Here is a 144179-nt window from a genome sequence, read left to right as displayed (position 1 = left end):
GATTCAACAGCTTTGGGAACATTATTGGTTTAGTAAACATGTATAAACTGATTCGTGTACTAGGGTGCTTTCACACCTGTAGTTTGGTTCATTCATGAATAATTATGAACATCATTAATTGAGACAGTGGACCTCATGAATCACAAATAATGACAAACAGAAACAGGACAAATAGGTATTTTATATGGTGTTATTACAGGGGGATAATTACTGTTTGTGTGCTACAGTTCTCTAACTTTTTAATGAGGAAGTGCTGAAATAGACACAAGTTAAACAAATCCCAGCACTTGTATTGAGGCACATACATGTAACCATAGTTACAAAATGTTCAAGGCTGTCCATTGCCTATATAGATAGGGAGTTCACTTTCTTAAGAATTCACAATCAGCAGATGGATTTAATAGTAACTTTTGAATTCACGCTAAAATCACATACAGTATATACTCTCCGTCCAGTTGTTGCAGTGCAACTGAGTTTTATTGACAGATTTAACCAGTGTTTGGAAAGTTACTTGAAAACTGATTACACATTATTAATTGTACAAATAGTTCCATTAATTTATTTATTACTCAGCAGCAAAAATAACATGTTACATTAGTCATCATTTTACTGTCATTACTCAGCTATCAGCTCCGTCAAACTTGCCTTTAGACAACTCAAAATCCTCCAAACCCAGACATTGCATCCTTTGTGTTTAACACATGTAGAAATAGAAAATGAGACGTTTGTGGTTTAACAAGCAGGCAGGATACAGTTTAGAAGGATTCACTGACCATCAACAGCTTCCGTTCGCATAGCCTCAGCGACTGCACACAGCACTTCAGAAGTCCCAACCTCAGCTGCACAACACCCTCTAATTATGATCAAAACTAGATTTAGGTGACTCCTGAACGACTCTAAAATTGTCTTATGTGAATAAGACGCAGAGACCATACTATCAACCCTCCATTAATATGGTCAGACAGCAAGCAAGCCGACCTCAAATATAAAAGTAACGGAGTATTACTGGGATAACTTTAATGTGATTATTGAATTTACTGAATTTCAAATTGTAATTTCTTACACTGCTCATTACTGAAAAAAGTAATTAAATTACTGTAATGTGTTACTGACCAACACTGGATTTAACCTGCCCAAACAAAGAACAGAATAAGAAATCAGAATATATCACCATATGTCCTTTTCTACATAAGATAAGAACAGAGGCCATTTTGAGGAGGAACTTAAAACATTAGTCAATGCTTGTCAGCAAGCTGTAGGAAGTGCTACTATAGAGTGCTACAAAAAGAAGCTGTGCAATTACTGCATGATTTAGTGACTGACAAGTTGACCAGTTATATCTCTGCCTTTGCAAGCTTTGCCAAATTAATGCGCATTCAAAGGTCCATCTGAGAGATAATTCTTCACATGATACTTCTTTCACATGTTTAATATAACATGATAATTTACCACAAGACAAAAAACCTGTAATATTCATTGCCATGTTTTCTTGTTATTACTCTGTTGATTTAAACTCAGTTACGCTTTAAAAATTTTAATCAGTAAATCACATTTTCTTACTGACAACTGATAATTACTGTGTCATGTTTGTACAGACACATTCAGAATAACCTTAGAGACATTTAGAATAATAGAATAAAAACTACACCCATTAGCAAAGAAAGCTATGATTGCTCATTTAATCTTTTTGAATGGAGATGTTTGAAAGCTAGTCAAAGGCAACATTGTCCTCACCAGACGCTCCAAAAGATGGTGCACTGTAGATTTAAAGCAAAATAATACAGTACCTCAGAGTCACTGAGAGACATTTTAGAACATTATTTTGTCTATGAGTCACTTGCCACTTGCTTCTCATTCAATCTTGACGGCCTGATCTCTGCAACTGTGTAATTATTTCAACAGCGCCGCAGAAAATGTCAAGGACATGAGTGTGTCAAGGTAGGCCAGGACGTAACTGTTGTCTTAACCCTACTTACTACAGGGACTTAAATCAGACAGAAGTGCAGTTGAGATGGTCCTGTCTGAAGCACATCACATCTGTTCCATATAAACATGTATATTGTGACTTGGCTGACTCCTTTGTCATGAAGGAAGCTGAAGAAATGCTGCTGCATTGAGTGTATAGTAGTATAGAAGATTTGCAGTGCAGTCGTGTAACATATTTTCTGAAACACTGGTAAATAATAGAAGAACCTCAACAAGAGTGTATGCCAGCATTTAGTAAAAAAGTTAAAAAATAAATAGTTCTTGCAAATCACAAAACTGCACACCAACTCATTTCATGGCATTCACACTACATAGGGTTGATGAAAGTTGAGAGACTGAAACATTGTAATTAAATGTTTGCTGGTAGAGACAAACCCACAGAGAATTATCAACCAACTCTGCAGTTCCCATCAACATACAGAGTGTTACAGCGTTTTTTCAGCCCCTTGTTTTGTTTTTGCAACTTTAATGCTTTGATTCAGTCTCCCATCAGTGTTGTGTCAAGACGCAGCAGGCAGCTGTTTTCAGCTTTATTTATTTATGCCTATCAAGCCAGTGGGGCCAGCTAATGTAGGTTGGCCTGAGCAGACAAAATGTAGATATAGGCCTGGGTCAAGCCACTGAGTATCTGCTCTTTTCTTGAGGGTAGGATTCAAAGGCAGTTTAAAGGTACGTTAGGTCAATGTTAGAGAACAGTGTCACCTGTCTGAGGGCTTAGTAGATTTATGATTACAAAGCTTAATTCCCAATGCAGGCCCTAATAATAGGCCAACACACAATTTAAGACTGAGACATTTCATTAAACATACTGATAACTACATAAAATGAGTGTGCAGGATTATTTGCTTCTTTTTTGACTTTATATCTTTTAATGACTAAAACTTTGCTGAAAGATCAGGAAAAATGCGAGTCCCACCTTAATACATGAGGTGACAAATTGGTACAACCAAAACCAATTCATAACTTTGCACAACTTCACTACCTATTACAAAGAGATTTGATCCCACTGGATCTGCAGAACTGATATACAAAGTGGGAGAGCAGGAAGTCCTGTCAGCTGATCCCAGGTCTCCCCATAGTGAACTAGCAGTGAACTTTCAGCTAATTGGCCAGCCACTGTCCACTTAATTGATGGAGTCTAGGGATTAGCACTTGAGATGACCTCTCTAGTAGCACTTAGCTGAATACTTGTCACATGTCTACTGAAACAAATCTTACTGACCGCAAATTGAAGTATTGCAGGAAGTCAGTAAGAGGCCATCAAAAACAATTACAGTTATCTTCACTATGACCATATATTGGTTTGTCCATTTTTCAGCTTCACCTTGGACAGGAGCTACATTACATTGCACAGTCAGATGAAACATGAAATATGTAAAAAAAAAAAATGTGCCTACTGTAAAGAGGACTTTATAAAGTATCAAAAAACTCCCAAGTGGTTGATTTTGGCCAAGGCAAAATTGTGACTGCACAATTAATAACTAATTGGGCCAGCAAAGCTAAGTGTTCTCTAAAAGCTGATCCCCCTTCCAGTCATGGTGTAAGTTTCGTCAGTGTGACGGAAACCTTCCCTTGGTGAGGTTCTTATTGATTAAGAGTGGCCATCACCCTTCTGGACTCCATCTTAAACCAGGGCCCTGCAGATTTATGTGCTTTTCACAGAGGTTTATCTTTGCCTTAATGCCTCTTTGTTCAGCACTGTATTGGTGTTTCTGTCACGTTGTTAAAATCTATGGTGCAATATCACTCGCTTGGAATGGGCTCATCGAAGTGTCAGGCCTTGTAGATCTATGGCCCAATATGGCAGAGAGGAAAAAGGAAAAAAGAGGGAGCAGTAAACTCATAAACCTACACCTTTATTCTGATTGATGGTGTTAAGTGTCCCTTTACAAAATAAGCTAAAGAGACAACAAACAGCAGACACTGTGTTAAATATATTCCCAACATGACCGTTAAATTATCCTACAATTTGATGTCTGTGATGAGTGTTTCCATTTTGCACTGGCCTGGACAATTTTCTCTGACATCTCAGCTCATCCACAGCTCATGATTGCATGTGAAAACATTCAGAGGAGCGATTGATATGTGGATAGTGTCTGCAGTGTTTTTATCTTCTCGATGTAAATCCTCTCAGCTGCTGGTTTCAGAGACACACCAGCTGTTCTAACCTGCAAACCGTTTTAGACAAGCTTCTGAGTCAGCTACTCTCTGTGATTGAAATACGTTCCCTGTGATTATGGCAATCATCGAACCACTCTTTCTATTCAGTAATGCTTCCTCCAGCTGGCTCATTTGGTCCAGTTCCATGTTGCTTTGGAATTGTAACAAGGTGCCGTTACTGAAAGGCTCTGCCTCCAAATGACAAGTTTCATTATGTGAAATGTCATGTTATCGCTGATGACTGTGAGATCTGACATAAAACACCAATTATCCAATACTAGAATAGCTATGCCTTTATGTTTGATCTTTAAAAATGTATTGAATACATCAAAAATCTTCTTTTTCATCATCACTTTAAGCCCCTTCTTCACTTGCAAAGCCCTGATATTTGAATATTTTGAATATGATCAAAAAAAAACGAGTGAAAAAAAACATTAACTGAATGGCTATCTAACAACCACCAAGAGTGAATACCAGTGTTGGGCAGTACTGGTGAAAAATCACTTCAACAATTTGAGGGTCTGCTTATCCGCCCTTTAACTGGATGTTTGATGGATGGTTGATATTATTCAGTTGACTGATCTGGTACATGTTAGTTTGACATAGGAGATGGAGATGTGGGGAAACCAACCCGTCCTCACAAGAAAAACGACAGTATAGGTCTAAAATTCAGTTGGCAAAAACGGCCTATAGTTACATAAATGCCATTTAGTGGTCGTAATAATTACGACCCGGAGAAGTGACGCAGTTCAGATGACATCAATATAAGGTGACATCCTTATTAGGGGAAGGCAGGTAGGAAGGATCTCTAGATAGTTTAGCTGATCATTTTAACCCAAACCATGATCTTTCCTTAAACCTAACCAAGTGGTTTTTGTGCCTAAACCTAACCGGACCTTAACAACAGCATTGTCACACCAAAAAACATTATTATTTTTTAACGGTATTTTGTAACGGTTTTGGAAAGTGACATATTAATGTTATGCTTCTGTAAGCTCCTATGAGTCACTCTGAAAACGCCTCCATGCTATAGAGGGCACAGAAAACACTCATATATGTCATTTTGAGAGTCATTGGAAATAGACCTGTTCTGCCATTTTGGTATGAGGGCATGTTGGAGGAGACGGCTGTCTTCTACCAGTCGGAGAGATATGTGACTGATAACTGAATGATGCAGTTATCCTGTAGGATACCTTGTGTGATGTTTGAAAAAGTATATAAACTAGTTTTCAACCCATTATTTCTGTTTGGCACCTGATCAAGGCCTAAGCAGAAACATTAGGCTTTGTTTCAGAATAATGTTTTTTGAATAGGGAGAGCAAGACTATGTGCTGTCCTCATCTTTCAAGCTATTAAGACTTCCAAGGCTGCCAGCAGCAGTATAAATCTGATGGGGTTGAGGTGCTTCTATATTTGAATGCTGGTTAAATGAAAATGTTGTGTCTACTTAGCTGGCTTGCTATGAGTCACCATTAGGACTGCATTTAGGGGACATCAGGGTTTTTGGGAGGGTGTTTGAACCCTACAGCTCCATTGAGAGAGCTGAGTCTGAGTCATCTATACAGATGATGTGATGTGTGGGTGTGGAGGTTCTGGGGTTTTTTAAAGGCACCTTTGAAAAGGCTCTACTGAGTAAGAAAGGTAAAGTTAAAAGTGATGTAAGTAATAACTTTTGCTGTTGAGTAATGAGTAATGTAATAACTGTTAATATATATTATAAATGTAATTGATTACATGTTTCAAATAACTAGCCCAACAGTGGTAAATGCACATACCATACAACTGGCCCAAATGCTTGAATGTGCCTACACAAATGAAACCAGCTGTGAATGAGTCTTCTTAATCTGCCAGTGTTAACCTTGCATCACCAGATCCTTTTTTCCTTCCTGGCACCCACAACAGCTCAAATTGCCCAGAGGAGCGCTTATTTTCAGGCATCAGAGCACAGGCCAGACAATGTCTGTCCTTTTCAAAGGGTATCAGGGATTGGCAGGGCCATGATCTCCTCTACTTGTAGGTCTTTTGTGATTCCCTGGAGGGGCTGAGGCCAGGCGAGCTCCCTGGCGCCATTCTGCTCTTTCACCCAGTCAGCCTTCATTAGCTTCCACCGTAACATTCCCTTTGCTGAAGATCCAGAATTCTTGATGGACTGATTCAGTGCACAAACACAATATGTTACACAAAATCCTGAGTAGTTGGCAAAATTTTGTGTAGCATACGTAGAACAGTAAACTGATATATCTAAATTAGTAGTTTACTACTCTACTATTCTATATCTAATCTGAATATCTACTGTTAATTCATGAATACCACTCAGTTACTTGTAAGGTGAATACAATGCTTTACTTGTGGGGACAAACATGTACAATACGTGCAAGATAAGGAAGTAATGGTTGGTCAGATTGTCTGCCATTTAGCACCTTATTCAGAATTAAGCAGGAATAATTAGTATTAGTAGTCATCATTATTTACAGATATCTAAGAGGTACTGTATTAATTATACCAAATTCCTAGTTATATCCTAACCCTAAACAAAAATGAGATCTGGATTCAGCTAAGAAAATGTATATTATCAAACTAACTTACACATACCACCTGCATTTAAACTGATGAAAAGAGTTATTGCATCTCAGAAAGAAATATGTCATGTTAAAGGTACAGTGTCTCATTCATATCATTTATGGTCCCCTAACTCAGCGTAAAACTGACTGTGACAGCTGTTTAGAGTAGGCTAACTAAATGAATTATGTGTTGGAGGGGTGCTTGTACCTTGAGGCCATCATTTTCAAATGTCATACTGAAGCTGAATTAGCAGAAACTACACTGTGGGGAAAGGGGCTGTGTACAGTAGATGATTGATTGTCGGTATATATTTGGATATGTGTCTTACAGTACATGGTATGTACTGTAAGTGTATGGTTGTTGCATCTAAAGTAAGGACAACAAAAACTGATGATTATTCTATACATGTAGTGTATTAGCACTGTTTGAATGTTTTAAAATATGCAATACGAAGGTTTAACAGGTTGACGTTTTTCAATACACCTTCCTTTAACATAGTACTATGTTAACGTCTCTGAACTTGTTGCCACTTAATAGTTCCTTAAAGGTGTGGAGTTTTTGACGCTAGTAGTACTGTGGAGCAATGCTTTTATGAGTAGTTTCCCTTTTTCTTTGTTCTGGTGAATGCGCACAAGTACTTATTCGTAGTACATTAATGTGCAGTACACATTCCTGCCAACGTTTTCACACAATTTGACTGACCTATGTTGTAATGAGGTGCCAAGAAACGTGACTATGTTCCAGCAAAAGGCAGGGAAGAGGAACACTGCTAGCAAAAATTTACATTTGCAAATATTTTTTGTGGACAAAAATGCATTTAATGAGTTTCGTCGACCACAAAATACATTAAGTGCATTTTAGTAAGAAACACTGAATACAGAAACTTTGAAAGAAAACACCACAGGGCGTCTTTAGATAAAGAGAATAAAATTACTAAAAGTGCAGACAAGCTATTTTTGACAGTAGCACTGTCTGATGGTTAAACCTTACCTGACTGATCTTTTCAGCGCAACTTTCTTTAATAAAGCACTAATTAAGTGTTCTAAAATTAGATCCTTAAATACAAAGATCTAGGTCTTTGAAAATGAACATTTTAACAGAGTTGACCGTCATTTCTGGAGGTTAACTCTGGAAAAATTGTAGCAGACCTACCACAGACTTTTTTCTTACCTTCTATTTTTTGACTGTTATGCACCACAACACCAAGGCAAATTCCTTTTACTTTGCAATAAACCTGTCTCTGATTCTGACATGTGATATGCTATACAGAGCATACTGTCTTCATACTTAATATTTGATTTGATCAGGCCCTTCTAACAATATAGAAAGACCTACAGACATTTTACAATTCACTTTTACTTCTAACCCACAAGGAAATACACCATGAAGTATATTTTTAAATGTACCTCTAATTGTTGATTAGAATAAGAAACTAAGCATTAAAATAATTAATATGTTTCAAATATATGTTTAATGACGATAAAGGTAACGCTGAACAATCTCACTACGGATTATAATTAATCTATAAGGCATTGTATGCCTGAAGTGAGACACTTGGATCAATACCAGTCAATGCAGTGAATCAATCATTTGCGCTAGTTCAGCACAAATGCAGGTGATCAGTCATACTGATAGGAGAGGACCTCTGAACCTCAAATTCAACCTGTGCCGGCCAAGTCAGGCAGTGAAACTGAGCTCTCTGTGCACTGTGATGTTATCAAGCAGACGTCAGCTGTGGAGCACACACTCGTAACAACATTTTAAATTACCAAAAGTCATCCATGTATGGAACAGCCCACAAAGACAATCAGGTCATGTTTTTTTTTTGAATATCTGATGACGCCTCTCTTAGTGTGTGTCATGAATATCCATCTATCCATTAATGGTAAGTTATTAAAGTCTATGAACGGCTGCCTTTCAACACTTTGTACTATAAGACTGTAATTAAAGGTTAACTCAACCATCCACATGTCATCCTCTGCAGTGGAAGTGGTCTAAAGCCAATATATGATGACTGACATTGGATGAAAGTGAAAAATGATGATGATCACATTGTCGAGATTGTCGACATTGTGGTGACACAGGAACATGAAGGATAAATGTAAAGCTCTGAAAAAAAGTAAAGCTCTAAGGGCAAAACAATGGCTAGTAGAGCATTTGTTTATCAGCCTCAGATGTGAAAAATACTCCTTTTCCGCACAACTTGAATTTTGCGCTCGCATACATACATTTTCACATTGTTTCACTATCACTAGTGTAGGAAAGGAGTAGCAGAAAGAATGAGGCTTAGGGGAGAACAGGGTAACATGAGCCACTTTTCACATTTGATGATTTTACTGCAAAATAAAAGCGTATTTGTTTCAAATAATAGTTACTATATATACCTCAGGTTGTTGTGTGCCCATGGAAATTAAAACAAGTTATTATTATTATAATTATTATTATGGTTTTAGAACAATGACCCATCAAAAAAAATTAGTCCTAGGGCACAACTTGCCCGAAGGTAGGGGTAAATTGGGCGCTCTACGGATAAATAGTGCCACCGTTAAATACTGATATAAAAATGACAGAAAATCAAATAATTTTGAGATAATTGTGAACTTTATTAATGCCATCATTTAACAAAGGCAAAAACTCATACTCTTAAGTAAAACCATATGTTTGTGTCCTGTTGTTCAACACGTTACTAAACATTTTCAGTAAAAATTAAACTGTGATCTTTGTGTGTTAGCTACAGAGAGAATGTGTGTGTAAATGTGTTTGTACGGCATGTTTGTGTGCAGCTTAAACTTAACATTAGTCAACAATTAGGTATTTATTCATCAACATTATAACACTTGTAACAATGATTAAACATGAACATGAACAGTGTCTCTAGAATATCATAAATAATACTTAAATACACCGGTTACTTTGTACATATGGAGCCTATTTAAACTTTTGGGGGTAAATTGAGCCATTGACTCAACTTGTCCCAACTTCACTGACACGTTTTACCCCACAACCTCCATTTTGACAAAACTGTTTCACACAGTGGCTCAGATCCATAATTATGCTAAGTTTATGACCTTGTTTTGTAGCTTACACTGACTTAAATTAACATGTAATAATGTCCAAAACGTATCTGTTTTAATTAAGATACAAGACTGATAACTTTAGTAACATGAATTCACTTGGCACTCTCTCCATGTGCTTGAGTTCAAGATGGATTGAGTAATGGGAACTATACTTCCTTAATTTGTGGTCACATGATTACTTTTCTTTATGGTTACCTAGATACAAGGGTGGCTCATTTACCCACTGGCTCGACTTACCCCGTTCTCCCCTACACTTGTCAAACCCTTGAGACGGAAGTTTGTTATTATCTGTCGATTCCAAGAGAGCTGAAGGGTATCATACTGATTTCTGGGAACAAATGTTTGTTGTTGCTCTTTGCCTCCAAGCTTGAGATGTAGTCCTGAATAAAATGTACTATACGGTATGTGAAAATTTCTCTGTACTAAAATGGTACTGCTTACTATAGCCTCAGTGGCCTAGTGATTTAATAATTTGCAGAAAATCACACATACTGCTCCCTATAATGACATAAACTTTCTTTCACTGAACAGCCAAGAACTATTCCTTTGTAATCTTGCAATTGAGCATTTGCTAACCTCCTCCCATGAACAGCAATTTTCCAATCAAAGCTTGGCAACTGTAACTCGTCACAGCAGGTCTGTCAAGCTTTGGATTCCCCCACATGTTGAAGCGTTGTGTGTGTGTGTGGGGCTGTACTAAGAGTAATAATCCTTATATAGCCTAAACAGTTTGGATGGTGTTGTCTTTTTTTTACCTTTTAAAAACCAAAAATACACAAGCAAAAGCATCCTCAATGGACTGTCAGTTAATATAAGCAGCAAATGTTAGCATGCCCAGCTAACTACAGCACCAGTCAAACCTTCCCATTCACTTGAATGAGAAAGTGTGTCCACACTTGACTTTTAAACCTTTTTCTCTTGCAACATAGACAAGAGTGTAGGAAATAAAGCAATGGTTCAAAACAAAAAATCTGCTCCTCATTTATGGTGAAGTTATCAATTAGGTTGTTTTTCCATTTCAATTTATCAGACATTAGCCGAGGACTGTTTATTTATTTACATGCCGTCTACGTGGATGAACTGGTGAGGCTGCTAACTTTTTGCCTGGGATATTTACGTTCACCTGCAACTAAAAAAAGGCCTGTGTAACAACTGTGGCATTTATATTGTCTCATTTTTTGTAAGCATTCATTTGAATTCAAATGCTAGATTATACATAGCCTAAAGCTGCAGAAGCTAAAAAGGATGTCTAGCCTTGTGTTCCCAGGATATCTCTTCACTGCAGAATACTATTGATCCAGTTGGTATAAAGAATCTGTTGGTGTGGGCATAAGTATTGGCTTCACCTTAATTCACTTGTAGGGGAGGTATTTTCATGGTTTGAATGAAAGAACATCTGTCAGCCAGGACACACAAACACACAAACACACACACACGCAAACATTAACACACAGCCAGACACACAGACTCAACCCCCTCGCAGAGAGGCACAGGTTGTCTCCACCAAGAGAAAAAAAACGCACCCAATACTAATCAAATGAATCAGTTTAAGTGCATTTCTGCCCTCCTATTTATCAGTTGGCTCTGTCTAAACAGCAGCTGATAATGCTGTGCGGTGCACATTGAGGCAGAGGCTAGAACTGACACATGTGGGCACCCATTTCACGCCTGCCCAGTTCAGGGGCTAATGAGTGCAGTTAGCATCTCACAAGTGGGCTAGCACAGTAATCGAACATCATTAATTCCAGTGCGATTCATTTTGTAACCAAATCACTGATCAAAGTCCATTTGAGCTTGTTCTAATAGCTCTGATGGAAAAAATAGATGCCTCGATGATGGGCTTCTGCATCTCAGTAAACAAATTATGTGGACTCCGTATGTGTCTGCATCCTCGATTAAATGCAATGATTATACTGTATGTGAGGTTTAATTTTATTTTTAATTTGTGAATGAAATGATTATTCTTAGTCTCTGATTGGCTTAAAAACTATAGCTGCTTGTAATGGTTTGATTTCTTCCAAAGGACACACTGGAATGCCAACGTATTATAGAGCCTGCTTTTCTACAGGTTGCCCCTTATTGTTTAACCTACTGCACATCATTTAGCAAACAAACAAACAACTTTTTTTTCCTATTAAACCAGGAGTCATCTCTTTTCAAAGGCTTGATTGAATATCAACAATCGGTGTCAAAGTGCATTATGGAAATTATATGGAACTCACGCGAATCACAAGTACATTGTCCACCCACCGTAAGTCATTGTAATCAAAGCTGCTTAAAGTTTTTAAGGTGTATTGTGTAATTGTCAATTGTCAATTGTGTAAACAAACATATCTATGTTTATGTCAGCAGGGAAGCTTTAAAGTTGATTTATTTCACAGCCGGTTTTAATCAGTAAATTATTGCGTGGTTTAGTTGTACTTATTGTGCTTTATTGTTGATTGCATGTTTTGCAGTGTTTACTGTGTATTTATGCTGTTACCATTGTTTGTATGTTTTAGAGTGCATTTTAATGCCACTGTCATTTACCCACATGGGCTTCTCTCCTGGTATTTACATTTAGTGTTTCCCACCAAAACGCATTGTGTATATACACTTACCAAAAAAAAACCCTACAGATTTTTTTTATTTAATATTTTGTAGCTGGCACTGTTTAAAGCCAGCAGTGTCTTCCTCTTCACTGTCTTTTCCTGGCACACTGCTATGTTTCTCGGGCCATGTGTCAATCAGTGGAAAAGCAGAATGTGTATTTCATCATCCACTTGCTTGCGCCTACACATGTGTCTTCCAAACCCATGGGGACAGCACTAGGTCGCAAACTATCATGATTCTTTGACTGTTTTTGGATCTGAATTTGATCCATCAGGTCCAACAAAACTTTTTCGTCTTTCTCAATACATCCATGGTCTCTTCACACCCACGCTAGTAGAGCAAGCAACACAAAGAAAACAGGGACCTCCATCCATCAAAATATAAAATAAGAACAACAATAAACTTTATTATAAAAGTGTTACAAAGTGCTTTACAGAGGAAAAACAAAAAATAATACAATTCAGAATTACAATTAAATGTAATCCAGCAAAAATATAATAAAATAAGATACAAATAGTAAAAAAAATAAACACATAAAACATTGTGAAACTGGAAACTAAACTAAAAGTAATAAAAAGGTAAGTTTTAAGAAGTAATTTAAAAATTGTCCCTAATTCTGCATTACTCAATAGCACCACTAGTGGTCAACATCTCCACAGTGTACCTTTAAATTGTACAATTTAACTGTAGCATACCAAGGTTAATGAGTGTAATCCTTAAATGCTGAAAAAGAGTTCCAGCATGTAGCAGTTACCTCTCCTCCTGATAAAAAATGTAAGTATAGCACCTACATTAAGCAATTTTTAAATGCCATAAACTGTGACAAAGTATCATCTCCAGCTTTGAGGGACAGATGGACGGGCAGACACAACTACATCCATAAAACTGATTTTAAGTGCAGTGAAGACAACAAAAAGAAGAAAGGCATCACAGTACTTAATAGCCAATATGGCATAATAATCTTCAAAACATGCATTTACCAATTCTTTCAGAAGCAGGAGATGAATTCAGCAGGAGTGCAGCAAGAATGTAGCCTTAACATTCTTTGGGTTTTGTACAAAGGCTGCATGTGTTTGTCCTAGCCCCTGCCTCATGCATTTTCCAGGTTCATTGATGTGTATGTCCTGTTGCCTGCCTAAGATGACAGAGATGGCACAGTGCCTGAAGACCCTGCGCTGCATTCCAATGGCCATTAATTGAGTACCTGCCCGTCATCTCGTCCCTGATTGATGACATAATTAGAGACGGGCCTGTTTGATGGAGATGCCTGGCAAACTCCTCTGTCTGTTGGCCTTTGTGTGGATGTGAGGCCCAGGTCCCAGGAGCTTTAGTCTGTCGCTAACCTTGCTTCAGCAAGAGGAGGAGTAGGCCTTCATGACTGTGTGTCTCTGTGTGTGTGTGTGAGTGTGTGTGTGTGTGTACATGTGTGGATAGTGCTCCCTGGTCCTGCTCTCCTTAACAATGAGCACAGCTTCAAGCTTGGGGAAGCTGATTAAATTAAAGTGCCTCACAGGCAATCATGCCAAGGTCAAAGAGATGCTGTGCAAACTGCTTTTGGCACCAACTTTCCTCGGTGTGTGGAGACGCTTATCAGCAGATGTGTGTGGTTTAGGCTCAGGAGTGGCTGAGCACTCGTGGAACATGGAAAATTGAATTGTCACTGTTGATTTTGTTACTTGCATATCAGGGAGAGAATGAACTTTCCACAATAGCACAATATGAGGTCTTGGTCTGCGCCTTGTACGACAAAGATCCCAAGTAGCCTGAGAGAATGGGATCGCTGCCTGCTTATCTCTGTCAGTAAAGATAGGTTTTTTTTTATCATCATCTCAGCTTTATATATCATACTGTCCCTTAGGAATGCAGATTCTTCCATGCAGAGCACGAGGGGTCACTGAATGGTTTAATGAACATGATGTGAGTCATATGCTGTGGCCTTCAGAGTCACCACATCTCAACTCAACTCAGAACACAGTATGGTTACTTGCTTATAGACTTGTTATATTTACTTCAATAAAGAAAATAAGGGGAATGGTGTTCATCTCATCCAGAGATGTGGAGAATCTATTCAAAGATGTGTTTCTGGAGGCTTGTGTTGGTCTATCATGCTTTGATACTTTAAGTTTTAAAACATTCAGATGTAAATAGATTTTTTGACAGAAATAAAAGACTGTTGGATGTCAAAAGTAAAAGCATATCTCTATAAACTGAAGAAGCAAGTTGAATGTCTGAGTCTACTGACACTGTGTTTAATGTGTTTTATTTTTGTCCAATTTTTGGGTTTTAATTTGTGCTTAGATGTGTTTCTATTTTATATGTCTTTATGCTTGTATATGTATACATACGCCTGTCTTTGTGAAGCACTTTGGTGAAAAACCTGTTTGCTTTTAAAGTGCTATATAAATAAAATAAACTTGAAACTTGAAACTAAACTTGAATGTAATCTTAGTCAAAATATAATATGTGATTTTAGGTTAAATATGCCTATCTGAAACAATTTCTGGCAAAACTTCCTTGAGTAAATTTTCAGCACAACTAATACACATCAAGGTTAATTAAAAGTCATAGCAAGTAGAAGAACACAAGAAAATTCCCAAGACCTTCTGAGTACAGAAAGGTCAATTATGAAAAAAAGGAAATAATACAGCACAGCAGGAATTTTGTCCAGAGGAGGCCATCCTCACAAATTGAGAGGGGCACTAGTAAGAGGACCACCAAAGGATGTGTGTCAGCTTTGATGGTGCTACTGGATGTGGTTCCATAATGAGATGGGAAACGTTGTGTATTCAATGGGACAAACACTGCTGTATAATGTATACAACAGAAATTTGTGGTCTACTGAGACCAGAATTAGATTTTGGCCATCATATTAAAGGCTGGTATGGCTGGTATAAGCAGATAAAAGCACATCTGCAAAAACACACCATTCCCACCATGACGTCTGGTGTTGGCAGCGTCATGTGGTGGGATGCTTCTTTGTAGCAGACCCTGGAAGGCTTGTAGAATTAGAGGGTCAAATGAATTCAGCAAAATACAGAAAAATGGTGTTCTGTAAGTATGCATATCTCAACATATGAGAAGTTAAACATAAAGCCAAAGCTGCACGGGAATGGCTTCAAAACAACACTGTTAATGATCTGGAATACCGAGTCCAAACCTCAATCCAATTCAGAATTTGTGGCAGGACTTGAAAAACACTGTTCATGTTCATGCACCTCATGCAACCTGACAGAGCTTGAGGAGTTTGGCAAAGCAGAATGGGGTAAAATCTGCAGCTTCCAGACATGCAAGCTGAGACAGACCTTACACACACACACACACTCGAGTCTGCAACTGCCGAAGTTGGTGAATTATGCAATCAGGTCTTTTGTGTTTAGATCAATTTGTAGAGATTTCTTTTCCCTTTGAGCCTTTTTAATTACACACGCTGTGAGTCAATATTGTCAAACAATAAAACAGAAAAAAAGCCCAATTTTTTTAATCAGCTCTGTATATACAGTACAAGAGTGCCTATAAAAAGTAAGGCATTTTAATAACTGTGGAATTCCTTCCACATCAGTAATAACACTTTACTGACTTGATGTACAGTCTAGACCTACCCTATGTGAAAAGTGCCCTTTTGTTGTGATTTGGCGCTATATAAATAAAATTGAATTGAATTGAAATGCATGTTGCGTTGAAGGTAACATATACTCCTTTTCAACAAGTTAATGTAGGTCTCTGAGGTCCCCAAAACATTTCTTTGAAGTTTTTTTGTTGAAAATATCACTGAGATTATACATTCTAGCATGCCTCTACACTCCTCTGTTTCAGTCCTGTTCTTGATGGGCTGTTTCTGTGTCTATGCAAATGAACTGCTGGTCCGCACGACCCACTACGGAACTGGTTGTGGCTTTCCGGCCATGATACAATGCAAGATTACATGACCACAACAGGACAGACCAAGGGCTGTTGACAATATTCATATTTACCACATTCCAACCTAGTACTGTCGTTATTTAGTTGGTTTCAAATGAGGTTTAGTTTCTCTTGACTGTTCCTCAGTATTACATTAGTCCAACATTGCTAGCCATATTAGCTGCCCAACATGCTAACGTCAAGTTCAACAGGCTAACCTGCTAAATAAACAGTAAAACAGCATAAAACATGGCAAAACTTACAGCTTTCAAGTTTGAGGTCAGGTCACGGACAGCTGGTATCGATCCACACATACAACAGTCTTTGTGGGGACATTTCCATCTAAAATATAGTAATTCCAACGGGTCTTCATTTCCTCAGATAATGGGGGGGAATAAAGATTGTTGTGTTGGTTCTTGCAGCCAACAACAGAACTTTGATTCAGTTCAAAATTTGATTCAGTAGGTTTTCGGGGACCGTCGCCTGTTAAAGGGCTGGGGGAGGTCTATGTTCAACAGATCCCTTTATGACATCATAAAGAGAGTGAAATTTAAACACTGTTTTTGCACACACAGTCACTGAATGATGAAGCAGGAGAAAAAGAGAGATTGTCTTTTCTAATAGTTTGGGGGTCTCTAGATGCAACAGGAATACATATTTATGTTGAAAAGACATGAAAAAGTGCATTTGCATAATATGTGACCTTTAATACTAAGCCATTCCTCAGCTGCTCTGTACTTTCACAGAATAATTGAAGTGCTAAAGCACTGGAATACAGCTTGTTTACTTCACAGACAAACATCATCATCACTGAGTGTTAGACTAAACAGATGAGTGAGAAACAGAGATGAACGAAAGAATAAAATGTGGCAGAGGAGGATGGAGCTGAATGAGTGATAGCCAATCAGCAGCTGCTTATATTCCTCAGTGGTTTTCAGGGATGTCTGTGGCTAATGACTCACCATTGGAGTGTCTCCATGTCCCATGGAGAGATTCAGATCTGCAGGCCAAGCTTGAGCGCTATCAGATGGTTGTGTCTGAACACCAGTGGCGTCTGCAACATATGCCTAATTGGCAGTTTGATCCTCTGCTCTGCTGTCTATGTTCCAAGTCATTAACATGTAATGTGCACTCCGGACCCGGGGCTCATAAGAACCATTCCTACTCGCCATAACATTTAAACAGCTTTGAGCCACGCTTTGCCCCAGCTGTGAGACAAAAGGCTTCTGCTTTTTGTCTCGGGTGGACTCCTCTACGGTCTCGCTGTGTGAACTGTCACCACCTCTCCACAGCGGCCCTCTCCTCGACGCTTTCTCGTGGGATCTCGCTCCCGTTCAGGCCGCGGCTGGTTTTTGTCTCTGTTACTTACAGAAAGAGATGAAAGAGGAGGAGAGAGGGAGAGGGAAAGCAGGATAGTGAGAGTTGTTAACAGCTTGTTCAACATGTCTGTTTAATTCAATGCCATGCTCACCCTTCTGCTGATCTCAAACGCAACGTTCATCTTCTCTAATGCTAATGCACTCGGCTTTTATGGTCCAGATATAGAGAAGTCAATTTATAATGTCTCACATTTCCGCGTTCTGGATGGATGTGTGAGACTCTAATGAGCTCCCAATTTAGACGGAAATGTTTGCTTGGGACGGCAAGAATTTGTTCCCTAAGCATAAGTAGAGCAGGTTCAGCAGGAAGACATGAAAACGAGAGTTCAAGAGTAGGACACAGGCACTTGAATTTTCAACAAGTCAAGAACTAGATTTTCATGTTGTCAGCAGGTCGAAGAGTAGTTGAAACAGCAATAGTACATTTCCTGTTTATTTCTTGCAGCCAAGGACGGAACTCAGATCATGAATTTCCCTGTGATGAAAACGATTACTGAGCTACTGTACCACACACAGACACACACACACACACACACACGCACACATAATATCCCCGCTTGTGTGGATTCTATTAGCCATGTGAAGAGTTTAGAGCTCATTAGGAACTATTGCAAACTCCAGGAGGAAGAAAACAACAATTACATGACGGTAAATAAACACAGCTAATATTCTTTAATTATCATACAGAAACTACTTGGCTAAAACATAATATGTCATGGTGCAGTATCAACTAACATGATTATGAACATGAAAGTTGGACTTGACATTAACCAGATACAACCCAGCTTTTCTAAAATTTCATATTTTTCCTTTTCTTTCCCCTGCCCATTTTTCAACATATAGTATTGATTAAAACACTGTCAAAGCTTCATTTTTTTTGCTTTATTTATTCAGGGAAGTTGCACTGAGAGGAAGTCTCTCTTTTGCAGGAACTCTCTGATCACATTCACACAGATTCACACATTCACACCTGGAAGCTCCCCAGTGCAACCACAGTCTGATCTGCCGGCTACTGAGCAGCTCCACTGGAGCAGTTAGGGTTAAAGGCCTTGCTCAAGGGTACCTCAGTGGGGGTAATTAAGGAGGGGCTGCTCTTTCACATTTCCCCACCCAGATTTGTCCTGCCGGTCTGGGGATCAAACCGATGACCTTCCAGTCACAATCTTGCATCTCTAACCTTTAGGCCACCACTGCTCCACCACTGCCTTTATGCTGTAAATGTCCATGGTTCACTACCAGCTGGAAATGTCGTAGCTCTATATACAAATGTTATTTTCTCCCTTTTTCAACCAACCCTCATAGGGTTGGTTATGTAGCATTTAGAGATCTGAAAACACTGCTGCTGCAGCTCCACAGCGCATCCTATGATATGTATCAAGTGCCACAGCACATCAATATAGTAGTAGTTAGGCTACTTGGATGTAAATCCAGTTCTATGAGTGCACTGTGGGACAGCAAAATGCCATGAGTGAGTCTCCCATTGCACTTGAAAAAATAATAATCTGAGCAGTGAGATTGCTTTGAAAGCAGCAGCTCAACCAACAATTAATTAATTTTTGCCTTGTAGATAAAGGCACAAATGAAATAGTTAAAACTCAAGTGAAAAGCAAGCAACAAACTAGTAAATAATGTCTGTAGTTGGGCCAACATTGTATTGAAGTGCAAAACAGCTTTTTCTCTGGAAAAAAATGCATTTTTTCAGGGGTGGCAAGGCTAGAAATAGGACAGTGGCGTGAAGTGTTATGGGGTGGTGTCGTCAACGTGTGCCAGCGCACACATTGCTGCCACTGGTGTGGGTGCTGTGCATAGAAAATAATAGGGTTGGCTGTTTTGACGTGTGGTGTTCAGCTGAGGTGTGTTTTGGCCTTTAGGAAGATCCATAATGATGTTAAGTTTGTAGGCCTATTCCAAGCAAGCAAGGATAACTAGCTTCTACACAAGTTTAAGCTAAACTGAAGCAAACCACAAGGCAAGAGTGTTCAATATCTACACATTATTGAGGATTACATTCAGTGATAATGAAAGGTAATTATTAAGTGTTTGGTATTAATCTATAAATTAAAGCTAGTTAGCTTCCACGCAGAAAGTGCAAGGTAGTTAGGCTAAGTTTTGGTTGGCACTGATTCCCACTTGATGTTATCCTTCTAACTTTGCACTAGTTGTCTGTCTTTCATGGGTCCAGTTGCGAATTTCTTCTTTTTGGGAGTTGCAGTTTTGAACAAATAAGTACACAAGTCAGAACAAATAAAGAATATATTTAATTTTTAGCAAAATTAATTTTATGAATGAATGAAAATGAAATACCAAATACCCACACTGTCCCCAGTTTGATTCTAGATACTGTTGCATGCCCCCCGCTCTCACTGTTTCATGCCTGCCTCTATACTGTCAACTGTCCAGAAAAGGCAAAAATAGCTAAAAAATCTTAAAAAAAAACTTGGACACATCCGAAGTTCTTTTCCAGTGTTACATCAGCTGCAGATGTTTGCCAGGCAACAAACTAATATTACTTTCCATCACAAATTGGGAAATACTGCATGTTTTCCTCATAAAAGCCTTGTTCTGAGCCTGCAGTACCGAGACTTTTTTTTTTTCAAGGAGGGTATTTATTACTCTAGCCTAAAGAATGTGGCTGTGAACATGAACTGCGAGTTCAGGACTCCGGGAGACTTTATTACTCAGGACAGTCCTCACTTTGTTCTTATATTACAGTTGCAGGAGTTCTCATATCATTATGAATGCCAGGCAGAGGAGAGTCTGAAACAATGGAACGATGTTGGAACTTGAGCCAACAGTATATCTGAACCAACATCACCTGACTGCAGACTTGATTGTCTATTATCAAAGACCCTCATAACTCATGTTAAGAAAACTTGACTCTCAGTGAGGAAGTCACTGACAGTGTCATAAATAGATCCCACAAGGCCTTTGTGGAATGAATTTATTTAAAATGCCTTGCCAAAAATAATTATTCAACATTTTTTTCTCATCTTAGTCATCCTCTTGCTATTCAGTATTTCTCCTCTCACTGCTCTGTCATTTCTTAGTCTTTAATTTGAAAGAAAAGCACAGAAACAACCAAACACTTTGACGTTTACACAGGAAATTGTCTGTTTTTCCCTCTTCTAAAAATGGTGCTTGGGGTTGATCGCAAATCTGATTATCTCCATGAGTAATCCACCATCTCTTACATCTTGTATCTCTGCAGAGTTCTAATGACGTTAATAAATTTCCCCTTGACTAAGGCCTTGTACACATTGAACTTAACATGAAACAAAAAAAGGAAAACCATTTTCAGAGTTTCCTCCTGGTCACCTCCAGAAAGCCGTGAGCCTTTTGCCTTCACTATTCATCACCATCTTCATTCATTACGGGCCTTACCAGACGGTGAGTCTTGCTCAAGGTCACAGCTGCTCGGTCCCACCTGGAATTTTGACTCCCTGTGACCCACTGGCCCAACATATGGAAGCGCGACCATGCTCCATGAGGTCCAGGGGAGAAAGTTAAACTTTAATCTGGCCAGCTACTGGGGAATTTGCTATAAGTTTCCCTGACAGGTGGTGTTTTAATTATTGAAAATGCTCAGTTCATATTTGGTTTAGCCATGAATGGCTTTTTCAATCAAGCAACATCTTGCAGCCAGAGCTATGAATTTATTGCAAATGTGAAGCAATTTTGAGCATTTCTGCCTTTTCTCCCCATTGTGCCGTTATGTACTGTGCATGCATAAACATCTCTTCTATTAAGCATCCAGCGTGCCTCTCTACAACATTAATATTGCATATTTTTGAAAATTCAAGAGACTGTTAGTAGAAACGCAAATTCCTTTCAATCAAGCAAACCAGACATACAGGAAGTGTTCTTTAGACTCGTACCAATTATATCCTCCACACTGATGTGTTTGGAGAAATCACCTGTCTCTTGATAACAACCTCGCACTATATGCTAGATCGAGAAATCACCAATTAGCATACAAATAAGCACAAGTTTCACTCTGTGTAGATTTGTGTATAAACTAAAGAGGAAATCTATACCACAGAAAAACTGAGTTGGAGACAGCAGAGACGTACACATTGTTAGTTTGAAAAACAAGCAGAGCTGCTTGGAGGACTTGATCATTTATTCCATGACTGAGCTGAGTCTACTCAGCCACAGTTCCACTCAGTTGTGAATGCAGATAATTAAGGCCTACTGAGGAAGCTCTTTAAAAACAGATAAGGAGAATTTAGGCAGTATCATGCTAAAAAAAACTGTGCATTGGAATAGTTTGATTACTGCACGTTTTAATGATCCACTCTGTGATCTGTGATGTATCTCATAGCATCAAGCATGACTTGCACAAGGTACATTTATAATAAAGGAACTCATAATGTTAAAGCTGACCACATGGATGTGTATTTAGAGCAGTGGCTTCAAAATGAAACCCTTGGAAAGCAGATTGTTTTTATTGTATCATGTCCAAGCTAACATTCTGCATTTGAGTGATGGCATGTAACTACTGTAAGAACATTTAGCCGCATACTGTATTTTTTTCTTATTACCATTTCATTTTACTTTATACTTCGATTTCCACTACATTTCAAGAGAGTTTAAGACTTAATCTTAAGAGTTAACATACAAAACATATGAATTTATGGATTAACTACTCAACAGCATATAAATTAGTTGAAATTAGCTCCACCTTAACCAACTACAACAGTAAAATGCCTCTTACAGTACACCTCAATGCATCAGTATTAACAATCCTATATAATAATGCACGTCAGAGGCTCTTCTTGTGCATGAAGAGTGCAGTACATTTAATCAGTAATAGTGGTGGATATATCTCGGTATCACTGCCTTTGCTTACAGTGAGTAAAAGAGCTGAATACCCTGCAACATTCACTATTATCTCACCTCCCCGCAGTCTGTTACTCAGTCTGTCTTACACTGCAGGGAGTGGAGAGTGCGACGGTAACACAAGGACAGCAGCATCATTCAAACGATGATAAATGTACAGTATGTACCTCCCCAGTCTCCTTAAAGTACTAGCACAATGTAGTTTATCAATCAAGCAACAGACTGGCAGAACAGGCATTTAGAATACAGGACGTGCACACAAAACCTGTTCAATATAATCCATGATCTGTGTGAGAAATACCACCTTTGTGAAGTCAGAGAGGTGTTGATTCACTTTTATGTTGTAGTAGATTAAGTTAGTGTTGGTATATTGGATTGTATTACATTAAAAGGAGTATCAATTTTTGTAACCCTAGCCCTAAATGTTAGGTATACGATAAAATATAACAAATCCAATACAACAACGACAAAAACTACAGCCTTGAAAACTTGAAAATGACTCTTAATAGTTGAATCAGTACCTCTCGGACACAGTATCAATACAAACTGGCATTGTAAGCTAAGCTTTGTTGCAGGGCTCTTCTGGTGGGTTGCATCACACTGTATACAGCAGTGGGGGGGTTGCTTTTATTGTGTCAACACCTGTAAATGCCCCGTAGGCCTGAAAGCATTTCAGGCAGTTAGACAGCAGTTTTCAGTGTAAAATAGTGAAAGATTCGGTGCAGCTGGTGGGTCATTTTTCATAAAAAGTTGTAGAAGAAAGAGAAACAATGACAGTGTACATTTTTTTTTGAAGAAAGTGTTGTGGTTTTCCTGTTTTGAAACCAAGTCCTTGCAAACACTTAGGGACTTGTCAGGCAGGATGCAAAGTACTCATTTTGGTACAGAAAACATCTTGCTTATTGTGGTAGCACTGAGCTTGTTTACACAGGCAAGAATTCTGTTCGCATTTTACCCTCAAATCAACTCAGTAATCCAAAACTGGGAGGACAAATTGAATTTGCATCTCAAACAGTCCTCTGATAGATGATTGCTTAAAGAATCCCTTGTGTTCAATTTTTAAATGTTGTCAGAGGAATTTCTATAGAGTCTGCTGTGTTTTGGTCTCTTTCAACTCATGACATCAAATTTTAATGACTAGCATCAGATGGAGTAAGCACCTTCAGGAAACAGCAGTGCTAAAGAGAAAACAGAACTTGCAGGAATGCACCATCCAAGACTTTCTCTTTCCCAATCACAAAGAAATAAACATAAATCGTACTACCTGTTTTGACCAATTCCCCATTCATTTAGTTTTTCAGGTAATTTCAAAGTAGAGCAAGGTGATCCTAAATTTATTTTGTTGGTTTATACTTAATGTTCATGCCATTCACTGTTGGCAGCAAACGGGCAGAAATCCACTGACCCATCCTGACACACATTAGCCTGACAGACTGTGAAAGAGGCAAAGGCCTCATCTGCATTCAGTCTTTAATTAAAGGCTTCTGAGGGCACTGAAAGATAGGGATAACAACAGATCAAGGCTTTAAACCAGCCAATTCAATGTTAATTCTACCACATGTTGATGTTTGTAATACCTGAAATAAGATTGCTTTAAATTACATCCTTTAATGACTTTTCCTCCATATTGAGGCCGATTAGAAGATGCTTAAATGTGGATCATAAAGTGAAGCTGTTGGAGAGCTTGTACTAAGCAGAAAAGTGAATAATCTGTTTGTAGGGAAAGATTAAAAAAAAAAAAAAACAGCTACTCAGAGCTAACACCTGTTCAGTGAACAATTCAAAGGCAAAAATCCACACTTCATTAGTTCTGCCATATGGAATTTGACCAACAAAACCACTTTTTGTAAATGAAAAAGAACATTCATAAATATTAGATACTGTTTTTCTGTGTTACAATGACAATTGACAATTAACTTAGTGGCCTGCAATTGTAGTAGCTCCTCCTAAGTTCAACCTCCGCCTTGTTATAACGAAAGTTACTCCTAAAAGGAGATTTACACTAAGTTATTTCACCACACAAAGTAGTTATTATGTGGAGGTAGTTGTTACTAAATATTCACACCAACTACTGCAAGGTGTAACTGCTGTATAGCTAACTGACAAAAATAATGTTAGCTTTCTAATATGACACGTTTATAGTGAAGAGTAAAAGAGGTACTGTGGTAATATGGAATACTGTCAACACATCTGACCTGATACTTGATAAAATGCTGTTTAATTATAAACTGTGAAGATTGTAAATTACATTTCACAAAAATCAATGTCCAAATGTCAGATGGGTTAGCTTATTTGAATATGTCACGCTCATTTTAAATTATACCAAGTGAAACACATATAAACAGTACCAGTCAAAAGTTTGGACACACTTTCTCATTCAAATGAATGGGACGTTGTGTCCAAACCTTTGACTGGTACTGTATCTCCATGTATGAATGTATAAATAAAACAAAATAACCACACTTGCAGGACTGGCATGTGAGTTTTATATATTGTTTGCCCCCCTTAACTGTAATTTTTGGTAGCATCTTGTAATGCTACAGTGACCTTCTTAGCTGACTGATTTTGACTGAACAGATGTTTCATGGCCACAAATTTACAAAATACTTGAGTCTGTCCAAGCTAAGACATTTCTTATGTTTTACTGGTGCAACCAGATTCAGTAATCCACTAGTCTGAAACTAGCTAATAATTACTAAGAACTTAGGAAGGATAAACCACAAACTTAGTGACGGATTTACAAATAGCTGATGCAACCCAATCCTGATGAATGCACTGGGGCGAGATCACACACTCTGAATCTTTCATGATTCAGAGTGTGTGAATCGTTACACAACACACAAGGAGGGGAGAAAAGCAAAGCAGATGATTTTAGTGCCAAAGCCTCGGTTCTTTTCAACCACTTGGCCTCTGCAAAAAGACTGCAAAAACAAATCACATTTTGACATTTTGGGATTTTGGGAAAAATACCAATTTCCTGCTCACAGCACCAGAGTGGCACACCCTCTTGTGTTTCAGCTGAATGCATGTGGTTAATTGTCATAGTGAATTAAGATTGGGCTAATGTGAGTTTTAGCGGGCTGGAGGTTGCAAAGGCAATGTTGGGATGTGGTCAAAGGGAGGGAAAAAACATTGGACTTTGGTAGAACACAGGGATTTGGAGAAAGAGACCATTCTGGGATTTAGTTGTGCCATACAAGTAGAATGAGAGAGTATCCTGGATTTTCCCCAGCTGAACACTAAGCTGTGGTGGCTACGCTAAGATGTCTCAAGCTTCCAGTATAGAAATAAGAAGATAACTTGGCATGGTGTGGTACAGCACAAATCTTTGACCCAGAATTGCTAGTGTCTGACCCAAAATAGATTTAACTAGGCACATGTTTCTGTACAAACTCTTCCCTCAGATAGCTTGACAGGGCATGCCAGCACACAAAACTAATATGTAAAAGACAAAGAATGTTTTGTAGGATCACTCATCAGAGCACAGCAGAGTATAAACTTTCATTTGTAGGAGGGGGGAATGGTTTTCTAAAATGAAAAAGAGTGATTGCTCAAATCCCATGGCTCTTTTATTTTCAAAAAGCTTCACTTAAGTATTTACAGTTTGTGCAAAAACATTTAAAGGTTTCAAGGACTTTACATTGTAAGTTCAACCTCAAGGCACATACATGGAACAACATCAACATTTCATCATGAGAACAGAAATTTAACTTTGGTTCCTAAGAAACATCTTGGTGTGGATGGCTAAACGTAACACTGTGGTGTCTTGATGAGAAGCCAGGATGGCAAAGTATCCCAAAATAGCCATTTTACATGCACTGTAAATTTCCAGCCTACTTTCCCTAAACCTTCTGTAAGCTCAACCACCGCTGGGTGATTGCTTGAGAAAATATTTTTAAAAGTCCAAAAACTGGTAAGTTCATGAAGAAAATGAAAGGCTATGAAGCTAAATACAGTACATGCAAAAATCCTTGAATGTATGTTACTGGCTAATAGATATTTGCAGTGAAGGATTTGCCTACAAGAGGAAAAGAATGGGGTAAAAAAAAAAAAAAAGAAAAAGAAAAGATGACTTTCAATGTATTCAGTTTGTGTTTTGTCTGCATTGACCTCTCAGTGATTAAACATAATTATTTCAATGCGAATCAATGAGCTTTAAGGAAAATTACTTCTCGGCACCCTGAAACGGTAATAAACCGACGCTAGCAGTCTGTCTAAGTCTGTGATACGTTTTGTGTAATACCATCGGTCACGGTCTTCTTTCATCAAGCAAGTAGAAAATTAAGAGTAATTTACGCTGCATAACAACCACCAAAGCTCCTTCCCAGTCTGGTTGAATCAAGCAAGGTCTGGCACTATGGATGAACAGTCTCTTGTTAGCTACTGTATGTCATGCTTAGTGTTGCTTCTCCTGTTAATACTGTTATTGTTGCTGCCGTGGCTGCAGAGATGTGCTTTCTGTTCAGCATTCTTGTTGCCGTCTCTTTATGTCTCATATTTTTTTCTTCTCTCTTTCTTCCTCCCACTTAACTCCCTCTCTCTCTCTCTCTCTCTCACTAATCATTCAGTCCTGCATAAAAGGTAAGGCAAATATCTGTCTCCGTTACACATTCACAGACAGGGGAGATACTATATGTTGCAATAGTTTGACCTGACTTCTTTGATCAGCGTGTGATTTAAAATAGGGCTTTCATCTATAACAAAAAAAAAGAATCCAAACAATATCAGATGTAAATGTTCAAGTGTTTCTACGTGGGATTATGGTCAGCTGGTGCAGCATGTAGCAAACCACACATGATGAACTGTTGGTTAGGTGCTCAATCAGTTAAGCTTCATGATTGTTAAGCAGGGCAGATCAAAGCGCAGGTCAGGGCAACCTGGTGCGTCTCGATGGACGGTGTGTATTCGGGTGTGCTGATATGTGGATATTAGTAGAAAAAGATTGAAATAAAAAGTGGAGATGCTTTGATAACCACAGAAGATTTCAGTATTTATAAACCCAACGTGAAAAAAAAAATCCATCTAAACAAGTCACATAATGAAGTACCGAGTCTTAAAATCTTATTTTGCTTAAAAGATGTGTATTTCATCCGCCAAGGGAGGGAGATCACTTCAGTCATTACATTTTGTTGCAATACAAATTAATTCATTTTTTTAATTTAGTTTGAGTTTTTTCACTTGAAGGAACAGTTTGACGTTTTGGGACAGCTTAATCGCTTTCTTGATGAGAGTTAGATGAGAAGACTGATGCTACTCTTGTGTATGTACAATAAAAATTCAGCTACAGCCAGCACAGTTAGTCCAGCTCAGCACAGGGGCAAACAGCTAGCCTCGCTCTGTCCAAGGGTAACAAAATCCGCTTAGGCTAAGCTAAACTAACCATCTGCTGGCGGTAGCTTCATACTTAGCAAAGAAACATGAGAGTGGTTTTTGATCTTCTCATCTAACTCTTGGCAAAAGAGTGAATCACCTGATTCCCCAAAATGCTAAAGTATTCCTTTAAATATTTTCTTGATAACATTTTGTCTTTTCAAGATATTGCCACTTTTTTCTAAAATAATGTTAAACAAATGAAACTCCAACAAACTGGTCTTGTTCGGCTGGAAAAAAAACATTTAAATTATCTTATTAGCAACAAGATTTTAAGACATGACACTAAATGACATGTTAGGACAGATGATTTCATACATTCATTGTGTTTGTCAATGTTTAAAATGTTGTCTTGGTTGGAAGTCTGCGCATCGTGCACATTAAATTAAAGTAGTCTGAGCTATTGCTGGAATTACAGTAAGTGCAGCTTCTTTGACGTACTCCGACTGCAGAGGTAAACCCTCTCAGAGATAATCTCGACACTCTGGAATAACTGGAGTACAAGCCCTTAAAAATGTTTTTTTTTTCTACATGTTCGGCCTAATTTGTGTTGACTCTCTACAGTGTATGTTCAAGCAGCTAAATCTGTGCGCCTCACAAAGAGTTAACAGACTCTCTCTCTCCCAGCGTGAGCTTCATGCAGCCAAGTGAAAATAAGGTCTACATATTTTTCTCCCTTTTTTGGTCGAGGATTATGAGGAGAGGGGACGAGGGGGGAGTGGGGGTGGAGAGGAGGGGTCGGCAGTGGGAATTCTTTAAGCTTGGCCCCTCAAAATAAAATCTTGTCAAATCAAATAAAGTCTTCTTAAGAAGTGCATAATGAAGTCCTCTCACTGGCACCTCACATGCAAAGAGCTGCCACCACAGTCCATGAGCTGAAGGGCAGGAAAACTGCTTTAATTGGGCCCATGCAGGGATCAGACGTGTAGAGATAGGGAGACAGACGGGCAGAGAGGAGGAAGATAGGGAGAGAATCATCATCGCAGAAACTAATGTTGTAAAGTGAGCAGGTGTATTGTTCAGGTGAGCAAACCATAAATGAAGAAGACGGCCTCATAAAGGATAAATGATGAGACGCGTGACGAGCCGCTCAGTCACAACTGCACACGGTTCATTGTGAGGATCATGGGCGGAGTGCGATCTTTTTGTTGTAATTTCCTAATTTATCAGAAAGCCTAATGACTGCTGGGATGGGGTTGAAATGATGAAATAAGAAAATTCATCATGCTCTCTTACACACACACACACACACAGACACACACACACACACACACACACACACAGAGGAACAGGGGGCTTTCCACCATGATAGACCACAATGGTGAAAATCCCTATCATTTAGCCACCAAACACAGAAAACACTGTTAGTTTTAAATGCTTCCACATCATTAAGTAGCTCGATGAGCAGTAATACTCTAAACAATGCTGTTTGAGCATGAGTAATGTCGTCTGGGTAATGGACTCCGGGGGAATGGTAGAGGTAAAGTGATCTATGCAGCTTTCATTCTTTCTCTTTCTCCGTCTGTCTGTCTTGCCCTCCGTTCCTCTGTCCCACACTCTGCTATGCTGAGGGAAACTGCCCCCTTGTGGCCTCCCTCGCCAAAACAGGGAAAACATGGGGGGAAAGAAGCAGAACAAATTAGGGAATTTCTTCAAAAGATTCTGCAGCGTCTCAGCACATTCATGCCCCTCATTACGGACAATAATCCTTTGTTGCTTTTTAAGCTCATGTTATTAATTGCACCTAGACATGTTGCTCCTCACTGAAGAAACTGAAGAAACTAAAATGCTGAAAATGGCATGTCCTGTTTTAGAGTTTTCCACAAACATCTCTTGACTAAGCCCACCTTTATTCCACTGCAAACCAATAGAACAAAGATGCTTTTAGTGTTAAAGCACTTTTGGGAAATCTCAGTCCAGGCTGTTCAACACCACTGATGACATTCTCCCTACACAATCTTCCACTATCCCTTACATGTGAGTACCACCTATACTCATTTCCTGCCTTGCTTCCATTAATAAGAAAGTGCACTTCAACTCTTTTTTTTTTTACAACATGCCTCCAATGAACCAGTGCTACATTTCCACAGCGCTCTAATCATCAGTGTTTGTGTTTCCCCTGTGCTGTGTTATCTTTACGACTGTTCCGTTGTACTAGGGTTTGCAGTGTTTCAAAGCGCAAAAAAAAGGCCATATTTTTGCTTCTGTGGTTAACAAAGGATCCCAGCCCTCGAAGCGCCCAACGTTTCCGAGGCTGAAAGCGTTCGTCAGAAGCTACACCCAGGGTGCCGTGATTGTACAAATCCATGTTCATGTACAGTACTGACCATTAAAACAACTTTCAAAACCCTGCTGGTTATAAAAAAAGAAACACTTGTATCTCTTTTTCTAAGAATAAAAAAGATAGCAGAGAATCCCACATTATTATCCACAGTATAAATTACATCGTAGACAGAACTTGGAAATATATATAGTACAGTTATATTTGACTAGAATTTTTTATGTTTTTTTTTGTTGTCTACACAAATGGTGTATGTGTGTGTATTTTATGCATGTATTGTTAAGTGTTTCTGGTGTGTATGTGTGTGTGTGTCTGTGTGTTTGTGTGAATGTGGGGGTATTATTTGCTGCTGCATCACGTGTGGCAGAACTCTGTACTGGGCACGTTGCTGCTCTTGCAGTAGGCTATGCTGTTGTTACTGAGGTGACAGTCTCTAAATCCAATTCCCCCATTGGGCGTGTAGATGGGCTGAATGCGGAAATCTCCCTTGAGCAGCTGCTCATTGTTCAGCGCCACTATCTGGAAACTGGTTTCAGTCATCTCCAGAATGGAGTTATCTTTCTTGGTTCCAGCCTCACAGTAGTCATCTTTTCTCCTGCCCCGGTTGTATTTCCACTTGGTCGAAGATGACCTGCTCTTCCTGTGCATGTGCCAGCAGAACAGGCTGAGTAGCGTTACCAAGATGATAAGTACCGCTCCACCTATGATGCCGGCCATTAGCAGCGTGGAGTTGATGCTCTCCTGAGGCGCTTGCGCTGAACCAGGAGACTTAGTAGGCAAAGCTGACTTGGTCCTGGCCTCAGAGCATATAGTATCCTCTCCGGGCCTGTAGGAGTTAAGGGTGTCCAGCACATGCACACAGATCCGGTACACAGACCGGGGCTCCAGGTTGGTGAGGCTGATATGCCGTCGGTCCCCACTCACCGTCCGCTCCCGCATTCCTTCGTTTATTTGGCTTTGGCCCCTTTTGACCCAAGTGACCTTGTAGGCTGTGACGGTGAAATAGGAAGCCCAGCTCACCTCGATACTAGTGGAGTTGACCACAGGGAAGGAGATCTGAAGGGGGTCCTCATAAGGAGGCAGGGGACCAGGAGGATTGTTATGGATTGGGGGTAAGGGAGGGGAGGGTGAATCAAAGTAGTAAGGAATGGATGTGGTTATGAGGGTGGAAATTATAGTGGTGATAGGGGTGGTGGTGGGTGGGGGAGGAGGCGTAGAGCGGAGGGTGGGCCACGGCGGCACGTCAGCATCAACCGGGCACTCGATAATATCCAACGTGAGCTCTCTGATTGCCATACCACGCACCTTGTCTGGACTCTGGCACACAAACCCTCGGGCATTGATGGAGGAAGGCAACGACTTGAGCCACACCACCACCCATTTCACAGCACAGTCACATCGCCAGGGGTTATTTCGCACCATGAGATGCTTTAGGCTCGACAGGCTGTCGAAAACACCCTGTGTAAGAGTCTGAAGCTGGTTGCTGGAGATATCCAGTCTTTCCAGCCTGTTTAGGTCAGCAAAGGCCGCCACAGGGATCTGGTTGATCTGGTTCTCCTGCAGGCTGAGTTTGACCAGTGACTGGCTGGGTAAGAGGGGAGGGGGAAAGGTGAGTGAATTGCGGGCCAGGGCCAGCTCACGGAGGGTGGCCAGGTCCTGGAAGGTCCCTGGTGCAATGCCCTCATCCGTCAGCAGGTTCCCGTCCAGCAGGAGGCGCTGCAGGCGTGTCACATTCTGAAAGGCCTCCTCTGCAATGACAGCAATGCGGTTCTCATCCAACCGCAGCTCTTTCAGGTCCTCAGGAAGGCCAATGGGAACACTGCTTAAGTGGTTCTTGGTGAGGAAGAGGAGTTTGAGGCTCACTGCCTCCCTAAAGGCCCCTTCCTCCACCCCCACTGTGGAGATAGAGTTATCATCAAGGTGCAGCTCCTCTAATCGAGTCAGCTGGGCCAGGGCTGCCCTGGAGATCGTTTGGATATTGTTCTCCTGGAGATGCAGTACCCTGGTGTTTTTGGGCAGATTGATGGGAAACTCATCCAGCTGGTTGCCATAGAGAAAAACAGTCTCCACGGAGGCCAGATTGTGAAGTTCCACAGGGAAGCCAGCATTGTTGATCTGGTTGTTATGTAGGTAGAGGACCTTGAAGCCCTCCTGTATCCCCAGAGGCACTGATGTCAGGCTGCGTTCATTGCAGTACACAAACGGTTTGTCACAGCGACACTCTTCTGGGCAAGAGGCACCCGGGCTGAATTGCATTTGGAGGCTTAGGATGACAGTCAACCAAAATTGCAAGAAAGAAGCCCAATCTTTATTCCAAGGTCCAGCCAGAAACTCCATAGTGGAAAAACAAAACAGGAAAAGGGAAACCAACAATAAAAAAGAACTGGGAGGGAATAAAAGCAAATATGAAAATCAGAAAGGCAATGACGTATATATCCACCAAAAACCAAACCCAATAAAGTCCACCTAGGAGAGTTTGGTTATGATGTAGTTAGCTGGGAAAAGAGCAGGAAAACGTGGGAGTAATCCTGTAAATGCTAGTCCTCAGCTGAAGAGCGATGGTCTCATTAGTGGTGGCCAGTCCTCTGACTGACTCCATCCATGCTGAGACATCAGACCATAGCAGGACTCTTCACTCGTTGCTCCATGCAGAGCTCAGCCAGGGCCAATTTGAAGCCACGCAGTAGAGAGCCACCGCAGGCTCCACTCGCCTGTCCGTCACACACTGCTGGTCCCCGACCGGGGCAGAGTCCAAGGGGGGTGACATTTGGATCCAGAGACCTGTGGGAAAACAAAGAAATACTAGATTAGTATTTTCAGGGGTGGCCTGTTCTCAGAAAAAGGGGCCTCTCTTTTCCCTCTTTTCCTCTGTCTCTTTATTTGACATATAAACACACACATACCAACTGTCTGTCTTTCATGCTCACTTTTTCCTTTGCTTCCAAACAGAAAGACAGAGTCACAAACATATCGTTTCACTGCTGATGTTAAATTATGCACTGACTGTTTGGGCAAAAAAAGAGTCAAACCATCTGATAAATATTCAGAACAGCTCTTGCACATCCGGTTTCACAGACATAAAGAAGGCTTTTATCCCTTCCGCTCTATCAAAGGAGGGAATAGAGAACTGCAAGGACACACACTCATGGATTCACAGAGGTTCTAAGCAACATCAATGTTGTTAGGTTGAAAACATGCAAAAAAAAAAAAGAGATAGGGTTAATACAGACACCAGCTCTTTTTGTGCCAACATGGATGCACAAGATATTTCCTGGAAGAAGAAGAAAAAAAAAATACAGAACAGAAAAGTCACAACTGCCTTTTTTCTGTCTGCTTGAGCAGGCACTGTGGGCAGAGGCTCACGAGTAAACACACAAGTGCAGCTTACAGTAAACAGAGGCGATGTTTTGCCGGTGGCCTAAGGAGGAGTTCGTTATTACGTGTAGGCCTGAACACACCATCATCAAACTGAAGATTTAAGGCTCTGAAGAATGGAATTACAGGTGGAGAGAAAACAAAGGAGGAAAGAGAGAGAGAGGGAGATAGTCGAGGAATAGAGACCCTGCATATCAGCTCCTCCTCTCGCTAGAGTGACATACACAAGCTGTCAGATGAAATGGGATTGGAAAATAATTTAGTCCCCTCACCTGCAATAAATGATCAATACAGGCTGTTTTTCAGCATGGAGAGGTTTGTAGTAAAGCACAAGGCCATTGGATTACTATAGACCCCTAGAGCCATTATTCTAAGTTTTATGACCCATCAAACATTTTTTTCCCCCCTCTTCCCTCATATGATTAAAAGATACTGGTTGTCATCGCTAGCTCTCAGCTTAAATGAAGCTCCACCTTAAGTCAACGTTGGACACATTGTATTGACACACAATATTGGGAACGATGGGCTGAATGTTAAGCACAGAAACGGCCATGAGCGTGGATTAAGGTGTTCTCTGGTGTCCTGCAGGGATTGTCAAGGAACAGGAGTAGCCAGTTGGCCACATGATTCAGAAAATAATTGGAATTCTTGCTGTTTTGGCTATTTCCCTTTTAACTACATTTCCGATTTGTGATGTTTTGTAGCCATGGCAGGGAACCATATTTTGTAAAGAAAAGAAACAAAGATACTAAAATTTAAAAAAAAAAAAGAAAGAAAAGGAAATCCATTTATTTGCCTTTGCAGCCCTGCTTCTTTAAATTCACTATGCTGTTTGTTGACGAGATGGAGCCTGCATGGGGTCTTTGTGGCAGAAATGGAGAAACAATCCTTTGACACACATCTGTGATCTACTTTTCTAAATTGAAAGAGCTAAATTTAATCAAATAAGCTTCGGGGGGAATAAGCAACCACATGAGGCGATAAAATGTGCTGCCACAGCAGCAGAATCAACAGCAGAAGGCAGCAGCATCAAGATTATTATAGCTGCATAAATAAAATGTCACCAAGAATCCAAATAATAACCTCAAAAAGAGGCATGGTATCAAGCTGGTGTCTACTGGATGATACCAACCGTGATAGACGGCGGACATGGGTAGATCAAGGCGTAGAAGTTACCAAAAAAAAAAGACTTTTCTTTTTCTTTCCGTTTTTATTTAATTTCCAGCCGAGGGAGCACAGTTTCTCACCACCAGATGAACGGTGGTGATATGTGGCCAGGACAATCCGATTAGAACTGGATTTACCGACAGAAACGCAATTAAAAGTTTAAAATGGATAGGGTATTTAGGGGGTAAGAGGCGGATCAGGTACACTTCAAAGCCTGCCCAGTGAGGGGTGTTCATTTGAATGAATTATTTCAAAGGGGAATTGAAAACCGTGCAGTGCATTGAGAGTGAAAGCCCCTCCAAAAAGAAAAAAAAAAAAGTCAGGTTTTCTCCGGGGTGAAAAATGTGAAGCAGTGCGCTTTGTAGTGCAGTAATCCTTAACTCGATGAAATATCTAATTAACCTACAAATAAATTGGCCAACAATTTTAATTAATCTTTGAAAGTCACAATGAATTGGCCACTTAATGTCAGTTTATCACTACATTTCCTCGCAGGATGCTTGGGGCTATATTTGGAAACATAAATTGAAGAGCTGTTTTTATCTTTGTGGCTTGGTTAAGATAAGGTTCATAGAACGTAAATTGCTTTCCGGGTTTAATTTGAAATACAACTTAGGCCTGTAATTGTTCTACTACATTTCTCTCCAACTATGTCCTGGGTTATTGAGGAACACTGTACCTTTGATGAGCCTTTATCCATTACAAACCACGCTATCGCGTTCAACTTTTCCCCGCTGTTTATGGCTCTGTCCTTCATGCGGTCCTGCTGTATGACCGTGCGTAAAGGTCCGTTTGGTAACGCTGGTGCGAGTCGGTTCCGATCAGCAGCGTGAACCCGGTGAGTCTACTGAGCAGCATATTATCCTGCACGGGTCCCCAGATTGTGGCTGCGCGTCAGTCCGCACCGCTGTCCGCACTTTTCTGTCTTTTTTTTTCTTCTTTTCCAGCTCCCCCGCGCTTCCCAACGGAGCTTCGCTTTAACTCAACACCGTCTGCAGTGCATGAGGACCGAAGAAAGCGGCGGCAGGGTGATCGCAGCGCCCACTTCTCCCCTTTCTCTCAGCCTGAGCGGTGAGGACGCACTCGCCGAAGTGCCCGCTGCCTGATCCGCCACGGGCCATGACGGCCAGCTGCGTCCGTCCGGTGCGCTGTTTAGTGGGGAGCTCAAACTTGCCTTTGGTGTCTACGCAGCTCAGACCCGGACTCCCTGGGAGTTGTTTTCTTAGATGGATTCAGTTGATAGTGCGACGTGTGTGCTCTGCTCACCTCTCTCTCTCTCTCTCTCTCTCTCTCTCTCTCTCTCTCTCTCTCTCTCTCTCTCTCTCTCTCTCTCTTTGCTCCAGTCCCTCCTCCCCTCCTCAGAATAAAGAATGCATCTCCTCCAGCAGCTCCGTGATGGCTTTAAGCCACAGATCCTCCCTGCTGCCCTCACACTGCAGAAAATAGTTTGTCTCTCAACACACTTTATCCCTACATGCTATTTGCCTGGCCTACCTTACCTCGCGACGATGCCTGAGCTCTCATTTGCATTTTAATCAGAAAATCCAATCCGTCTCGAAGTCACATTCTCAATGAAAAATCACCACAGGCCAGATTCTTTTAATATTCCTAGAGTTAGTTACTCTGTGACTACATCCTCTGGGGTCACAAAACGTCCCTGAGGGATCATATTAGCTGGCTTTGTTGGAATATTTGTAGGCCCACTGTATCCTTGAAGCCAGATATTTTTTTTTTTTAGGACCACTACAGCCTTTTTTTGTCGGAAGGGTTTTTTCTTAATTACAGCTGGATAATTAGCCCCGAGTGAAAAGCACAGTCTCATCTGTAGCCTACTTCCCGTACTTTCTTCTAGTGATTGGAAGCATTTAGACACACGCTGACAGCTAAAGTAATTTCATCTGACTACATTGCTCCTTTGCACTAAGACTGATTCAGCAGTGCAACGCTGCTCTGCCCACACTCTGCGTCGCTCACGCGCACACATCCGCTGGCGCGCACGGACACCTTTGCCTTCTCCACTGGCTCTCCGCGCGCGCACACTCTCATACTTGTACCCAACTATTACACACACACACACACACACACACGCATTCACTTACAGCAGATTACCATTAAACTACTTTGTGGTGTCTTGCTGATGTGTGTGCAGGCTACTCTTTCTGCCCCCTCTCTCACACACGCACACACATACACGCACACAAATACACACACACACTTATATTGCCGTTTAAAGTCGAACTGAAATTAAAATTATTCTTGCTAAGACAGGGTTGACCCATATATATCCTTAAAGTTTGTTCTTATTTATTAAATGTTTATTTATATAGGGACAAGTAAGCCTGCCTATGCCTGTCTCTATGAGCATTTAAAGGCCTTCTTCCTTGACCTTTCACTAAGGAAGCAAGAACATTTTTTATTTAGAGTTTTATTAAGTGCCAGTAAACTGAGATTTTAGACACTTCTATATAGTAAATAAGGAGTGATTCACACACTGCCAAAGTCTGTTACGAGCCAGACTAGCTTCCACATTCCTAGTGGAATAAAACTCAACAGAGACCCCCAAATGTTGAATGAAAGGGGCAGACGGCTTAAAGGTACCCTGTGGAGTTTTACACCACTAGTAGCACTATGGAGTAATGTTGTGTTTGTATGGCACGCATGAGGTGATGCGCCGACAAATGCGAACGGGCAAATGCACCAAAAAAAGAAGTTGTGAAGAAGAAGAAGACTGCTAGCAAGCAAATACAGTAGAAGACAATGCATGAGTTAAAATATTTTTTTTTAAAAATCGACTTTGCTAAGTAGCTATAAAATATGATGTTCTCCTAAGATGTTGACAGCACATCTCCAAGCACTTAGAGACTGAAAGAGTTTTATCCTCTTTTGAAAAATGGAGAAATGGCTGCAGAATCATTATAGTTTCTGTTTCCTTACACAAACAGTGAGGGGGATTGAAATTTCAGTTTGACAGTACAAACACTAAAACTGTCATGTTGTGTGTTTCCTATGTTAGTTTACAGCCAAAACCGGGGTCAGAAAGGCACACGGGAGTCACAAGATCCCCACAGGTCAACAGGTGCACGTTTGCCTTTGATCTTTGCCTTCAGTTGCCAAATAGTATTAATGTAGCAGTTTGACTTTTGGTGACCCCCTTCACCATATATAACTCACGAAAACTTTCCAAACAAATTATACGGCCTCCCGTTCGAATCGCCTGTGTCATTTTGTCCATTCGGGCCGTCCATTGAAGTCCTCTAATACGTCAGCTCTCCACCGATGATTTGGTTGTTCTCAGTGTTTGCCTTTCATGTTTAATTTCGGCTGTCACGTCCCAGAGATGGACGGCAGCGCAAGGCCCAGTCCACAACGTTTAATTCCTTCATAAATCAAGCTTCTGTGCACGGCATGAATTATTGATTGAATGAATTTAGAGGAAACAGCCTATTTTTATTTTCTCCTTGATGGACATGTTTTGCAGTAGTGCGCTGTGTTCCCGCTCGGTACAGCATTATGGAATGTCTCTTTCTGGCACGCAAATGAGGATAAAATGACAAGACACTTAAATGTGTGAAAGAAGGGCCTATAGGCGAATATACCAAAAGACGGTGTGTTAATTTGTTCACTGTTGTCAGGCGAAATAACTGCAAATACTGACTGCAGATCAGAAAATGACATTAAAAATCTAAAGTAGGATGAATTGAGTTGATTTTAAACTTCTGTAAGTGTTACATACACTGTCTATATTGCAAAAATGCAGAGAAATATTTGAGTCAACACCCACTCTTTAAGCTCACAGTGGAAATTCCCCTTCTCCGCCTTGCCCAGAAACCTTCCCAGAGTTTTGGTGTGGCATATTTACTCTGCACGCTTGTGTACCTTGATAAAACTGCAGATACACATGACCCCAAAGCACATCAAAGCCTGCTCTGTCCATCTGCTCCTGTTCAGGCCCCAAACAGTGTTAAAGGAGGGTAGAGTAGGAAAAAAAAAAAGTCCACTCAGATATGTAGATATGTTTATCCCTTGGTTATATTCACTCCAGTCCCAAGAGACATCATTAGCTTATCACATTTCTCCCTGCATGAATTTACATCTGGACACTGTAAGGCACTTCAAAGGTGCCAGCAACATTAGTGTTTCGAAAATCTCCCCGCAAGTATTGGCAAGATCTTTGAAAGAACTAACTGTGGGAAACCACAGTAATATTGCAAATCGCTGAAGCCGTGATATAATCACACCTCGTCGCTCGAGATTTCACTGGCTTAAAGAAAAATATGCTGATTATGTTTAGAGTGGGCGATCAATGCCTTCATTAATTTCTAAGGCAATGTAATTATGTTTACCCCCGTCGATTATCAATCTACATGCATCTAATGTCACAGTATGGTTCCCAGAAGAGAACGATGCATTTTCACAGCAGAGGGAAAACTAGTCAGCTAACAACACTGTATATTTTACTCAAGGAGTGAGTTGAGAGCAGGCGAGGGAGTCAGAGGATTGCACCAACTCGCAAGCCCCTCTAGACCAAAAAAATTCCTTTTTTTCTTCTTCTACTTCGCATTTGGATTTTTCTTTCTTCATTGCTCTGTCTTCAGTGAGTGCAAACACATCAAGACTGACGGACTGAGAAATACTCTACTGTACAGCTGCACACTCAGTGCTCACACAGCAAACGCTAAATAAATTGTGAGACGACATGGTATCTCCCAGATGATGTCGCCCTGTAATTAGGTGGCAGAGTTAGTGTAAACAACATTTACCTCCCCTCCTTCTACCCTTTTTCAACTCAAATAAACTGACCTCTGACTGTCCTGTAAGATGACTCAATACAGCGATTCATCTGAGCCTTCCTTGAGTCATGTGGTGTTTTATATGTGGTATTTCGAAAGTGTAAAAGATTGCGAGGCTTAAAGTTGCTTTTTATAAGAGGAGTATGTCGAGCTGTCAAAAGGCGAGCGATGCTCAATCGGGGTCATTTCATGAGTGAGAGGCAGAGGCAGCGCGTTCTCACACGAGCATGTGAATTATACGGGAGGGAAAGTGAATGCAGGGTCCTGACTGAATGCTGCCCTGTGCTAATGCCAGGCTGTAAAAACACTGACTTGACAACAAGCAAGCCCCTGTAGTTCTGCTGAGGGAGGGATGAGGGGGAGAGAGAGAAGCAGAGAGAGAAGTAGAGAGAGCTGGAGAGGTGGAAACATGGAGGAGGAGGGTGAGGGGGGGGGGGGGGGGGGGGGTGGAAGAAAAGGAGATAGAGAGGTTTGAAATCACTCAACAGAGGACATGAATGAAGGATTGTGGATGACTGCTGTTTTTGACATGTGGCTGCCATGTCATCCTTGTCCTCTTAAGATTTAATACCTCAGACAACTGCTTAGCAACGTATAAGTAGCGGCTATTTTGTGCTGACACATGCTGCTCTCTGCTATGAAAAATAATATACCTTAAACAATCAATCCACATCAGCCTGTGATGTTGAGTGCATCTCTGGCAGGGCATCATGGTTTGTGCTCCTCATTCAGTTATGCCTTATTTTCTGAAAAATACATCTTTGAAAAACTCACAAGGTTCTCTGAAGATATATCCAGAATCCTCAAAGACTCTTATAACCATCAGGATGAAAAAAAACGTCAGGTCTGTTACACCATAAATAAGATTTTTAACTTGTTTTTCTGAGTTTGCAACTTTATTTGCTAATCCAGGTATCCAGATACACAAGCAAAATATTAGTGTGTCATTTTGTTTGAAAATATAAAATGTTGGAGAGACACAATCATATCATTTTTATTCTTTTTGGTTCACATTCTGCAAATCGAGGAAGGCGACGAGTCATTTTTGGCCACTTCAATAAAGATAAATAAAAACTCAGCGAAATTTGAAAAAACCCAGGAGGTCATTTAACAACACTTACTGCTGTTCTGGTATTTTCTGGTATTTTCACAATTCTCAAAGACTCTTTTAATTATCTAAATGAATAAATAAACATTTCTGTCTGCTGCACACTAAAAAGATGTTTAACCTGTTTCTCAAGCCTTTTTCTTAATCCAAACAAAGATGGGAGCCAGAAATGACATATCTCCTTGTTCAATTTGTACAATGTGAACCACAAAATGAAAAAAATTTATTATATTTCTTTCTAATATTTTACAAAAAGAGAAAGGGCATATCAAGACATGTTATATCTGGCTACGTGAGTTAGGAAATACAGATGAAATTTAGAAATGCGTTTTAAAAAAAAATGTTTATATTGTGCAACAAGTGGAATATTTTTTCAGCCAGATGGTTATAAGAGTCCGATAATTCTGGAAATACTTTCAGAACAGCTGTTGTGAAATTAACTTCTGGATATTTCAAATATGGGTGTTGTCCAATTTTTTTTTTTTTTTTTTTTTGAAATCCAATGTAATTATGCAAAAGATTAGAAAGAAGCGTCTAATTTTTCATTCTGCTGCGTTATCTCCAAAACCTGTTTAATTAGCAGTGATGTTTTATAGCTGAACATTTTTTTCGGCGTAATCTTCACTGAAGCTTTTCATCATGTTGTCATCCAGAAGAACAAGATACAACGCAAGGCTGGAAAAAATATGAGATTCTTCATCTGTGGTTGTTTTTAGAATCGAAAGCCCTAGGAGTTTGAGATCAGAGAAAGCCCTGAATTTCACCTTATTTGGAGAAAACACGTCGCTAAACAAGATTCTCTTATCATTTTATACAAGATTTTCCCGCACCAAAGTAAGAATGACACTTATTTTAAAAAAAACAAACAAAAAAAAACAGTGCAGTTCAGGAGGAAAGTGAAAGGACCTGAGAGACAGCAACTTACAAGAGATCATCAGAGAAAGAACAGAAGAGGAGAAAAATAGACAAATGCCAGGAAGGAGCAGGTCTTGGGGTCATGCGAAAGATGGGCCTGATCCCACCTCCAATCCCTGCAGCTTTTCTTTTGTTTGAAGTCACATCTGGGCTAAATTTCCCCTCCTGAGCTGAGCAAAGAGGAAGTCTTCTGGGTGGGTGGACGGGGGCTCAGGGTTGCTCCTGCCTCCCAGGCTAAACTGTACAAATACTGTAGATCCATGAGTCACTAAACTCAGAGGCTGAACAAACCCAGAGCCCAGACCCTGATTCAGTGCTCAGCATGGTCGGTCAATGATGACAAATGGAATGAAACAGATGCCCTATCAGTCATTCAGAGACACATGTGAGCGAAGGTATGTTGTCCATCTATGGACTGGTAAGGGTGAGACAATAATAGGTGTAACTATAAATCAAAAAGTAGTTTAAAAAAATGTTATGCCGTCATATTTATTATATTGTAATAACCCTCTTTATCTCTTTAATATTTGCTTTGCTTTCTCTGCCATTTACTCATTAGCAAAACAAACACTGTGGAGTTATTTAATTACAAAGGTCATGATAGTCTTAAACAACACACGTTATTCTGGTGACCAGTAAAACGTTAATATCTGCTTCTCAATAAGCTCGAGGCCACTTTGTTCAAACCAGTAAACTAGTAAAAACACTAGTTTTACAGTAAAGATGCAAAATTATTTTGACATATAGGAATATTTGAGAGAAGTAGTATTTAAGAATAAATAATTATCAAGAGTGTACATATAATTTGTGTGGAACTCCATTGAAAGCAGGCTTTTATTCGAGTGTTAAAATGAAAATGGTTTGAAAACTTATCTAGAAGAATCTTTAGTTGCACAGCTGAGAAGTGGTGATAGCGGACTCTAAAATGTTGAGGAGGAAACAGATGGTGTGAGCTGTGTGATTTTGGGAGGAGTGGAAAGTGATTTTCTTTTGTATTCTCATACAACAAAAAGTTTAAGAATAAGGCGTTTTTCCACAAAACGGCTCGACAAAATCCTTAAATATCCCAGTGCACACATTTGTTGTCTCGTTTTGATGTGTTTAAGTTTGCTGAAAAGCCCCGGGAAAAAAAAGGTAAGGTGCACTATTTAATTAGTATTTACTGTGATTTTATTGTGATTTACACATTTTGTTGGAGACAATGACAGCTCTGGTTTATTTGACTTTGTGGTGTCCATAGGGGAATTAATTCATTCATTGTATATCACGTAAATTGAGCATTCTGATTATTTTAGGCCTTTTTAATTGCTCTTATATTGATACATGCCTGATTGATTGAGGAAATATTAAACATTTCTCATCTCTTTCGATTGTTTGTTTTCTAAGAAAATTCAGCAATGATTAAATTAAAAGTTTCAGTGCGGGTTTGGAGCATTTTCATCCATTCAATCAACAAACCAACCGATCAAACAAGCTGTTTTTATAGAATTTCTCATATGAAACAGTGCTTTACGGTTCACAGGTGGAGACAAACGAGAGAAACAGATGTTAAAGGCAGATTAATTTGTTAAAACACAGACGTATGAATAAAATATTTAAAAGAAAGCTTAAAAAAACTCAATTACTCATTCTCAATGCATTAAAGAATAATGTGTATGATGTATGTGATCATGTAAACGCTACCCTGAGAAAGTCATTTCTAATACTCCACTGTTCTGTCTGACCAGCACCTTGACCTGATCAGTCTCTTACAGCTGTGGACAGCTGTTTGAAGGCTTTGCCTGCGCTTAAGCGACAATCTGTGTTTATCTTCGGCTTTCCCCTCGAACTAATTAACTAAGCCCCAAACCACCAAACACCACAGTCCCATGAACCTTTTCTCTCTGACAGCCTCTCCCCCGCAGCTGATTTATTATTGCACAATTTTAAATTAGTGCAGAGTGGAGAATGTCTCACAACAGTTTACACTCACATGACCTGAGACGCTCATTAATTACTATATTTTAATTAGAGATAATTACAATATGGAACATATAATGTAGTTTCATATAGACAGATAGAATTCCAAACCCTGTGAATTTACTTTACACCGAATAAAATAAAGAGGAGATAATTATTGTTATCATCATCGTTATTATTATCATCATCGTTTTTTAATTTGTCGAGCTAGATTATCCAAAACAGACGCACAGACACACACACGCTCAGGGGATGAAGCAAGGAGGTTGTTCTTCATTTTCGCTCTGCCTCTATACTCCTGTGTCTTCACTTTCAAATTAAATGCTGGGTATTGTGTTTGCCAATCTGTATTCCTGTTGGAAAGTTTTAATTGCCTCAAGTCAGCTGGGAAGCAAAGAGACATTTAAACAGCTTGCAGTATGGCTGAAATCATACATTGTAGGGGATGTTTGAAAGGGCTGTATTATCTATTTTAGCCCCCCCTCCCTTGTCTTTCAGTTTGAAAAATCCCCTAATGCGTGAGGCGGGAATCTGGATAAATCCAGATTACATCAGAAGCCAGGTGAAACAGCTCACAAAACGGACGGCTAAAAATATAATTATAGTGTCAGACATCGCTAAGCTACAGCGTTTAATCCTTTGCCATACTGATGCTATTGCTTGTCTCTTCCTATCAAGTGTCATAATTTAATATTCTTATCCCGTGCCTTAATATACACATCTTTCCTCTGGTTAATTCATCATCATCAACATTTTTTTCAGGTTATTTATACAAGTAACAATCAGCCGCACAGTATTAGCCTTGGCAAGCTTGACTGTAACTTAATGCTTTATGGTATTAAAGCCTGGCAAGAGTGCGTTTGCTGTTATTTTGGAATATTGCTCACAAGTTGAAATAAAACTCCTCATAACAACTTGCCCCGGAGACACACAGATGCAGATGAGACTCCTGGATTTTTTTTCCCCCCATCACGTGTTGACAGCACTAGTACTTTATCTGTTGTTTACAAGATCCTCCAGTGCTGCTCACCATGTCGTGAAAAACATAAATGAGATTTCGCTAAATAGCATTTTTGCCCCATATGGTTTTGCTGAGGCAGTAGCCCCTTTAAAACAATCTGCGGTTCCATCTGGTCACTGTGGTTTTTGCCCCCTCGCCAGTTTGTCCTCCCCCCCCCCCCACCCCACCCCACCCGCCCCCTTAGCTTTCACTTACTGCCTCAGCAGCCGCCCCAGTTTGGAAATAGTCTCACAAAACATCCTAAGGGTGTCTCTAGGTGGACGCCTACATGAGAATTACTGCTCCTCTCAGCGTGCTTCAGGGAAGCCTGATGAATCAGAGCGCCTTGTTCAGCCTTTATTAGCCTCGTCTTTGCGTCCCATGAAGAAGGAGAACAAAGAGGCTCAGAGGACGAGAGCCAGCGTAAGAGGAAGAGGAAGAGGAGAGGAAAGAAGAGTCGAGGGGCTGAGTTTGGTGTGAGCAATAATGTAAGGCGTATTGATTCGAGGGGATCTGTTTTCATTGCTCATCCCTCACAGAGCAGCGGATCGCTCTTCCTCTCTCGCTCAGGTGGCATGGGGCCCAACCCTGGCGCCTGCCACCCTGCCCAGATTAATTGAAGCATGCTGTTGTAAATGAATCACATATGGCTAATATCTCCCTACTTTCCCCTCTCCAGCGCATGAAAGCATCACCTATCCCCGTTTGTTTTCTAATTTGGGAACAGACGACTTCACACATGCCTGGCTCTGTCCTCATGTTTTTTTTTTTTTCCTTTCTTTCAAGGAAGTACTGCTCTGCACACAAAAAAAAGAGAGGGGAAGAAGAAAGTTTAAAGGTAGCCAAGGTCATCGGTTTGAGTTCACTGTAAAATTCATGACTTCCCCTTTTGGTTTTTCATTTGTCTTTCTCCGCAGTCCACCCTCTCTGCTTTTAACTTGGCACAAAGCAGATTAATTGCGCTGTCTTACAAAAGGTAGGAATCAGCCAGTGCACCTGTCCCTGATGCCACCTAGCATTAAGATGAATGCGTCATAGCTTTGGTCTTGATTAGTTATTTATAAGACCCGCTGCCCAGAATAACAGCACTAAAAGAAGGGGACAGAGTGAGCGGCCGCTAACTGTGTTTTTGGCACTAATGCCCACAAGGAAGTGATGTGAAAGAGTGATAAATGTTGACCGAAGTGACATTAATATACAAAATACAAATATACAAATACAATATCCTGCCAGGCAGGTGGATCCGGTTGATCCACATCACGAATAGTCAGAGCAGTGAGAGAAGCATGCATGAGGAGGATTTATCACTTTTGCAACTCTTGTAACCCTTTTCTGACACGTCGGATGTTTTGTTACACAGAACATCTGAGAAGTCGTCCTTGTTTGAAAAAGGGCAGGCACTTTCAAAAAATACTTGGCAGGTGACTGGTTGAACCGTCTGTCTATCACCGTCTTACCTTTGCAAGGAAGCTGGATTTGTGAGATCACAAGAGAATCCTCATAAGACGATTGGTCCAAACCACCGAACACAGGCGCATAACTTGAAGCCTAACAAGATGGATTCTTGCGTGATCTTGTTTGATGTTGTGATCTCGTGAATCCAGCTGCCCCGCAAAGTAAACCCTTTCCTGGCATTTCTTTGATCCTTGAATTTAAAACATCTGCAAAAGGTCTATGAAAACATACTGATATAATTTCAACAAATATACAATGGAATGACATCAGGTTTTATCATATTTGCAAAAAATCTTTGTATCAAATGGCAATATTCAGTCTTGGTTTGAGTCAGTCAGTACAGTACCACCTTTACCATTAATGGACATTGTGGATTGGTTGTGCAAGTTATTATGAGGTCATCAGACTTTTTTTGAGGTATTCATTTACTTTCTGTTCAGTAAGTCCTTTAAAATTAAACAAAGTCAAAATAAAGAGAGCAATCTTTTTGTCGTGAACTTCCTCGAAGGGAGCCGCCTGAAAAGGTATGAAAACCATAATACACCCTTGGGATTTTTGGGGCCTATTACACTTCAATTGAGTTGCTAGACGTGGCTCAATCAGGGTGAATTAAATACAACTAATATTATTAAAATGTACTCCGCCACTATCAGTAGAGAGGACCATCAACGGGAGGCTGGCATGGGCTTTGTCTCGCTCGTGAGATCATTTTATTCTTTGAATGAGATTTTCGAGCTCTGCAACACAGGAGGCGTTAACAGGCTATGAGCTAATATTCTGAACTGACTCAAGATGTCTGATGGCTAACGAGAACGCGGCCTTTTCACAAAGCCACAGTGCCCCGTTGTTCCCCTCTTATCATCCGACAGATCAGGGTGTATTCACTAACTTGGCAGAGCCTCTGATTGCATGGTTAGAAATTCAAGTGGTAGATGTATCAGGTTTGATATGAATATTATGCGGTTTGCCCATGGGGACAATTCCATTTGTAAGACCTGCCCCCTTCTTTGTCTGAACTCTTTTGGATTTGTCACTTTGCATTTTCTTTAAGACGTAAAGCTTTTAGACAATCGTAATAATGGAAAGCATGCTTTGGTGGTGACACCGCTAGGATCTATATCAAAGCCATCTGGAAAATAAAAGTCCCCGCTGTCTTTAAAAGCATGTTCGTGCTCTTTAAACCCCCTTTCTTAAATTTCCACATAACATCCTGCATTGAGGGGGCAAGTAAATCAGTTCATGCATAGGTTCTGTGCGATTACACATCAAACACTTTGAGGATGATGATACGTTAAATTTAGACGCTGTAAACTAAACCCTTGTCTATCATTGCGGTTGTGTTCATCCCCGAACGCCCTCACATTTCCTGATCTATGTACAAAAACAGATGTTAACAACACGTTCCTTTATGAGTCTCCATACATTCTCATATGCAGTGGCCTCATATTTAAAATGCGAGCATCCTGTTTTTTATTAAATACAATCTTGATGTATGTAATTCTTATGTTAAATGCAATGTTTGGGCTCCCAGCGTGCACTGCCCACATCCATTTGTCACGGCGAGCCACTTGTTCGACCCACCGTTGTGATTAATTGTGTGGTTCTGCGTAGATTTACAGTGATAGTGCCTGCTGTCAAAGAATGACTGTGCGGCTCACACCCGACATCCACAGCGCTTAAACAAACAGATGAGAGCCAGAACATGCACACGCTCGAAGAGTGGGGTTTGTAGGTGCTTATTCCACACACTGAACCTCTTTGTTCTCCCGCCGACCTTCATCCAGACACTTTTATTTGACGACGAGGTGTGCTCTGAAACAGCCGATTGGAGCTTATATCGCTATGGAGCCGCCAGGGGTGGTGATTATGACTGTCATAAAACAGCCTTGGCTGTATCTCCCCAGTGTATAAAGGGAGAAAAACAATAGCCTGGAAATGTGCAAAAAAAAGGGGACCGAGGGAATGGCAAAAATTCCCCCTCCTGTTATTTAAAACTGTTATGGCAACTAAGAGCTAGCAGGTATTTCTCATGACTATCTGCTTTCCCCTGGGTATCGGGTATCTTCAGGGAGAGTCTTGAAATGCCTCAGAAAGGTAGTCGGAATGCGGAGACGGCACATGGAAGCATTTTAGACGACTGCAGAGCAGGCGGCCGCTAGAGAGATGTAAGACGAAACATTGCTCAATGTCCTCTTCAATGTATCTCTTGGAAAGAGAGTGTTAACACATGTTCCATTCCTGGGCTATCTAGCCCTTTGTGCATGTGTGTGTGTGTGCATGTGTGTGTCTGGGGTTGCAGAATAGTAACTGCCGTGTCATAGCGGGGGTTGTCTAGAAATACGCCCCTGGGACTTCAGCGCTGGCTCAGGTCCAGCTCTACTGATACGTTAACAAGAAGAACTTGTTCTTATCAATGGGGTGCTTTATTCCTGCTGTACGCACACACACACTGAATTGCACACACATACACACACACACTGAAACATCAACAGACACACAGACCAGTGACAGACACACAGATATGCAAACATCAAGGATTCCAACAAACTCACACACAGACACACACATCTACACACAACTGACAAACACACACACAAATACAAACATCAACACAGGCAGCGACCAACAGACAGACGTGCACATAAACCAGTCTCAGAGAGCAATAAACACAGACAGATGGACGCACACACACACACACACTGCCTACAGGCACAAGAGCGGTGCTGACATCAGGAATGCCCCTCCAGATCCTCATCGCAGCACCTCAAACACACACACTGCCCACTTGTTATTATTCCTGGTAAGGGGAAACTGAATCTTTCAACCAGGAGGAATTATGAAAAAAAAAAAAAAAAAAAAAAAAAAAGACAGAAAAGAGAAGTGAGGGGCAGGAGAGAGAGAGAGAGAGAGAGTTGCAGGGGATTTAGTGTGTGTTATTGTAGATACAAGCATGCGCCAGAAGTGTAGAGGTGTCTTGGTTGCTGTGTATACTGTAGCTTCCATCCCTCCATGACTCCATGAGTTTAATTTGAAAGTGAAAAATGTGGCATTCACAAGCCTTAACACAGAATGAAGTAATAGTGGTCTGACACTTGTGCACCCTATAATGCTGTGGCCACGTGACATCATCAGCTACCGCTACAGACAAAAGACACTTTACCCACAACACTATTCATTTCTCTCAAGTGCTACTTCTGTTCAAGGGCAATTTTTGTATTCAGTTTTTTATTGTCCCAACACACTTCAGTTACAATTAATGTTTGGTGTATATAGTTGCATAGAATAGTAGTAGAATAGTGCTCATAATGTACTTAGTATTATAGTTTTCAAAGGTATATATCTATACTTTTATCTTATCTTATCCATCTAATTGCCTTTGTATCAAGATGCTTCTGGCTTGTGATCATCGGTTTCATTCTTGTCAGACAGTTTTCCCTTTTTGATGAAGTTTACTGATGCAGTCGGTTGTGTTTGCTCCATGTAGTGCATGCACATGATTAGCATGCTACTGGCGTTTTTAACTATATTTTTGCATTTCATAAGCTTCCCACAAAACTGGGGGGTAAAAAGTTGTTATTGCCAATGTTTTATCAAAAAGTTGCCTATTTACATATTCAGCTGACACAGGGCAACATTAGCATTCATTTGGAGTTGTGCTTTCAGCCACCTGGCAAATGTATGTCCAATATTCACTCATGAGGGAAATATCTGGCTCTTTAGATGCTAAATGCTGCAGTATGTTCACCAGCTAGTCGCTAACATTGTGTAGTCATTAATTATCTGCTATTTGGGGCTGACCAAGTACAATGCAGTGGGTTTACCAGGACTTCCTTGTTGAAATTGTTTGTGTGTGTTTGTGTATGTATGTGTCAGAGAACCCTCCTGTAAATGAGATGCACCTCAAGGGGCTTATTCTAAAATTAAAATTTCAAATAAAACTGGAAACAAGGTGAGAGCACTGACCACTGTGAACTAAAACATTAAAGTTGGAGGCTGGAAAACCAAAACAATGAGCCAAAAGAAGCTAAAAAGATCCATAGAGATGACGGGAACCTCAGATTTGGGTAATAATTCTCTGTGGGTTGAACACTACAAACAAAACCTTTAACATCACAGGTAGTAATTTGATCCATTCTTCATATAAAAATAAAAATAAAAATATTGATTAGCGCAGCTTTAAGGCTGCACTTCTCTGCATGGTTGATGTTATTTTAAGGCAGTATTTACATTACTTTAAAGGCTAAAGTCAGGGAGCAAAAGTCTCCCATGTACAGTAAATGCAACATATTACATGAAAGATTGTAACATGATTGGCTGCACTATACGGTAAATCCTGCTTCCCAGAGGTGTATACTTGCCTGTAAGGTGGATAAGAGAGGTAAATGCCAGGGAATGGAAAAGAGGCTAAAAAAAAAAAAAAACAGCAAGTCTGAGATCACTGATTGCAACGGATGATAGTAGTAATAGGAGTTAAAGGAGGAGGAGAAGGAGAGAAGAGCTCTGTCACCTCCTTGGCTGCTGTTTGTGACAACTATAGGGTGAAACAGAGCAAACACCAGCCACCCCCCCTGTTCTGCTGATCTTTCATCGTGGCCTACCTAACTGAAAAGGCTTTTTGACAGAGTTTAATTACAAACAGCGTTAGGTACCCTCTCTCTCTCTCTCTCTCTCTCTGTCTTTGTCTTTCTCTCTGTCTCTCTCCACTGCAGACCTGTCTTACTTCCTCTCCTACTGCAAATTAGACCCCTTCTCCCATGCCAACAAAAAGCCTTGATTTTTCTTGCTCAGACAGACAGACACACTCACTCACACACACACACACACACACACACACACACACACACACACACACACACATATATATATATATATATATATATAAATATACAGCTGGTGTAAAATACAGCTCCCACTCTCAAGTAATACCAAGGCCAAGTGCTGCATTACTCACACTCTGTGTCACATTACTAAACAAAGAGTAGAAGTCTTTGTGGAAGCAAGGTATTAATATTTTTTTTTTTCAACACGCCATTATTGCTGGAAAAGTCTAAAAGCTCTAGCATGTGTTCACCACTGTCAGAAGCTTTTGCTGTCTGTTCGGCGGCTGCTTTTTGCCTTGCATCCCGGAAGTCACCAGATCCTGTTGTTTTCTGAAATCCATTAGAAACAGCTTGCAGAACATAAAGCATATGGCTGCCTGGACTAACACACTCCATCATTTTTAAACAACACATGTATTGTATTTTTCTTCCTCATATGACTTAATCACACAGCTCATTATCGTGTTTAATGAGGACTATTTTCACTTCTGCCATTACTGAGCACTTTTACCATACGCGTAGTTTCAGTACTTCTAGTTAAGAGGTCAAACGAAAGTGTGGTGGGAGACAATTACACACAATTTCTAAATATTCCAGTTCCACTTCTATTGTTTCAGGATGGAAGTGGGTTGATTGTATCAAAGCGCAGTAATTGCAGTAAAATAAAGTCACGTAAGGACAGAACACATGTTATTGTAAATGATGGATTAATTTAGACATTCATTGCAGCAATATCAGTTTTTGAACAGGAGCCTGGTTTCTGGGAGGTTTGAGAGCCGGCAGTAGACCTGACAATGAGAGTTATTAACCGAGGCAAATACAGTGATGTGCGTCTGATCTACAACTTTAATTCATGTGTTGTTGCTTGACAATCTCAAAAAAAAAAAAAGAAGATGAGATTTGCCATAAAAACACACATTTATCCCTTGGCAACAGTAAATACAAAAGCAGAGAAATGAAAAGGATTGATCACACAAGTACCCCCCTCCACTTCAGGCAAGACTGCTGTTTCTTCACTTGAAGAAAAAGCTTAAAATATATTGTACAGTTTTATATTAACATGGACAAGTCATTCAAGCTACAATATCTCTTCTGCCAGTAAAGTGATGATTAACATGGCGACAAGGTACTCAAAATCAGTATTGGGCAGTCACGCCTTACTTATTAACAAATTATTTTGCAATAAACTTTATTCAGTAATGAATACTGTTATGGATAATCATTGGAAATTCTGTAATTATATTATTTCAGCACTTTGGGGGTTGGATTGTTTGTTGACTTATTGAGAATTTGATGTAGGGTTGATATTAATGTTGCGTCTGTGTGCTCAGTAGTGGAGAGACTAGCATGGGGCAGGTCATGCTAGCTAATGTTAGCCACTGGTAAGCCTGCCTTTAGCATGTGGAAATTGTCATTTTAGCTGCTGGTATCATCAGTTTTGTTCAAAGTTGAAAGGTGTATGAAGTTTGCAGCTTCACTGTGAGGATGGGACTTCTGGAGTGCTGCTAACGTTAAGCTAGCTGTAGATGGTCAATAAATACCTCTAAACTGTAGGCTAGCTGCTTGTTAAACCATAATGTTCTCTATTTCTACACTGCATAAACACTGCATACTTTACTAATTATTAAACAAATTGCTGATGAGTAATCACTTTTTCAAAGAGCAATAGCGGTGAATATGTATCATTCATTTAATTACTTCTTGTTTTCTTCTTTTGGAAATGTAAACAAAGTTCTATCATATTGCTTTACTAGTTACTATGACCCAAAAGCTAAAGATCAAGTTTTATACAATGAATGGGGTGAGCTAGTTGCCCTTAATCACATTTGATACATTTATGTTCAGTATACACCCCGAAGTTGATGATGAGTCATTGAAAATTGCTATAAAAGTAAATAAATATTTTTTGGACATGTATTTGGCATAACACAATTAACACAGGGACACAGGATTAGAATTTGGAAAATAGATTTGTGTCTTTAATAGCTGAAGATTACTTGAGGGACCCGTCGGAGCTAAAATGATGCAATAAGCTGACATAAACAGACAACAACATTCATTCTAAAAACTATTGTGATTATGTGAATATAATTAGTAATAGTAATAGAATAATTTCATGTTCACAGTGCATTCAGTTTTGCTTCAGTTCTGATATTATGTTGATATTATTCAGCAAATGCAATAGTTTCCTGAGGTAAAAATACATTCAAAACATTCCAATTATATAGACAGACCTCCTTTAGTTATGTTTAGGGACACACTGAGCTGGGATTAAATACTACTAAGTAAGGCAAAAAACAAAAAAAAAACCGAAAGAAGGAAATAGTCGACATGATGTGGAGTTAAGTACTTTTCCAATCGAGTTCTCCATAGTCATTTAAGGCTTTTATGAAGGTAACTTGTCACTCCCCTAATGCCCGCAGTGCTTATGGGAAAAACTCCCCAAACTTTATTCTCCCTTGAAACAGTTTAGTGATCTTTGCAGCCGAGTCAATAAATAGGAACACATAACTTCTCCGACCTCCCCCCTGTTCAGCTCCCACAGCGCCCCTCCTCTGTGCACGATCCAATTTCAGCCCGACGGAGGTGAACCTTCCTCTGGGCTTGTTCAGATGGAGGCCGCTGGGCCGTTTACACAGCAGAGTGAGAATGAGGGATTTCTAATGACTCTGCACTCTGATAGTCTTCCAGTGGTGCCCAAGGCCTCTCGCCAAGGACCTTCCAACCCGACACAACTACTCATCAACCAGTCACATAATTCTAGAGTATAGGCAGAGCGTGGGGGGCCTCTGAATCCAGGAAGCCCGGCTACATCAAGTGTTAGCAGATGGAGTCCTTGCTGATTAGTTAGTGATTTTTTCCTCCTTTCATGCTGAACTCATCTCTCTGAAAAGTCTGTGAGAGTTTTTTTTTTTTTAAGATTTGTCGTATTTATCAACATGATCGTAGTGTTGAGATGAGGAACAGATTATCATTATTATTGGAACATTTTGAACTAAAATCAATGACCTGAGCGAAAGCTGAGGAAAATCCTTTGTCAATCCCCCAAATTTTTACCTTTTTAATTCAAATATAATCTATGAATCTGTGTCAAAAATATTAATGATCCCTCATAACTGAGTAATTAGTGGTGAAGTTGTCCTGCGGTATTAAGTGACCTCAAAGCTCTCTAATTGTTTTTCAGATAGGTAAAGACGTCTCAATTCTGTCAGTGTAAAACTAAAGACTGTCAGCTTCAGTCCTGAACCCTCAAAAAAAGATCTAGATCTTTTTCTCAAAATCATTGGAAATATATACTGTGAATTGGAACCTTTTTCTGTTTATAATTTAAATCATTTTCACCCTTATACAAAGTTTTTGTGTTCTTTCTCTCTTTTTATTCGGTGCAACTGTCCTCATTACAAACCCATCTATTCTTTAAATTGCCAATGAGGTTAACAGAACGGGGGGGTTTTTCAGTGATTCAACACATTGTTTTTCAAGCTTACCTTGATTTAACTTTGTTTTGGTTCTCAACTTATCCAGAAGTAACAACTGTCAAAGTTAAATGATGGACTGTGGTTTTGCATTCGACATCAATGCCTGTCAGTGAGATGTTTGATGAGTTTTAAAATAATGATCGCTATTTTTTTGTTGTTGTATTTTTATTTTAGTCTTTGCACTGCGCTACCCTCTAGATCACTTGTCAATCAATCAGTGTGTTCCATACTGTGAGATCTTTGTTCCTCAGGTTTTCTGATCATGATGAGTTTTTTTTTTTGGAGAAGTTCAGCAATGGTTCTTATCACTGCTCTTCTAACCACTACTTCCTCTGTATATGACAAACTGCTGTTCGTCATGCTGGAAAGTGTAGTTTTCTTTCATTATCATTTTGTTTCATCTGCTTTCAATGTAAATGCTCACACTCATTTTAACTCCTGTGTGTGTGTGTTTAATGTATGTGTTTCAGCTAACGCTTCAAACCCTTTCAGGTCATCAGAAATTCACCTTTGAAAAAAAAGAAAAAAAAATCTTCTTCAGCCTTTCTGAGTCACACAACTTACACTGTCCATCTCAAAATTTACTTCAACTGCTCTCTGTCACTACAACTGACATCTTTCAGTTTATGCACTTGAAGCGGCGTTCAATTCTGTCAGAACTCCAACTTCAAAAAAAAGTAAAGTGACACTGCAAGGCCACAAACTTCATCTATGTGTCCCTGATTGAGCGTTGAGGTATTAGCATGCAGAGGGGGGGGAAAGGAGAGCACTTGACCTCTGTGGTCTGTGCATTTAGTCATATTTCCCCTTCACAGTCACGGGACTGAGCTGAACTCCCACTTCCTTTACCGTATCAGTGTGTCAAAGACAAAACATTACGCCACAGGCACGCAAGAAACATACACTCAGACAGAATGTCATCGCAACGTGGGTTCATCACCTCCATCAAGAACGGTGCAGCTTATCCTTTCAGAAAGGGAGTGAACACACACACACACACACACACACACACACATGCACTCACACAGCTATATTTCTGTTCTTCATCTGGGCATACTAAGGTGTGCATGTCTTAGCAGCGTTCCTTCACTTGACAGCATAGCTCCTTTGACATTTAACCAAAGCAAAACAAATTCCACTCATGAGTGCATTTTCAATACACAAAAATAAAATGTGTAAAACGACACCCAGAGTAATCAGAGTGTAAAAAGTCCCTCGATAATGAATACAGGGGAGGAGGGGGGGGGCGGGGGGGGGGGACAGCAGAATACCTCCTTACTGACTGGCTGGTGGTGTTTGTATCTCTAAATGAGGCCATTCTTGTGCAAATAATGATGCCACTTTTACTTTCACAGTTTACTAGCTAATTTAAAAGGAGACCATTCTGAAGTATAAATCAGTAGGAATCAAGTGGTTTTATTTCTGAGCTCCGGTTTAAGGAAATGGCCTCACTAAACCGCCGTTACTTTTACACGTCTGGGTCCATTTATGCGAACAGTCCCAGTTGTATAGTTTTTCCCCTTTGTTATTAATGCTCGACTTGCTTTTCACCAGCTCCCTCTACTCCCTTTTTCCTCTCCTCTTTGTCCCCATCTCTTTTACTTTCCTTGACACCATATGGGAGACAGAGACACAGCATGTTTCCGAATGGAAAATTGATTATAAATAGACGATGTGAGGGACACACGGTAATGATGGTGGAGAGTGCTCTGTCCAAAAGCACAATGTCACCACAAGCAGTCAGCTGCCCTGGTGCTGTGCTTTGATGCTGCCCAGTGCATATTCTTATGCTTTGACGCTGGTAAGTCTATATGCCTCTGGAGAGCTCACCTGGGGGTCAACTAATGGGACCTCTGCCATCCTCCTCTTTGCTTTGGAAAAGCGGCAATTCCCCTTTTTTCTCCCTCCACTCTTTCTCTTTCCTGAGGACTTGGTTACAATAACTACAGCTCTCACAAACCCAGATGGAGGACAAGACGGAGCCCTGGCCGTGTAAAGAGATGGAGAAAAGGAGTGTATGTAACTAGCCTGAGCATTCGGAGCCAACACAAACTGACTCACACCTTGGAATCTTTCAATTTGCCTGTAATAAATTGCAGTAGGAAGCAATTGCATCGCTGATGTGCTGAGGGGGTTGAAATCGAAACCCATGCAGGGACAGTGGCACGCTCTCAAAGAGAACAGCACCATACAAGTTTTTTTTTTTTTTTTTTTTAGTTATTGTATAGTCTTGCGTTTGACTAGTTCAAGAAATGGAAACAATGTATGATTCCTGAATCTCAGGGCCACAGAAACTGCTTGTCAGGCTGAGCACGCAAGCCAACAGATATGCCTCTACGTTAACGTGTCAAGTCGCTACCTCGGCTCGCATATTTTCTCACAATAAAAATAAAAATACAATTGACAACAGCAGCAGCAGCGGCAGTATCTAGTCTAGCAATTATGGAAGCAACAAAAACAGCTTTCAGAGAGAGATACGGAAGTCTAACTGCTACATAAAACTGGCACGGGAAGTCCTTACAATGTTTGAAATATATGTACGTATGGTATGTACAGTCTATATAAATACCCTCAGCTGAGTGACCCGGGTCAGCCGACGTAGTAATTCTGCCCTAATGCTGGATCACTTCTGCTCTAACCTCCCCTCTTTTTCTGCTGCATTAGTGCCCAGCTGAGTGGCGGTCAGCTCTGTTTGCTCTAACTGCAGGTGGCATCGGTGACATGCATTAGTCCCCCTCTGCCCCCATAGAGGAGCAAATGTGAGCTCCCCAGAGCGCCGGGCCCAGACGTAACTGGATAAAGGCTGTCGGAGGGCCTCGTCTGAGCCACAAGTAGAAACGCAGGCAGAATCTAATAAGAGTCCAACCCGCAGCGATGTAGACTGTATCAAAACAAGGGCTCTGAATACGGACTTCTTTTTGAAGGTAATTTGGTCTCGGCTGGGCCTAAACTGGTGTTATTCTGTTACATTCCCTCACGTTCCCTGTTCTGCGCTCTGTCTTGCTTTGGTTCATTGCTTTTACAAGAGAAAAAACAGACATTGGCTGACCTTACAAATTACATTCTCTCACAATGATGTATAGTCTGCGCAGACAGCTGATTTGAAATTAATAGCATTGTCAGTGACATCTGGGCTTTACTTTTATGCACGATAAAAAAAAACCAATAACAACAAAAAAACCATCTTACATAGAAAGCACCAATGAAGGTCTTGTTTTAAAAAAAGTGGCAGAAGAAAAGAAGGAGATTGGCAGAACCTTGTTTGCTCGCTGAGTGTGTGGGTATCAGATAACGCCGTGCGTGTTTTATTGGGTGACAGATAAATAAAGAATAGCAGAACAACGTGTGGGAAGACAGACACCGGTCTAAAAGCCTCCATTCATCCCTGAGTCATGTTTCACCGGGGCTGCAGTGTCAGGTTGGACCCTAATCTCCTCCAGATGCCCTCTCAGGAAAACAACATCCCCGCCTGGACCGCCATAGAACAAGAAAAGAACACCAAGCCTTGATAGGATAATTGATTTGCAAGTTTTGCTTTTCTCTTACAGTTGTTTTGACTCTGTATCCATGTATTTGCTCATGTATCCTCTCTGTTTTGTTTTTTTTCTATCCTCACATTCGAGCCTTGATCAAAACACCATCTCCTTCCACTCATCAGCGCTCCCTGTACGCCCCGCTTGTTCCTGTTGGATGGGAAGAACAAGGGAAATATATGCATAACCCTCAGCTGACATGCCGTCTCGTTTGATGTGGGATTCTCAAACAGATTCCCCGTCTCTCCGACATTATTGGGGATATTAAAGTGCTGCGTGGCTCTGTCTATCTGACTCCTTAATGCAAACACACAGCTCAAAGATTTAGCTCAAAGATGCTAAAATGCTCTGTAAATCTGACGGGAACTGCAGAATTGGGTGATAATTTTCTGTTTTTACCATAAAAATATTGATTAGTGCAGCTTTAAGCAATTAATCACTGTTCAGAATTGGAAAATCCACTAGTTGTTTCAGCACCGGTTCATTGGTTTCAAACATTAACGCTGCCCAAACATAACATCCAAATCCTCTCCATGACAAAAAGGAAAGAAAAATACCTGAAATGACCTCAACAAACGCTGACACCGTTTGACTGGAAATGTGTCTGTCCTTGTAAAACAAAACTGTAAATACACATAAATGAAATTTACAAGCCACTTGCATCTCTGGTGGAGTCGAGTCAAACTTGTAAACAGTGAGGAGGTCGAAGAAGAAGAAGAGGAAGAAAAGACAAGCAGGCCTTGAATTATCTAGGCCAGTCAAACGGAGGTGTGGTTAGGGACGGACGGTGCGGCTTTTGCTCCAGGCCAGGTCTGTTACAAGGTCATGTGAAAGTGGAATGTGGCTGAGCTGGATGCTTGCCTGAGGCTGTGTTCAGTCAAGAAAGCTTATTTTTCTTAAAACAAAGTGAAAACTGTATACCACCTGGGAGAGATTATTCCTCAATACAGTTCAGTTTATTTGAATAATTGGGTTTTGAAACATGTGACAATATCTTGCCACAAGGCAGAGATCTCTGATTTGTTTTTGTTCTTTTTGTTTGTTTATTTGTTTGTTTTTAAGGTGTATTGTTTCAAGCAACTCAACCAATTCAACTGATATAATGAGAGAACAGGCGTTTGCATGCTGCATTACTGGACAAACAATTACCCAGCAATTACTGTGAAGGTTTTGAGATAGAGGGGAATGCATCAGTCAGCAGGCAGCTGACAGCGTGAGCTAACTCAGCAAGCGACATGCAAAATAGGAAAATAATGGTGTAGAGTGCCAGAAGTGAAGAGCGTCCGTACAACACACAGACACACAATGAAACAAGAAGGGAAAAGGGCAATGCATAGATGGGGAAAAAAACAGTTTAGGTGCACATATACAAACAGAAAGACACTTTTCAAAAGAAAAGTGAACATGCAGACATGTATTCCCAGTCTCCAGTGAGTGCTGTCAAAGCTTGGCCGTCAACAGAGCCTGCCTGAGCAGTCTGAGTGAAACCGAGAGGGGAAGTGAAGCCTCTCCCTGGATAGACTTGCTCAGAACAGTTATAGAGAATGAATGAATCATCAGTTGGTATTAAAGCAGTACATACACAAAATGATTTTTTTTTTTTGCTCATATGTAAGATTTCATTTTGTGATATTATGTTGTGGATGAGAGTATTATGTTTAATAAAGAAAAGCTTCAAGGTGACCAGTAACAGGAAGTCCAGGGAGTTGTAGAACGTGCTCTACGTGCTGTTTACCAGTGTCGCTACTATTGTGTTGACTGAACCTTTGATCCAACCCTCATCGATGAGTCACATGTTTGAGTATTGCAACAACGAAACTAGGGGATGATGGCACCAGGTCTGGTGAGGAAAAGAGGGCAAAGACAGGGCTGAGGACAGATTCACACAGTAGATAAATAGGAGAATAAGAGAATATGTATAAGGACAGGCATTCGGTTATGTTCAGACTGGCAGCCCAAATCTGATTTTTGGCATATCCAGATTGGAATCAGATTGCTTTCATCAAGCAAGGAATATGTAGAAGTCATACTGTAGGTTGGTGTGAAATCTGATTCAAATCAAATTCCAAGTGATGTGAGTTAGCCTAGCCACTCAAATCAGATTTCCAATTGTCCTTTACGTCACTCGCAGCATATAACTCACAACACATGATGGTGACATCACATCTGGCTGTGATTGTGGCACAGTGGTTGAAGAAATAGTCAGTTCCTTAAGTAAAAATTACAGTAAAACAATGTAAGAAGCAAGAGTCCTTTATTCAAAATCCTAATGAGTAAAAGTACATAAATATAATCAGCAATTTGTACTTTAAGTATCAAAAAGTACTTATTCTGGAGAAAAACTGCCCCTTTGAGTGATATATTATATATGATATTATTACATTATTAATACTGATGCATCAGCGTGTGTAAACAGTTAAGGGGTTCGCAACTTAAGGGACACACAAATCAGTCAGATGTGAGATGAAAAAATAAAGTTCTGCTACATAAATTTGTAGTTTTGGACTTCTCTCAAAAGAAATTAATAAATAAATGAAACATCTGAGAAGTTTAGAGGAAATGGGGAAAGTGGTTTTGGCTTTTGGTTGGGATCTTATTTGGAGAAGTAACTATACTATATCTGTCAAATAATTTTTGTAAAGTTAAAAGAGCAATATTTCTTAAGTAGAAGTAATAGTAGGTAGTAATAAGCAGAGAGTGGAAATACTCAAGTAAAGCACAAGTATCTCAAAATTCTACTTAAGTACAGTACTTGTGTAAATGTTATTTTCCAGCACTGCTGCCGCATGAAACATGGCTGCACATATTAATCTTCCTGGTCTCTGCAGATACCTGCATTGCCGCTATTACTGTGGTGTGAAAGTGTGAGAGGATACATCTTCATTCCTCATCTTATCTGAAACTTTATACTGAAAAAAACAGTACCGTGAGTCACTGTACATGCATTAATGTCGTAACCATGTAACTTCATGCTAGGTAATAATAATGATAGGTTTACGACGCCTAAGCACAAAATGCAACATCGCCTGTAAATGACAATAAAGATTTCAGTCCTGAAGATCAGATTCAGGAAACAAATTGAATTTTCATGAGGTGTGAACATGAAGTCTGAGATAAGGAGGAAAGATGAGGGTAGAGGGCTGGAGGTGGGGAGAGGTGGTGGTTAAGTCCAAAATACGTCAGCAGCATGAAGCCTCCTGAAAGTTCAGTGTGGTTGGAGCAGAAAATCAAGGAGCGGGGCTCTGTGTTGTGTGCTGTACGCCTGCTGGCAGCCGGTCTGGCTGGCATTCACCATTGCTTTTTTTGGCCGCTTTCAGAAGGCTCCAAAGCAAACAAGAATGACCCTGCTTGCATGCTGTAAAACTTGTGTGTCAGCCTACTCAATCATACACAGCACAGTACCTCACAAAATGGCAGAAAAGTGTTCACATTTTCTTGTCAAGCTGATACAAAATATTTCTGATGTCAAATAACGATAATAAATTTGCTATTTTTCAGAATTTTTCAGTCAAGTCAAACTGGAATTTGAATTTGTTTCACCTTTTGTATAAATGGCATGAAATTATACTGTAGCCATTGATAAAATCTTTTTTTTGACATATTCGTGGAAGCTTCAAGCCTCTGTGTGGGCATTTCCCATGGCAGGTTTTAACATTTGGGGGCTGGTATAGCTGAGAGACATGATGTTAACATCCGTGGTGTGCTACTGAATGGAGTAGTCCTTTTATAACTTACAAATGATGAATGCAAAACATTTTTTCGCTGCTTATTCTCAAAGCCCACAGTACCAGAAGTGATTTAAAACATCTGTCTCTTTACAACATTAAAATATTTGGGTGGACCCATCATGCTGTTAAATCACTCAGAAATTGGAAGACAGCGAGCTAGGCTAATTAGCTTCCTCTCCGTAAGTTGAAGCTAGTTAGCTTAGCTTGCTAATTTTAGCGCTGATTCCCACTAGAAATTACTTTCATGTTCATTCAACACTTGCTGTGTCACCGGCAGCTCTTGCACACCTGCTATGTTCATCCCCCATTATTAAAAGAAGGGGATCTAGCTAGCATCAGCTGACTCACTTTCATGGATCAAGGTGTGGGGATCGGCTTAACTAATGTAGGAACTCGTGGGGTAAAATACTGAAATTACAGATGGCACTGGGTAGCTAGTGCCTGCCAACACAGATATTGCATCAATCAAATGATTCCAACAGAAAACTTAAATTTCTTCTTTTTGGTAATTATAGTTTTAACCAAATAAGTACACAAGCAAAGAAAAAGTTCAGTAGCTTGTATCTGTCTTGTCTTGTACAACTCTTATTGTAAAACAAAATTGACTTGAAGCCAGCCCACTTAAGAGCCAGTGTAATAATGTAATTTGTTATTTACAATGTCGCAGTCCCTGGGCCTTTTCCATACAGAGAAGGGCAAGCAGGCCAGATTTTAAATGGCTGCTTTGAATGTTTATGGGGTTTCTTCGTCCCTAAGTGGTTTGAATTGCAGGCCTTTTCAGAGCATTGTTGCTGCAGCAATCAAAGCTTTGATTTTCCTTTTATACTGCTCCATAAAGAACAATCAAAGGTCTCGGTAAATGTTGAGTGATTTATTTGAGAAAAAGCTGATGTTCAGACGTTATTTACTGTAACACCATGAATGTCAGTTGCACTTGCCAATAAAAGCATCTTGGAAGATGATGAATGGCAAAAGCAACTCATTTCGTCCTCTCTTGTTTATCTCTGGTCATCTTCTAGAGGTCAAGGTTTGTTCTGAGGTGAAGCAATTTTACTTTTGCGAGGGCAGACTGTTTTCAGAATGACAGTTCAGCCATAAATAGGGCATAGATGGTCAAGAGTGGTAGATAAAGAGTGTTTGATGAAAACAGCTATAAGTGGGATTCATCATGGGTGGTGTTGCATTGCTCTGTCGGAGCTCCAGACGTGTTCAAGCTAAGTCACTGAGGCAGCTTTATGTTTTTTACATTGCCGTTCATGTTATTCTAATCACATGTCTGAGCTATTGACTATAATCTAATGATTGGACCTCAAATGTCTGAGTATTATCTTCAGAAAATATACTCTCGCAACATTCTTTCTGAACTATTGAGTTATGTGTTTATTTTAAAGGCAGCAGTAAGAATTCAAGCCCTGTTGGCAGAATGTAGGTTGACCCGCTGTATGTATATATATATAGGCTCTTTTTTTATAGACACTTAACTCCAATTAACCTTCATTCTCCTATGTGCCTATAATCACATTATCCTCTGGTATTTGACTCTATTTTTCTTTCATCCAAAGGAGGCCATGTCGTCCTGCTACATGCCCAAAGAACGGCGAGGCAGTGCAAGAACAAGCTTCTCCTTGTGCTGGATCTCCCAGTTGGCCAGAGAAGCAATCTCTGGTCTACTCTCTCTCCCTCTCTCTCTGTGTTTCCCCCTCCTCACCCTTGGATCTTTCTCAACACTCCTCCTCACTCTCTCTTTTAGCCCTCTCCTTCTGCTCCCTCGCTGCATATCTGAGCTCTGCCCTCGGGCCATGTCCAGCGCCAGACAACGTCTGATTCATGCCTTCAGTTGGCTGCTGCGGTCAGCTGACTCTATAGTACTATAGGATTGGGTTGCTGTAAGTGCGCCTAAACAAGAAAGTAATTTAAGAGAACAGTTTAATAATTAAAAGACATGAATTCAAAAAAGAAAAAAAAATTGGATGTAACATAGTTTCATTCATAATTTTTCCAATATCTTGAGATAGACTGACTCATTCCCTCTGTCAAAATAATGTCAAAAGATTTTAATTCTTGCTACTAAATGGCTCAAACCGGACAGCATGTAGCAGAGGCTTGAATCTGTGCCTCTTTCTTCCCCCCTGCACCGAACAAAAACACATTCCAGCTGTCAAATATGTTCATTCTTGTACTTCTATGTAAAACTGTTCTTGACTACCTGCCTGTCCCCTAAAGCAATTACAGGTGAAAGAGCTCACTCTCAGCACTTGAACCCCTGCGCTCCAAAAGCTGCATGTTGAGCTGTCACCTGCAGTGACACATTAGTGACATGTTTTCAGAAATGGTGTGTGAATGAGGATGCATGTAATTTGCAGTGATGTTGAAAGATTTGGAAATGTCACCTCAGTTAAGGGCTCTGATTTTGTCGTATTTATTTTCCAAACGTGTGTATGCCTTACTGTAAGATAATTCTAGTGGTGGAAAGAATCTAAGTACATGTTGTCAACTATGTTTTTTTTTTCATTTTATGCTACTTTAAACATACTTCACTACATTCAAAACAGAAATATTGTACTTCTCCACATTTATTTGAAAACTATGATTTACCAGTTTTCTTTACAGACTAGATGGTCTTATAAATTAGGGTGACATCTAACTTCCCCCCCCCCCCCCGTTAATTAATCTGACATAATGTTCTGCATTAATCAATTAATAATTTGGTCTATTAAATATCGGTATATAGTGAAAAATGTCCCTCAAACTATCCCAGACCCCAGCTCCCAGACCCCAACGTGACATCTTCAACTGTGTTGTTCTGTCCGACCAACTGTTAAAACCTAAAGATATTCAGTTTACTATGATATAAAACAGAGAAAAGACACAAATTCACAATGATCAGTTGGCTGATCATTTCAGCTTTATTATAAACTAAACCAGGACGGCCTACAAGTATTTACCTCATCCTGCTACAACATTAAAAAATACTGTTAAATGTGTTAATGCATGAATAATAATAATCCAGTTATTATTAATATATTGACAGGAGCCATTCTGTCTTTATAAAAGTACATTAAATACTAACAGCTATTTCTACTTAAATAACACTTTTAATTGTAGCGGAGTATTATTACATTGTTGTATTGCTACATTTTTACATAAATAAAAGATCTTCCATCAATGTATAATCACAAGGTAATAGTGTATACTAGTAACTCCCAGTTTGATGGTGGTTGAAATAATCAGCTAAAGTAGTAGATAAAGGATTGAAACATCCAGCTTTTGCCGCTCTAAGTGGTGGCACAATGCGAACTTGACTTAAACAAATATTGTAACACTTAATTGTAGTGTGACCTTACATCCATTTGAAAATGAATTGAAGTGAACACATCTGGAACATGATAGCGGTACTAGGGCTCATTTGATAGGAATATGGTGACACATGAGACAAAAAAAGTTTGGAACTACTGGACATAGTATACCGTAGCTCTGACTTCTCTACTATTGGATGTATGAGCTATGTAGCTGTGGAAAAAGCCCCAACATGTTGTTGTAAAATACTAAATAAGTGCATTTATTAACATAATTAAGTGTTCAAGGTTACATGATGATACTGGTGAGGTATATATATACACGTATATTCTTTGTACATTGTAGTGTTTACTCATTAATCGCATCCATTGGCAGTTAAGGTCTGGGATTTGGCATGCTGGTGGTGTGTTAAGTAAAACCCGTGAATACAACAGCTTTGTAAATTGAGTGCATTCAGGGCAGCTTTCCCTGGCGAAAAAAAAAAAAAAGCTTTTGATCATAGAGATGTCATTATTTCCTAAGAAGCGTGGTGTGTTTACCTGCGAGGAGCAATGGAGCACTTCACACCCATTTAAATAATGAGACCATTGCAAAGATGTTAGAGATAATTGTTACTGTTTCACCTCAGACATTTTTTAAGTTATTGCTGGAAACGCTCACAATTATTTTAAATTGCTTTCTGCTAGGAGCAGGTGGCAGATTTCAGAATGTAAACTGGCCCTTACACTGTTCTGAATTTTTAAAAACAACCCATGAAAAAGGAAGTGAATTCTCTCTTTTATCATACTTCTTTAAAAAAAAAAAGTGCACTCAACCTTTTATTTAGTGTTTCCAGTAGGCAACCCATTAAAATCATCAACCCTGTTTAAAACTTTGCTTCAGAGGGATTTGTCACCCGAGAGGTTGACAAGACAAGTGCACGAGGTCAGAGAGAGGCACGGTGAACAACAGGCAGTGAACTAGAAAGAAACATGTCAGCCATGAATAATGCATGGAAGGTTTATCTAATGGCACTCTTAAAACTTTTAGTTTCATCTTTGCTTTCAGCTGGAGATGCTCATGCTTTAAAAAGCCCCTTTTCTACCTTGCATGCTTTCCACATTCAAACTCCAAAACTCAGCTTGAGAGAGACACTGATTGGTTTAATTATGTTTGCAGTGATTAAGCATCTTAATGGTACTTATCGTAATATGAGACTTGAATCACAATGATTCAGAGGTGTGACATTTGGGGTACAGCTTTGGAAAGATGTTTCTGGAGCAGATGAGTTCTCTTTTTCACTCACATACACTTTTTATAACGCACAGACATGAAGACACATTCCCCAAACCGTGCACTCATACAATGTCAGACAACTTAAAGAGGGACACTTACCGTCTTTGGACACTTGGTGGTCATGGCAGGGTCAGAGAAGAACAGAGACACAGAGAGTGGAGAGCGGGACCCCACTGTGTTACACTCACATCCCAGCCCGGATCCCAGACATGAGGACGAGACCGACGGGGCTCGTTAACTTGAAAGCGCGGCCGGGATGGTGGCAGGCTTGCTGGAGTGTGTCAAGAGGAAACTGCAGGCAAGCAGTCAGTCAGTCAGGCCCGCGGAGAGACAGCGAGAGAAGGAAAACCAGACAGACAAAAGTAGGGAGAAATCAAAGACGCCAGCAGTTTCTTCTTCCCTTTCCTCCTTCGCTTTCTCTGGTGTAACTTAACCCCTGAGGAGCCCCGGTGAGCAGACACACAGAACCAGTTCCAGACCCGTCCTACACCAACGGCTGCCTCTCCCCCTTCTCTCTCCGTTTTCTCTTCTCTCTCTCTCTCTCTGTGTTTTTTGGTATCATTTAACTCCTGATTCCGTGGCCGACGATGAGCTCACCGCTGGCTCAGGTTTCAGCGCCTTACTGGAATGCGAGGGCAGACGCACAGAGAGGCAGAGGTGCTGGGGAGGTCAAAGGCTACTGGGGTAGTGTGGAGGAACGGGAACGAGAGGGGTGTCTGTCATCTGGGGGAGTTCCAGTGGAGGGATATCTGAGGGGCCTGGAGTGCTGTGAACAAAACAGGAGTTACAGGGGTCATGGGTTGCGGATGTTATGGGGCCAGGCAACATTTGACAGCACTGGAGGCTATGGACTCGAGGACACTGAGTACATTTACACGCTCAAATACACACACACTCAAAGACAACTTCTCCTAAGTGCCAGATTTATTGCTCACTTAGAGTTTGGGGTGTTTTCCTCAGGGAGAAAAGCTTCTTTTTTTTTTTGTTCTGTGTGGAGCTTTCACAAAGCAGTCTTGGGTATTATATGATATGAATTATACAATGCAGACACATACATAACTAAAGAGGGTGAAGAGGACAATGAAAGGAATAATACTTTTATTTCATTTTCAGTAAAGTTTTTGACAAGGTGCTTTAAAGTCACGATGAAATGGCAATAAAATGGAATTTCTAATATTTCATTAGGAGATAAAATGCAATATAAGGACAAAAGCTCTTAATGTGTCAAGGACAATAACAAGATGACCTGCAGGAAAAGAAGCAAGGAGAGATCCAAAAGTTAAAACCAGTATGTGTTTGTTTAAAGCTGCCATGATCAATATTTTTATGTAAACAATGAATCACTCATACATGTATGAGGGATACACCCACAGTGTCTGCTGGATGTGTAAATAGGCAGCTGCTTGCTAACACGTTCATTATATCAACTTTATTAAGCGATAATACGTCAGTGTTGTGTTTAGAGTCTGTTGCAGTGCTCTCAGGTGGCCAAAAAAAAAACAGTTATTGTCTATTCATTTTGATTTTATTGTAGAAATTGCTTTTTTTTTCTTTTTCAAAAGTCTGTTTTTACTTTGTTTTCATGACAGTGGAGTTGTCACTAATCCCTGTCCTCTCGCCTTTCAGTGTGTGTTTGCTAAAAAGAGAAGCACAATGCTGCCGAGGTGACTGAATGAAGTAGCTAGCTGCTGCCGTTAACACTGTCCACTCAGACACTGAATAATAGTGCAAGCTGACAAGACAACATGGCTAGGTAGGTAGCATCTGTAGCCCTTTAAGCTAAACAAAAAGAGTGCAATGTGTTTGCAGTCTTTCAATAATAGAATCTATCCTCATTGATATACATTGGATGGACAAAATATTAAAAACATCTCTCATTATAACGCAGTACAATTCAACAGCACCACAAACTACTCCCAAACTTACCATAATCTCTGAACTGTATAAACATAATGGAGGTACTGTAGGATTTATTGCAGTATTTATACAGACCAAAATCACATTTGCCTAGAATGGCTTTACAATCTGTACAGCATATGAAACTCTATATCCTTAAACTCTTGATTTGAATGAAGAAGATCCACTTTAATAGGAAAGAAAAACAAGGAGAGAGATCAGCAAGAGAAACAGAGGAGGGATCCTTTTTCCAGCACGATCAGACATGCAAAAGATGTCGAAAAATTCAGAGTAGACAGAAATGACAGTTGTAAAATTACAATATGGAGAAAAAGATTAGCTTTAGCTAGGTGTATCTAATAAACTTACAGCTAAGAATATATTGTGGCTGTGTCACAGAAGTGCTAAACACGCCGTAAACAGTCTTATTAGGAGCAATTTCTTGAACAAATGGTTCAATTAAGTTACAATGAAAACTTTTGGCAGTGTGTTCTGTGGATTATCAAGAGCACTGGTGTTTTTATATGTGACTGTGTTATAATATGAAGTGTATGTGCATATACAAACATTATACTGTACACAACAGTGTATGTCATATAATACAGGATTTCATGTTGCCAGGCTTTCATCTTTAGATTGTTTCTCTTATCTGCCTATCAGTCCCTCCAGGAAATTGCGTTTTTGTGATCGCAATAATCAACAAAAATTCAACAATATTTGTGAGAGATTGCAATTTTTCTAAATTACTGCAACTTTTCCCCATGAAACGGCCAAATCAACAGGCCGCTTGTGATTTGGACCAATTGTTGCATTTTGTTTGTTGTGGTAGCTTATCTCATCGCAGCGCAGTCAGCGAGGAACACATACAGGTGGAGGATGGACAAATTTCACCTGCCGACACAAATGATGCCATAAACCAAGCAAAATTCCCAAATGAGGTTTGTATTCAGTGAGTCAGAAGAATACAAGTTAATGTGTTGCTCAGAGGGCAGAGATGGACATAATCTACTTCAAACATAAAAATGGGCACTTTGGAAATGAAACAACATTTTTATGTTAATGGATTCATTTTAATGGCATTATTGGCTGACTTCATTTGGTGCTAATGTTGAGGTGAAAGTTTATTTAATAAAGGCTTCTAAATGGAACTCAAGTACAATATTTTTCTTTTATATATAACTTTGAGCTCATGTTTAGAAAATAAATTTAAAAAATGAATATTGAAATATAGTTGTTTCTGTGATATGCAGTATGCTGTTAATCAAAGGAAATAATAACATGAATTTTCATTGGTAATAGTTCTTTAAAAATTGCATAATTTCCTTTACGTGCAATTTTTCCCAATTCCTGCAGTTTTACCACAAATAAGAGCACATAAAACACTACAAATTTTATTGCAATTTATCCGAAAAGCCGCTGCAAAATCAAGTGTTTTTGGCCTCAATAATCACAAAAAAACTGACCTATAAACTAAAGCCATGGCAACAAATAACAGCACTCTCAGCTTACAGTTTCTGTGAGTGAACCTTTGCTGACTGCATTATTTAAATTAGATCTGCGGATTTATATGTACATACATAACCGTTAACTGTCACTGACACCTGTTTTGCGGTGCATTTGCATTCACTTCCATAAAAGGCTGCAGAATTATTGCAGGTACACTCTATACTAATTATATGGTGTTAGTGCCACCTGTGGTGATGCAGCAGAGGAGGGGTGTTAATTCCCTCTGATGACTACCGTGACAACACAAGCAGATTACCAAAAGAAAGCAGAGAACAAAGTGATGCCTTTAAAGATACCATCGCCAAACTGATTTTTCCCTCCTGCATCCTGCCGTGTAACAAAAATAACTGCAGCTGACTGAATCGGCCTGGCATTTATTTGTTTATTGTTTTGCCAGTCGACTTTCTGCTGTTTACTTTCTTCCCCTCTTTTCTGCAGCCCCGGCTAGCTTTGAGCTGCAGCACTGCCGGCCCAGCGCTGCTCCAGCCGCTGGGAATGTGTGGTCTTTATTAAGGAGAGGAAGTGTGCGAATGAGCACTGCAGGCCCAACATCTCAGGAATCTTGATCCTTTTTCCCCTTGTGGCACTTTTCACAAGCGGGGCCAGCTAATCGCTTACACTGATAGCAGGGTTCTGCATGAGGCCCCGGTTCTTGGAGAAAGAGGCTGGGGGTGGTGGAGGCTGTGCAGCAGTCTACCCCCCCCCCCCCCCCCCCCTCACCTTCCCCCCCCCCCCCCCCCCCCCCCCCCACACACACACACACACACCTCCTGGTTTGTGTAGCATGCTGGGGAGTAGGATTGCATACTGTTTGTGCAGATGAGTGTCAGAGCGGGCACACCCTCTGCGGGACTGTTCCCATGGGAACGGCAGTGATAGCGAACAGCTTGTTTTTGTGTTTTTTGGCAATGCTGCCACTGCTGGAATACTGACAGGCACAGGGAGGTCTGATATGCAAAAACGTTGCCAGGTAGGCCTTATGTGAAAAAAAATGTTATCCCTTCCACATTCTCCTGTGTGTTTTTACATCCACACTGAGTTATTTGGTCATAGAGCTTCAGTGGAATTCAGTGTTTTTCACCTATCAGTGGGCTATGTTGATCAAATGGAGTTTATGTTTCAGCGCTCACTCCATGCCACAGGCTGACAGGCTGAACTTGTTCTTGAGGGTTCACAATCCTCAGGTGGATCATGAGATCCGTTTTAGTCAAATGACTTCAGGTTAGTGTTACACGTCTCCACACGCTTGGCCGACACACATTTGGCTCTGGTTTTGACCTTTTTGTGTCTCCAAGGGAATTCCATGCTACATAAACAGGAAAATATTTTTTTTCAAATCTCCCTTGCACATTAAATGCTGAATGATAACATCACTCTGTGGGTTAGCTGACATCATTAGCATATCTGTAATTGAAGCCTTTTCTCATAAGAAATTGCCTCTAGAAGGATGAAAAAAGGTGCCAAAATTGGCAAAAGCACTGACGTATGGTTCTTTCCAAGAAGTCAATCTCAAACTGTGATGAAAACAAAAGTATGCTCCTGCAGCTTTATGAAAACCAATAAAAGTTTAATGTTGGACAAACAAAATCAATCGCCATCTGTGTCCAGGAACAAAGAACAAACGTCCCCCGCCGCTCTTCATACATCAAAGAAAACTCCAAACCTATATTTTTTATATTTTTTGTTTTTACAAAATATTAGACACACACCAAGCAGGGGAGCTCAAAATGAAATTAAAGCATGCGTTTATTGTGCGAACGACTACCTCACTTTATGGTGTTTTGATTCCTAAATGAAAACATACTCCAGGAAGCCCTTCACCAGGCTTCTTGCTGAGAGAGCGAGCTGCACGGAGAGCAAACGCCTCTCCTCTCCTGGCTGCCCTGTCGCCTGGGACGGCGGGGTAATTACATCATTTGGAGATGGAATGAAAGCACTTTACAAGCGAAAGTAAGTGAAATGCTTTATTGCTCACGGAATTGCCAATTAAAAAGCAACACCTGGAACGTAGAGGCTCAGCTAAAACAGCCCTCTCTCCCACAAAAGGACTGGAACCAGTTGGTCCCCTGCTCCAGAGAGGCCCCCAGAGAATGTTTTTCTTTCCATCTTTTCCCCCCTTTACCCATGTCTTTATTTGTGAAAAGTTGCCGACAATGCAGCTTCACATTGGCTTACATAGCCCATAAGTCACCAAAGGCTGGCGTGCCCTTAAACGTATTAATAAAGCCCATTTCCTGGGTAGAGCATATGGCACTGCTACAGTGTAAACCTGCTCAGGGCACGCTACTGAAAAAGAAAACAGTGGTGATTCTCTCCAGCACCCAGTCTACACTACGCTAGGTTACCCCCCGTCCAACACACACACAGACACATTCAGACCGGTCCAGTCCTGTCCAGTCCCAGATGTGTTCCATGCTCAGGTCTGTTTCCCCCAAGAGAGAGAAACTGAACAAATATAGAGGTGTAGAAAAGAAAAATGTCTTTCTTATTCCAGAACACCCACTGACCACTATGAACAGTGTACAAGGGAGACTTGTTTTATAAAACCGTGTCACCTCCCTGAATGAAGAAAATGAACTCATGGTTCCTCCATCATTAAACAAGACTAAGAATCTACAAGCATGCCAGCAGCCACGTGAGGCTGTACTTAGGCACAACAGCTCTGAGGTATGTTAACCATGTTCTCTGTCTTAATTTAGGGGGCATGAATGCATGTACCAACTTTCATGACAATCCATCCAATAGTTGTTGAGATATTTCAGGGGATCATCAGTCAGCAAACTTCACCCGCCAGAGATCATACATCTCTGTACAAATTTTAATGGCATTCCAGCCAATACTTGTTGAGATATGTTAGTCTGGATGATTGGTTCCCTAAGTGGGTGCCATGGCACTTTGGGGTGTCTTGACGACAGGCAAATGGTGCCACAAGATTTGTTAATTTGGTTGTTAAAAAAAAAAGGATCAACATTTAAATGAACCACATTTTATGATGGTTTTCAAACATGTCAAAACAGAAACCAAATAAAATCACTGTATTAAAAACACTGTTAAATAACCAGTAATTCCCCAGCTAATGACATGGTAATTTATAGCTTCCATTTGGGGAAAAATTCCCATGAAGGGGTGTTGTGGTTTGAAAAAGTCTGGGAACCACTAGTCCAGCCGAAAATGGTGAATCAACCAACCAACAGACCAACCATCATTGCCCTCCCTACAGCTGTGCCACTAGCATGGCTAAAAAAGCACAGCGTGAAAAAGAAAATAAATAACTCGAGTACAAGTTTTTGAATCAATGTTTTATTTAAGATAAATAGTGAAAATATGCCCTTTTTTCTCAAAAATATGTTTCCTGTCCTCTGACTTCATCATGGTCCTTTGCCCAAACGGTAGCTGACTGACACGTTTACCACACCCCTGCCTCTGGAGTTCCTACTCTGCCCAGCCACAAACTGTCACACCAGCAGAAAAGATTAACATCAGCCCACACTACCATGACAACACCGGTGACAACGATGCTGACAGGCGGTACCATGGCGACAGCAGTCACAGGCGCACATTTGTGGTGTCAGAGAGGAGGCCTTATTTACTTTGCAAATGTCTTTACCAGCAGCACTGGCTTATTACTTTGGAGGCTGACTGACATAGTCTTATGGAAAATAAATTGCCAGAACCACACTTGATGCATGGCATATCACTTATGATACTGGTTTGGTCCCTGAGGAGACACATGAAAGAAGATGGATACTCGACGATAAGATGTATTGTCATGAATGAGAGTGAAAGGGATGAGTAAAACCCTGAATAGGGCTCATAGCCCCTTTGTAGCTCCAGTCAAAGTGCTTCTTGCAAATTCAGAGCCGGCAGCCAAAGATAATGTGCCTCTCATGTCCAAATAATGGCTGCTGCGTTTTCACATCCTTATAAGATCCTAGCTACACAGTTTACCAAGTCCAATGTTATCACTTGTTAAGCCTGCATAGATTTCAGGGGTTTATATAAAAGTACAGTGTCACGTTTCCTTTTTGTGCATTCTTTTTCATTAAATACTGCCGGGGGAAGAAGTAAGCTCTTTCACGCGTGGTTTACGTCAAGTATTTGCACAGTGACTGGTTAAAGGCAATTCCTGTGCTCGGCTTTATAATTGTGGGAAGAGAGGTCTCAGCTGAAATACAAGAACTGTAAGGAAAGCTTGTCTTTTGATGATGACTCTATTGCCTTAAACCTTCTGGATGACACATAAGCAACTGAAGCCTCAATCACAATAACCTGCAATCAAGCTGAAGAGTATGTCATGCTTTCTATATGATACTGTCATCATACATAGGCAGGTGGGTGAAAGGATGTCAAATGAGGAGAAATCTATATTAACATAGAGCAAGTTAAGTTTGCACAATCCTTTAGAGAGACGCATACATGCTGGTAAACACATGGCAATATTAAGTGTCCTTATGTAATGCTACAATTAGCAGAAGTTCCAGATCTGAACTCAAATTTTAGGGAAACGGAGCAAATATCAAAATGATAGAAATGATATTGCATCCATCCATTAGAACTGAAGAAAGCCTACTTGTGATAGCAGAGCAAAAGCTAATAAATCCTTTCTAAAGTCCTTTGTAACTGCAGCTAAGTCTCCCACATGCGACCTTCTTTTATTAGAACAGGAAAAAAAAAAAAAAAACCTGAAGTGACTTGAGCCCATAATACTTATATCGATACATTACCCGTCTGCTCTGAGCGTGCCTGGCCCTAATGCCCCACCTGTAGAGCTGCAGCCTGTGCCAGCACGTCTGACTCAGGCATAATATCCATTTTGACTTGCTAAAATATTCATTGACACACCTTGGGTACACCAGAGGAGGTATAAAGTGTGTCAAATAAGGAAATGGCAGCGGTGCTCATCTAACCCCTTGTAAATACGGGCTAATCACAGTGAATCATCATAAAACAGAGCCTCAACTGTGTTATCAGTCCAAATGACGAAAACTGAGGATGAATATTTAGAAAAATGCGTTTCACATCATTGATGATTAAATAATTGCTTTGAGAGGTAGTGTGAAGCTTGATACAAATACATGTTAGGAACTAAAATAGGTACTGTATTCGCTCTGAGGCCACAATTACTGATCAGTCTTAACCTTTTTTTCCATGACCAAGACAAGATGGCACCGATGTCATTAAACACTAACCGTGACTAAATCAACATGCAATGATGTTGATGAAAAAAGACGAGATTAAAATGTAGCTTGAAAAATAAAAAAAACTTTCCCAAAGTCTCTTTATTTTCATCGACAAAAAAAGATGAGACAAAATATTATAGCCTGTTTTGTTTTTTTTCTAAATTAAAAACCAAATATCCTGTTCATTGGATGGCATGTGCAGCAATTCCATTTCCTGTGCTGCGTGCAGTGAGGAGTACATCAACTATTTTACAGAACGCAAGTTAATAATGGCAACAACAGAGCTCGGGAGAAAGAGACGAGCTGATATTTGGGCCCATTTTCGTTACAGTGAGGCTGAGAAAAAAAAAACCCCTGTGAATGCATTGCTTTATCAGAAGGGAAGAAATGTGGCCATAAAATAGCTGGTAAGAATACCACAAACCTAAAGAGACACATTAAGGCTCACCACAAAGAAATTGAGGTAGGTTAACATCTTGGTGGGAACTACAATGACAAAAAATTATTGGTTTTGGCTCGACTAGATTGACTGAAATGTTCAATATAGTCCGGCTATAATATGGCGAAAAAAAAGACTAAAATGTCAACAGCTTTCATTGACTGAAACTACTCTAAAATAGTTTTGTTTGACAGAGATGAGTCTAAAATGCCCAGACTTTTAGTCAACTGACACTTGACTTAAAATAAACAGAATGAGATTGAGTAAACATGATAAAAACTAACAAGCTGATGTGACACATGAGTGAGACTAAATAAAACGATAGTGATGATTCACTCTGATGTCATTCAAGCCATGTCAGGTTGACTATGACTCATCATACAGAGAATAAAACTATTGTGTTATACAAGTCATAACAAGGAAATATGTTTGCCTCTCATACACACAAGTTACAGTACATTAGATCAGGTTAAGCTTTTATAGGTGTATCGTTCATTTATCCGTGGAGAAGACTTTGTATAACAGACAAGGTCATGAGCAGTGTCATCTGTCTCAGGTATTGTGCAGAATCATGATTTCAATTTTATTACAAAGGAAAGTTAAGTTTCATAAACCTTATTTGTACTTGTATTTTATACAACTTCCAGTAAATGCTAATGTTGTTCCATATCTGCTGGATGTCAGTAGACAACATTTTGCTAATAACTTTATAGGGTTATAACATGTCAACATGTTTAAAGCTTGCTAATTTTAATTAATGCAGGTTTCAGTGCTTGATTTTGTGGATTATAATTTTAAAAAACTACTGAGAGATCAGAAACACTGTATCGAACGAAATCGAACAGTCTGACTTGTCGTCAGTGCCGTCTGGATGCTATTCACCATCCACCTGGTGCGTCCTGTCCAAATGTTTGACTCTTTCTTCATTTGTTCAGCTGTCTCGTCATCTCTTCAGACTCCACTTAAAACACACAGACAGACAGCACAAAGAGTACACAGAGCGCATGATTTGTAAGAAGAGAGAGAAACTCTAGCACGCACAGCAGGCATGATTGAGCAAAACATAAAGGCAACGGAGTGAAATTCATCCTGTGTGTCGGTACAGAGGAGATGCTGGACGATTTACATTCGAGAAAAACAATTTTACAGGAAACTCCACCTTCATGTGGCGTACTCTACTTCATATTGACCAAACCGATGCTCTGTAAACACCGCAACGCTCCACCAGAAAGGAAGGGAGAAAAAAAAAAACACTTTGAACATCTGGCTGTGGATGAGAATAATCATTACAGAGTGAGCGAGTTGCAATGAAGTGCAGCTAGAGGTTTGAGATATTTCAAGACAAACGTCATTCGCTAAACAACTCTCTCTCCGATACCCTGTAAAAATTCAAACCAGCAGAGATTTTTCCATTACCTGACACTGCTAAGGTTGATTTTATGTAAACACATTCTAGGATAGTAAGAAAAACTGGATACCATCCACTTTTTCTTTTTTTTCAACAGCTGTAAAAAGAAGCTCTTATCTCAAAAATCCAAAGTGGTGCATTGTCTCACCGCGTCTGCACGCACACATGCATACCTGGCCCAGAGTGGGAACTGCATTGTGAATCAAAGCCAGCTCCTAAAACATGCAACATATGGGCAAATTACAAGCAGTGTTCTCATGGTTTGCATTACACAGTAGCTTGAATGATGGGACGCTTATAGCTGCAGTTTAAATGTGACTTTAGGTCATCCCTGGATCTGAGAAAAGCGATGCGAGTGAAGTGCCTGTTCCTCCAAAACATTGTTTTGCCATTTGGCTGCGTGCCTGTCGTCCGACATGCTCTGTGTCCCATGTTTCCACGGCTCGATAGACAGACGACCTCGTGTCCCCCCTCCCCGTCATCTCTCCTCCTCCTCCTCCTCCTCCTACGCCCACCCTGGGCTTGGCACCACCAGCTGTTGAATGCATCAGGCCCCAAAATGGCTCCTCAGCTGCTGCTGTGGCACAAAGAGAAAAGCCTGACAGACTGAGCAGCTGCTGGACCGAAACAGGGCAAGGTCACTCTCGGAATGAAATTTAGCGCTACTACCTGTTAAAGCATTACTTGGCACCGCAATTATTAGATCATTCCACCTCAGTAGTGTTATATTTAATGTTACTTGGGCAGGCATTTTGAATCGGGCAAAAAGGACAAAGAGATTTATTTCACACAATAATCGGAATAGTTGTGTCAATATTTGCAACCATGAAACATCTTAATGCATATGCCTTCAGGTCTTCAAATGTGTCAAATAAATGTTGTGAAGTATCCCCATTTTACTAAATTACCACTTTTTGTAATAGGATTAGCATAATTTGTAATCAGATTGATGTAATTATGCTCCATGGAATTTGTCACTCTCCAATCCTGTTAACTGCTGTGGCAGCGCAGAGATAAAGAGCGGGCAACTGATTTATTGTTGCTGTTCACACACACTGAATGCTGCCCTGTGGCAATATACCACTGCACCACTCCCATATTACAGTCTTATAAGGCGGCTGCGTCTAATAAACCAGTCAGTGGTGTCAAGTTCATGGAACACGCGGCATGAAGTGATTTGATGTCATTCGCCGTTCACCGATCTTCCCAAAGGTTGAAGCCACCAGTGAGGTTCAGTTTGCTCAGTTGGTGGATAGATTAGTGATTCCCAGCCAGGGGTACTTGTACCTCAGGGGGTAGTTCTGCAGCTGCCAGGGGGGGCACATGGAGAGATTGTAAAGTAGCTCAACTAAATTGAAATAATGATTTGATTAAGGAAATTTTCACATATTTGCGTTTAGCAGAAAAATAAACAACCAAATAGGATTACAAATTGGTGGGATTCTTACCTGTAATGTATTTATAGTCACAATAACTAGTAGGCAACAGCTAAAAAAGGCTGACTGCACAGGAAACACCTCCTACCAAACTGAGTCAGTTGTAACACATGAAGGCCACGTTACAATAGAGATTACATGAAAAGTCAAAACAGTTAGCCAAAAGTAATGGACAAGAGGCTAAAAATAATAGCTACATGTAATGGATAAATGATTTAATTAGTTACAGTTGCTAATAGAGGATGAACATTTTAAATAATTAGCCAAAAATAATTGATAAATGGTTGAAAGATCCAAGTGGTAGTAGAATGCAAACATGACCAAACCAACCTAAACACTGACACATGTATGAAAAAACACATAATATCTTCTACTGTTACTTAACATCCAGTTTGAAATCAATTAAAATTACAAATTTGTAACATAACATTGGTGAAGGGGTGTTTGAGCTAATCTGATAGGAGGGTACATCAGACAAAAAAAGGTTTGGAACCACTGGATTAACCTAATTGGACATCAATATGGCACATGCATAGGTACCTGAGCAATGGAGCAAGTGGAGCAAAAGTATCCCCATTATTCAATTACGGGGAGCAAAATCATAGTTTTGCTACCCCACTTTTTTTCTTTTTAAGAATAAACTTATCATCATACAGTCCCTGCAATCAGGTGATTATATTTAAGCAGCCTATATCAAATTTTATTTTACTGTTTTCAGCAACTGACAAAGACAAGTAATAAAAAAATCTGACGTTTTTGGACCAGGCTTTGAGTTGGTTCAGTCCAATCCATCGTGAGAGAGAGACAGACAGGGCAAAGCTTTTCCTCATAGTGCCAAAAGTGTCTGAATTAACAAACAGTCAAATGTTAAGTGGTGGAACGTAACTTGTTTACCCTCCTGCAAAATACTCTGCTTTAGTTTTAGTTTTAGTCAGACTTTGGATGGAATTATTTTTAAATACGACGAGGCGTCACTCCGTGTAATGATCTCTCATCCGGCTGCTCTGCGCTGTGCTTTCATTATTATGATTATTCTCTCATTTTCTCATACTGCTCCTTTTAAGTCTTGAGGAGCAAAAGTCACCTTCTGAGTTGTGTATTAAAATAGTCCTTGATTTGAGAGAATGTAGGTTAAAATAATCTGCTTTTGCTTTTCATTCCTGTATAACATTACAATGACATCAACTAGTGGTGCTAATGTGTGTGGGATTGGAATTAGATAGTTGTTGTGAGGCCATTGCATTCATCCAAATTGTTTAAACTTTGTTGCACAAATCATATTGTGATGTGTTGTAAGACTATTTCATTTATATAAATTGTTTGTACTTGAAGATGTCCTAATAGCCTGCAACCTACTATGTTAGGCTACATAATGTTTTTATGAATATAATTCCAAATATGAAATAGCCATTCTTCTAATAATCATTTCCCGTCCTGATCCACACAATTATACACTGTTACTTTACAACTGCATGGTTCTTAATGCATTCCTGGTTTTTATAGCACCTTCAATCTAACTAAACTAGACTGGTGCAGGTGTTGTTTCTTGACTTAATCCAAGAGGTTAGGTAGTGTAGAAATGCAGGAAATTTGTTTTAAATTACTTTTTTTTTTTCTGGGGGAGAACCCCAAGACTCCCCCACCGGTTATGTATCTTTCCAAGTTTGCTCCCCCATTTCAATACATAGCCAGGCACCTATGGGCACATGTAGTTTTAGACTGACTGACCCACTTATTAATGTGCACTAAGTAGCCTGACTATTCTCCTCCCCAAAAAGGGCCTGATCCTTGGCAAGTCATTTGATTGACTTCAACAACCCCTTCCCACCCACCTACTCCATCCCACCGGTGCTAAAAGGGTGTTTCCTGACAAGTGAGGTCGTTTTACATTTATGCGTTAAGGTTTTAAGGCCAAGGCTTAGGTTGAAAATTTATTGGCTATTGTATAATGTTTCACGCAGGAGCCTGGGCGACTTTGCCTTGTGTTTTGCTGTCGGGCTCACACTCAGGAAAAGCTGATGTATTCTGATAGCAGTGAGAGTTGAAGCTGTCAAAGACTCGGCCTGAGGGTAGCTCACCTTTTGCATTTCTGACTGATTGCGTAAACTCCTGTCACACAACAAAAGCAGCTCTGTGAGGTCGTCTGCACTGTAATTACCTCCAACTTTACCTCTGCAGATTATTTTTTCATGAACTCCAAGGTTGCAATTTATTGAATTCCTCCTCTGCAGTGCACACCAGCTAAATTAATGAGGTTCGTGTTTCAGATTTATGCCGTTGGAACATGTATTTGCACAACATGCCATCCTGCGAGGTTGGCAGAAGTCCAATAAGGAAAATGGGTGGAAGTTCTTGACACAAATAGCTTCAAGAATGGTGGGAGAGATCGACTAAATTCAGGTGTCCTCACATATTTAAAAAGCCTACAGCTTTCTTCTTGAAGTAAGATAAGCCTATGAGGCAGTAATTTGCAAGGACAAGTATCAGTGTGGGTGCTAAACAACACAAAGGTGTGAATGGCTGTGCTGTCACTGTACAGCCCTTCTCAGCAATGCATAAAATCTGCTCTCTGTGCCGATTCACTGGTCAATGAACCTCCCAAAGGTTGACGAGGACAAGCTGAAATGGTGTGTTTTGTTATCACTGCCTTGACCTTATTCTACAGGTTCAAGTCTGCTCTGGATTAGTATTTCTTCTGGATGTATAAATACACTGTATATTTTCTATCTGGGCTCCCATCTTCTCTACAATATATTTCCTTTCAATTTGACTCCTGACAAATGCTCCTCCCACCTTCACCATCACTCTCTTCCATCTTACGCACAGCAAAGCTCACCGGGGGGAGTATGAGAAAGTGCCCTGCAGGTTTTCCTGTCGACACATTCTTACAATAAACCTTGAATGTCAGCGTTAAAAATGTAGACACAAACACATACATCACACACTGAGAGACACTGGCTCACACGCTCAGCACATACACAGAATAACCCCTAACCCAGTATGACACACAAACAGTAATGAGTCATATGATGGGCCATGTGTGTGTCACCACACAGATGTCAAGTCAGGAAAAACCTCTTGTTAGTCGGATGAAATATGGATTCAAATTACGCCTTAACTCTCTCCCTATCTACCATCTAGATAAACAGGAAATCAGCTTTTGCGGTTCCAGAAATGTGAGATGAAGCCATGCTGATCTGTAATTTTGTTTATTGCAGGGCTGCATTAGGCTCTCCACAAGCCGCATATTTGGGTTTCTTTCGGCTTTTGCTTTGCTTTTCAAGCCCCCCCACTTTTTTTTATTCCACTTTATCGGTACTTTTTAACGTTTTGGTGTAATTTATTATCACACTGCAGCCTCTCCTATGCTCTCTGTGTCAGAGTTGAGCTCCTACACACACACACACACACACAAAAACACACACACATACACACCCACACAAACACACAGAAGCAAATTACATAGTCCGGGTGAGCGTGCTTCAGCAAAAGCAGTTATTATTGTACATTTTTTACATCATAAACACAATTATGCAAATGTTCTGATTTGGAACTATTTTCCAACCTTACTTTGTGTAAAATATCTGCTGGGAATTTTTGTGTAGTTATCAAAAGTGTTAACCTTGCATATATACAAATTGAAAACAATACTGCATTTGTCTGCTTGTACACATAAAGTTTGTTTTTCTGGGATTAGTAAAAATGAGGTGTTAGAAGTCAAAGCGAGACAAATTAAGTAGCACGGATTGCCCACTGAAAGGAATTAGTGTGCTAATCATCAGCAGGATGTTTGAATGCTCAAACAGATTTGAAAAAATGACAAGGTAGTGATTATTTAATGCACGAGCACATACTAATAATAAGTCTTCTGGATGTGTTCATTAGTTTAATTTTGAGAATGCCCATAACTCACTTTGTCACCTCGAGAGATTAGTACAGGCAGGAATCCCTATTATTAGAGGAAAAGTGTCAGAGTCTGTCTGTGAAGCCAAAACAATTCAAACTGTGAGCAGACTATGCGGTTTTAAGAGCTCTCTCGCTGAAAAGTGGAAATATCCACAGCTTTTGAAAGCTGTCAGCTTGCTTGTAGAACAACAGCGCGTCTCCCATAGTTTCTCTTTGCAGTACATACATCAAGTTCTGTCTCAGACAACGCCTACAGTCTCACTGAAATTCACATAAGGGATCATACTTTTAGTAAAGAAATTAAAGAAGTGGTTGATCCGTTTGAAGAGTTATAACATGATATACCCATAAAAGTAAATCAGCTCTTTCTTAAATCCAACACTCATAGAAGTTCTATAAAGCAAGACTATATATTTGAAAAAAGAAATGACACATTATTCTGCTTCAAAATGAAAAATTGAATTAAGTATTGTTACACACTCTTGCACAATTCAGTGCATTCAGGGTTGCTGCTGCTACAGTTACAGCCTACTACCATTCTACAGGATCTGATATGACCAGTAGCTTATAGTGGCTAATGTGTAATGTGAAAACAGACACTCGTAGTGACAAATCCACAGAGAAACATCTACCAACTCTGCCGTTCCTCTCAGCTCACATGGGCATTTTAGCGTCTTTCAGCTCATCATTTTCACCTCACATCCTTAAACTTTACTGTTGTGGTTCACTCTCGCTCCTCTCCTCAATCTTGTTTCCAGCCGCAGCCAGCAGTTGTTTTCAGCAAAAAAAAAAACCCCAAAAAAACCCCTGTATACAGACTGTATGCTACCCACCCAGCACCAAATGGCAAACAGAAAAAGTAAGCGACTAGCTGGAGAACGTAGTGGAGCATTTAGTTGCTAAATAGATTCTTCGTTCAAGATCAAAAGACCAAAGCAGAGCTAAACAGAGAGTCAATATTAGACTTAACCAATTTGCCAGAAATAAAACTCTAAATGAATACTAATGTTGCTCTGTGTCTGCTGGACATCAGTTTCACAAGGTCATAATGTCACTTGTTTCGCTGCCCTCAAACGGCCAAAAAATAAATGAATTATTCCTGCATAATGATTCACACTAGGGATGCAAACTCTCTGATCATGCTCTGGCTATATACCATCTATCAGGCGATGCTAATCTTTGTGTGTGTGTATATCCCTTGTGTGGCAACATGCTTGTTGTTGATAGTTTACTCAGTAAATCCGATTTAGCTACTGTGATTCTGTTATCTTTGTGTTTGAGAGTTCATTTGGGGCTACAGAAAGAGAGAAAACATAACTGACAGGCAGATAAAATATAAGAGAAAACTGAGGCAGATGTCATGTTACCAGGTATGACATCATTCATAGTGAGCCCTTCAGGACTAAGAAAACTAACTAAGAACAAAAAAAAAAAAAAAACACTACCAGAATGATACTGCAATGTGTAGAAAGTTGGGATCCACACAAGAAACTAACCTTTTCTGACCATACTCTCACTCTTAATGCTTCTCTCTTGACCTTAATCCTCACCTCTTACCAGGCAACTCACAGTTACCTGACAGGTCGTGCTGCCTCCCGCAGATGGAGAAGAAATGCTGAAACAGGCCGTAGCAGCTGGGGGCATCGAGCCGCACACTGAGCGATACCAAAAGCAGCATCATTACGGTCGGTCACCCACCGTTTAGCAGACACACCCCGTGTCTCCTCTACTTGCTGATGAACAAAGTTGTGAGGCTGTTTCGCCCCATTCACTGCCACGGAGCTGGGCAGGGAGCGGTTCCACCAGCACTGCAGTGGCAGATACACACACATGAGTTTGTGGAGAATGTGAAAGTTGAAGGGCAACAGCTCTACTGTGCAGGGTGTCCCTGTTCATGCACTTCAGTTGGGCAAAGTCATATCCTTTGATAGCCTTCAGGCAATTCACGCTTCTTTAGTATTCTGTCATTTTTCCCAGCTAGTGCAGTGGGAAAATAAGTGAAAAAGAAAAAAAGAGCAGGCAATAATATGAAGGTAAACATGTTGCAAAATGCGAGAGCTTGTGGGATACAATGTGAGAACTTGCAGAACAAAAATCTGAAATTGTATGTTTAAATCTTCGCTTGCACAAAATATTCACACACATGTGAGCTGAATTTGAGGTCACGGAACAAAAACACAAAAGTCACTCATTCATATAAAATATTCACACACCCGAGTTCTGCATATGAAGTCAAAGAAAAAACATTCACAAATGTGTAGATTGATATTCGCAGCTGCAAACTTATAATCCAACATTCACTCTTTCTATTCTACAACTACAACTCTGTGAATACAACCTCTCGAATCTGTCACTGCAACTTCACAAATGTGTTCTCTCACATCGCCAAGTGACGAATCCGCACGCCTTGACTTTTGCAACACTTCTCGCAATAAATGTGTTGCAAAACTCGCACTTGTAGCTGTGGGTGCAGAGGGGACCGACAGCTTCGGTAATCTTGTGACCTTTCTTGTAGTGACCTTTATCACCAGGCTAAAATTTCAATTTATCTTGGTTTATCTCCCAATACTTGCAAAACTAATAACAGTTCCATCAGCCTCAGCTAATTACCAAACATTAGCATGCACATGTGAACATTTTTTCACTTAATGTTACATATTCAATATTTCTTACTGAAGACAGACATACTTATCATTAGGAAAAACATATTGCAATAAGAATCCTATGATAAAAGCACCAGATGGCTATAACACTACAACATAAAAAACTCTTTTGTGGTGACCCTGTTTGAACTTTTCTGAGACACAACATTGACTGAAACACAGCAGAGCTCTGAGCAGCATCAAAGCAGAATCCCACCAAACACATGAAAATTCGACTTGAAACATTCTAAAAATAAATTTCACCTAATGCGTGTTTGATGTGTCTCCAGACTATTTTGCATTAGCAAAATGATCTATGCTAAATGTTCCCAAGGTAATATTTTATTCAGACACTTCACACATATCTCACTAGTCCAAAGTGTGAGGAGACCTTGATTCTTGCCACTTTTCTCCCCACTTTGAATAGACCTTCATGTGAACATTATTATTAATTCATCAACCCGCCAGACTGGGTTTTAACTTTAATAAATTTCAAGATTGAACTATCTTCGCCCGGCAAAGACTCTGACTGAGTGATTAATGATTGAAGAGAGGTGAGAGCATCATCTTGGTCCACTACACCGTCCCGTCTGGGGAAAAAAGATGGAAAAAAAAACAACCAATTGAAGGCCTGGTTCAGAATTCAAAATGACATAAACACTTTGCTACTGTGTCCTGCTCAGCATCAAAGCGTTCAGATAGAGTCATAGGACGGTATCAGTGAAGGCAGAAGCAAGAACAGCAGCATCTCTCAGGCCGCCATATAAAGTAAAGCATCTCCGACAATGCCGCAGGATCAAATCTGCTTACACACAGCTCTAAGCTGATCCTGTCTGTGTGATGGTTGCTTTTGTCTAGCCTCAAAGGCTTCTGAGCGGTAGAGTCACGTCACCTCAAATACGGAGGGGGGGTTGGGGGGGAGCTCAGAGATGAGGCAAAAGAGAGCGAAAGGTATCCACATATGCACTAACAGCTAGCAAGAGCCTGCGCAGATTATTTAGAAGGGAACACACGCTGCATGCTCAATTGCATTTCTTTAGCTTTTTTCTCTTGGCTATCTCGTTTTATCTGCTGCACACACACATTAAAAAGAGTACAAACAGACAAACATCAGACAGACCCTACCTAGCGCACACACACTCACTTGCAGGCAGCACACATTCCTCCTTACTCAAACTACCAGACACTTTGTAGACAAAAGATAAAACAGGACCTTTTGAAGGTCATAGTGTAACAGGTGAGAGATATTGGGGCCTCAGCGATGCGGTGGTGTTGTTTTGGTGTGCGTGTGACGCCTGGCCTTTTATCTCAGGTGATGTGATCCCTTCATCCTGCTCAGCCCCTATGTTACTAACTCTCCACCTGTGCTTTGATGTCCTCGCCTCTGTCTCTCTGTGTCTGTGTAAACGAAGGAGCTGTCACGGCACTGTCAGTGCAGCACTGTTGATTTTAGACTCTTTTTATAGGCACTCAAGGAAACCCAAATTTCATCTAATAATTATTATTATTATTGTTATTGTTATTATTGTTATTATTATAATTGTTGTTATTATTATAATTGTTGTTATTATTATTATTCATTTTTTATTTTTTTTTTTTGTCTCAAACTGAGCGTGCAAGATGTAGCTACTGTGGTGTAATTTTATAAAGACTCATGAGTTGCTAAACGGAAAAAAAGAACCTAATGGCGCAGAATGATTATGACAAGTATCATAAGTAATAAGTAGTAGTGTGTTAAATTGTCTTTATAATAATACAATAATGGTATGATATGATCCTTAGCAGTTACAAAAAATAAAAGAGCATAACTGGATAGAAGTGGTCATGCCAGATATGACCAGCTCGGGCCAAAACCTATTTCAGAGATTTTGGGCCAACAACAGGTGACGTAAAAAAAAATAATATTGTGGTTGGCCAAGTACGAAGAGGATGGACACAAGGCGTGACCTATGCTGACCCTAGGGTATATAAGACAACGCCCTGAGTTGCGAAACTTAGAGCAACAGGGTGGTCTATTATGAACACTGTATTGCTCTCCTTTATTGCCTGGCATTAAAGTCCATTTTTGCTGCTCAGAAACTCTGACTCCTGATTTTTGAACAACAAAGAGAAGTTTGGCCTTGACTTTTTTCAACAGAGACCCAGCGGAACTGATACGACACTGGGTAGTGAATTAATGGTGCAGAAAAACACAAGTAAGTTGAAACATTAGCAAATAAAATTGTTGATTGTTCAGACAGAGAACGTTGGGTCAAAGTGGTCGTTATTATTGTATCAACGTAATTTTAACATAAGGCTTAGAGGTGAAGAGGTTATGAGACACTGACGTTTCAGAACGAGATATAATGTTAACTCCCGGTAGTTTCAGATTTTTACTTTATTAGCAAGCTCACAAGCTAGCTAGCTAGCTAATGACTAATGTAAGATCATCTCTGAGTTAGCTTGCTTGTAAATTCGCTAATTTCAGATTTTAAACATGGCGGTGCATGATGTCATTTGTCTGGGTACTTACTTACAATCTGTGGCTTTGTCACTCTGAAACTCGCGATTCCCAATAATAGGTTTTTAGGTAACCTTCTACCATTTTAGGCTCCATAATGTTTTTATAAATATAATTTCAAATATGAAATAGCCATTCTTCTAATAATCATAATTCTAATTTCCTGTCCTGATCCACCGAATTATAAACTGTGCTTGATGTATTCTTGGTTTTCATATCCTCAGTCTAACTAGTGCAGGTGGCTCTTTCTTGACTTAAGAATTTAGGTGGTGTAGAAATGCAGAAAATTTGTTTCAAATTACAATTTTTTGCACAATTTTTAAAAACTCAACAGCGATAACTTGCATAGACTTGGAGCTGTTAAAAGTCGGCTCCCCCTTTTTATACACACTTCCTTAATAATATTTATTAATAAGGATACCCATCTGCAGAGGAACTCTGATTTTACTACTTATCTCTATTCATAGCACTTATATTTTTTATTACTAACCCACGGTGTGTTTAAGTGTGATTTAAATGATCTTAGCACTTATTTTTTATTTATAGGATTTATATATTTCCTATTTTACTTGAATTGTTTCATACATATATTTATAAGTATATTATTTATAATTCTTTTATTATCCTTTTTTTTCAAAAAAATATCTCTACTTATATGTAATCCATTTAAACTGTAATTTTAACATAGCTCGAAAATTATATGCTAAGTTAACAGTGAGCCATGGGAGCCTGAAAAGTGCAATAACCAATCCTTCCTCTGTCTCTGAGCGAGTAGACTAAACTGATTTTATGGATTGATTTTATAATGAAGGGTTTAAAGTATTTTTACTTACCTGGTCCTCATGCGTCCGTGCCCCTGGTAACACTAATTCAGAGTTTTAACTCAAACCTAACCCCCCCCCCCCCCAACAGGAACAAATCTCAAATTGGGCCTTATGGTATATTTAAAGAACATTTATGGACAACAAATTGAAGCATTGGAACAGAAAATGTGACTCATGCACTTTTTCTCTTAATGCAGCCACTGAATTTTCTCACGGTTGTTTTTGGTCTCAGGTTGTTATCTCTTACCAGTTTGCTTCTTGCACAGGTACACAGATTGGAGGGATGGTGGCCTGATTTGACAATATCTGCATTGTCTGATGCTTCTTTCATTGCTTGATGATATGGTGGACTGTCCCCATGTAGTTCAGAGACTCAAACAATGTTTTGTAACGAGCCAACATTTCTCCTATCTGCTTTACCATAATTTGATCTTTTGCTTACTTTGGAAAGTTCTGGTCATTATGACTGAGTCATTGCCTCAGTTTTCATTAACTGACTGAGGGTCCTCTCTAAAACTGGTGTATTATATTGAATTCTGTGATAAGTCATTCTGAACCATTATTATTATATGCTTTACCCAACTAATTAGATTGCTTCAAAAGATAACATTGAACTAATTGAACTGAGGTTTGCCAAAATGAAAGGAGTGAAATACTTTTGCAAACAGCGTATTCCATTTTTCATTTTCTTAAAAAATATTTTGTGGCGTAAAACTCATGTCACTTACTTGTAATTCATTAAAAGTATTATTGTTGTAAATTAAAATATCATATATAGAAAAATATAAATGTATTAATTGTTATCAAGTGAAATGAGTGATTTAGCAGAGGGGTTGAACACTTTTGCAAGGCACTGTAGGCATGTCACATTCTCATTAGGGGCTGAGCCCCCCTAAAGGTCTGATCTTAGAATTGCCCCGGCAACGCAGAACACAAGCAGCCATGTTCTCAGCTCTGTTTGTAATTCTCGAGAAAAAAATGTAAGCTTTGGTAAATACTACCTCTTTTTTAAATTCCATGACATTTTCACCAGCACACCTGAAGAGAAGCTTGTCAGTGGATTCATATAAAATGTCAAAGCTGATGGCAGGCTAAGCTTAGTCATCAAGCAACAAGCAGAAACTCGCTCCTTGGTTTTATTTTCACACAAAACTCAATGTTTTGAAGTTCTGAAGTGCCAACAGGATAAAGTTGCAGTAATGTACATGTCCAAACCGGAGACAATCTGCTCGCATCTGTGACAAGAGATAATACAATTTCACCACACACAGTTCCTGAGATCTGTTGAAACTTGACATTGCCCTGCCAGTCACATTTCAATTTAACTCTTAACCTAGGCTTGAACTTAACATCACTGTAGTGCAAGATTTCTCAACTGCTTTTGGCCTTTGACCTTGTCTTTTTAGGTCTCACAGTTCTCAGGACCTTAGAAATTAGAGAGATGTCAAGTTGTCATGTTAATTTTAGTGTTGCATACTTTTGTCGCCTTTTTTGTAAAGAAGTTGGACGAAGCTCTTTTCTGTTATGAAACATTTGGTGGAAGAGAAAATTAGCTTAGGTGGCTAACATTAGCTAACTTTAGAGAGATATTGTTACTATGTATAACTGTCATTACTTTAGGTAGAGTACTGACTTTATGAGTCTTCTCTTTCAATGCTATTGTTACAATTGAGCATATCACAGATATATATTTCAGTGGCTTAATCACAAAAATCAAACAGGAAGTTAACACACCATTTTGTCAAGTCCTACGTAGTGTATAGTGCACTATATTTCTGCCATTTTATTTGATTGAGAAATGTATGATGTAGTCCCCTCAAAAATTCCCCACAAGGTAACGTAAAATGCATTGTGCACTACTTTCTGCTAACAATCCCACAATGCAATATGTGTTGCATTAGATAGATGTGAAAATTAGTGTTGTACCACTCTTCATGTGTCAGTAAAAAAATGACAATGATTCATGAGTGTAAAAGCTACTCTTTGTAGAGTGAACCACAGAGTGGGTATTAAAATGTGTAGTAATAAATGAGTGAACAAGGGGTTGATTTCAGCCACAGCACAGGGAACATGTTTGTTGTTTCTTGCTTGTGTCCACCATCCTCGCTCCCAGTCAGGTCACCTCATAAAGATGTCTTCAATGCGACTGATTTAAGAGAATCTTGGGAGATATTGGGAAAATTCAATGTGCCATTATCCTGTAACTGCAACATTTCCAAAGTTTAGCAAACTACTGTATGTCATGTTTTTCTAAAACTTTATTTTCGAGCAAACTTCCAGCTATACACTCCACTGTGATTAGTCTTACTTAAGTTATGGCCAGATGGCTGTCACTAATTACTTGCATGAAGATTGTGAAATGTTTCAGAAAAATATTTCAGGCTTTTAGAATAATGACAAATTTGTCATCTTTGGAACAGTTAAGACAGTTACCACACAGTAGCAAGCATAAATAAACCATGGGCCCAGCTGAACTGAGAAAGGTTAATGCTCCCAAGATGTCATGCTTTTAATGATGTACAAGAACAGTGTCAACATAGCCTTTTATCATTAATACTTATAACTATAACCCACAACACTGCTATTTTCTCTGGTTTCCTGCTGGCTGTTCGCAGTCATGGTAGAATTAGTTGGCAGAAGAGTTGCAAAACACTTTTAATGTACTATTTAATGATCGATTAATCTGTATTCAAGTGTTTTATTTGTAACTGTATCCATTAATTGTATAATTGTGCACAGCGTTCATCTCAATCTTCTGCAGATGAGAGGTCACTTTGATGTCATCTAAAGAATCTAGATGTAATCACTTAATGTAATTTCAGTCACTGTGCCAACCAGGCAATCCTCATTACGCCTAATTAAGAAAGTATTGCATGTACACCACCACATGTACTTCAATGCAGTGCTTTTCTTATGCCCTTAACAGCCAGAGATGTTATCTTCATTGTGGCATGAGCTGCTTAGTGTGCCTGAATCCTTCTCCAGATGCAACCAGGGTATATGTGGGAGGAACTGACTCACTTTGTCGCAACAGGAGGTCTATGCTGGGAGGCAAAAATATAAGATGCATAAAATAACAAGCTATAGGGTTTTAATGTTGATTTATGCTATCCTATTCCTTGCCTTTCTAGAACATATATTTTCACACCAATTCCAAGATGTAATCCATGTAATTATAATGAGCTACATATAATAAGCAATACCAACAAAAGGAGGTAGTTTAGACGTAACAGTCCAACATATACAGTCGCTGCAGCATTTAAAAACCAAACTGTACTTTTTTTCATTCTTTCTTATTTGTTTAGCTTGATACTATTCTTGGAGTTATGTTTTTATCTTGATTCCCACAGTCAAGAGGAACCAAGAAGTGGCGCCAGTAGTGTGTGGCAACACTTCTCTGTCTCCTAAACTATACTGGTGATTAAAGAGCAAGCTCCCCTGCTTAATAAGCAACTACTCCTCCTGCTCTTTCGGTCTGTCAGTCCAAATAGATGAGCTAGCAGGTCATGGGGATTCATCAAGGCAGGATCACTGACTATTGCTATTGTAGTGGTTCAACTGAACTCATCCATAACCAATGCAGTATATGTTTGTGGAATCATGTCACATAACTGAAAAATGTTACTATTAAAGCTGTTCTGATCAATATTATTGTATCATAGACTATGTGTACTGTGAAAGGTATCACGTAGTGATGACCCTACAGAGAATTATGACCAAACTCTATAGTTCGTTTGACTTCTACTGAGTGTTTCAGCATCTTTCAAATTGTTGTTTTCATTTTACAGCCTGCAACTTTGTTGTTTTGATTCAGTCTCAGCTCTCTCGAACCTCAATCTCAACCTTGTTTCTGGCTGTAGCAGGCAGCTATTATTGGTGAAAATACACTGATAAACCTACAGTGCACTACTTGCCCAGCACCAAACAGCAAACAAAGTTAGCAACTAGCTGGTGAATATAGAAGAGCTTTTAGCAGCAAACAGCCAGATATTTTTCTCAGGAGTTGGTGAAGACAAAAACTGAGCTGAATAATGGACTTATCAGTTAATGTAGGTGTAAGTGTATATATGACATCAAATCAATCACATGTCCTGGAGTAATAATAATAATACATTTTATTTATAGAGCTCTTTTCAGGGTACTTAAAGACACTTTACATAAGTTAAAATGATGACAGAAAACAACACACTAAAAACATAGCACACAACATTAATCACACATTAAAAGCAGTTCTGAAAAGATGAGTTTTGATTAGTGATTCAAACAAGGACAGATCGGTGCAGCCCTGGATGTGTTTCGGGAGAGAGTTCAAGAGGGGGGGCAGCTATGGAGAGGGCTCTGTCGCCCCAGGTCTGGTGCTTGGTCCTGAGTGGAGGAGACAGGAGGTTGGCATCAGACGAGTGGAGGCTGTGGGAAGGAGCATGGTGGTGGAGCAAGTTGGAGAGGTAGGAGGGGGCCTGATTATGGAGGGCTTTGTGAGTGAGGAGAAGGACTTTGAATTTGAGTTCTGGATGTACTGGAGTTTATTTAGGACTTTGGATGATGTGCCATAAGCCCCTTTCACACATGCAGTCTATCCCTGAAATGTTCAGGAACATCTGCTGCATGGGGTCATATGTGAATAGGAGCTGGGATTGACATTCAAGGAAATCTGTATCGCCAATTTCCCTCCTCAAGACCTGGTAACATTTCAGGGAAAATGCCGGTACAGCTGTGTTGTGAATGAAAGCAGTAACATTGCAGGGACAAGCATGTAAAGGGTTACATCTGTCTCACAAATGACACTTTCAGCAAGCGAACCAGTCACAAGATTCCACTGACGATGTATTTGAATCCGCGACTTTTTAACGGTTGCTTTGACAATGCTTTCATGGGTGATTTGTCTCGCAAACCTGTTGAATATTAAATACATTACAAGAACATTGCCACTGGACAAAAACAACTCCTCACCCGCCCTGTTCCTGAGAACAATATGAGATGTCATATCATTACGTCATATTATACACACACCCAGCTTTGCCCCTTCTTCTTCTTCTGTTGAGTTTTATCGTGGTTGGCATCCATAAGTGTTGCATGACCACCATCTGCTGGACTGTCCTGTGCCCCATCTATTCCAGCATTGCCATGGCATGTGTGAAAAGGCGCAAGATGGAAATGTTCCTGAATATAGCTGCATGTGTGAATAATGAAAATCACTACTGGTACCTGAAAGGTTATTCCAGTAATTTACTGGGGACTATGTGTGAAAGAGGCCATAAACAATGCTGTGTCAGTGGTCAATTCTGGTGAAAAGCATGGAGCAAAGTTTGGGCAGCAGAGAAGGAGAGTGATGGGCAGAGACAGGCTATGTTTTTTAGGTGGAAAAAGGCAATTCTGGTGATTTGATTGACGTGGTGTTCAAAGGAGAGGTTGCTGTCGAAAATGGCTCAGAGGTTGCGGATGTGTGAGGAGGGAGACAGACTGGAGTTACCATGTCTGATTCATCACAATTCAGTTTGAGGAAGTTGGCTTACATCCATTTAATTTCAGTGAGGTAGTTGGTCAGAGTGGAGTGAGTTGCAATGGTGATGGATTTAGCGGCGATGTAGAGCTGGATGTCATCGGTATAGCAGTGGAAGCGAAGAACATGACGACGTATGATTTACCAAGGAGGAGCATGTAGAGGATGAACAGGAGAGGACCAAGCACTGAACCCTGGGGGACGCCTTGGGACAGAGGAGCAGTGGAGGAGGTGCAGTTGTTGATACTGATGTCTATTTGTGAGATATGACTTTAGCCAGGATAGGGTAGTTCTGGTGTTGAGGGAGGATTCAGAGCAGGAGAAAATAATAATGTGGTTAATGCTGTCGAAAACTGCAGTGAGGTCAACGAGGGTGCGAACGCTGACACTTATCACTCTCAACAGCTTTCTACTGAAGAAATAGCCCATAAAATGTCAACATGTCAAAAATGTTTCCTTTTGTAAAAAGTACAATAATTCCAGTGATAATGGTCCACAATGAGGTCTATAGATTTTTCAGAGTAACCAGGTCACTCTTTGAAAAGACAGGTTGGCACTGAAGTTTTTGAAATATAATTTAAAATCTTTGTTGTGAACACTAAACATTTAGTTCTATTCATCTCTACTGGGGTAGAGACAAAAATGTCAGATATCTCAAAACCTTGTCAAATTGATACAAATTATCAGCATGACTAGATACCACTTGAGATAACCCCCTATGTTCTGTACTTGTGAGTTCTTTGTAGTCAAGACTACATAAATCACCAGTGAAGCTAAAAGCACCCATTACTCGCATGGGAAGTTGACAGACAATGACAATTGGTTGAAAAGGCAACATAAGTAGGGTTTGATTGTCACGGGGATAAAGTTTCATTTCTTTTGTTGCAGTGCGGTGAGTGACCTCTCGCCCCTCCAAACCCCTCTCTTAAATCAGTTGCTGTGATGTGGATCACATTCCTGGCTGTTTACATTATCCCCCATCCCAGACGCTGCCACCAGCCTTTCACACCTGTCCCGTCACGTCCGTGCAAAGAAACTGTGATACATTTTTGGGGTGGAACAGAAAGGCCTTTGTGTGTGTGTGTGTGTGTGTGTGTGTGTGGTGGTGGTGTGTGGGGGAGCTTAGTGCACACGCATTCACACAAATTCAGAAATGCCTGCATGCATGTACTTGGACACGCAGCTGAGAGATGGCCCACACAAATTCACGCAGACACATATTCGCACACACACTCATCGGGCTGTCAAACCATCAGAAGAGTGAGTGATGGAGCCAGTGGATGTGTCTGAACATGGAGGGGGAGATTCCATTGCTGTAAGGAGTGATAAATGAGGGAGAAGTGAGGAGTAGAAGCTCCTCACTCCGACAGAGAGGCCACTGGAAAGACCAAGAAGGCAGATATATGCCGTCACCCCTGTGCCATACTTCCCAGCTTCATACTTGTATTTACAGCATTATTTATCAGTTAAAAAATGTGGTAAATTTCCCATTATAACAAGAAGAAGAAGCCCCTGAAAAAGTGTTTCTCTATAGTGTTGCAGGTGCCCTGTGGAGTTATCTTGTACACAAACAAAAGTCACGTTTATATTCAATGTTACCCACCAAAATGCAGGTCTCATAAACCTGTTGAGTACTTTTCCTTCCCCTGTAAAATATTTATTAAGACAACTTTTTGAATATTTCAAATCCTGCATCTATGTTGCTAACAGTCTTCTTCTTCATTGCTTTTGTTGGCACTTTGCTATGTTCGTTGGCGTGTTACACCTACCAACAGTTGTTCAGCGGTACAGCATTAAACTAACAGCAGGATGTGAAAAGCATGCTTGGGTGCATGTCTTTGTTCACATTCACGATACAACCCACTCATAAAATCATTGCTCCATTGTGCTACTAGTGGCCAAATTCTTCACAGGGTACCTTTAATTATTCCTGACTACATAAGCAACAATCAAAGTAATATATCAAACATCTTTAGGCACTATTTATCATGACTTGAACTCTCAGCTATCTGCTAATAATAATTTTCAGGGCCTTTAAGGATATATTTTCATGTTATTATGACATATCAACCTTTTTTTGATTAAACCAGAATCTTTTCTTCAATCAATCAGACTTTATGTGTATAGCACTTTTCATACAAACAAAATGTAACACAAAGTGCTACACACAATAAAACAATAAACCTCACCCCACACACAAAGTGATAAATGACTTTGTAATTAATAAAGAACTCAATAATGACAGCACTCAATGAAAACATGAACTGAGGAAACACTATCATAAATCTCATCAATTTGCAATGAGGAAACACCACATACAGAATTAGAAATAGATAAAAACTCAAAATAGCAAAATAAGGTAATAATAGAAAAGTGAGGTATGAAATAAATAAAAACTCCAAACAGTAGATAAAAAGTAAATGAAACATTAAGAGCACAAGAAAAAATACTGAAAGAGAGGAGATGTATTGAAGTGAGTAAAACCAGAAATAAAAGGTAGGTAATTGTATAGTATAAAAAGAAAAAGTATATAACAAGAACTAAAACAGACTGAATATAAAAAATAAAGTTCAATGAAAAGTTTTTAAAAATATCAACATTGTCTGCTGCCCTCAGGTCTTCAGGAAGGCTGCTCCAGAGCTGTGGACCACAGTAATAAAGGGATGCCTCACCGTGGGTTTTTGTTCTGACTTTGGATATAATAAAAAGGCCATTATCAGAGGACCTGAAGATTCTAGAGGGTTCATTGGTTAAAAGCAAATCTGATTAATAGGTAGGACCAAGACCAAAAAATTGATAAAAATTGGTGTAATGTGTGCTCTTTTTCTGGTCCTAGTCAGAAGTAATTGTAACTGAGCTATATTCTTTTTAGGGAGACCAGAAAGTAGAGCATCACAGTAGTCCATTCTGCAGGTAATAAAGGCGTGCATTAGTTTCTCTGTGTTGGCTTGAGAGAGAAACGGTTGCACTCTGGCAATGTTCTTGAGATGATAAAATGCATTCTTAGTTATGTTTCTAATGTCAGGTTCAAAACTAAGATCTGAATCAAAGATTGCCAACCATAATCTAAAATACAGTTAAAAAGGGCATCTATTGGCCCTGAGCCATCAGACAGGGCAATGTAAAGCTGTGTGCCTCCTGATGACATTTCCAAGTGGCAGCATGTAGAGGTTAAAACGTGTAGGACCTAAAATTGAACCTTTGGTTAACACCACAATTAATTTTATAGCATTTAGATGAACATTCATCCATGCTTACAAAAAAATCTCTATTGGTAAGATAAGGTTTGAACCTATTACCTTAGTCTACCTTAACGAATGGAGTGATCCACTGTATCAAAGGTTGCGCTTAAGTCAAGTAGTACTAATACAGAAAGTTTTTTCATATCCATATTGGACCCGAGGTCATTTACATCCTTGACTAATGCCGTCTCAATGCTATGCTTGGCCTGAAAACCAGATTGGTATTTTCAAAAATATTGTGAGAGTTCATAAAATCAGTTGCTTCTTGTTATAACAACAAATCATTATATTTTGTTTTAACAGTAATCTTTGTTCATTATAACAAGATATTAGTATGAGAACATGCAGCTAGAATTATAAAACTTTCTCATATTTTTTCCTAATTTTTGGTTTACATTTTGTCTCGATAATGAAATGTAACACATTGCTCAGAAAGCATTTCCCTTGTTGATTATTGCCAAATGAGTTATTTTCTACCTTGAATAAGCTTGTTAGGTTGTTGATTGCAAAGGTAAAGTCTTCATAGGGAATATTATTGTTATTGCATATCAACAGATTTTGCACTCATTTCAAACAAGACAGAAGTTTATTATATTGTTAAAAGGTAGATTTCAGCTACTTCTAACTAACAATATGTGACTGATGATGCATCTAAAAAAGTCTTCAGTCCTGTCTAATCTTTTAATGCTTTTGTTCTAAAAGAAATGCTGATTTTCATTTCACTTTCCAATGAATACAGTTTAATTTAAAGAACACTTGCCCTGCTATCAGTGGAAAATCTTCTTCCTTTTTCCTTCTTTTTCAATTGCGACACTTTCTGTAGGATCTCATCTTTTCTTTGTGTATTATATGTTCCAAACAAGCTGTTGTTTCTTCTTGCAGGAACACATCACTTCCAGTGCTCTAGAAAATCAGGGGATTTTTATTAGTCACAATGTTGGTTTGCCAGTGTGTTCACCACTTTGGTCCAGACTAAAATATCTCAACAATTGGATAGACTGCTGTGACCTTTTGTACAGATTTTCGTGGTCTCTACAGGATGAAGCCTACTGACTTTGTTGATCCCCTAAATCTCCAATGCAACCATAAGGTTAACATTTTGGTTTTTTAGTGAAATGTCTCAACAACTATTGGATTGCTGTGAAATTTGATATGGATATCCATGGTGCCCAGAGGATGAATCCTAATGACTCTAGTGATCCCCTGACTTTTCATCTTGTGCCACCAGTTGGTCAGTAAGTTTTCACTTATCCAGTGAAATAGCTAACATCTACTACATGCAAGATATTGATGGTCTCCAGAGGATGAATCCTAATGACTTTGGTGGTCTTCTGACTTTTCCAGCACCACCATGTGGTTCAAATTTGTGATTCAGAGTTATTGGATTGCCATGAAATTTGAAGACAGGAGATAGGACAGGATCCCCCAGAGTCTAGACCCTGGTGGTGGTGTGAAGCGAGCAGGTGGTCGATGGAAACCTTTGGACAAGTCTCAAAGGATACCATGGAGGTCATGGTGGTGATAGAGAGGAAGTGGGTTGTGCACAAACGGCAACCTCTGGGGCTGAATGAATGAAGCCAGTGCAGAAGTGTCAAAAACTGCAGTTCCCCGAATAGCCACTTGAGCCTGGCTCCAAAAGCAAGTCAATTCCCATAGAACCCCATGTTAAAGTGCCCAACTTTACAGCACAAATAAACATGTTTACAGCCTGGAACAAAAAACAGTTTTGGTCTCTGTAGCTAATTTCGCCTTTCATGACAACTGTACAGGGGGTGAATTTTTATGAAACTCACCCATTTATATTTTATTAAGGCTTAAATTTATGCACAATTAAGGGCGTGGCCACTTTGAGTGACAGGTTGCTAGCCGCTAGGTGGCTCCACCTCTTTGGCCATTTTGGATTAGCTGGGAGTTAGGCGGAGTCCATGGCATCCATACTTTTACAGTCTATGGTTGTGTAATTGTAGGTCTGAAAGACAGAATGGCAGAACTGCAACAATATTTAAAGAACAGCATCTAGGGACTGACTGGCTTGAGGAACATGGACAGAAAGATCATTGGTCAGGTGGGAAAGCGGGAGTTACAGAGACAAATAGAACAGGAGGAAATAGTAGTAATAGAGGTATAAAGGCAGAACGGAAGGGAGGAGATCTTCCTCATTGAACTTTCACCAAAGCTTCATTATATGAGCGTTGTCATTGTGAGCATGCTGACATTAGCATTTTGCTCAAAAAACTGTTGTGCTTAGGCACAGCTTCAAAGAGCTGTTAGCATGTAGCTGTAACTCTTAGTCTTGTTAAAGCTTTAATGACCTATGTTTCAGTTGAGTTGATATGGTTAAATATGTATAGGCAATAAAGAGTAGCAAAAGCTTTCCATTTAAAAAATGTCAAAATGACTTCACCTCTTCATCTCCTACACATGTACACCCACTGGCACACATGTATGAGATACTTTTCACGTGAAATACATACCTGTTACTTTATATTACACACCTCTTTCCATATCCGTTTCTTTTATCTTTTTCTTTCTCTCTCTCTCTGTCCCTGTACCACACACACTTCACAGCCATCCATTAACCACACACTCATCATATCCACTGCTGCCCACACACACACACACACACACACACACACACACACACACACACACACACACAACTCACAGCAGTGCACGCAACCCGCATCACCACCAATCCATTTCTCATCGTCCCCACTCAACACTGGGATATTGGACTAATGGGTCTAATAGCACGCCCACTGCTATTGCACGAATCACTGGATGTATTGGAATAAAGAATGATCTGTGTGTGAGGAGGAAGAAACAGAGAGAGAGAAGGGAGACCCGGAGAGAGAGGATGGAAAAACAGATGGTGAGAGATGGTGAGAGAAAGAGAAGAAGACAAAGTGATGAAACTGACATGCTGAGAGATACAGAGAGAGCTGGGATGACAGGGCCAGACTGACAGGAAGCACCAGCAGAAGGGAAATGTGAAAGTGCATCTCACTGTAGTCACACAATGCTGGTTAGTTGTCAGCACCCCTGGTGTACAATCTAAACATCAGGATCCTTTGATTGTGACATTTTTTTGTTTCTTTGTGCCTTTTGTTTGAGCTCAAAGTAAGCGCTGTCGGACGAGATGAAAGCGGCTGAGAGAAGCTCGGAAAAAAAAACATCGTCTCGCCAGTTGCACACAAAAGAAAACACTTGTCTGGTCGGACTCCAGTGTTCAAAAATGTGTATCCCCGGAGCTTGAGTGATTTAAGCGCATTCTTCCCACATGCTGTTATTACTGGTCCGACACTGAAATATTGCCTTCGAGATGGGAGCAGTTCCTCCACCTGACGTTTATTTTCTGAGGCTTGGATGAGTTGGTAGATTCTGGTCTGCCATAAGGAAAAAAAAGACTGTTTCAATTTAGCTTCTGAAAATTCTCCCCATTCACACATGCCTGTATGCATTGTAAGAAGCGGTTATTGGATTGTTGTAAAATTACATTTCCAGGAATGCACTCATTACTGGGTAAATTAGCACAGCTACAGTTTCCTTTTGTCTTTAATAGTCTTGATTTAGTAAATGGTAATTATCTCAAGGAATAAAGGCAAAAAAATGAAAAACAATAGCGCTGACGGGTGTAGAAATTTGAGACTGAAATGTAAGATAATAGTAATGATATTTGTACTTTAATGAAATATGTTTTTAGATGGGGAAAACTGGAATCGCACAGCTCAGTTTCTGCTGATGAAATGCATTCCTCCTCCACTAATGTATAACAGAAACAGATTTGTTTATTTGGTAAACCTGCAAGCACGCCGTCTTTTCCCCCTCTTCCTAAAACAGCCTCTTCCTGCTATTTTTAAATGTGTCAGCACAAACTAACAATTTGAATGTAAATTGTCTCTGTCACCAGGTCCCATTCATTAAAGCTTATTTCGGTTAAATCCCTCTGAAAAAAAAAAAAGGCAAACAGGATTCAAGTTAACACAAACAGAAAACATCTGCAGCTGCTTGTGATCTTTTTTAACTAAGGCATGAAAATAAATAAATAAATAAATGAAAAGAGACAAAAAAAAAAAAAAAGCCCCACAACAACAGTTAAATGCCTTAAATCTTACAACTGACTCACAAACAAATGCCTTTTCACGGATGAATTATTCATGTGTACGACTGACTTGATTGCTACAAGGGGCAAAACACAGCGCTCTTTTTTTCTATATCTCATTTGGGTGTGTTTTCTCTTTTTTTTCCGCATCACAGAAGTTTCCAGATAAGGTTTCAGCTTTCTCCCCTAATCAGCTAATGTTAGATCCCTTTAATTAGCAAGGCGTCCCCCACTTGATTTCTATCACTTTTCAACTTTATATGTCTGTTTAACATTCCTCCACAGCAATGAACATATCTGCATTTTGCAAATACGCAGAAAGGTTGAAGGATAGGAGTAATTAATTAAGTATGTGTGATTAAAATGTGCTTTATATGCTGCACTTTGAAGTGTTTGCTTGTGTATATAGAAATATAAGAGTATGCATGCCTGTGTATACTTCTTGGGTGTCTTCACTGTCGTTTCTCAACACTTCCAAGTATTTTTTTTTCCCCCTGTACTGCTCCATTCATCTTTTTTATTTTGCTGCTGATACGTTCCAGTAAATATTCAGCAGTTGTCATATTGGTTCATTCAGTTTCAAGTCTGTGAGGACATGTGGCATAATAGACTGAAAGGTTAGCTAGTGGAGCAGCGAGAGGCATGTTCCACTTGAGTCTCTACTTTAAATTGCTGGTATTCATCAACTTAAGTGATGAGTCTGCATGATGAATGGTCTCTCATTAATATCATTATGCTATTAGGCTGCGTCTCTCTCACTCCGCTCTACCTAGAATATGCATGCATACTGTACCTTTTTGCACATGCATTATGTAGGTCTCTGTTTTGTCTTTTTTCTCTCTGCGTTAGAGTGTTTACCATATTTACACATCCCCCCCTTTTCACTCCCTTGCTGTCTTTTCTTCCCTCTCTGTCCATTCAGATAGAGATATGCATTCTGCCTCTGACTTCCCCTGACCCCTCTGCACGCACAAACACACCTAATATACCTATCACAGTAGATTTATCCCCACCAGATATATAACTCACGGAGCTCTCCAGCCACAGCTGTCCTCCTGGTGGAGAGCTTCAAGCAGATGTTCTTGAACTCTCGCAGCCCATGGGCAGGATGATGCCTTATAATTATGGATATAAACAGATTGTGCACATGGTTTAACCTGCCATGGGTGATGAATGGCAGCCCAGTACTGCTTCATAAATGGGCCGTGCCAGAATATAGTCCTCTTGGCCACACAGGGTCAACTGCACGAGGAGGATTTAATGAGGGGGGCCGTCCAAACAGCCTGGGTGTCCATCTGCCCAGTCTCTCTGCTTTTACATGTCACACATTTGTGAAGATGGCATCAGCGCTGGATGAGTGCGGCTGCTCAGTGAGGTGTGTAAAAGCATTACTGAACAGCACATATTCCCTGAGTAGGAAAAGCCTTTTACAACATGTTCTTTTTGCTTTAACCACTGTTTTTATGACGAGTCTTCTGTCAAAATTAGTATGCACACAGATAAAGCCCTCCCAGCAACATAATACACTTTGATACAAGTTAGTATGCAAAAACCAAAAGACCTGAGTGTAAAAACTACTCTGTTGGTGGGAGCGTGTTGTTTCAGGTACTGTGAGATGATGAAACAGATTCCAAGAAATCTAGTTTCAGTTACAAATCAATGAGTTTGATGGCTTGTCAGATGCCAAACACTGCATGGTGGACCAGATTTTACAGCTGTAGAGAGTTATCACGCCAGCCATCTGTTTTGTCACGACAATTGCAAAGTAAACGGTAGAATTACAGCGTTCACTTTACGGAGTAATCTACCAGGAATGTGCACGCATCTTGGCATCCAGCGCATTGATAACGTGCATAGCATTACAGCAAAAGTTGACCTTTTTACACAACAACCCTGTTTTTTTTTGTTGTTATTGGTTTTTTTTAAGGAGTCTGCATGCACCCCCCCTGCATCAATGGACTGGCCTCATTCAAATAAATGTGGAGGCTGCAAAACACGAAACTAGAAGCCAACAGTTTACTCTCTTTGCATCATACATTATTTCATAATGGTTACTTACTAAATTTCAAGAAATAGATTGATGTCTCAGCAACATTCAGGCAGTGTCCACAGATTTCATTTAATGTCAGATGCTGAGAGGTGGTGATGATGGACTGGTTACCTCACATACTGGCGACAACCTTTAATTAGAAATCAGTATATTGAATTTAGGGGCAATGATGAAGAAAAATTAGTTTGTCGAGTTATATTGTTTCCTCGTAGCACAGTAGGAAATGTTCCCTGGCCTGATACGGCCCAGGGCTCAGGAACGTACAGCCCAGCCCACAGCCAAGAATGCAATAATAATCAGTGGAAAATTAAATATTAATCATATACAGCAGTGACATATTGATTTTGTAATTGCAAAAAATACATTTCTCATATCTCATATACCAACAGCAATGTCAGATAAAATGGCTACATCTGTATTCTGTGCATAACGTCTTGTGTAATCAGCAGAATGGTCTGTTTTTCCTCAGAAATCCCTGTAAAACTGAATTTGTCAGAGTCTCGAAAAAGCCAATTGAACAAAAAACACAAACATTATTTTACCTTTACTTAAGTTTTGTTATGGTATGATGAGCCATTATGAGTATTTACTGAAATTTGAAGATGTACGGCACATGAGAAAACGTTCACAGCATACAAACTCACATGACACACTCAGGTAAATGCTCCATCACAAAGAATGACCATTAAAGCAGGAAGGAAACACTGAGATATCACTGATGATGATCAATATGGCTGGTAATACTGGTTGGCAAGAAAAGCTTAAGTCAGAGCGAGTGACATAAGGAGGTGTAATGGAAGTTGTGCTTTTAGTAATAATTGCTGGAAATTGCTGGAAATATTGTCTGAACATGTCTGCTGCGTGTAGCTTGTAAGGAGCTACGACATGGCCGAGAAAAGCTCTAGAGATAAAAAAAAAAATGCAGGAGGCAATGATACCACAACAAACATATGTAATGGCAAAATTGATCCGCAGCTTTCATCTTGAAAACAGAAATGGAAATTGTTTATGATTTTGAGCTACTGTGGTTTGTCCAACAATTCTCTTGCTGTAATCTCCACTGGCAGAGTGCTGAAAACATTCTGTTTGAATCCAACAGCGACAGCATTGTCTGGTCTTTATAGCCTCTATGCTGGACCAATGCTTTCCTCCTCATCAAATATTCAGACGGAGGTTGTATGACATTCCTCAGGGCATGTGCCTGACATTTGGAAGTAGACTCTTATAGATAGAGTAATAATGTCACAGGAGCTGTGGGTGTATTTTTGTCTGAAAAACACAGAGAATCAACAGACAGACAGTATTGTCTAATGCAGAGAATGATTTACTCTCTAGAGACAGAGATGGAAATAACCTAAGACTATATTGTGTTTTCTTTAATCACAAAAGACTGTCGATACACTACAGTTAAGACATCATCTGCGAAATGTGCACGTCATTATAATCAGAAAATGAAGCCTGCTGTTTCTCAGCCACTGCTGTTGTGTCTTCGAGCCCAGTAGGTTTTTCATATCTTTGTCGTCCACTATTAAGGTTATATCTAACAAATATTTTGCATTAATTTAACACAAATCAGTTCATCTTGTGGTTATTGCTTCCAACACTGAACTTCACACCTTGTTCTTATGTCAACAAACCTTTATAATGATGTTACTGTCTGCTTTTGTACAACAAAACTGTACTTACAGGAAAACTCCACTACAAATCTTTTGATTATCCATAGCTGTATTAACCCGTTAGGTTAGGGGCAAAAATTGCCATTGGGCCCCTATTGACATATCTCCTACATACACAAACACAAATGTATGTACCATGTGGGCACAATACTAACCGAAATAACTGAGTTCTTAAAACTTTATTTTGACACAAATTAAGAAAGACCAAGTGACACGTTGTGAGTCTGGGACTCTGATGCAGTTCCCCATTTAGCTCATTTGGTTATCCAGCCTTGAAAGTGATAAATGCTCACCACCTGTAGGGTTTCAATGTGGGTCTGAAGAGGCAGCTCTGATGAACAGAAATGATCAAAACATCCATAGAAACTTCTCAAATCATTGCATAATCACCACAATCCCTGTTTTGATCTGTGTTGAACATATTTCAAACAACTGTTGTGCTGCTGATGAATTACTAAATAAGCTTCTTTTGTTAAAACCTTGTAGGAGGTAATAGTGTGACATACTAGCAGCATGGTATTGTCAATAAATCAAGTGAGTCACCCACTACTTTGGTCGAGACTGAAATATCTCAACAATTCTGTTGCATGAATTGCCATGAAATTTAGAATATTCATGTTCCCCTAAGGATGAATTGTATAAACTTGGTCATCCCCTTACTTTTCTTAGTGTCATCATGGGGTCAAACTTTTACGTTGTCCAGTATTTTAGAATGACCAAATACCTGCAAAACTAACTAACTAACTTACCATCAGCTTCAGATCTACTTTGTGTTTAATGCCAATTAGCAAAAGTTAACGTGCTATCACTCTAAACTAAAATGGTGACAATGGTAAATATTTTACCTGCTAAACATCAGCTTGTTGGCATCGTCACTGTGAACATGTTAGCATGCTGATGTTCACATTCAGCTGTGTCAAAGTACCTCCGCACAGAGAGGTTTCTATGGATGTAAATGGGTGAGTTAACAATAATTAGGTGATATATTTTGTGCCACCAAATAACAGCCGTGGTATCCACTGGGCTGGGACGCTCATGTATTCTCGGGAGTATATGGAGGAGTACTCTCAAAACATCAAAAGTTGGGAAAACCCACACACTACTTGCATAAAGTTGATTTCCACATGAGATCCTCTGCTGTAAAGGTGCACTAGTCCATCACTGCTGAAACCATATGAACAGGCAACACGTGGAAAACTCAACGCCTTCATGCTCTGTTGGATAAGATTTATTTCTTACTGCTGTACTTTCCCACCTAAGTAACAGTATCGAAGCAGCGCAGTTCAATAAGAGTGTGTGGGAGAGGTGCATGTGGCTGTGCATAGACTTGCAGATCTGTGCGTGTGTGTTCCTGTGTATATACTGTGCAGGTACTGTAAGTGGGTGTGTGCATGCAGGGCTGTCTGTGCAGGCTGGTGTGTCCTTGTATATGTGTGTGTGTGTGTGTGTGTGTGTGTACGGTAAGCACAAGGTGTAACGGATAAAAATGTGCACATGTTGCTGTCAGTGGCGTTTGATGGATGGGGTGGAACATCGTTTATTGACACAACACCTTCATGTTTCACAAGGCCATCAGTCATAAAGAATGCCCATCTGCTACTCTAGGCATGACCAGCAATTCACACACACACACACACACACACACACACACACACACACAGAGCTACTCAGTGTTTTTATACATTTCCTCCCAGTAGTCATGACCTTCACCCATTGCCCCGTTCAATCCAGAGAAGGTACCGACGAGAGCTTTGCACAATAGAGGCCTTTCAGCTTAAAAGAATACATATACATTTTTCAAAAGGACACTTACTGTTAGCGTCACCTATCAGAGACTGGCAAGACCTTAAAATGCCAAGAAAATGTCTTGACAAAAGGAACCATTTTTGAAATACTGAATAAGGTCATTGCTTTTTTTTCCTGTTTTCTCTTTTTTCTATTATTCTTTAACAATCTAACTACAAAGGAAGGAATCTCTGTATGTCTATATGTATGTGTGTCCTTTGCATATCTTAACAACTGTTCATCCAATCGACTTCACACTTGGCAGGTATATTGCTAAGGACCCAAGGAATTACAGTGTTGAGTGTGAAGTTGTTTGGATGTGTGGTTTTTGAGAAATATTTAAAAATACCTCATAAGCAACGTTGCTACTAATTTTTCTTTTGGCAATAGAGTCAACAAGCAGAAATACGGACAGCGCCACTCTGCCATTGCAACCCACATTGTGGTCGGAGGAGGGATTACATCCATAGTGATAATAACTACCACAGAGAATGAACTGGAAAAATTCAGAGAACTACACTGTACTATTCCTGTTCCTCACAAACAGAGGAACTTGGTATGTATGTTGAAGACATAGAGCAGCGTGTCTCAGGCACATCTTGAATGGGCACTACAGTTAAATCCTAAACTTTAGCTCATCTCAAAATTGTAGTCTCCCGATAGACAGCATGTGACGCATTTAGGGGGCATCAGTAAATTGAAGTGTCTAGTGATAGCATGCATGTGAGGCGTTTAGGGAATGTGTGTATATTATAGTGTCTGCGGATAGTCTGCATGAGAGGCATTTAGGGCATGGGCACTTTCTCTAGGTATTGACAAATCGCTCCATTCTGAACAGGCATATTTTGAACGGGCAATGCACTAGTGGATCTGATAAACTCACTATGCAGTATGTGCATCAAACGCCAGACAGACATAGTTAGCAACTAGCTAGTCAACATGGCTGAGACTTTAGCAGTTTGAGAGCAAGACTTTTTGCTTGGGAGTTGGTACAGACCAAAACAAATCTATAAGAAGAGTGACTATTATTGGGTCATCAGAAACACAACTCCAAACGTGTTGCTACGTGTCTGCAGGATGTGTAAATAGATAACTGTTTGCTAACATGTTAGCCACAACATCTTCATAAGGTGATGTCAGTGTTGTGTTTATAGTTTGTTCCACTGCTTCCAAATGGCCAAAAAATAAATTAATGTTGTCTTAAAATGAGACCACAGAACTTTGGAAGTGAAGGGAAATCTAGTGTGACATTATTCTGTAATTACTGCTTGTGACCACAGCAGCCACTGTTCAGTAAAATTTAAATATTCCTGCTTTAACATGCTCTTTGACGTTGTCACAATGCCATACTACATACTACGAAAGTCAGAATACTCCAACCTCATGACCCAGTCAGATTTTGAACTGACAACTTCGAGGTCACAAGCCAGCTTCTAATAAATCAAAAGTAACACCTTGCAAGACTCTGATTTATAGTAAAAATGAAAAAGTACATCACATTTTTGGGGTGCACATTTCTTTTATTTGGCACTTAGAGAGAGCAAGCAACCATTTTCTTTCCCTTTTTTCACAAACTTATGTCAATAGAGAAAGATAAGAGAACCAGGAGCAGTCTACCTTTCATCAGTCATAACCTTTTTCTCTCTACAGCTGTGCTCTTATTATTTTCCTTGGCTGCCTACGACCTCTCCATCTCCCCTTTCTTACAATCAAGTATGCACTCCAAACAGCCAAGGATCCTCTCTCAGTCTCAAATTCACCAACCATTACAAAAAAAAAAAAAATTTTCCTTCTGAAAACAGCAGGAATGATGCGTTGCAATCATGCTTATTTTGTTTGTATGTGTACTTGTATGTGTGTGTTGGCTATGCCCTTGTACTTGAAACCAATTCATATCATGTAAATCATTCATGTATATCACAGTAGCATAGCAAGGCATCAGATTAAAAAATGGGCCACACTTTGATTTTACAGCAACCAGGTTGTCTCATCTCGCCCTCCCTTATTCTCAACAGCTTGTCCTGATGATCTGAAAATCATGTGCTCAGGACAGATGCTACAGCAGCATGATGGACTGCTTTTCGCCGCTCATGCTGCTCCGTGCCCCTGCAGGAGAAAAAAAGAGGCACGCAGTGTGAGGAAATAAGGGAGGAAGGAGATGGGTGAGGAGGGGGAAAGCGCTGTCGTGTTTTCAAGCGTCGTCTTCCTCGCCGGTGACACACTCTTTCTCTTCTTGCCGCGGTGTCCTCGTTACGGTTAATATGAGGCTGGTGGCAGGGGGCTGTGGCGCTGCCTGGGGATCTCAAGGGAGTAATGATGGGGGCCAGTGGCCAAGGGCCCCAGGGGGGAGGTTTGTTGGTGGTGATTCCCTGCTACTTATGTAGAGGCCAAAGAGGTCAAATCCACCCGCTTGCGCACACACACACTCAGACAGCTGCAGCTCGCTCGATTCTCTGTTTGCCCTTGGGAGAAAAATGGGAAGAGAGAAGCAAACAGCAGGGAGTGTTTGCCCAGGCGTACACCACACCCCATCCATCTCCCAGCTTCCTCTCCCTCCCCACTTGCTTTCTTTTTCCCCGCCACGAAGACACAATCATTCCTCCCTCTCCTCTCTGCCTTAGTCCTTCCCTCCATCCCCTCGGGTGTATTGGTCCAGTCTCGGTTCAGCGCAGATATAATCCTTTAACGCCTCTAAATGATCCGGAGGTTGAGTGCTCCTCCTGGATGCCAATGGGACCTGCTGGGCTCACACCTGCTGGAGCAGGTTAAGATAAATGCCAGTGGCCAGTCGGGCATCTGGTCCCTGCATTAATATTTAACAGCCTGACTCTCATCTCCTCCATGCTGAAGGTGTGAAGGTGCCAGACCCCAAAGACATATCGGAGCTTAATATGGATTTGTGCAAACCGGGGAAATGGAAGAGCAGTGATAGCATAGCGAGATTCAGACTGCATGTTAAGTTTGTGGCTACCCACACGTACTAGGGTGAACTTTACTTCTGGGGACGAGGAGAGTAAACCTGCATGTGTGGCTCTCAGAGCAATCATTCCAGCATTATGTGGTTTTAAGCCTCTGAATCTACAATCGATTCTACTCATCATCTGTGTCTCGCTTTTTGAAAAGATGCTCAGGTTTCATTTCATTAGCTTGCTAACGATAAAAGTGTTTTTTTCAAAATATCCCACATTTGTCAGCTTGGAAACCAACTTGAGTTTTTCTTTTGCGCTACGGTTAAACTGCGTGACATGTGTGTACTTCGCTTAAGAAGTACAAAACAGTTGCTAAGTAAGAGGCAAGCAAGAATCAGCAGAATGCGGACCTTGTTAAGAATCCAATCTGACAGTTTCAACTTCACTCAGGTCAGCTTGTCTCTCCAAATCACCTCGTTGCTGGATGTACCTAATTGCCACGAGAGCCCAGAAAGATTCTGACCTCTCTAACAGGGTTAAATGGTTCACATGTTTTCTTTAGAAGATCCCTGAGCAACAGCTGGAACAAAGATCAGGTGCTGTTGACCTGTAAAACTAAACCCTTTTTAGGTTATGAATACAGCTTAACCACAGGAAAGAACTTGTTCCTTCTGTTTTACGCATGTGAAATGTGAAATTTGCTGCATATTGTATGACTGAAACTGTGGACTTAAAGGGGAAATTAAGTATTTATCTACCTGGGTTTTAGTTTTCTAATTTCCCATTATTACACTTAGTCATGATTGCACACTGCCTTCTTTGTAGAGACTTGGGAACTATTCAACGAAAACTCATCCCGTTGAAACAGAGTTCTCCACGCATCTTCCAGCAAAATGCAGCTGAATCAGGTGCTTCTTATTTCAAGGACAGAAGACTTCCAGAGAACAGAAGGGACTGGAGCACACTGATTAACTTTCAGCCTTTAATTATGCAAGCAGACTAACGTTTCGACACTACCACTGACAAAGTCATCCCTCTTGAAAAGTTTGTTAGATATATACAATTATATACATATATACAATTGTACAAGTACAAAATACAATTGTCTGCCAGGCAAAGGTACTCATTTTATTTGGGTAAATTTGTAGAGCAATTAGCTATAGCTGGAGTCTCTCTTTAAGGCAGTCAATAAAAAGCAATTCAGAAACTTACAGACCCAAATCATCTTCTTGTGTGGGTCACTGCTTCACAAAATACAAAAAATTTAAGTTGGACGGCGCATTTCTCCCTAAAGAAGCTCTTTATTTATATTGGTGTTGTACTGTGGGGCAGCCCTCTATTAAAAATGTAATTAGTTTTTAATGAAAGTTTACTTGAGCTATTAATCTGTTGTTGTATTTAGGTGTATTGATTTTTTATTTTAAGTCTACGCTTCAAATTTATTGCACAAGTTTTATGTCTTAACTTGCTGGGGTCATGTTGGAAATAAACGTTCTCATGTTCTTGGTTTGGTGTGTTTTTCAGATCTGTAATTAAATCAAATAAAATCAAAAGCACATCAGCTTGAATGAAACAGCTACAAAGATTCTAGGGAATTACTTCCTGTGTTTATTTTTAGATGCAAAGAGAAGTGTTTGAGTGGATTTCTGTCAAATTTCTTTTGTGTGTGTGTGTGTGTGTTTGTTTTGTTTTTGAAGCTATAGGAGGCTCCCACTTCAAGATGTCCAGATTGACCTTGTTGTTGCTGGACTCTACACTGTTTATGGTAAGTAAAATTTTAGACAGAATTATGAGAATGACATCCAGGTTAACAAATACCACCATTTTCCTTCAATGTAATTACATTTGTCTCCTCAACTCCCCAACCCTACCCCTGTCAAAGAAAATAAGCTGTCATTCTGATAACACCTAATCTTTCATGCATCTTTTGTTCACTGATTTCTGAGCAGCCTGATGTCACATGAAAGCAGCATTACAGCTGCTATCATGTGACATCACCCAGATAGATTAAGGTAGTTCATGTGCCAGCAGGGTAAAAGCAGATGCATCAGGCTAGCTGTGTGAGTTAGATTAGACACCATCCCTCCTCGCTACAGGGATTAGAGCATGAAAACCCAGCAGCACAACATCAGGTCAACCCAACCTCTTTACCCACCATTTTGCTCTGTGGACGGGAAGCCATTTTCACAAAGAGGTTTTGTTTGTCGCTGTGCATAACCTATACATGGAGCCTAGAAAATATGGGGGAATTAATAAAAATACTGCAAAACAGTAACAACTAAATGGATTGCAGTTTTTTTTAAAATTGCAGAGACACTTTGCACTGCCATTAATACAGATCAGTATCATTTTCAGGGTTGCTGATAGTTTCTGAAGTCAGTCTTCTGCATACACATTTAGCTTTCTAATAGAGACAGCTTTGTTTATGCATGTCTAAGCCAGGAGTGAGGAGAGTGGGGGGGACTTGTGTTTTTTGTCTGTCTTCTCAAAGGAATATGTTTCTTTCACCCCAGTTGAGCTGATAGCAGAAACCTCAGGGGTGCCTTTTAGCAGCGCATCACAGTTTTCCTCCTCTAACTTTTGCCTGTCGGTGGCCTTTTCATGCAACAGCAATATCAGTTCATCCCGTGGTAATGGGTAACAGCCTCAGAGGCAGCCGGGATTGAGATCATGTTGAATTATTAATATTCATTCTCCACAAAGGGGCAGGCAGGGCGGGACTCCCACTCGTCAACACAGCCGAGTGTTCAGACTGTCACCGAGCCAGTGTCAACAGCAGGAGTCAAGCTGTGTTCTCCCACACAGACACACACACACACACACACACACAAATTAGGCACATGCATGGATGACCTTCCATACCTAAATACAGACTGTGACAAATGCAAGCGCAAAGAGAGGGCTGCACACATAAACACACAGACACACACACACATAGTATTTTACCAACGTTTCAGTCAGAGGTGGGGCTGCGGGCTCCCATCTGTGCACACAGCTCCATTTCCTCTGAGCTGCTACCGATCAACAAACACTACAGAGGGCAATTCAAACTGCAGGAGTAGAGGAAATAGTCTCCGTGGTGGTTTTATGTGCCTTCATGTAAAGGCTTCCTGCCCTTGTGCAGATTCTATTAATCAGAAGGTGCGGGAATGATCATCAACAGCGCTTGATTTAGAGCAAACACTTCTCTGCTTTACAACCTCTGTTGTTGTTAATCATGAGAGAGTATCGCCGTTTATTCAGTATTTCCTTAAAGTTTTAAACTGTGAGCGCAGAGCTGACGTTTATATTAGTTGGGAGCTTTTTTTTTTTTTTTTTTTTTACACTTCTCTCCATGTCTCTGTGCTTATTTATAACCGTGGTAACCTTGGTTCTCATCACCTTTGGGCTCTTTTAGATGTTGCGTTTTTTTTTTTTTTTCTCCCTCTCTTCCCATGCTGAATATACGGCCTATTCCAGGTACATAACTAATAGTACCTGCTGCGGTGTGGCTTCAAATCCCAGAGCATGAATATATTGTTCTAAACAGCACGTGTACATGCAGTAAAATACAAATGCAAATGTAAATGCTTAAGATTCATGACTCATTCAAGCTTTAAACTGGAGAATTTACTCATACTGTAACTCACATGCCCACCATCTACTCCGTGTGGTTACAGGCTCCATATTTCTGCACATGATTTATTTTGAATTATACTACAGGAAATATTGGACAGCATACTGGGAGCTGTGGAAATCTGAGCTCTACAGAGGTGGATGGGCAGTTGACTGTGTGTGTTGTGCTTGTGAGCGTCCGTATCATTGTATAGAGTTGGGGAATAGGAGGCTTAATGGGAGACTGAAGGTGCGGTCAGTGAGAGTATAGCAGTTGCCAGGTCAGGATATGTCCCGGTGGAGGAGGTCAACTCTTTTTGTATGTCTGCCTTTCAGTATGATTGCACAAACAGATGGAAGCTGACATCCTAACATCAACAGGAAACACTTGGTTTATTCTCTACAGGGATATGACATCAACAGGCAGCAGGAAAACCCCTGCTTCATCTCTGTAGGGACATTCGCAGTCGGTGTGCCGCAGGCCAAAGGAATGTAAATGAAGCCTGTCCCTTACCTGTGGAGATCTGGAAATATAATAGACTTAATCCATAAATTATCCTTCCACACAAACTGGACCTTCAATTCTGTATGTAAATGTATTGTTCAGCGTTTCTTTTGCGTCAAATTTCTCTTTTACAGTCAGTTGTTTTAGGAGATAACCAAGTGTAAAGAAAAATTCCAGCAGCCTTTGAGTTTTCACTAATTTCCTGCATTCCTTTACTGTTTACGTCACCGTACATTGTTTCCATTTTATGGGTAGTTGCCATTTTTACTTTTTCGTCTCTGTTTTTCATGATGAAAGTTCTGACACAGCAAAATGCTGTCAAAATATCTCATATTACTTTCAATAAAGGGCACTTTTACAGTATGATTTTATAAAAATCTATTTTTAATTCATTTCAGTGCTATTTCATAGACTTCAGCTGGCTGCAGTGGCTTTGCTTTGGTTTGTCTGTTGGTTTGGACAGGCTGTAAAAGGAAGGCATGTCGTAATTTAACCACACAGACTGAATTCCTGCATGCAGGCATATGAAACAGTGAATGGAAGCGCTTCCAATATGTAATGTGAGCCTGAAAAATACAGCAGAAGTAAACTTTGCGGTGCATGCATTTTGGAACAAGCATTAAAAGATAGGCCTGGTGATATTTTATACTGTTCTTATTGTCACTAAATCCCATGAAAAGACCAAAGCAAACAATGAAATGATCCTACTAACAAGTATTGGCTGTGTTAGCTGGGCTTGAGCACCAATGTTCCCCAGAACTATTAAAAACGCATCACTGGGTGGCATATTCCTGCATTACTGTGAACACGGGTACTGTAGTTCATTTTGAAATACTTACTGGAAATACTTGCTAGCACACAAATCCACAGCTGTGCCCAATAAATGGACTATTTACACATGTTTGAGTAGTATTTGCTAAAATTGACAGTGTCCAGCTGTTACTTGGCCTTTTAAAAATGAAACCATATTATATATTTGTGACCTGTTTATTAAAAATTGACATGTTAAGTAGGGACCAATGACCTCAGAGCTCTGACCCACACAGAGAATAATGGCAGCCTTATCCTTTAAAGGATTAGAAAGTATAAACAGCAGTGGTTGAATGCAGCTGAGTACACTGACTCAAGTACTGCACTTACAGTAAGTAAAGTTTTGAGGTATACTTCAGTGTTTCCATTTTATGCTATTTTACATTTTTGCTTCTCTGCATTTCATAGGCAAATATTTTACTACACTACATTTTAACTGACAGCTATAGTTTCTAGTATCTTTGCAAATAATACATTTTACATACAAAACATATGATAAATGTATAAAATACAATACATTTTTATAGATTAAAACAATCCAAATAGTATAGTAATACAATTGGCTTCACCTTGACCAGCTACAACAGTAAAATGCTAATTACACATGAACACATCAGTATTAATGATACAATAACACTGTATAGTAAAATAATATAACACACATGTCTCTGCATAATTAGTACTTTTGCTTTTGATCTAAGTAGATTTTGCTTATAATACTTCTGTACTTTTACTTAAGTAAGATTCTGAATGCAATACTTTTATTAGTAATGGAGTGTTTTTACATTCACGCATTACTACTTTTACTTACTTAAACAGAAAAATAGAAAAAAAATCTCTTGACTTGTACATTAATATACCTGATTTTAACATGGCAGTTTTGAATTTACAGTAGAGCTGGAACAATTAGTTGATAAATCAATTAGTCAATGCACAGAAAATTAATATGCAACTATTGTTATAATAAATCAATTTAATCAGCAGTTGCAGCCCTGATTTACAGATAATGTAAGTCCTGAGATAAAAAATTCAAAAGAAAAAACTCAAGATCAAAGTTGCAGTGAGCTTTTTTCTAAAGTGAGATCAGGCCTACCAGAAGCTGAAGGCAGCAATTCAGAAGAATTGTAAAATGTAAAGCGTGTTCTCACATCCAATCAAGGCCACATGATTGGTCAATTTATTCCCCAACCCAAGTTGATTCAAGAGGCCATTCTACATCACTGGTGTGTTATCTCCACAGTACCATCCAGTGCAACCCCAGACCCTGCCACTTTATGATGCCAGCATGCAGATGTCATAACTCACTGTCCTCCCCGTATGAGCCCTGCTATTGTCTCTTAGACAGCATGCTGCGTCTGCATCATGTATGACAGCATGTTTTCCCACAACAACTGTGCATAGAAGACGACGTGGAGTCTGCTTCAGAAATGATGCATGCTCGATTGGAGCGTCCTGAGGATGTCAGTGGCGGCGGAGGGAGTGTTCAGCATGCCTGCAACCGCTGACTCTCCCGGGACAGCTTTAATGTATCCACCTGCCAGGTGGCAATATGCCATACACACAGCAGTCATTCAATCATTTGCTCTTGCACACCAGATGGTATCACCTATGATAAGGCTGATACACTAGAAAGTTTGGGGCTTTGGGATGATATGTAAACAAACTTAAAGCAGAATTTTCAAGCTGAAATAAAGCGCTCACTGTACATATGCTTATATTTTACTGGCAGTGTTTGTGAGCCAGCACCAAGAGTTGGTTTCAAGTCAAGCCAAAGCAACAGTACAGTACAAGAATCGCTGTCAGTCTGCAGCTCCTGAATGCAGCTTCACTGAACAGATGCCCATTGTCGTGCTGTGGGCGGTAATGAATTAAAACACCATGTTCTCTCATGCAGGTTAATTGCGCTGATTTGAGTGAACAGGGGGAACGTTTTTGGCGGTGCACGAGAGCTCGCAACGCTTTTTATTACGACTATATTTTCCAGAACATTAATTCTGTGGATTTTCTTTTTTACAGTATGAAGTGAAGGCGGAGAGGATACAGTATACAGCCCTGTGTGAAAGTCATTTGCTAATGAGAGCTCGTAAATAACCTGGATGGCAAGGGCCGAAGCGATTTTGGCTGAGGATACATTTACATAGCTCGGTGGCTGGAAATTTTTTCCTCACAAATTCATTTAGATCCTATGACTTCTACTGTGGCCTGTGTGTTTATATTATTAGTTTTTAGAGGTTAAATTTCATCATGCCCTGTGGTAGTAACTTATAAGCTGTATGAATAAGTGGTCCCAATGCACTCGGGTACTACCTGGGCGAGTGTAGCATATTTACAGTATAAATGTGTGATTTATTTCAGGAGGGGGGAAAAAAAACACATGTAGCATGGAGAAAACATTAAAGCGCAGTAGGAGCAAGCTCAGAGGAGCTCTGTTTGTCTCTGTGTATCGTACAAACACTTATTTCCAAGGGACATCTCTGAAGGGCACACCAGCCTGATGTTCTCCCTGGTATCTGTCATGTCGTAGCATACTCATCGACTATGAAAAGAAGCTGTGAAAACAAACAGCAGCTTACAGTGTCACATCTGACAGTGATCTAGCAGCCCCCATGGAGTTTCCGCAAATCCGTTTCTTTCCAGCGAAAAAGGGAGAATTTTACAGACATCCAGAATCAAAAACAAATTCCGGCGACGCTAAAGACACCTCACAAATCCAGTGTCAATACCATTACAGCTTAGCCTTTTATTTTCTATAAATTATGCAGCAGAAGTCATATTTCCCTTCCGCTGGACCAGGGCCAAGCACATATTTGAGATGTACCAATGTACACCCCGGGTCATTTAGTATTCATGGTTGAGATGATTTCCTTTAGCACCCCTGCAGGAAGCGCTTAAACACTTTCCGCTCAGCGAGACAGTTCCTTGTGAACACTAGGGCCACACCTGCACGGGTCATGTTGTGTTTGGCATCAAGGAGGCTTTGAAAGTGGCAATCACCGCTACGGTAATTCCCTTGAGAGGTAATTAAATTCACACATATGCAGTAGTTTTAGTAGGGAGCTGCCACTGAAAATTATCCGAGGCATGAGAACACTATAAATGGCTTACTTTGGACAACAACTCGCAACTCACACTCTCAGTGTCTTTTATGTCCCTGAGTTCTTGTGGTCTGTCTGTTTGTTGACATCAAGTGCCTGACTCTTGCAACATGTACATTTAATCCGCTTCTGTTTTCCCTCGTTCCAAGGCTACTGACACATTATTTCACTGCCGGTTATATTTGGACACCTTGCAAATTTTTCTCTCTGAATGGATGCAAGCACAACATTCAGTGTTGTGCAAATCAATTAGACAGTACAAAGAACTGTTTTGCCTCTGCCTGCAAATATACAAGATTTCCAGAATAAAAAAAAACAAAAACAAACTATGATGACCCTGAGAGCTCAACACATTGCAAAACACATAACAAGCATAACAAACACAAATTAGATTAAAATAACCACAATCAAATGTAAGAACACCAAATATGAGCATGTTTCTGTATTTGGTTGCATTTCTCAATTTGCAGCACATTTCCATGTTTGGTATATATTAGTTTTGTATCTGTTAAATGGTCAAATTGCACATGTGTTGTCATATTTGCAAAGATGTTTTCTTCAGTTTTTTGTCATGTGTTTAATTGAGTTGCAGTGCACTGAGTACCACCTTAAAGCTCAGATATACAGTATATGGGAATGTAAACCTAACAACACTTGTATAGAGAATCTGACAAAACCACCTAGACCCACCATCTTTATCCTGTTATGTTTCAAGGTCATGACTTAAGATGCAAAATCTATAGAAATACATCATGTCCCCCTTATAGATAATGCATATACTGATCTGGCTGGGCGTGTAACCTTGTAAAGGTGACGTACATGTAGGTGTGGGATAATTCATACAAGCACATGAGACATCACATGCATGAACAGGCATTTACCCCCAACTGTATGACATATGACATGCACCCATTCTATAAGGCTATAAGCCAGTCCTCACGGGGACACATTTAAAAATCAGGGAAAAGTCAAAGTCGTAAATTCCAACATTAATAAGACACACCTGGCTGAGTCACATGTCAGGCACAGACAAGCTGTTCATACCTTTAAGTGACAGTGAATTGAGGTCTCCGTGGGATTTGCCATTGGACTTGCTGCAATAACCAAGTGAGGCAGTAGCTTATTATCTGCGCCCCAGACAGTGTCTCTCCCTACTGGTTGCCCCCAATGACCATGGCTGTTTGTCTGTCACCCTCACTGTCTGTCTCATATCTCGTCTGTTCAGCCGCTTCGATGATACGACTCTCCCTCCCTCGCTGTCTGTGCTGTCGCACATTTTTGGGGCGAGGAGGGGAAGAAAGCTCTCTCTCCCAGCGAGCTGTATCACACTTTAAGTGGCATTTTAGCATGATACTTGATCAGCCAAATATCATTATGAGCTTTTCATCTCATCCATAATTCACCTGTGGGGGAGTCAGCTAAGAATAGCTGTCTTTATGTGCTTATGGCAGGAGAGGGAGAGACACAGAGAGACTGAGAAGAGAGGGATGACATGACGTGGAAAGGATATGGGTACAGTGCATACTGTAGTGCAGTATATTTTGGTGCTATATGGTAGCCTGCATGTTCCATTATTTTTATTCATCGTACAAAGAGAGCCAGTAGGTCATGTTTCCCCTTTTTAAATAGAAAAGAGAAGAGCTAAACTGAACCCATCTCCACCCTCTTTCCTGTCTCATTGTGTCATTGCTGGGCCTTATCACTCAGGATACAAACAATTACATATAGATGAGTCAAAATCATTTTTTGACTCATGGCATTGTTCTGTCCTTTCCTTCTTGCCACTTGGTCAGCCAAATTCTGCTCAGCCAAATTTATATCTCATACACACATTCTTCTGCAGGATGTGACTTTTGTGAACTCTGAGGTATACAGAGGGATTGTTTGTCTACCTAAATGTGTCTACTTCATCAGCAGCCAAGTCTGCATCATGAGGGCACACACACACAGGCTGTAACGATGAAACGGGGAGAGACAGCTTAGTCCCTCCAGGCCATTCTGCTTTTGTCCACTCAGATGGTCCTTTTTCCAGGGTGACGATATGGACGTATCTTACCATTAATCTGTTTGGACGAGATGTCAGTCTAAGCATGACACATCGCTCAACTTCAAGGCTCGGGAAAGCCTGACAAGGGCTCTTAGATTTGCCAGTGGGAGAGAAATCAAAGTCCCAAATGTCTTTGGCCTTTGTCTGTTTCAGTCAGGGGGTAGAGCGACCTTTTTTTGAGCAACACACACTATTCTTAGAGCCAAAAAGGCTGACATTTGACCTGAATTAAACTGCATATCTGGTCTCAGAGCTGCAGTATTGGCTGAGGAGCCACTCTGACTATAGAACCCTCTCATCTTCTTGCAATGTCTGAATCAGCACAGAAAGGCCATCAACTAACCACACTCCTCTCCCAGTGCAATTCTCACTTTCCAACAGCTGAGCAGTGAAAGTGTCAGATTGTTCCCCATGCAAATAGGATGGAAAGAGGAAAAGAAAGTCTGTGAATGGGCCTGTCTCTCCATCCTGATGGGAAATAAATAATAAAAATTCAGGGAAGATTTTGGGAGGAAGTTAGTCAGGGAGGGCTGAGAGTCACCCAGTCAGTGCTTAATTCATGCATACCAGGGACATAATGTGACAGTAATGTAATTTGTTCTGGGCCAAAAGCCCAGTCACACTTATCTAACAGTTACAGGCTTGATTTGTCTTTTTACCCTTCCTCTCAGACCACCACGCATTAAAGAGGCCATTTTTTTACACTCCTCACCAGGTTGGGGGACAGTGCCCTTATTAGATGTGACTGCATGATAATGAAATGGCGTAATGCAATGTCAGAACAGTTGACACGACACAAAAGGCTAAGGCTGGTGAAATTCCTAATCAGCTCAAAATGTCACAGGGCTCACCTTGGGTCTGAATCACAGCCTGCAGGCAGATTAGTTCTCCACATCGATGTCAACCTCAAGGATGCCTCTCCTCTTTGGTCTGTCTCAGAAAGTCACTCAGACTCTTGGCTTACTCCCTCTTCTGCTTCTCGTTCCCCTTGACGTTGTTATCATCAGAGCTCTACAGATAAAGAACAGGACACTTAATTGGTGAGACAGTTGGTGAACAGCCTGAATGCTCGAACATTGGCCTCAATCCTTAAGTGAAAACAGCACATGCATTTACCTTTATTTGAATAGAACATTTTAGTCAAAACCACTTGCATGTATCCTTCCCTCTTAAGCCAAGTGACTGTTTCCTAAACCCGTCCTCCAATAGTTACTGTTGCTTGAACTGAAATTATGCTTTTTGGAAAAGATAGACATTAAAGTCTCTGAGAACCTAATTCCAGCCTTTGTCTTTCCATTCTCACATGGTGCATTTGAAATTCTTAGTAATTTTTAAAAGAATATATTCTTGATTTCAGACAGTGGTAGACAAAAGCAGCTTTTAGCCGACAACCGTCAATTTTGCTGAAATGACAACCGTCACTAGCATATTATTAGCTCTAGTTAGCTATGTAGTTAAGCTAACATTAGCTCTATGATTTGGTTAAAAAAAAGTTTTCTCCAGCTGACTTTTTAAAATTTCCGGCTAACTTGTTTTAAAAACGTATTCCTGTAGAAGTTGTCCTTAAATCTGCATTTGGTGGCTACAAACATGATATTGTACCAAATGAAAGCTCTACGTACAAGGTAAAAAGTCAGCATTCACCAGCTGATGACCCAGGTAAGACAACAAAAATAGCATTATTCTAGTACTGCAATGTAGTAGTACAAGACAAGTACTATGACAAGGAAAAATGTAAGATCAAATGTCATTTTGTTATAACATAACCCTGTTTGGCTTTTCAGATTACATACCTTGTAGTTTCAACCTGTATTTTTCACTTTTAGCCTTCACAACAGTACAGATTTTAGGTGTTTGGCAAATGTGATGCCATCTCAGTTACTCATTACTGGGGTCACTGGGGTCACTGGGGACCAGCTTCCTTACAGTCGGGAAATACTATGTAGTGGATGTACTAGTTTGGTACGCACCAAGCCTACATACTAGTGTAGGTAGTTTATGATGTGCTCTTTGGCTTTGGAAGTAATGCCCGGTTACTACTGTAATTAAGTGGTAGGCTACTTAGTATGCTAGCAATTGCACATTACACTTTTGCTTTTGTGGTTTTGGTTTTGGAAATGATTAGACAATCACTGTTTGGGGGAGGGGTGTAGCGAATGCTCAGTTGTGCCCATTTTTGATGATGAATCTCTTCATCATTTAAAGTCTTACATTTAAAGAAAGAGCTAAACATTTTCCATACTGTTAACAAGAATGGGGAGCATGCTGATGAATGGATACCAATGAGACAGTATTTCAATAATGCAATAAGAACTTCCTCTCTGTTCAATAGTTGAAAAGCTCCCAGAGGAGTAAGTGCAGTAAGAGATGTAACCAATTTGCAATAGTACCACAGGCCCTGTGGTGTACAACAAATATGTGTCTTCTTGTCATACAGAGTTTGCCTGGGGGATGAATTCAGCTTGCAGCTACACTTCATCCTCCACTTCCACAAAGGGAACCCCTGCGGAGAAAAAATAATTTTATCAAGTGCTAATATGAGATCTTTGAGACAATCTTATAAAGTAATAATCAAAAAAAAATCACCATGAACCCTTATGTACAAGCCAATCTACTTTGGATTGCTCTAATGTAATAGATCATGTTATCACAGCGCTCGAGCATGGTCTGTTTATTTTATTTCACCCTCAGACCCAATTCATGTCCACAGTCTCAACATAGCGCTACATCACACCTCATTAAGTACCAAATCTGGATCTGGTTATTTGTCTGGCCACACTTCTGTGCCCAGTCTGGTCACAGTGAAGCAGAACAAAAGCCAGCTCACTTTGCAAGTCTACAGAAGCGGCTTCACCGGCCCACTGGTCACTGTGGGGCTAATTTCAGGGTAAGGGTCAGGACAACATCTTTGAGAAAACAGCACTGGCTCTCTTTCTTTTCAAAAGCGGAAAGGCTATTTTAGCCATAAAAGCAGTGTCCAACAGAGGAGACAGAACAAACCAAACGAAAGCAAAGTACAGCATGACCTTACTTCTTTTTCTTTTCCTTCAATCATCAATAAAAAATAAAAAATCTTGTTTGAAGATATATTAATGCTCTTGTAAACTAAAAAACGTGCATGAGCATACACAAAGAATTTCAGTTTTGTACCGTTGCTTCGATTTAAGAGAAAGAGTAATAAACATGCACTTTATATAAATGTGTTAGCAGTCAATGGCAATCTTACAAGGTTGAACCTAGTGAAGTTTAACTGGTAGCACTTTTAATAAGGCACAAGTCTGAATATGAATACTGTAGAGTTAATACAAAAGCATACAAAAACATAAGATTGAATAGGCTACCCTGAGAGATAATAACTTTTCACCTGACTGACATCACTGTAATAAACGTGTCACGTAAGTCATCATCTATCCTTAAATCACCATACCAACATGGATGAAATATCCAGCAATACGTTTTATATGCAGCATGTGGTCAAAGAGGAATTAACCCAGAGTTCCAACTTAATGTCTTCTCATTCTGTGCTTGTGCACTGTCAGATGTTATAAAACAAGCTGCAGAATTCTCTAACTAATAATGTGAAATGATGAAATTGATGAGAAACTTCATTAGGAGAAGCGGGGGCTAAGGGTGTAGGGGGTGTAGCGTGAGAGAAAAGAGAAAACTCACTTTATATTAATATATATGTTAAACTTTTCAAGGCTCCAGCAGTGATACCAAGCACACAACTTTCTCTGTAATTATAATGTCTGAATAAAAATGTAAAGAACAGTTAGATAAAAGTCATTACTATTAGAGCTTGATGCAGCAGTGCTACGTACGGTATTTCATGTCTGAAAAGGGCTTTTAACACAGTACTCTCAGCCCACCTAAGCACAACAATTAAATACCACATAGTCTAATTCACTTATCAGAAACATGTGCAACTAGTAGAGCTATTCAAGGTCAAATTGAATTCATAGCGTGGAGGGGGAGGGAGGGGGGGGGGAGTCAAATAATGCGACATGCTTCCTCCGCTACTGAAACAGATTTTAAAAATGTAATTTTTTTTGGATCTGGTGCAGAGAAAGTTGCTCCCAAAAGCATGGCAGAGGCATAGCTAACAGAATGGCTAGGATGTAATTGCAGCTCTACACTGGGGAGCTGTGCAGTCGGGAGCAGAGCTTTAATTCCACAAAGCACTGGCCTTGCAGCAGTTTCCTCCCTGATTGATACTGCTATTGGACTGGTCTGGTTAGCCAGTGGAAACTACCATAAATTCCAGGCCCACTTTATCGTTAAGCTTAGTAGCCCAGGAAATAAAATTAGCTGTGTCCAATTTTGGAAAGGGCCGCCTAACACTATAAATAACAATTTACAGTAGGTGATAAATGAGCAAAAATGGAATTAAAAAAAGAAATACAACTTTACCCATTTTATTTATGTGTGTTTTTGTGTATTTATTGAGTGGCATTTACTTATACAATCTACCATTGTGATATAATAATTAAACTTTTATTGCTTGTGCATTATTCAGGCAATTTGCTTTTGTTGTCAGCACATAAAGCCAGCATGTAAAGCACAGTCTCAACTCTGTTACACATGCCAAAAGGCCCATCACAGGGATATGACCAGGCCCTTTTGCAAGGTTTCTCCTGACTGTATATATAGCACAGGCCCGGCGGTTTGTTGAGGGCGAGGATAGCTGTAGCTGCGGCTACAGTGAGGGAGCTACTATTCTTAATGTCAAATGAACATGTAACCATACTTTATCATTTTTGACTGCTCCTTATTGTTAAATCTTTAGCAGGCCGGCTGTGCTACCCTTTCCCCCTTTCAGACTGAGTTCGAAATCCTGCTGAGGAGGGAGCAGGAGTGAGGTAAAATAAATGACATGTCCTACATCTCCCTGTTTAGGTATGTTTTCACAAAGCCCTTTGTGTGTGTCTGAGTGTATGTGTGTCTGTCTCTTGGTATCCTCCCTCAACAGACAGGGCCCTCTCACTCACCAGCATGTGTTTTTGATTACAATCCTGCATTCCTCTCCCTCTCCGCGATTGGCTGCCGTAGCATCACGTCTCTCTGCAATGGCTGGCGATGGTGTGGTATCCCATGAAGCCACAACACATGAAGCATGATGAAGCTTCCCATGCCCGTCCATCCATATGTCTATTTGTCTGTCAGAGGAAGCTCCTTTGTTAACAGATGGTAATGTAATAAGTTGACCTCTTGACCCCAAAGTAGCTGCCATGCAACCTTCTCTTCATGCTGGATGATATGTTAAGTGTGTCCTGGACAGCTTGTCAACAAACACATAGGGGAAGCCAATAAATGGCGCGCGCTGCGGTTGTTTTAACCCCAGCAGGGCAAAGCACATTAATCACAGTTAAGGCACAGACAATGATGAGGTGTTTGGTGGTCGGCCCAAAATAGCTGGTAATGGAGCTGCAGTGCGGCGAGGTGTCTTGCTGTTGGTTCCATCTTGAAAGCAAACAGTTGACTGGCTGATGCAGCGAAGGCCAAATAGCAACAATAGCTGAGAATCTGCAGCCGAGCTAGCAGTGCAATAAGGCTGTAGTTGATGCACAGCTGTGCTTTGAGCTAAATGCTAAAATCACCATGCTAACATTGCTCAGAATGACAATGCTAATGGGCTGATGCTAAAGGAGGGGCTCCACCAATTGCTCATATTAAGTTCTAGTCTGTCTGTGAAACAGTTGTATCATTTTTTTGGCTCTAGAAGGAGCTTTCCAAAGTTTAAAAAAAGCCCTGATGATGTAATTAGGGTGTTCCTCAGCTTGGCTGTGAAACTTTAAATTTTTAACAAAAAGCCAATATTACAAACTGGAGGTGTGCAGTTCAAAAGAGGTCACTATTTATGAGATGCAAGATAACATAATATTGAGCTGAATTTTGAAAACTGTAGCTGTTTTTTGAGCTTGACAATAAAACCTGGGGCTTTTGCTGCTTTAAGTTTGACCTTTTTTGTTATCAAAGGGCTGTACTGAATCTCTGGAGTGCGATTTTAAGCAGGTAATATTTATCATGTTCTCTATCTTAGTTGAAGGTATTAGCATGATAACATATAAGAAATGCACAAAGTAGAGCTGAGGCTGATGTGAATGTGTCATTAGTTCTGCAGGTAGTTGGTCATAACCCAAAATATGTGACAGAGTACATTTTTGATCTGATGGTGGCACTAGATAAAAACTTAAGGGATCACCAAAGTGATTATAATTCATCCTGAGGGGTACATGAGGCTCGAAAATTTTATGGCAATCCATCCAATACTTGTTGAGATATTTCAGTCTTGATCAAAGTGGTGCTCTGGCCGACAGACAAACCAATATTCCAATCCTTAGAGCCATGACCCTAGCTAGCTAAAAACCCAGTACGTGTGTATGTGCATCTAGTAATTTCATGTGTAATAAATGAATCAGTGCTGGATTCACTGATCGTTGAGGATCCTTGAAGTGTTATTGACCCATTACATCACTCACTAACACCGTGGTGGGTGCATATTTTCACACTGTAGACTTTAATATCTGATTATTTATATTGAATTGAGAAATAGGTTACCTAGTTCATCTAATTCTGATACTACAACTGCAGTGACATTTAAGAGAGCAATTATTTTCAGCTTTTCTGCTGTTATGGTCTGCGGCTGTGATGCTAATAAGCTGATCGAAATCCCAGCACTGTCCAATATTTAATATTTGAGTCGTGCCAAAATGATGAACCGTGACACACAGTTCAGTGACAGTGACATTTGGGGCGGGCAATCACAAATACATGCGGATAATATTTTTGCTTTTCCCTAAAATGACTCCCCCCAGGGTCAGACGTTGCTTGCAACGTTTGGCATTCCAGGCGAGGCCAGACTCCCTTACCAGGCAGAGCAGGTCCGCTGCAAGGTCGGCACACGTGGGCGATCAGTTTCATAGTGAATACCAAATGTAAAGCGCATTCAAACCCTGAGAGATGAGACAGGACATTAAAGCTACAGTCCTCAGAGGAAGGAGGAGGATGAGGACGAGGGGTAGGGAAGAGCACTGGGGGGAGAAAACAGGTGGCAGCACTTCAAAGCATGAGAGTTTTATGAATTATGGGAGATAATGTGTCCACTGACTTCTGCAGGGGGTCCCAATGGTGCTGGGTATCATTCTTTATGGACAGTATAGCACTCTTTTTTCTTTTCTTTTTTTTCCCACAGCAATAAATAATACACATTTTCATGCTATCTGAAGGGTAAAAGTAATGGCCCTGTCTTCCTGGAATTATTCCTGAAATCATTTCAGTTCATGTGCCATAATTTTTTTAAAATAATGATATACGTAATTTCCTTTATCCGCAGTCTGAATACAGTGACCAGCAGCCAGTGCGAATTAAGTGACTCATCCCTCACAAAAGAAATATAATATCATCCCTACCCACGTAATTCAAATGCAATATCGGTCCACTAATGCTACTGTAGTTCTAATCATTTTTCTTGGAAAGGCTATTATTATTAGTATTATTATTATTATAGGCTATTTTTAGAAGATTTAGAGGATATTTAAATGTTTAAATTGAAGGGCATTAATGTGTGTGTGTGCTACAATTTTATGACAAATGTTAGGCTACATTATGTGTGAAATGTACTTATTGTTCTGATCTGAATATGCTGTGTGGGAATCACATGTCATTGATGTCACTGATGATCCCATGTGACTAATATTTTCAGGTTCTCACTATATAAGGCTGACCCCATCTGTGGGTTGAGAATAATGAAATACTGTAAGCACTGCACATCTAAAGGAGGCTTCAGTAGAGGTCACAGGAGAATACAGAAAAGAGATTCACTACATGTATATTATGTGTATATACATATACATATACGTTTGTGTGTGTGTGCGTGTGTGTGTGTGTGTATATATATATATATATATATATATATATATATATATACGATGAATGGCATATAATTATAATTTTGTACTTTGTATTTTTAACCACTTATTTTTATTACTTTTCATGTTATTAATAAGTGTGTAATGCAAAGCTACAATATGTGCCTGTGCATTTTATAAAAATATCTGTAATCAGATTTATACCGGAGGGGTAGCCTACATTTTTAGGAATCATCTAGACAGCTTCATTTTCTGTGTTAAATTGTTTTCTACTCATAGTATATAAAGTATATAAAGTACCAGTCAAAAGTTTGGACACACTTTCTCATTCAAGGGCATGGGAAGGTGTGTCTAAACTTTTGACTGGTACTGAATATGTAACAGGTAGTAGTATAACTAAGTGCTGTTAGCTGCTCATAAAATAATATGCAAGATAACATAATATTTTAAACTATCCAAGTTCATCAAATAATAAAGCATAATTTAATAATTACATATTCAAAACAGTAAACTGTGTAAGTTGTGTAACTCTTTGTGGTCTGGGTGGAAATGAATAGTGGAAATAGAACGAGGAGGTTTTAACAGCCAGACTTTCATTGGCCAATATTTCATTATTTTTCTTTAAAAACTGGAGGAGGTCAAGATGAATGTAAAGCTGGTCTCAAGTGTCTATGATTCATTTTCTATGATGAAAAAGAGAAAAGCTATTGACAGAAAAAAAGGTCATAATAGCTCATTGTGGCATGCGGCATAATTTAAAAAAAAGAAAAAAAAGAAAAATGAAGGTTGTGTATTCAATGAGAGGAAGTCCTGATAAAAATCAAGTTTTGCCTTCATTTATCTGATAAGTCTATGAAAAAAAGAGAGAAATCTGTGGACAAAAAGCTGAAAAGCTCTCTTGGCCATTTTGCACTTTTGAGATGATCCTTAACAAGATTTTAAAGATTTGCCAGGGTTCAATATTGGATCATGAGGCAAAATAACAAAAAGCTTTATCCTGAAATACCAAACTAATCTGGTGAAAAGTGGTAAAACATCGTTGAGGACGAACCTCACTTCATGTCTGAAAAAATAAACTTCCACAACTATCTATCCACAACTCTGTGTTTTTAGCCTTTACCTACATGTTTTACAGTTTGGCAAATCTGCAACAAGGAAAGTCATACTGGCACTTCCTGTTCACACACTGTCCAGACAATAACCTCTGGCAAGATCTGAAGTTATAAGAAGAGCCTTTCTATAATTTCTAAATTCATTTTGGATTTAATCTCAATAGAAATCAGACACTGAGGATAGAAGAGAAAGTTGTGCAACGTTTGGGAAAATTATGTGACCGGATACAAAAAATACTACTGCAGAAATTAGATCTGTTCAGAGCATGTTATCACTTAATGCCCGAATAATGTATTTCTAAGTTAGTTAGTTTACATCCCTAATGTATAATCAGGTTGGTCATAAACAGTGAAATTATTAGCAGTTATTATTTGTTGGTCATTAACAAACTATGCTTAAATGCTTGAGGGAATTGTTAATGAATTATCTGCTCTGAACTACACTCTTGTTTCATAGTACATTGATTTGTTGGTCTATTAGTTTAATGTGTATTGTACAGTTGTTTATAATTTCTCAACCTATACTCTAAAATGGAAACTCTCCATCATGTGCTAACATCCATTAAGCTTTTCTAAACTAGCTTTCAGCGTCGACTTTGAAGGATATTTCTAATCCTTTGTAAATGTGCTGTAAATGTATTCATAAATCGCTGGCTCACATTTGATGCCCTACTCTAAGGTTGCAACAAATAATAGTCTTTAAATATTTATAGGGGTTAGTAAGCCATTTATTGCAATTAGGATGAAGAGAGGATAGAAAATGGTGATGCACTGAGCACATTTTGTTTTATTCCTTCCTGGGTAGTCTAATTTGTTTTCTACATCTGCTCATCTCTGATGATACCTGGGGGGAATACTGTAATAATGAATGATTAATGATAAGGGCTGATAATGATATATAGTATATTGTTTTTTCATTTTACTCAGTTGGTCAGTTGAATTTGCTTCTGTTTCTATTTGAACGGTTTATTGGTGCACTGGGTTATAGGTTTACCCCATAAATCATGTAAAACAACTGTCACCATTTAGTGAAACAAATAGCTATCAGTGTAATGTCTTCCTTTCACTCTAATGGCAATAAAGGGCTTACTATACCTGTATGAAGCATGGTGATTTTATGCATGTGCTTATGCATACCTTATATTGGTAGTGAATCTGTCCTATGAATGCGTATGAATCATTATTTGAGTGTGTGTATTTGCACATTAATGACTATGTGTGCTCTGCATCCCCAGTAGAAAGCTGACATCTTCTTTCACTGTCTGATTTGATCTTAGCTCAGACAAAAGACACCCCTGCCGGTTTGCTTCTATTTCTACGGGTAACTGTCAGAGCCTGCGGTTTCAGTATTCAACCTCTATCATTTTTTTTTATTTTTTTTTTTGCATTTCATGATGTTGCAGCCTGAATACAGAAAGGACTAAACGGAGGCTTTGTGGAATGTGTTCAAACACGAATCAACCGCCACACTAGAGCGTCTGTGAGGCTGTTATGTCATTGTAATAAAAAAAATTAAAAAAAAAGACCATGAATTTCTGCACCAAATTACAAGGTAATCCATACAACAGTTGTCAAGACTTTTTACTCTGAGCCATAAATGTCAACCAGCTGATGGTGCTAGTCGAAAAGTCAAAGGATCACCAAAGTCATTAGAATTTAACCTCTGGGAACCATGAATGTCACAGGATTCACAAAAGCAGACAAACTGAGCAGAACAAAGGATCCACCAACACTGAATTAAAAGCAGGACTTAAATACAAACTGAACTAATAAAACAACAAGGAACAGGTGGCAAGACACCAGTGCGGGCTGGGAGCTGATTGGCTGGGGAAGACACAGGGAGCAAGGCGGGGCTAACGAGACTGATGCAGGTGTGAAGGGAAAAGCAGGCTTAGGAGGACTACATGAACAAAGGGAGAAAACACAGAGCAAACAGAAACTAAAAACCCAGAAAACACATTAAGTAGGTTCAAGAAAGCCTAAAATGTCAGCAGGCCAAATGCAACCACAAAAATAATCTGGCTATTTGACAAACTTTCTCATTCTTAACCAGATGAAGGCAAAAGTATTACAGATTACACTTAGCTCTATTAGCTCTCCTAATCTATATGAATTAGGCAGTAAGATGTCTGGACAATGTTTCAATAAAATGAGCAACAGTATCTTAAGTGGTCCTTTAATATAATCTGCAACATATCTTATATGTCCATCTCCCACTCTGTCCAACAGCATCTGGTGGACTGGTGGATAATGGCAACCATGGAAAATAGAGCTAGACTGGGACAGAACCATGACATGAATGTCTATACAAAATTTCACAGCAATCCATCAAATACAGACATATGGCAATCTGGAAAAATGTGGTAGACCAGCATACTAATAAATCAACCAACATTATCATGCCTTGAGCTACGCAGCTAACAAGGTGAAAAAAAATCCTTTAATTAAAAAAGGGAATTCTTTTTAGATTTTCTAAAAAAAAAATCAAATGAATTGGGAATAGAATAAAGAAGTTGGCCTATTTAATTTGAATAAGTATTCACTCCTAATTAAATACTATGTACAAGATTGAATAGAATGTACGGATTTTAGAGTTGTCTCAATTCCCTGTCGGAAGCTGGATATTAACATCAATGTCAAGTCATTTAGCAGAATTTTCAATGGACTTCAGTTCTAGCCTTTTACTGGGCAGCTACAGGACTTCAACAGTCCTTTTCTGAAGCCATTCCAGTGCTGATTTGGCTGTCAGAACACAAGTGGCCGTCCCTCATCTATGGTTTTTGGCACTCTAAGGCAAGTTCTCCGAGAAAATTTGTTCATTTGGTTCCATTCATTGTTCCTTCCATCCTTACAAGTCTCCCAGTCCCTTCTGCTGAAAAGCCCCTCCACAGCATGACATTGCCACCACCATGCTTCACGGCAGGGGTGCTATTAGACGGGTAATGAGCTGTGCCCAGTTTCCGCCTGACAGAGAGCTTTGTTTTATGGCTGAGAGTTCAGTTTCCATTTCATCAGAACAGTCTCTTCTGCCTCTTGTGCTCTTCAAGAGTCTCTCGTTTGACTCTCTTTACCAAGTCCAGGCTGCTGTCATACCTCTGTATCAGGGAGTGGCTTCCTTCTGTCTGCTTTGCAGTACAGCCTAGATTTATAAAGTGATGCACTCACTCTGTAGTTCTGTCAGAGAGCCCCTTGGGTTCTTGGGTTACCCCTCTGATCCAGGTCTTTCTTGGCTGGCTGCTCAGGATTGGATGGATTATCAGGAAGAGTCTGGGTAGTTCCGTGTTTTCTTTTTTCCATTTCCAAATGTCTAATACCGCTGGGTTATCTGAGCCACTGACACAGAATAGCAGCTGGAATTCTATCTCTGAAGTAAACTATCATTTGGCTTCATTGTATAAATTCTCTTTATGGTCTGTTGGATCTTACTACGGAGGCCCTGAGAGGCAAGTTAGAAAAAAACACCTGGTGATCCATTTTCTAAATCTGATCTAAATTGTTTTCACTCCTTTGTTTATGACTTAAGAACAGGTGAAAAAAAGGTTTTGCCAGGACAATCTTTCTATGTTCCCTAATTTTTTTCATCTGTGAGACAGGTGGAAAAAGAGGTTTTGCCAGGATAATTTTTATGGGAGCCCCCTGGAACCCCATGAAGGACACCTGGAGGTCCCTGGAGCCAACTATGAGAACCAATGACTCAGACCGATCTAAATCACAAATTGAGGCCAGTCAACTCATTGTTGTTGTTTAATATTCCAGAGGGAAGTCCAACATTTCACTTTTGGGTCCAACAGTTCCATCCTAGAAGTGTAAGCCACATTGGTGAAGGAAGAGGCCATGTAAGGTTAATGAGCTTTGTTTATTTATTTAATAAATAAAATACTTAAGTAACAGCAACCATGACTCTGAATTTTGCTGTGTTTCACAAAAAACAGAAGGAGACCTACACATGGTTGGGGAGAAATCTATCCAAGCATATTGGAGCAGTGAGATAAACTTGATTTTGTTGGCAGATGAAAGTGCTCAGAAAAAAAATAAGAGTGTGTTGTTGGTTTTACCTCATGAATACTTTTATGTGAATCACAGTAATGAATGTACAACGGGCAGTGCATTAAAAGATCCAATTTCAGCTCACTCTCTCAATACATTATAATTATGCTTCTCACTTTTAGTAGTGGGTTTTCCCCTCCCCTTTCATTTTTTACTTTTAGACCCTTCCCTTTGCTTGCCATGATATATGATATAAGATTATTGCTGATTGGAGTAGAGTCATTTCATTTAAATGAATCATTCTTTCTCTTGATGAAATCTGTAGGAAAAATACAGTGTGTACAACTCAAAGGTCCAAGCAGTCCAAGTATTGAAGATTCCATTGTTGGCCAAGTACCTGAACCTGATCAGATGAGGAGATGACAAGTTTCCAGCTTTTCAGTATTGTGTCAGAGTTGTACCTATATTTTTGGAGGACATAATCAGACATTTACACAGCCTGATTAATTTCACTGTACGCAATCTCTTGTAGAGAAGACATTACATAATTAAACCAAAGTCTTTTTAATGGCAAGTCGGTTCCATATTGGTAATACCAGCCAGGCAGTAAGCTGAGGACTTAAAAGACCCCTATCTTCAGTATCCAAGTAAATTTTGTTACGAAGACATTTCTTTGATAGAAAAATGTTTCCACTCAGTTCGGCTTTTACACATGCACCACCCAGTGGTCTCTGGTTACCATGCATCCTCACTGTTGATTTTAGAAAAGATTAATATATCTCAAATACATTATCTATTTACTGCTCCAGAATTAATGGCACCCATGGCAAGTAAAATATCAAGCAAGGTATATATTATAATACCAGTTTACCAAACATTAGAGCATAAACCATAGTCTTTTACTTGATCCATCTTTCAGAACTTTTCTATCACCTTAAAGGGGCAGTTCACCCAAAATTGAAAAAAATCTATCTATCCATCTAGATTGTTTCAGTGTGATTCACCTAGTTTTGGAGATATCTGCCACAGAGATATCTGCCATCACCCCAATACAATGTAGCTGAATGGCACTTGGTTCATGGTGCTCAGAGCACCAAAAGAAATACATTTGAAAAACTCAAAGCAATGTCTCTTTACAGAAATCATAACCCAGCTATTTAAGATGATCCACAGGCCTTCTTGTGAGCAGTTTCATACAGGAACTATTGTCTACTGAACCACACCCTCCATAATAATGAATGAGGGTGTACTTTGGTACACTGGGTGGTGCATGAGTAAAAGCCGAACTGAGTGGAGATTGCATACAGTGAAGTTAATCAGGTTGAAAAACTGGAAACTTGTAATGTCCTCATTTGATCAGGTTCAGCTACTTGGCCAACAATGGAACCTTCAATACTTGGACAGCTTGGACATTTGGGCTGTGCACACTGTATTTTTCCCACAAATTTTATCAAGAGAAAGAATGATTCATCTAAATGAAATGACTCTACTCCAATCAGTAATAATCTTTTATCATATATCATGGCCAGCAAAGGGAAGTGTCTGAAAGTCAAAAAATGAGAGGGGAGGGGAAAATCCACTACTTAAATTGAGAAGCATAATTACAATGTATTTTGAGAGTGAGCTGAAATTGGGTATTTTTAATGCACTGCACATTGTACATTCATTACTGTGATTCGCATAAAAGTATTCATGAGGTAAAACCAACAACACATTCTTATTTTCTCTCTGAGCACTTTCATCTGCCAACAAAATTAAGTTTAGCTCACTGCTCCAATATGCTTGGATAGCTTGGGTCATACTTTATAACACCTTACCTACACACAGCTGATCACGTTTTAATTTCTCCCCAACTGTGTGTAGGTCTCATTCTGCTTTCTGTGAAACAAGACAACATCACGCAGAGTCATAGTTGCTATTACTTAAGTATTTTATTAATTAAATAAATAAACAAAGCTTATTAATCTTATATGACCTCCTCCTTCACTGATGTGGCTTACACCTCTAGGATGAAATTGTTGGACCCACAAGTCAAATGTTGGACTTCCCTCTGGAATATTAAACAAACATAAATGAGCTGACTGGCCTCAAGAGTGATTTAGATTGGTCTAAGTTCTCAAAGTGGGCTCCAGTTACCCCCAGGGGTCCTTGAGGGGGTTCCACAGGGTCCCCATAAAAATGGTGGGTAGTTCAATTTTACTAATATTCTATTCACTACAAGTTAGCACAGTGTTTAACAATGACTATACTGATCAGAGGTTTCACTCTCTCCACGGTTATCTCCTCACCTACAGTATAGACAGTTATGGAATTCTCCTCTAAATCATATCTAATAACTATCTTTGCCAATTGTCTAAGTACCAATGATTCAACTGTCAACTGAAGGACTGATTAAGGGTAAGAATTGCACTATAATTGCAATATTCGATAAACAACATCCAATTATATATCATAAATATGAATAATAACCATAATAATTTAAATTGCCAAAATCAAAATGTATCCAAAGTGCTTATTCTGTTGGGTATAGCTATCATTAAATGTACAAATTATCCTTTTCCCTTAGCAAGTGTCCAAATATCCCACTCATAAGCTTTTTGGGGTTCTCTTATCTTTACTTGTAAAACATCCCACTCATAAGGGGTAAAGTTGCGCCGTTACCATGAGTAATGTTACAGTAAACTAATGTTAGCTATGCAGTCAACTTAACCTAGGTTGTAGCTGTTGGTTAGCTATGAACAATATGTTTTTCACTCACTAGCTAACGGGTCAATGGCTAATGTCTGTATAGCTAATGCTAACAGCAGATTAGCACCAATTTAAATACATTTCTAGCCAAAAGAGAGACATGACAGTAATGTTCCATAACTTGCTAACAAACAATATATAGTATGTGCCTTGTGTTTAGAGTGCATGAAGATACTAAAATTCACCTGGAAGAAAACATGAATGTTTATAGTCCTATTAAGAACATGGAGTAGCGGTGCACTTTGGCCTCTTGTGGCCAAAGTGAATATTACAACAAAAAACACTTGAGAAAATCATCCAGACAAAAAAAAAAACATCTGCAAAACTTTTTTTTCCACTTGTTTTATAGATGAAAAAAAAAAGGAACTTAGAAAGATTATCCTGGCAAAACCTTTTTTCACCTGTTCTTAAGTCATAAACACAGGAGAGAAAACAATTTACATGAGACTTAGAAAATGGATCACCAGATTTTTTTTCTTACTTGCTCCTCAGGGTTTCCACATCTTGATGTATGTCAGCAGAGAAATTATTTTATGGTCATGACCATTGGGTTTTGTAACAGAGCTTTAGCGTGCAGCTTACAACAAATTAAATCCATTTTAATTTCCGGTGTAAAGCCACAAAATGTGAAAAAACTCAATGTGGTTGATTATTGAGTCACTGTATAGCTTACACAGGTGTGGTTCTTGTTTCCTGGCAAGGTTTAGCCTCACCACGCCTTGGAGCAGGAGGTCAGCAGCAGCAGCTCATTCAAAGTTATTTTGAGCCGCCAACTTAATCCAGTGCCCCTACTCAAAGGGCAAGAGCAGCCATTTAAGGATTCTGTGAGCACAGACAAAAGCACAGCCACATATTTGCTAATTTTCCCCGTCAATAACATAAACATAACAGTAAAAAAAATGGTACACTGAACACCATCAGTAATAGTGACCTTTCACCCAATTAACCAACTTCATGCAGGTGTTCCATTTATATTGGCAGGTCAGTCTCAACAAGATTAGTTCCTGTTAAACACAGAATGTAGGTAAACATTTGCCATAAATGAACTGCAGCATAGTAAGTAATGAGTTCTATGACTGTGCTGCTGCAACTGTGAGTAAGTCTGTATAAACATCATGCTGGGATCAATTCTGAAGAAGTATTTCAGTGCTCATATAAAGCCAGGTTGCTTTTTTCAACCATAATGCATTTGTATTGTTCAGTGTCATTGCATGGAGCTACAGTGTGTTTGCAGTTGATCGATTGAGTAAGAATGCAAACTGCCTCTATCAACAAATGATGTGAGATGATAATCCTCATTACAAATGTGTTCGCTCGAGTTGGCAGGTGTTGTGTTAGTGTCGTGTGTGGAGTGTGAATAAATAGAATTGGGTGTGTTTGTGTGTTCATGTTAATGTGTTCACAGGCTGCGTGTGAGGCCTGAGCTGCACTTTTCTCACGCTTGTTTCTTTTCTTATTTTATGTTTCTTCAGAGACCTCAAACATTCACCTCTTCTTCTCCCTCAGGAGTGATGAGAATTCAAATTAATTACAAAAGCCAAGAGACCATGAAGACCAAGACCACCAGAGGACATGTGCATATGGTCTATAATTTGTGTGAGTGTGTGTGTCAGACTTAGGTTGGGCAAGTGTGGTCAAAGTGTTCTTTGACTACTCAAGTGTACTTCTCAATTGTATAAGAAAGCATCTGTGGGTGTGTGTGTGTGTGTGTGTGTGTGTGTGTGTGTGTGTGTGTCAGATCCTGAACAGTTGGCGGGCTGTGCCAGGTGTGATTTCATTCTTCTAGCAGTCACGGGTCTGTGGGATCGCTTTAGACACAACTTTTACCACCCACCAGCAGACGATGGTGCGCTCCTCCTTCCCAGACAAAGTGTGTGCATGCATGGGTGTCAGTGTACAGTATATCATCTGTGTGTGTGTGTGTGTGTGTGTGTGTGTGTGTCATTGTCACCTTGTGACTGTGCAATTTGGTTTGTATTACATCCTGTGTTCGATCTGCCTGTAGGTGATTGTGTGTGTTCAAGTGTCTCATATGTGGAAAAAAAACACATGTTTGTGGCTGTGTGTATCGGCCTGGTTGTACAAGGACAAAAGTGTTTGTGCACATGTGTGTGTCTGTCCATTAGTGTGGGGGGAACCAGAGGGAGGCCCTGGGGCTTTTACGAGGTTAGCTTCCTGCAGAGTGGAACGGTTAGAGGGAGATAATAATAGCCAGGTCAAGATTCAATTATTTGTCTGGGGATTAACCTCATGGGGTCTTTCAGGAAGGTCAGTGGGTGGTGGAGGGTCTTAGGCTTCTGAAACAGAAGCCACTTACAAGGTGCTTTTATTATTGTTAAGTCCCCTGATCATAAACATCTGGAAGCTGCAACTGCAGGACACAGCTACAGGTCAGTCAGATTGGTTGTTTTAAATTAAACATAGTAACTGTGGAGCAGTACTTAAAGTCCAACCAAAATGAAAACTTAATTATCTCTATTTGCAGTTAAAAATAATGTCAACATGTTTTTTAAATGTATTGTTAATAGTTTTATATAATTAGAATGAAGAAAAAAGGTCTTTAGGGAAATATCACAAATGCCTCTTTTTGTCTCAGCCGGCTGGGCAAGCTACCAATTTTACATGTACGGAATGAACATAAAGTAAACAAACTGCTGTAGCTACAAATAATGGACAGACAGTGTGTTACTAATGGGAATTTTTGAAGAGCAATGACCAAACTAGCATCTAACGGAGCCTAAGTGACATTTGCAGGTATGTTAACATGCTGTTTAATGTGCTGCAGCTGAGTAGCTAATTAGCTACCTAGCCTGCTAACTGACATCAGCGGTGCACTTTTCCCCACTGAATGTTTGTTTGGTGGTTCATTCAACAAGCTAAGTTGCAGAACAAGATGTATTTATATTAATAAATTAGATAAGGAGAGTTTAGCAGGTAAGCTAATGTTGGTTATTGTTCAGGGTCTGTGGTTCCTGTGTTGCGTAGCAGGATGCTATCAGGCTCAGTGTGACCAATCTGCCCTATGATAGAATGACACATTATTGCATTATGCAAGATTCGGTCAGCTGTATCGAATTAAGGACACCAGCTATGTAAGCAGATGATGGAACAGTATTTCATTGAACTGACCAAACCCTTCCCATGCCTCACCCAATACAGCAAAGCTTATCTCCTGTTCAGGCTCCGTCTTTGCCCTCTGTAGCTACTGCTCAAACTGCACTGTTGTCCATTCCCCATGTGTCTGCCCAGCCTATACCCTCATCCAGTCACTATGCATCTGCCAAGGTAAAACTGCCCTTTCTATTCACAATGTACCTGCCCCTCCAGTCACTGTCCCAATCCCCTAATTATACTTCATCCATGCCTGGTTCTGGACAGCCCAATTTCACCGGTAGCCTACTACCAATGCAAGCCATATCATCCCAGGAGCCACAATCTGTTTACTCACATGTTCAAACCCCACGTGTTCTGGATCTCTTCATAGCCTCCGCATATGGAATACCAAGGCCCTCACTTCCTGTGTTTAAGAGTGGTCAAGAGAGTGATTTTGCCCTCCTTAAATTGACTCTGAATAACCTCCTTGACAATCACTCCCATCTTACTGAGCAGTATAAATATCAGATCCTCTTAGAACATCTTCAGCACCCGGGAGCTAATAAATTGGCCAGATCCAGCATGCATGATGCAAGACCATATTGCACCACTCTCCTAGCACTTCAAGAGAAATACGCTCACCCAAGGCTGCTGGTTCAGAGTGAAATTGGAACAATATTGAATTCCCCCATTATTCGCATAGGTGATGTAGAGGCCTTTGATGATTTTTCCTTTTCTGTCCATGCTCTGGTGGTAATTTTGCTGTCCCTAGAAGTCCCTAATGGGTCTGAATTAAGATGTAGCTCTCGTGCTGACACACTGCAGTAAACTCCCTGTACAGTACAGAGTTGGATTTGTTGAGCACTGTATTAATCATGGCACTCTGACTGGGCAGGCAAACCAAACCTACTCCCTCCTTGACCTTTCAACCTGGCTACAGTCAAAGTTGAGAGAGAGCTGTTGAGCTTCACAAACAGGAAATTCCATGAACTGGAAAGGAACACCAACCCTCCAGACAAGGCTCCTCTGTCTACTTGTCAACAACATCTAAGAAAGATAATTCACCAAGAGCCTACACCAAAGAAAAGGTTAGTGTTAATAAGCCTAAGCCTTACTGTCCCTACTGTAATGTCAGAGACCATTTCCTTGGTTCATACACAGAATTTAAAAAAAACTCTTCAAATATTACATTATAAAATGGATCAAAGAGAAGGAGAGATTCAGTAAATGTGGGAGAATACACATAGCACAAAACAAATGCACCTTAAAGAGGCTATGTAACATCTGGGAGCTTCACCTGACCATTCTCCATGATGTCAATGCAAACAAATCAGCCACAGTGATGTTTAATTCCTCTCCCTCAGATCTCCTTTACATGGACAAACGCAACCAGTCTCATAAAGTCATGCTGAAAGTTGTCAATATATGTATGTCTCCACAATAGGGAAAGGACCCTTGCAACTACTGCTGTCCTAGCTGATCCTTGTAGATCTATTCTGCTCCCCCAAGCTGTCCAGTGTTTGGGCCTCACAATTCAGGCTGAAACCATTTCACTATGCACAGTGAGACAGGTTATATAGTGCATTTGAATGGAGCATCTGTATCCTTTGAAATTTCCCCTATCAACCAGCCAACTGAAAGGCATATTAACAATGGAGCATTCACTGCAGAGAATCTTGGACTGTCAGAGCACACATACCCTGTGAAGCAGCTACAAGAGCAGTATCACCATCTCAGAGCTATTTCATTGAAGTCTGTTGATCATGCATGCCCTCTCGTCCTCATTGGCTCAGACTATGCCCATCTCATCACAGCCACAGGGTCAATACTCATGGGGCACCTGATGGCCCAAAGATCCAAAGATCCAAGCTGTCTGATAAATACCAAGAGGAACTGAATAAGCTTGTGCAATCTGGCTATGTTCAAATGATTCCCAGTGAGCAGGTAGACCAACCACAGGAAACTTATTTCCCACATCACATTGTTGAACACACCAACAAATACAGAGTTGTATTTGACTACTCTTTTGAATACATTGGACAAAGCCTGAACAAATGTCTTTTGCCTGGCCCAACACAGCCACCTCAGAATCCCATATGCATGTATTCTGTGATGCCTCTGAGCATGTGTACGGTGCTTTTGCGCACCTTCCGACTAAAGACAAACAGCTTCATCATGGTTAGGTCTCATATAGCCCCTCTATGCCAGCTATTTATCCCTTGCCTTGAACTATATGCAGCCCTATCTGGTGCCCAGCTGGCTAACAGTCTCAGTTCTGAACTCACTACTCCACTACAGTCAGTGACCCACAGTTAACATCTGACTCCTGTTGCTACAAGGTATTCGTTGAGACAAGAACAGCTGAGATTCAGACTCTGACTGACATGAAGAGCTGGAGATATGTTGACTCAAAGAATAATCCAGCCAATGACATAACATGGGGCAAAACCCTCCTAGAGCTTTCTCAGCAACACAGATGGAGTCAAAGCCCTCCATTTCTCTTGCAGAATTCCTGATTGGCTGCTGGCCAGCCAATCTATGTGTGCCAGCTGAATCAGAGACTGTTGAGGAACTCAGAAAATCATGTTTTTTGGTGCAATGATGTCAGATGACACATACCTCCCTGATCGGTACAAGTACAGCAGCTGGATGATCTGATAAAAGAAACAAAAAATGTGCTTTATGGGGTGGTGGATTACAAATCAAACATAGCCCAATGCTATATAAGCTCACAGAGGCATCTTCTGCAAAGGGCCAAATCAGAGTGCTTCCCAGGAATTTATTGCCCCCAAAACTGATAAATCCTTATCAAAAGGTAGCAACCTACTCTCCCTGTCTCTTGAATATGACCCTGATCTCGGTCTCATCAGAGTTGGAGGTCGAATTCAAAGAGAAGACCCTTGACCATGACAAGATCTATCCAATTATATTAGATCCAAAACAGTCCATAACTAAACTCATTATCAAGCAATATGATGAGAAACTGCTCCACCCAGGCCCTGAGCATGTCCTGGAGGAAATGAGACGCAGGTACTGGATCCTGACTGGTCGCCAAGCCATTTGCCAGCATCAGCACCAGTGTCAAGACTGTCAGAGATGGAGAGCCAATCCAGTCTTTCCCAAATTGGCAGACGTTCCTCCAGCCTGTCTTAAACTGTTAAAGCCCCCCTTCTGGTCCACAAGCATAGACTGTTTTGGGACTTTCACGGTGAAAGTTGGCCGCTGCACCAAGAAAAGGTGGGGCATACTCTTTAAATGCTTAACAACATGCTGAATACATCTTGAGCTGCTTGATAGTATGGATGTAGATACATTCTTAATGGCCTTCAGAAGATTTGTCTCACACAGAGGGAAACCCTTTGAACTCTCTGACTGTGGGACTAATTTCAGCGCAGGAGAGGCAGAGCTACAAAATGCCTTCCAGGCCATGGCACCAGACCTAAAGCAGCAATTGGCCCACAGTCAAGTGAACTTCCAATTCAATCTTCCATCTGCCCCACATTTCGGTGGAAGCTGGGAATGAGAGATAAAATCAATAAAAATGGTCTTCCATGTTGCATTGAGAAACCAACCAACAGCAGAAACAGTCCTACACACAGTCCTTATTGAAACTGAAGTTATTCTGAATTCAAAACCTCTCGGATATATCTCCTCTGACCTTGGTGATCCAGACCCAGTCACACTAAATATGTTGCTGATGGGGTGGCCCAACTCCTCTCTTCCTCAGGAAATCTACTGTGCAAGTGAACTCCTTGGCAGGAGAAGATGGTGTCACGGATCTTATCGGATCATTTCTGGACAGCCTTCATTCGTTATTACCTTCCAAACCTCTAAACCAGGCAAAATGGGAGACTGACGGGGAGAACTTGGATTCAGGTCAGATTATGATGATAGTTGACCCCCAGTATCCTCGAGCATCATGGCCTATAGGAAGGAAAACTTAAACCTACCCTGGAAAGGATGGAAAGGTCCGCTAAGGTCATTATTCGAAGTAGAGAATACATATGCCCTGTTTCCAGATTAATCCCACTCCCTGAAATCACTGATGAAGAAATTAAATGAAATGTATTAACTGCACAAATCCAGGGGCTGTTAGAAACTGCAAATGCATTTCCCCTCATCGCAACAAGGAGAAATCAAGTGGTGGTTCGGTGTATGTGTGGTAGTACCTCCCACTTTATAAATAGAGGCCTGGGTAAGGACTTCTTCCTCTTTGTCTCCAAACACTTTCACCTTGATTGAACGTTTGTAGGTGTTTGTCATGTGTCTTTTGAATAACCTTCAATGTAAGTAGCAGTTTCTTTCTATTGATTGGGATTATGGTGTGCTTAAGAACTGACATCAAGGTTAATGGATAATCTTTTATCTAATTTGTTATGATGAAGTATGCATTTGGCTAACCATTATTTGAAATATTTATGGTACTTTAATGTGCAAATATTTAACATGGTTTAAAGGATGGATTTAAGATTTGTTTGGGCAAGATATTGTAATTTGTTTCTTTGTTTAGAACCATGGCAATCATCATAGCAATCAACATTCACATCATTCTCTGGATAAATAAACCAGACAATTGATTGCAACTGTTATTTCCTGGTGGTTTGTGGCTCCAGTTAGAACCTTAAATCCACAATAATATCATTATAATGGACTGCAAGACATGTTTATAGTTAGTTACTGTTAAGAGATGTTAGTTTTGTTAAAAAACTAAGGATAAAACTGACAGTTTAAGTGCAGCTACTGAGATTTCCAGGGTGTCAGTAACCACTCTGAAGGTTGTCACTGATTTCAGCTATCTATTATGGTGATGTGGGAGTTAGTTTATAAAAAAGTCTAAGTGAGAGGCTCATTCAGAGTTAACAGCACATTGACAGTTTTTCTTGTTTTGGCATTGTGCTATGGCCCACAGTAGCCTGTGTACTGTTAGCTAATAAATTATCAGCAAGGCCAGATACCATCTCATCATCGTTTTCCTCGAGGACACTACATTATTTCTTTGCAACATTGGATTAACCAGACTTTAGTATTGAAATGACAAAGTACTTTAAGTTTTCAGGTATTTAATTCTCTGTATTAGAAACAATATCCATACTAATGTTGATATTTTCAATGTTTTGTTAACTGAATTTTATATCATGATAAATATGATATAAAATGTAGGGTTGCAACTAATGATGATTTTCATTAGTGATTAACCATTTGGTCTATTAAGCATCAGAAAACTAAAATTTCTATCCCAGTTTCCCTGACTCCAAGGTGACACTTTCAAATGTCTTGTTTTGTCAGACCAACAGCTATACCCAAAGACATTCAATTTACTATAATGTAAAGTCAAGGAGAAGCTGCAAAGTCTCACATTTGGCATTTCTGCTTGAAAAATGACTGAAACGATTGTTCTGTTATCAAAATAGTTGCTAATTAATTTTGTGTCGAATGACTAATCGATTAAACAACTAATCATTGCAGATGTAATGCCTACTCCTCATATAGAAGGATAATCGGGTTCATTACAACATGTATGATATTTTGATAGATTCTACCATAATTCAAATCGAATATGGTAAAACTGTAATCACCAGAGTAATTGCTGAGAAACATGGCAGCATCTCCACAGCAGTCTGTGGGTGCAAGGAACACAAGAGGCTGTAAATAAGCCAGCAGTTTAACTACATTATCACTCTGTAAACTCTGATGGATGTTTGCAACAGAAGCACTTTCACTTCCAAAAAAAGTTTGGACTAGTAATTTTGCTCCAGTGGAGCTGCTCAATGGCCAGCGGCTAAGACTGTGGTTGCACTGGGCAGCTTCCAGGTGTGAAACTGTGTACATTTTCCTGTAAAATAAAGATTAACTAAATATAATTAACTAAACTGATTGAAATAAAGCAGAGTTGCCCTTTAAAATGAGATTATCAATTTGTATACATACTGGAACCACATAATGCACAGGACTGATGCTACATACAGAATGTGCACAACACACACACTGATATCTCATATTTTCTGCCTCTTTCTGACAGCAAGGCCACAATGGAATTGCTGTTACATACATTAATATTTGCCAGCAGGATCACCACAAACACACACACACACACACACACACACACACACACACACACACACACAGGCACTTACACCCTATATCCATCACAATGCAGTGTTGCAAGATGAAAGATAAGACAGAAATGTGACTTCACAGGAGAGGAACACTCATACTATCACAGGCGACCAACTGATGCGAGTGAATTAATCATCAGCAACTCACTATCCAAAATA

The 144179-nt window shown here is 40.0% G+C and overlaps 1 protein-coding gene across 3 annotated transcripts; it reads right to left on the bottom strand.

The window, feature by feature from the left end:
- Positions 1–26043: 26043 nt before the first annotated feature.
- flrt2 (fibronectin leucine rich transmembrane protein 2) lies at positions 26044–66547 on the bottom strand. Of its 3 annotated transcripts, none has more exons than XM_042391397.1 (2): positions 66144–66547; positions 26044–32924 (listed from the first exon to the last, which is right to left on the bottom strand). In XM_042391397.1, the coding sequence occupies exon 2, from the start codon at positions 32478–32480 to the stop codon at positions 30498–30500; it is 1983 nt and encodes a 660-aa protein (XP_042247331.1). In that variant the 5' UTR covers positions 32481–32924; positions 66144–66547; the 3' UTR covers positions 26044–30497. The 3 variants fall into 3 exon arrangements, with proteins under 3 accessions (XP_042247331.1, XP_042247332.1, XP_042247330.1); XM_042391398.1 differs by lacking the exon at positions 66144–66547 and adding an exon at positions 39486–39541; XM_042391396.1 differs by lacking the exon at positions 66144–66547 and adding an exon at positions 35365–35952.
- Positions 66548–144179: the final 77632 nt, after the last annotated feature.

The sequence above is a fragment of the Thunnus maccoyii genome, chromosome 17, assembly GCF_910596095.1.
Source record: "Thunnus maccoyii chromosome 17, fThuMac1.1, whole genome shotgun sequence".
Classification (NCBI taxonomy): domain Eukaryota; kingdom Metazoa; phylum Chordata; class Actinopteri; order Scombriformes; family Scombridae; genus Thunnus; species Thunnus maccoyii.
Note: the sequence above shows the minus strand (reverse complement) of the source record. Positions and strands in the feature narration are given on the sequence as shown.

What these genes read in the sequence shown, in the direction of transcription:
- flrt2 (XM_042391397.1), bottom strand. Translation starts at nt 32,480, where the DNA reads ATGGAGTTTCTGGCTGGACCTTGGAATAAAGATTGGGCTTCTTTCTTG.